Source organism: Malus domestica, chromosome 17, assembly GCF_042453785.1.
Source record: "Malus domestica chromosome 17, GDT2T_hap1".
In the NCBI taxonomy this organism is placed as follows: domain Eukaryota; kingdom Viridiplantae; phylum Streptophyta; class Magnoliopsida; order Rosales; family Rosaceae; genus Malus; species Malus domestica.
Window position 1 is genome coordinate 8,034,084 of NC_091677.1, and position 119,573 is coordinate 8,153,656.

Sequence of the window (119,573 nt, forward strand, 5' to 3'; positions counted from 1 at the left end):
TTCATGCCAACAACTAGGTGATGAAATGTACAACCCGTACTCTCATTCATGCCACCAACCAAGTGATGAAATGTACAACCTGTACTTTAATATCATTTGGCAACTTGCCACTCATGCCACCAACCAGGTGAAGAAGGAACTCATCTTCATGTCACCAACCAGGTGATGAAATGTACAACCTGTACTCTCCTTCATGCCACCAACCAAGTGATGAAATGTACAACCCGTACTCTAATATCATTTGGCAACTTGACATTCATGCCACCAACCAGGTGATGAAATGTACAACACGTACTCTCCTTCATGCCACCAACCAGGTGATGAAATGTACAACCCATACTCTAATATCATTTGGCAACTTGCCACTCATGCCACCAACCAGATGAAGAAGGAACTCATCTTCATGCCACCAACCAGGTGACGAAATGTACAACATGTACTCTCCTTCATGCCACCAACCAAGTGATGAAATGTACAACCCGTACTCTAATATCATTTGGCAACTTGTCATTCATGCCACCAACCAGGTGAAAAAGAAACTTATCCTCGTACCACCAACCAGGTGATGAAATGTGATGAAAGGTGATGAAGGAACTCACCTTCGTACCACCAATCAAGTGATGAAAGCAACTCACCATTCATTCCACCTACCAAAAGACGAGTGGTACAACTTGTACATGTGAACTCCTAGCATTCACAAATAATCAAAAACCCTCAAGCTTGACAACTCAACTAGGGGAGCACTTATGCCCAACAAGAGTTATAGTCACAAAAAAAGTCTTATTGCAAGCCAACAACAACTTTAGTGCATGCCATACGAAGATCAAGCTACTCAGCTTTCTTGCATCTGCTTCAGACATTTTCCTTCTGTAACAATGCAAACACTACAACTCGTAGAAAGCTTCACACACTTTTAATCAAGACAGTGTGAAGCAAAACCAATTTATGGTGCCAACAAGAGCTTCATCAATGGAGGGCAACCACAATTCTCAAAAGTTTCACACACTCTTGATCAAGACAATGTGAAGTAAAACCAATTTATGGTGCCAACAAGAGCTTCATCAATGGAGGGCAATCACAATTCTCAAAAGCTTCACACACTCTTGATCAAGACAGTGTGAAGTAAAACCAATTTATGGTGCCAACAAGAGCTTCACACACTCTTGATCAAGACAGTGTGAAGCAAAACCAATTTATGGTGCCAACAATAGCTTCATCAATGGAGGGCAACCACAATTCTCAAAAGCTTCACACACTCTTGATTAAGATAGTGTGAAACAAAACCAATTTATGGTGCCAACAAGAGCTTCATCAAAGGAGGGCAACCACAATTCTCAAAAGTTTCACACACTCTTGATCAAGACAGTGTGAAGCAAAACCAATTTATGGTGCCAACAAGAGCTTCATCAATGGAGGGTAACCACAATTCTCAAAAGTTTCACACACTCTTGATCAAGACAGTGTGAAGCAAAACTAATTTATTGTGCCAACAAATGCCTCATCGAAGAAGTTCAACCACAATTCTCAAAAGCTTCACACATTCTTAATAAAGACAGTGTGAAGCAAAACCAATTTATGGTGCCAATAAAAGCTTCATCAATGAAGGGCAACTACAACTCGTAGAAAGCTTCACATACTATTGATCAAGACTGTTCGAAGCAAATTCAATTTATATGGTTCATCCAAACCTTCGACTACTACAAGGTGTGGCTTGCATCACCATCTCTTGCTCAACAGTGTGGAAGCAAAATTTGTATATGTTGTCTCTCCCACATTTTCAAATTTCTAGTTTCCCAAAAAAAAAGGAAATTGGGAAATTCAACAAATTTCTAGTTTTCCAATAAAAAAAAGGGGAAATTCAACAAAAGCTTCATCAATGGAGGACAACTACAAATTCTCAAAAGCTTCACACTATATTGATCAAGATAGTGTGAAGCAAAATCAATTCGTGGTACGCAACAAAGCTTCACCACAAAAGCTTCACCAACAAAAGCTTCATCAATGGAGGACAACTACAAATTCTCAAAAGCTTCACACTATCTTGATCAAGATAGTGTGAAGCAAAATCAATTCATGGTACCCAACAAAAGCTTCAACTCCAAAGCTTCACCTATATAGCTTCAACTCCAAAGCTTCACCTACAAAAGCTTCAACACAAAGCTTCACCTACAAAGCTTCAACACAAAAGCTTCACCCATAAAAACTTCACTAACAAAAGCTTCACCCACAAAAGCTTCACCCACCACAAAAGCTTCACCCATAAAAGCTTCACCAACAAAAGCTTCACCCACCACAAAAGCTTCACACTATCTTGATCAAGATAGTGTGAAGCAAAATCAATTCATGGTATCCAACAAAGCTTCAACCTTAAAGCTTCACCTGCTAAGCTTCAACACCAAAGCTTCACCTACAAAGCTAAAATATATATATATATATATATATATTTTTTTTTTTTTTTTTTTTTTTTTGGAAATTCGAAAATTCGAAAATTCGAAGAAAAAAAAATTAGAAAAAAAAAATTGCCTAGGCCTCTTCTTCTTTGGGCCTAACAACTTTCATAACAAATATATATGAAGGAGGAGTTTTGGGCTACCACTTAGAAAGGAAATGCCTCATTCGTCAACTCCCTCGACCGGAGACTTGGTGGACTCCTATCATATGCTACTACACCTTGATACTCAAAAGTCTCACGACCACTCAGTGACTTGGATTTTTCAAGTCTCCAACCGAGAAATTTTTCTCACTCGGGAAATTAAGGGAGCATTACCTTAACATAGATGCTTTACTCACAAAGCTTCAACATATAAGTTTCAACAAAAGAAAAAATTCAAAGAACTTAGTGAAGAAGGTCTTGGTGTATTTAACACAATACGTTGAAATGAAGCAAAGCTCGTTTATTGATATCTCCGATAAGTTACAAATATGTACATATACATGAATCAAAATAAAAAAACAAGAGGGAGCCTTCACAAAGGTTGCTCAGGAGAAGTCTCAGCAGTCGGCAGAGCCCCAGAAAGAGGAGGCACTGTAGGATGATTATTCGGAGCCTCAGTACTGGGCAGAACCCCAGAAGGAAGAGGCACCGAAGGTTGATCATTTGGAGCTTCATTACGCGGTACAGCCTAATAAGACAAAGGCAATAAATGCCTTTGGAACAAACCCACAAACCTCTGATAATTAAGTAAAATCTGACCATCAGATTCCTGCAGCTGGTCGAGCTTCCTCTTCATGTTTGTAGCATAGTCATGTGTGAGCCTGTGAAACTATTTATTCTTATGCTTAAGCCATCTGATCTCTTGTTTGAGACTTATCACTTCAGCCGCCAATGATTCAACTTGGCGGGTTCGAGCAAATAGGCGTTGGGTCATATTAGACACAGAACTTGCACACTGAACACTAAGAGCCAGAGAATCCTTAACAGTTAACTCATCAGACCGTTTGAAAAGTAGTCTATTATCTTTGGGAGTGAGAAGGTTCCTGGCCACCACCACAGCTGTCATATCATTCTTCATCATAGAGTCCCCAACGGTAAGAGAACTAGTAGGGGATAAGAATGATGGGCGCCATATGTTGTCTTAAGAGGGCATAGCTGCCTCTTCACCAAAGTTCAAGTTAAAACGACGGTCGAATGAGCCAGACATTCTAAAAAATGATGAAGGAGAAATGAGGTGCAATAAATCTCTGAAGTACAAAAATAAGGGGAAAATTCCTACAAGCAATAACTTTCTGAACGTACTTCTTACACACAATTGGTGCCCCTATAAAAGAAAGGGCAACAAGGCTGTTGGTTCAAAATCGAAGAGGCACCACTCTTCGAATTTCGAGAAGCAGATTTTCCTGAGTAAAATATGTCGACAATCCTAACACGCAACATCAGCTCCTCGAGTACCACAGATAACTTTGCCAAAGATCTTTGACAAAATTTAGACACATAAATTTTGAAGGTCCAGCTACCCTACTATTACCCACAAGGGTAAAGGAACAGCACCACTGCTTGATAATTGAAAAGTCCCTATGTGTGTCAACCTCCGTGCTTCGTGGCAAGGCAAACTAGCAAAAATGCCCAACCTTTACTCACATTCGAGAAAACACTCCCAATAAGATTGTTTGCTCAAAAATCAAAGAGACACAGCTCTTCGAATCTCAAGAGCCAGACTCCTAACAGGATTACTTGCTCACAAATCGAAGAAGCACCACCTCTGAATCTTGAGAGCCAGACTCCTAACAGGATTACTTGCTCAAAAATCGAAGAGGCACATCTCTCTAAATCTCGAGAGCCAGACTCCTAACAGGATTACTTACTTAAAAATCGAAAAGGCACCGCTCTCCAAATCTCAAGAGCCAGACTCCCAACAGGATTGCTTTCTCAAAAATTGAAGAGGCACCGTTCTCCGAATCTCGAGAGCCAGATCTCCGACAGGATTACTTATTCGAAAACCGAAGAGGCACCGCTCTCCGAACTTAGAGAGCTAGATTTCCTTAGATAAAGCTTGTCTGCAATCTTCACACGCAACATCAGCTTTCCAGATACCACAGAACATTTTTTCAAATGCTCTGACAAAGTTAAAACACGTGAATCTTGCAACTCCCACTACATTGCTATGACCGAGAAGGGTAAAGGAACAACGTTACCACTCGTTGTTGGGACAATTCATATATATGTCGACCTTCATCCTCCACAGCCAGGTAGACCTGCAAATAAAAAAAATGCTCAACTTTTCTTCACATCCGAGAGGGCACTCTCAGCAGAGTCTCTTGAAATACTCAGCTTCTTTTCCCCCCGATAATACCTCTGCAAACAATCCACACCAGAGCAAGAGTATCTCATATCATCAGGGTTAAAAGCAAGAGTATCCCATATCATGTTTTTTCCCTGTCTTTTCCTTTAGCCTTGTTCTTACCTGCAAGACAATAAGAAATATAGCAATCAGTCAGCACTTGGAATTAAGCTTCCAGTCAGGAACTGACTGCCTGAAAACCCTTGCTTGATTACTTACCTGGCATTGCTCTCGAGTACTCATCTTCAACATCTTATGCTTCCAGAGAAGATACCACATCTGCCTGAGGAACAGATAGGGCAAGTGAAAAGGATACAAGGAAGCATGTGGAGACAAGCGTAACAGAACACGTGCCGATACATCAACTACTTTGTCAACAGCAAAAGTATCCTATATCATCAGGGTCGAACGTACTATAGATTTGATGGACTTGTTTTGACCTTCAAATTCTTGAGTCGACCTTATACTCTGGAGGAAACCAAAATACCATCCAGCCCAGTTCAAGAATAAGCCTGTAGAAAATTACTTCTTCAAAAGCAAAAGTATCTCATATCATCTATTCTCCATTTACTTCTCCTTATCATTGTTGTTGTTTACAACACAAAGAGAAGGAGAACAATCAACCGGAAGCCGAAGTCGAACCTCTGATCCAGGTTGCTTGCTTGGAAGTCTGATTGCTTACCTTGTCTGTTACCTCCTTCGGAAAATCTCCTAGCTCGGCGACTTGGGAGACTCCTACTATAGGGTTTGTATCGCACTTGACCAAGCCCGAAACTACAAGTAAGCTTTAAGTGAAATTGATACATTACCTTGTGCATCTTCATCGGTTAAATATACCACCTCTGGGTGGAGGAAAAGTACTTCCAGAGAAGATGCCACATCTACATATGAGACAGATAAGGCAAGTGAAAATGATACCACACTTCGGTACTTAGAAGTTTCGTGATTACTCAATGGCTTGGATCTTGCAAGTTCCCAACCGATGAGTTTCCCTCACTCATGAACTTAGGGGAGCATTGTTTGTACCATACTTGACCAATCCCGAAACTATTGAGCACCGGTCAACGTTATACCGTCAAGGACCCATAAGAGTTTCCCTCCAACCAAGAGGCCAATCACAGCACGACACGTGTCGACATCAGAAGTCAATTATAGCGCAACACGTGTCAACATCAGAAGCCAATCACAACACGACACGTGTCAATGTCAGAATGAAACTAGAAACTCTCTTCTATAAATAGAGATCATTCTCTCACAATATTTCCTAATGTCATTTATACTAAATCATTTACTAGTACTCACTAAAGGAGAGCTTGAACCTATGTACTTGTGTAAACCCTTCACAATTAATGAGAACTCCTATACTCTGTGGACGTAGCCAATCTGGGTGAACCACGTACATCTTGTGTTTGCTTCCCTATCTCTATCCATTTACATACTTATCCACACTAGTGACTGGAGCAATCTAGCGAAGGTCACAAACTTAACACTTTCTGTTGTACCAAAGTCCTCACTGACAAGGTATATGCAATACTTTTTTTTTTATTGTGTTCAATGAAAACGCTTTCAATTGTTTTTAAGTCATTTGATAAAACTTATCTATTTAATAATTTGTGCCTGTACAAATATAATTTTTTTACCATTCTGCAGAATGATACGTTTTTGTGCAAAGTGTCAATCAAGCAATACAACACGAGGTATGAATGGTGGTACACAGCTTGCCCTACGTGCACAAAACAAATGTATAAAGATCCAACAAGTGGTCAACTAATTTGTCAGAAGCATCCAAATCAAATTTCCACTCCATAATAACTCTAACACTGTTTTTCAATTTTTGTGTTTTATGAATCCTTCCAAGCTTAGATTGCATTGAATCCAAACTTTTTTAGGAATACAAGGTTAGAAAATAATTTGTTGTTGTTTATCACTTCAATGGATGATGATTGTCTAACCATTTATTATGTGTCTTAACAATCTTCTCACGCTTATATTACATTAAATCCAAACAATTTTAGATATATAAAGTTAGAAAATAATTCGATGTTGTTAATTACTTTGATAGATGATGATTATTTAAGAGATTATTGTATTGTCAGGCATTTTCATAGATAACGGTTCTTTTAAACGTTTATTGGATGTACATTTTATGTTAAAAAATAATGTAATGATTATACCTTCGTGAAAGAAAATGTAGTAAAAAAGAATCAGACAAAATAAAAACACTCAAATACAAAATCATAGTATACTTCAATTTTATCATATGGTTAATTTTAGCATTAAAGTATAACATTTAAAAATTTAATACAAATCCAGCTTTAAACTCATTGAACAATTCATGGTTTTTTTATCTATGCATTGTGTTTTTAAATGAAGGTACAAAGTGTTCTTGGTCCTTAAAGATGAAACAGACGAGATCACTGCTCTAATTATTGGCATAACGGGTGAAAAAGTTTTTGGCATGCCCTGTAAAGATTTGATTTTCAATCAAAGATCAGCAGATCAAAAACAGTTGCCAAGTGAGTTTCTTAGGCTTATAGGGCAAAAAAAAAAATTTCACCTTCGATTTGGAAGCAGGAGAAATTCACTGAACTCGAATGATTTTCTCATCTACAACATTTCTGGTGACCTGACCATTCAGCCAATAACTCCACAATCTCTTAGCAGAGAAATTACAATCTCTTCTACAACAGTTTCGCGTTCCACTACACTTGTTGACACAACTGGGGAATCGGATAAAAGAAAGAGAGAATCAGTTAGAAGAGCCATTTTTATACCATCTGAAGAAAAAAAAAGGTTATGCACTATATATCAATATTTTTAATTGCATCTCAAATTCAACTCAATCTAATGTAAATTTATGTTTTCAATGTCTTGAATATTTTTTACACAATGAAGAAGAAGAAATATCTGAAACAGATATACAATATCCGGATCAGGTTCCGATCAAATTGTTGAAAAGAAAATTGTCACCAACCAGCTCAAAAACAAACCTTGCTCCGTACAAAAAAAAAAACTAGGTAACTCTGGTTTATTACTAGTTGTTCCATGCTATGAATCTATTCATCTTCAAAATTTATTACAAGTGTATTAACATTTTCTTTCATTTTTAGCTTCCTTTTGTTTTTTTTTTTTTGATGATCAAAACTGTTTTATTTGCAGCGACTGCTTCAAGCAAAAAAATTTTGCTCATGTGTTAAAGGATATTGTCATGTGTTATCCAAAACAAACAAGTATTGGTTAACATTTTTTTGTGTGTAAAAGTTGATCCTAACATGAATTCCCCATTCTTTTTGTGTATATAAACAATGTGCTCTTTTGCAATATTTTATGTTCAAGTAGTCATACCAATGAAGGACTAGGATGACTGTTGAGGGGGAATTGGTACCATGTTTTGTGTAGTAAACTTTTTATCTATGTAATGAACTAAATCTAGCTAGGAGATGAAGTTTAGATGCTTTTGAGGATGTTGAACTGGGCATTGGTATTATGGGTGGGTTCAGTTCCGTTTGGTTCAGTTTTTTGCCGAAACCGGAAATCAAATCGAATTCACTGTTTGATTCAATTCGATTTTTTGTTGGTTTTTTTCGGTTTCGATTCTTTTCAATTTGGTTTCAGTCCGATTCGGTTTTTATCATGAAAATTGTTTTTTTTTTAATCTAAAAATTGGTAAATAAATAAATTTGGAAAGAAAAACACCAACAACAGACTCGATCAAACCATTATTGTAATCCACAAAGCACAAATCACAGCAATAATTACATCCATTAAGCTGAAATTCAAATAACCAACAAACCCACAACACAAAAATTGAACAAAATATGCAAATTGGCTTACTATTTCCCCACCAATCGGACCCAGATACGATTATGAACAAAAACAACAACACATAACTTTAAACCAAAATTGCAGTCTCCCCTTTGAAATTTACCCTAAATAAAAACCCATAAATCAAAAAAATAAACAAGAGACATTGGGGAGCTTAGCCTGGAGTGAAAAGATCGAGAAACAGAGCGACCAATCTGAGAAAAAATCAGAACTTAGATGTCACAGGGCGGTGGGTAGGCTGTCCAAATTGCTAGAGTGGGCTGTGGGACAAAGGGAGGGCTGGCTGGGGGGTTGTGGAGAGACGAATGGAGAGTTTGAGGAAGGGAGCAAGTCTGGAGGTTTAGGGAGAGAGAAGGAAATCCCATAAAGACTAGGATTGAAATACTGCGGCTGGAGTGACTAAGATTTTGTTAATTCTAGAAATCACTATAGATTCGAATCTGTATAAATAGTTTACTAGTACAAACATAGCACAGCAAAACCTGTTGCCGAGTTGGTTATTTTTTTGGTTCAATTTGACAGCTTCGGTCCGGTTATTTTTTTAGTTTGATGTTTTTTTGCCCCGGTTTGACTTTCAGTCTGATTTTTTTCGGTTTTCGATTTTTCAAACTCACCTCTAATTGGTATGCATTTCAAAATTGTTATGTTATTGGTACTTTCGGTGATCTTTGGCACAAGTTTTTTTTTCCAGAACTAATCTTTTATATTATTATTATTATATATTATCATCATCGTCATCATCATCATCATTAAACTCAAATAATCTTGGGGTTGTGCCGAAAAAATGCATATGGTAAACAATTTTTATTTTTGAACGAACAATATTATTTACACTAAGAAGGATGAGGGAGTGGGCTAAGTCTCATAATAGACCAACCATAATAATGTGGTTCAATTTCACATTTGGTGAAAATCGAACCTAAGACCTGTCACTTGCAAGTGAAGAGGAATATCATTAGACGGTAGCACTAAGTGGCATATGTAAAACAATTAGATCATACAAGAAAATTGCATATTACAATTGGAATTTTTTTGGTAAAAGCATATCACAACGGGTTCTTTTCTTTTTCTTTTTCTATTTTTGTAAACGGGAAAATTGAATATCACAAGAACAATTGTGAAATCAACTTGGCAGGAAAAATTAATTTTGAAAAGGGATATCATTCACAAGAATCCTACAACTCAAAACTGGAAAGACCACTATACTTTAAATTTGATGGAAAAGAAGACATTTGACTGAAGGACCACTTGTGCAACACAAAGTTAAGTTGGAGGACAGAAAAAACTAATATGAAAGTTTAAAACGAAAACTAAACATAGAGTAAGTTCAGGTACCTTTACTACCACGCACCCCACAAAAACTAAAAGGACAATAATCTTGGCACTATATAATCCATCCACACACATGCATACGCGGAACAAGCTCCAATATTTGGTAAGGAAATCAATAAAACTATGAACATAAATACCCGATCCCATGTGAGAGATGCTTACAGCCACTCTACTTTTAACGCGTAAAACCCTCTCATATTATATATATATATATATATATATATATATATATATATATATATATATATATATATATATATATATATATATATATATATATATATATATATATATATCCCTGCAGTCTCTGTGTGTATATATCTCATATGTATAAATATATATATATATATATATATATATATATATATATATATAATTATAATTTCAACGACCCTGAAATCGTGGTTTACGTTGCAGAAGTTGAAAATAATGGTTTCACATGATATGCAGTGAACCCACCTCACCATGCAGAGCATCTCCATCACATGCAGTGAACCCCACCCGACCACCCTTACCTACCAATTACGTAATATAGGTGTCCCTTGTCCGAAAGATTAGTTTGCGGCGACACATATGTTACTAATTGCTAGCCTTGACTTGTAATTTACTTGCTGATTGAAAAATGTTTTCTTATCACCCTAGTCTGATATATCGATAATATCGACGAAATATCGAGGATATTTCGATTTTTTCAAATCACAGATATTTCGGAACATATACATGTACATATCGTACAAATATCGACGATAATATCGGAAAATATCGATGTCGATAATTTCGCTCACACTTCAGCAATATTTTGTCAAAATATCGGTGTAATATCGCTAAAATATCGATGTAAAGGAAGGAAAAAAAGTACCATAGTCTGAAATATCGATAATATCGACGAAATATCAAGGATATTTCGGTTTTTTCAAATCACAGATATTTCATAACATATACATGTACATATCGTACAAATATCAACAATATCGATGTAAAGGAAGGAAAAAAAAGGAAAAAGAAGAAAAAAAAGGAAAAAAAAGGGAGGAAAAAAAAACACAAAGAGAATTTGAACCCCTCCCATTTTACTCCTCCAACACCTTAACCACCCGACCACCCTTACCTACCAATTACGTAATATAGGTGTCCCTTGTCCGAAAGATTAGTTTGCGGCGACACATATGTTACTAATTGCTAGCCTTGACTTGTAATTTACTTGCTGATTGAAAAATGTTTTCTTATCACCATAGTCTGATATATCGATAATATCGACGAAATATCGAGGATATTTCGATTTTTTCAAATCACAGATATTTCGGAACATATCCATGTACATTTCGTACAAATATCGACGATAATATCGGAAAATATCGATGTCGATAATTTCGCTCACACTTCAGCAATATTTTGTCAAAATATTGGTGTAATATCGCTAAAATATCGATGTAAAGGAAGGAAAAAAAGTACCATAGTCTGAAATATCGATAATATCGACTAAATATCAAGGATATTTCGGTTTTTTCGAATCACAGATATTTCATAACATATCCATGTACATATCGTACAAATATCAACAATATCGATGTAAAGGAAGGGAAAAAAAAGGAAAAAGAAGAAAAAAAAAGGAAAAAAAAGGGAGGAAAAAAAAACACAAAGGGAATTTGAACCCCTCCCATTTTACTCCTCCAACACCTTAACCACGATATATCACTTATGTTTTTGTGATAATATGCTAAAATATTTATATTTATATGAGTGGCATGTTAACAATTACATGCAAAACTATTTTGGGGATTTATCATTTAATGAATACTCTTCACAATAAACTTACTCTACACATAGAGATGATGAAGATAGTGAAAAATTTGAACCTCATAGGAACTTTTTGTGGTACTAAATCACTCAAGTATCTTACCATGCAATGTATAAAGTGAAAAATATTGTAGTAAATCATTATATATAAATGATTATGGTGTGTTTAATCTTTTTTTCATTATTTACTACATATTTTCTACACTCACAGTGTTTGTCAGCTCGTTGTATAATCAACTTAAATCAGTTAAATCCATCATGTAATGCATTTCTTACTAATTGTTTTTTATAAACTAATAGATAATTGACTAAATAAACATTCTCCAAAGTTTCAATAAAAATTTCCAAGTTTTTCTTACAATTTCCGTGGTTTTTATTCAATTTTTATCGACATCGATAATATCCCGATATTTCCATCGAAATTTCCATCAAAATTTCCATGTTTTTGGACTACCGATATTTCCGATATCATCGATATTTTATACCATGCTTATCACTACTAGACACTAACTACCTAAATTTTATGTTGTCAGATTGTAAATTCATACCAACTATTAATTATATCGATAAATTCAATACGTGAAAACTCTAACATATATATTAATTTAAATACCACACAACACAAGCTAAATAATATTCTCTTACCAAACTTTTATTGTTTACTCAATATATGTTGTGAATTCATTTGTTGGCTTTGACTTTATGTTTTACTAGTTGTTTTAAGAGTATGATCTGTCCAAGCAAAAATTCCATCAAGTCTGCCTTCTGTACGTCATCGTTTCAATAGCCTATAAACAAAAACCAGTTCATCATAACACGCAATAATATAAAAGCACTGTTCTAGCTTATGATATGAGCTCATATGACACTTTAATTCGATAGATGATGAACTTGTTATCCATGGACGGTTCCTACAGTTTTATATGCTTAATATTGTAATATAAAAGGCAGTTAAAAGTTGGTGAAGCCCATCTGCGTAGCAAAATTTGCAGGTGATCAAGATGTAACATATTATTATTAATGCGTATCAAACTTGCATATATAATTAAGGAGCAAGTTACATGACACAAATACATTGTTATCGTGATTCTCATATCAATAACATGTCATATTAAAAATATCTATACGTGTCGTTAAATTATTGACATAAGACGCCACTGCAGAAGTATACTATGTGGCACTACCATGTTAAATGTATCCTTCTCGTATAATGGGGTAGATCACTTCACTAGTAAAAAACCATCCTTGTGCGACGAAAACACATCGTTGCCCAAAGTCACTTTGCGCAATGAAATTATAAACTTTGTTGCGCAAAGTCTTACGTGACAAAAAACACATCATCACGCAAAGTCTTTACAAAAATAAATAAAATAAAAAAATTATTATTTTAAATCTTTGCGCGACGTATTTCAAATATTTCGTCACCTAAACCAATTTATTTTCGTTTTTTATTTTGTACATATAACACTTAAGAAATTGAATGGTATATATATTTACTAAGTAGCTTTAAATTTATTATTGTAGTTCAGATCGAGTTTTTGTTAGAAAAATATATTATTGTAGTTCGGATCGGATTTTTGTTAGAAAAATGTATTTTAAATTGACGATTGAATTAGTTCATTATATTCATATATGGTCAAGGAGTGTAGCTGTAAAAAAACATCAAAATCAGAGTTGAAATAACCGTTAAATTGTGATTTTTCGTTTATAACCATCGAAAAGTTTTGTCCCATTCGTTGATCTCTGAATGTTTGTTTCTTACGATTTTTGGCGTATATGATCTCGAAGTATATACAAACAAGTTTGACGGTTGGATCGTTGAAACTAGTTTTGTAGAATGCGTATCCCATCAAAATAATAGATTCACTAACACTTAGAGTTTATGTATACTTTCATTAAGTATAACACAAGATTTTATGGTATCCATTAGTATAAATATTTTAAATTGAAGATCAACTTCATTCATTGTATTCACATAGGGTCAAGGAGTGTAGCTGTAAAAAATCATCAAAATTGGAGTTAAAATAACCGTTAAATCGTGATTTTTCGTTTATAACTATCAAAAAATTTTGTCATGTTACTTGATCTCTGAATGTTTGCTTTTTGTGATTTTTGGTGTATGCAATCTCGAAGTATATATAAACAAGTTTGACAGTTGGATCGTTGAAACTAGTTTCATAAAATGCGTATCCCATCAAAACAATAGATTCACTAACACTTAGAGTTTATTTATACTTTCATTAAGTATAACATAAGATTTTGTGGTATCCATTAGTGTAAATATATTAAATTGAAGATCGAATTCATTCATTGTATTCATATAGAGTCAATGAGTGTAACTGTAAAAAATCATCAAAATCGAAGTTAAAATAACCATTAAATCGTGATTTTTCGTTTATTCATATAAGTGTAGCTATATACATGCGTCGCGCAAACCAATTTTTTTATTATTTTTTTTATTTTATATTATAAATTTTAAAATATAGTTGTTTTCATAAGTTTTTATTATTTTTAAAAAAAATTGTGCGAGGAATATCCGAATATCAATATTTCATCGCCTAAATATTATTTACTTATTTTTTATTTATTTTTATATTTTATATTGTTAACTAAATTTTTTTTTTCTTTGCGCGACGAATACACATTTGGTCACCTAAACCTTATTTATTTTAATTTATTTATATTTGAAATTGTAAAATAAATTATTTTCTTTTTTATTATTTATAAAAATTATTTTTATATATTTTGGGTGACTAACCAAAATTTTGTCGTGCATAATCCTCAAATTTGGATGGGAGCCAAAAATGGGACACGGGATTTTTTTTTTTAAGACTTTGCGCGACCAATATTTCATTGCGCAAAACTTTGTGCAACCAACACTTCATCGTGCAAAACTCTAAAAATTTGGGCGGGCACAAAAAATGGGTTGCGGGAAATTTAAAAAAAAAAGATTTTAAGACTTTGTGCAACCAACACTTCGTCGAGCAAAACTCTAAAAATTTGGGCAGGCACCAAAAATGGGATGCGGGAATTTTTTTAAGACTTTCCGCAACCAATATTTCGTCGCACAAACTTGTATCCTTCGTTGTGCAAAGTGATACGGCTTTTAAAACCAAAATAACTCTCCACCATTTTCTCAATTTCTTTCTACTCTTACCGCTCCTCTATCTTTCCCTCTCCCCAAATCCGACCCTCTCTCTCACACTCACTCCTCTCACTTAATCTCTCTTTCTCTCTTCACTATCTCTCACTCTCACTCACTCTCTCATCTCTCACATTATCTCATCTAATTCTCTCACACTCACTCCTCCCTCTCATTCTCACTCACTCTCAATCTTGCCAAAAGGTATATTCTCCCCAAATTTTTTTTTTTTTTCATTAATATGTGTTTTTAGAGTTAGTTTTGAGTTTGGTGCCAAGTTTGGGATCAAGTATAGGATGAGGAGTGGAGTTTGGGTATACCAATTTTTGGGGAGATTATGCCATTTTTTTGTTATTTGACCTTTTTTTTTGTAGGGAATCGTCGGGACTTTGATAGCTAAAGTTGAGAATTAGGATGCTATCGAAACATATCCCCCCGCCACTACCACCACAATAGACTTGTATTAGGATTTTATTATTGTACTTTGTTAATTTATATGTACATTTTGAATATATTATATGTATTGGATAATTTGATCACTATTTTTCATATGTAATTTTATTTTGAATATGTCAATTTAAACTAAAGTAATTAAAAAAAATAAAATCATACAATTAAATTAAATTTAAAAGGTAAAAATTCGAAAAATCTTGCGCTACCAAATATTTCGTTGCGTAAACAATTAATATAAGAGAAATAATAAAACAAAAAGTCAAAAACCTTGCGCGAAAAAATATTTCATCGCGCAAAATAATAAATGAATTTATTTTAATTAAAATTTTTTAAAAACAAAATTTTTAAATTTAAAATATTTCGTCTACGATTAATTTTTGTCGCTCAAATCCTATCGTCACGAGCTCTGCGAGACGAACCATGTGCGACGAAATTGTACTTTGCGCAAAGTGTTTTTGATAGTAGTACTTGCTGAATTGGATCATGATGAAATATGTATATCTTAAGTGCACGAACAGAGTGCCATTGATTTGTACGATTGATTATTTATGAGATCATCCCATCGTCATCAAATTAAGTAGCTAGCTAGATAATTGGATTAGGACTATAGAACAGCAATGATCCGAGCTGGATTATACCAACTTTCTTGCATACTTAATTCTGATTGATACCCTCTTTTGGAAATATGTACATTGCATAGAATCCAGCAAATATGTGGAAACAAAACATACCATCAGCAACAAATTTAAATTAAGCATCATCTAGTGTCATCTACGGTGGCTATACCTTATATATGTTTAGCAGTACTAGTAGGGGGACGGACTTGATTAAATTAGAATTAGTATTAATCTAAGTTTAAGCTCAACATATATGCATACGTATTGGACTGATTTGAAGAAATCTTAATCATTACTAGAATATGGACACACACAAAGTGTGTGAGAAAAATTTCTATTTTTGTTTTTGAAATAGAAGGAGAGGAGAGGAGAGTGATAGAGAATGGGGGAGTGGGAAGTTTTTTTTTTTTTTTAAGTGGAGATATGTTAGGATTACATGTAGGTAAGGCTTTAAAAAAACAGCAAAATTTGATTGTGTGAAATTACATTTATGTCTCATATTTCTTATTCATGTTCTATTTTAATTAAAGGATTAAACTGGTAATTTCATATAATTTTGATTGACAATGAGTGTTTTATTAATTTGTAGAGATATCAAAGCCGATACTTTTGGCTTGTGGTTGGTTGACCAATACTAAAGGTTAAAAAACTCAACAAAAGGTTACTTTAACATAAAACAAACACTACATACAATTGTGTATTAGAAATTGAGAATTGCTTAATAATTTTATGTGAGGAAGTGTGGTGTTGGTCTCGAGCAGTAATTAAAAGTTAATCCCACTTTTTCTTTCAAATATTCGGCGCAACAAACCCAACCTCATGTGCTTTCTCCACCCTCCTTCCCTCTATATCTTTACACAACACTTTTATATAACCCCTCCCACCTCTCTCTCTCTCTCTCTCTCTCTCTCTCTCTCTCTCTCTCTCTCTCTCTTTGATATTCTCTCTGCCAAGTACTCCATTTTTTCTTGAAAACTCAGCTATGGGAAATTGTTTGAGAAGTAATAACAAGATTTCGTCACAAGATTATGAGAAGCATGAGACGGCAAAGGAAGTCGAAACCCTAGAAGCAACAAAAACAGCAATGCCATTGCCATCCAAGTTGAAGCATGAGAAGAAGTCTGTGAGGTTTAATTTACAAGATGATCAAGAAATCGGCAGATGTAGAGGAAATATTCCTGATGATTCTAAAAGTGGTGGAGCTGTGAGGATTAGACTGGTGATGACTCGGGAGGAGTTGAAACAGCTGCTGAATTATAAGAAAGATTCAAACCACTCTTCTTTGGAGGAATTGCTGAGTTCTCTAAAGTCCAGAGGAACTAGGGTTTCTGAAATTAATGGAACAAGTGGTGATGATGAAAGCATAAGCAGTAGTAGTTGCTAGAGGCAACTTTAGAGAGCATTCCAGAGTATCAATATTGATGTATGTATGTATGTACATACACACTAATTGTAGAATTAGAAAACTGGTTTGATTATGTTTGATGTGTGGCCTAATTAGTATTTATCATTTAATCACCATATCATCAGTGTACTTTCACTTTTGTGTTGCATAAATTGAAGAGACAATTAGAAAAGTAGGTGATCGTTTCAACCGTCGAATATAATACCAACACATTTCTGCTTTACTAAGTTGCAACTGCGACCAAATTATTGTTGAAGACAGTTAGGCATTTAATTTTTGAAACTTTTGAAAGTAGTCTCTCACATTCTGCTAGGGAAGAAATAATAAAAATGACAAAAGCTGACGCCACAAATTTCATCCCCAAAAATCATATTTTGATTGCACCTCAACAATATCAATTGTACTTAAACTGTTAGATAATTATAGTCAATGATACTGTAATTATAGACTTGAATTTAGTGAAGCTGGCTCTACTCCAAGTTCAATGCCCCCACCCTCAAGGTTAAAATAAATTAGAGTGTCGCTCTTAATAGAAAAAATTAGAGTGTATTGTGTAAGCTTAGAATTAGAAGAACGCATGCATTGCCTGCGATAACAAGGTTGTGATTGATCCTACCTACAGAGTTCGTGAGGAGCAACCATAAACAGTAATAAATGGATTGTCGAGGTTTCGAGTTCGATTCATAATGAGTTTGATACCTAATTATAACCAACTCTTTACGTTGTTTGATCTAAATTTCCCTCCCCTAAAATCCTTGTATCAAAAGAGAAATAAAAGTAAGACAGAAATAACTGTTGGAGAATAGAATCCTGCATCGGTCATATGACAAAATAATATATAACTAATATATGGTAGTTTCCACCCCTAATATCATCGAGACTTTTTGTGATAAAGTCCAACACCTAGCAATAGGTGGTTAAGTTGGGACAATATCAATGACATTGGTTGCCTATAAAGTTACCATAGTATCAAAGCATACTATTCTTTCGACACGTTCCAGGTCCAATTTACTAGACTCGAATGTGCCTAGCTCTAGCTTAAGGATGTTGAATGACTGGGTCCTAGAAAAGTTGCGTTGGTTCTAGTTCCTGAATGATGGTCGGGCTCTTAAAAAGTTGTGTAAGCTCCAATATAATAGTTTGACCAATTCTCAATGTGGAAATTTGTTTCGGTCTTGTGACCCCATGTGAGACCACTCCTGAGGAGGCATGTTGGAGATTGGATCCCATATCGGTCGTATGACAAAATAATATACAACTAATATATGGAAGTTTTGCCCTTAATATCACCGATGTCATTTGTAATAAAACTCAATACCTAACAATGGATGATTAAGTTAGGAAGTTTAGCAATACCAATCAAATCTTTTAAGCTAATATTCAAGTATTTGAATTTCTATTGGGTATCGCTAGTTGACAAATCGACACACAGATGGGGGTGCTTTGGCTAATTGACAAATTTGTCAGGCACAGCATATATGATGTGTTTTCTTGTAAGGATTTGGGCAAGATTTTGCTCTTGTCATGCTTTTGGAATCCTTGAAGACTACAGGAGTCGTTCATCGTTCACACTCATAAGTCATACTAACACTATATAATTGAATGAACCTTCTAGCATGTCCGGTGAATCCCCATTTGTCATGGATACCTACATGAAATTCGTGCCGACGTCTTTTTAAGCTGTTAAATCAAATTCAATGATCAACGGTCACCAATTTTAGACTGTTTAAATTTGACCCAATTATACAACGATATTTGGTGCCTTAAAATACCTAAAAAGTTGAGCTAATGGATCAAAAGCATTACAAAATATCAAACTGAGAAACTCTTGTTTGATATTGCAACGTCACCGTGTTGTATAACTATCTTCTCGTGCTATAACATGTGTTTAATCACTGATCCTTAAAATTTGGTATCAAGAATTGAAATTAAGAGCTCGTTTAGAACTGCTTCTTTAAAAATCACCACTTCTCATAAGCGCTTTCAATAGAAGTGCTTCTATGAGAAGCGCATAGAAAATTCTAAAAGCGAGGGACCATGAATTTATGCACTTTTAAAGTTAGAGGAATAAAAAAACCTAAATGAATCGTCGCACGACAATAATTCAATTGTAATATCAAATCGGGGGTGGGGAGTTAGATTCATCATATGCCATGAAACAAAATATCCCATTGATCGTATCACTGTTCAAAGGCATAACACTGCCCATGATCTTGGTGCCCTTGAAAACCCAAGGTACGTATGTAAATGCCTTAAGAAGCAAACAATCGAAACAGAAAGAGATTCTACTGCTCGGAAACTATATTTTTAACCCGTCGAAAGACCGACAAATCAACAAGCCTGCACAACCTGGGCAGTGTTAAAATGAATAACAAAAAAATTTGCCTCCGTCCCGCAAAAAAGGGACCTTGCGTGTTATTTTGGGGCCCTTATTTTCTTCCTCACATTTTACAATTGAAAACGCTTGTAGTGATGCGGATAGCAAGTCCTCGGAACAGCGTGATCCAGTTACTGCTTGCTTAGGTTCCTGATAACGTATTGAAGAATGCCTCCGTGGTTGAAGTATTCCAGTTCCACCTGCAAGTGCAACCAAATCACAACATGAGCAACCTATAAACAGATCTTTACTAACGGGAGCTCACGAAAACACAGTAAATGCGTCAACCAAACAGCATTATCACAGAACGTTACTTCACTTAGTTTTAGAAATACAAAAGCAAATATAAAACACGGATGATGAAAGTAGCAAGTACCTCAGTGTCAAAGCGAACAGTGCAGGTGAAAGCTTTTCCATTGTCCGTTGTGACGGTCACATCTTGGCCAGGTTTAATCTCACTAATGTTGCTTGGGAGGTCAATGGTATACCGTTCGTGACCAGTCAATCCTAGTGTGTCTGCATCCTCACCGGCCTTGAAACAAAGAGGAATGATACCCATCCCCACCAAATTACTGCGATGGATTCTCTCGAAACTTTTAGCAATCACTGCTTTAACGCCCTGTTGCATGGCAAAAGTTAGTCAACCAAATGAGAAAGATACCGTAATGAAAACTTACAAACTCATTCAAATGGCGGTGTAAAATAACTCACCAATAGCATTGGGCCCTTGGCGGCCCAATCCCTGGAGCTTCCACTTCCATACTCGGCTCCGGCTATTACAATAGTGTCGTGCCCATCAGCCTTGTATCTCTGAAATAGAAACAGAAGATTGATTGCAAAGATTTAGTGAATAGTTTTCTGTAGTTAACAAAAGACAGAAATTTGTGAAATATTCATTGGTGACTCACAGTTGCTGCATCAAAGACAAAGAGTTTCTCCCCGGTAGGAATGTGAACTGTTTTAGGCCCTACTTCCCCATTCAAAAGCTTGTTAACGAGGCGGATATTGGCAAAAGTTCCCCTGGCCATAACTTCATCATTGCCACGACGACTTCCATAAGAATTGAAGTCTTTGCGGTCCACCCCACGCTCAAGAAGGTACTTGGCTGCAGGACTGTCCTTGTTGATGCTTCCCGCTGGGGAGATGTGATCAGTTGTAATACTGTCACCAAAATTCAACAAGCAGTACGCATCCTTCACTCCATGAGAACCAGGAGGATACATGGTCATATCCTTGAAGTATGGGGGCTCATGAATGTAGGTTGAATTAGGGTCCCATGAGTACAGTTTGGATTCGGGAACTGATAGCTGATTCCAAATGGGGTTGCCCTTAGTAATTGACTCGTAAGTGCTCTTGAACATATCTGGCAACACGCTGGATTGCACTACCTACAAAACATACAGTCATGAGTTAATTTTGTATACCGCTAAAGTTTCACAACAAATCCAAAATTCTAATTTACCTCAGCAATCTCCTCTGTGGACGGCCAGATATCCCTGAAATAGACGCTCTTACCATCCTTCCCTGTTCCAATTGGCTCCGTATCAAAGTCAATGTCAACCTGGAAAATTAAATTTTAAGGTTAACTTGTGTCAATGATTGTTTCATATGATGGACAAAAAGAGATCACTGCTCGCAGACTAACAAAATGAATTATTAAAACTCCCACGGCTTAAAAGGCATTCATAATAGTAGTAAATGACAGTGGGATAAAGAGTACATGCAGCAAATACCACTTCATAATGCTTCAACATCCAACATTGTCTTATTAATCAATTTTCTTGTTAAGAAAACAGTAAACATGCCAGCAACCAAGTGATTCAAGGAGTACGGAACGAGGGTAAATTAATTAAATATTGTTAATATTTTTAGACACTATAATCTGATATTGAGCTCCAAATGACAGGATTTTAGAGACTATTTGCGTCAAGACCAGGATGAATGGATGTTCACATATCACTAGAAATGTAAATAAAATCATTCTGGCCTATTTCAGAATCAATAAGTACGAAAAGAAGTTTTACATGGGAAAATGAAATTTATAAATTAACAAAAAGGTGTATTATTCCTCCTGATGGCAAAATCCCATAATCATTAGAGCACGATACACACATAACAGGAACATGAAAGGCACAACCAGTGAGAATAACTCATCTTTAAAACCAAGTAAATACAATGAATATACAGGTGCAACAAATAAAGGAGATGAAGAAAAAAAAAATTGGGTAGTTAACTATTGTCCATAGATGAAGCTGAATCACATAACCAAAAAAATAAAGCCGCAAAAATGAAAAAACAAATACTTCGCACCCTATGCAAGTATGACATACCGTTCCAGCAAGGGCATAAGCAACCACTAAAGGAGGAGAGGCAAGGTAATTAGCTCTTGTCAATGGATGAACACGGCCCTCAAAATTCCTGTTTCCAGAGAGCACAGCAGCTGCTACAATGTCTGCAACAGAACGATCGAATTTCAGATCCACATGCTAGAGCTAGAGTAGAAACTAATAATATAGGACTTGAGTTCTTGTGAAGGAAATGAGAAATCATGTAACATGTAAATATGATTGAGTTTTACAAATTATATAACCTTTTATGCAAAAATAAACGATACTACTTCAACATTACCATTTTCCGATATAGCAGAAGCAACACTTTCATGCAGATCCCCTGAATTCCCAATGCATGTTGTGCACCCATATCCAACAATATTGAAACCTTGTTGATCAAAATACTTTTGCAATCCGCTGCATCAAACATATTAACTTTCAATAAACAATTTGTATCTAGTTTTAAAAAGTCTAATTCTCCAAAAACAGAAACCTACCTCTGTAGCAAATATTTTGTAACAACTCCAGAACCCGGGGCAAGACTTGTTTTAACCCATGGCTTGACCTGAGTTGCCAGCAAATCAACATTCAATTATACAAAAACAAAAACAAGTTTTCTTGCACAATCCATATTGCAGACAAAAGAAAGAAAGGGGAAAAAATGGTCGATTGTTGTTGAGAACAATAAGATTGCCTCACCTGTAGACCAAGTTCACTAGCCTTCTTTGCAACGAGAGCAGCCCCAAGCATGACACTTGGGTTTGATGTATTGGTGCAACTTGTGATTGCAGCAATCACAACACTACCATGCTTAAGCTCTGCTGGCTGTCCATCGAATTGAAACTTTGCCACTTTGTTTTGCACCTCTTTTGGTATAGCAAATCCCTACATTCAGATAGAGTTTTAGGAAGGATGGTACGACAAAGAGAATTGCAACTGCAGCATTATCTCATAAAATTAAATACACAGTATCTTACAGACTTACCTTGAACCCAACCTTGTTATCAAGACAAGCATGCCAATCAGATTTCATGTCTTTCAAAGTCACACGGTCATGAGGTCTGTGCCAAGAATACCAGTTATATATGAATATACAAAAAAATAATAATAAGCAACGAATGGTAATTACACATTGAATAAAAATAACCTCTTAGGTCCTGAGATACAGGGCTCGACTTCTGAAAGGTTCAATTCCAGGTAAGATGAGTATGCTCGTTCTGTTTGAGGCTGAAATAAACAAATTTTAGTCAACAGATGCATCTCAAACGAAGTTAGAAAGGTTGATTCAGATAATTAAAAATTGAGAAGAACAAAAATACCAAAGAGCTCTTACCTCATTATAGTCAACAAACAATTTATTTGCCCGCAGATAACTTTCAATCATTGACACCTGTAATTTAATGAAGAGGTCACATATCTCTTAAAAGAATAAAACTTATGAAACTAATTATCAGCACTCGGTAAAGTACTCACAGTCTCATCACTTCTACCAGTCAATTTGAGATACTGTAAAGTAACATGATCAACAGGGAAGAAGCCCATGGTTGCACCATACTCAGGGGACATATTGGCAATAGTTGCCCTGTCAGCTAATGATAGTTCACCCATACCATCGCCTGCAGACACATACAAACACAAACCACTATATATAGCCAGGACATAGCAAATGCAATTATTACTTAAAATTACAGATAATCAAAATCAACTTACCATAGAATTCAACAAATTTTCCAACAACTCCATGCTTCCTCAGTATTTGTGTGACAGTCAAAACCAAGTCAGTAGCAGTAACACCATTGTTTAACCTTCCAGATAACTTGAACCCGACAACACCAGGCAACACCATGCTCATTGGCTGTCAATTTCAAAGCATATTGCATTAGAAGAAAATTTGAAGTGAGTTTAAACCATGTAGAGTATTAGCATGCAACGATGAAAGTGTGCATCAAGGTGTATTAAACAACCACATTAAAAATGCCTTCTCAGCTCCTTAGGTAATTTTCCAGACTTCACATTACCTGGCCAAGCATAGTAGCTTCGGCTTCAATACCTCCAACCCCCCATCCAGCAACTCCTAACCCGTCAATCATGGTTGTATGGGAATCAGTTCCAACCACACTATCAGGGTAGAGTAAGCCATCATTGTTGAAAACAACCCGTCCAAGATATTCAAGATTAACCTGAAATTACAACATATCCACTAATTTTAAACCAAATCCATGATAATTGAAAAGTTCTACAAAGAGTCAAAGACACAAAGGTTACATAAGTAAATCTTGTTATTAAATGACAAAAATCATACTACTTTAGTCTTTACCTGATGAACAATGCCAGATCCAGGTGGAACAACAAGCATATTATGGAACGCAGTAGAACCCCATTTAAGAAAAGCGAATCTCTCCTTATTTCTCTGGAATTCAAGATCCATATTGGCCTGCACTGCATTTGCTGATCTTGCAACGTCAACTTGAACTGAATGATCAATAACAAGGTCTACAGGAACCTGCATGAATGCAGAATTTCGTTTAATTATACATACTAAAACAAGCGTAGGACCAAATATAATGAGTACAACGTCTGAAAAGGGCACAAAAAATAACATTAAATTTGCAATTACAAGTTAACAATTGAGTTATAATCTAAAGTACTGATACCAAACCCCTGGCACAGTGACTGTAATAACAAGACTGAATGCACATAGTAAGAACTCCACATACCAAAGGATTGATCTTCTTAGAATCACTCCCAAGTTTGTTCATAGCATCACGCATACAAGCAAGGTCGACCACAGCTGGAACTCCCGTGAAGTCCTGGCAACAAAGTCATATAAGCATTGGAAAACGAACACAATATACTCTGTCTTCTAAATTCCTACCAAGGGTAAATGATAGTCCTGAATTACCTGCAAGAGCACACGAGCAGGCTTGAAAGGAATTTCGACTTGCTTTGGGGCAGTCTTTTCCCAATCAAGAATTTTCTCAACATCCTCCTTCTTGACTTGGAAGTTATCGCAATTACGAATAGCAGATTCCAGAAGGATTCTGATAGAATACGGTAACCTATCTGTTACATATATGCACGAGAGGATATTAATAATCGTCCAATTACACGAAACCAGCAAAATAGTATTCGGATAACTGAGTGCTAGAAAAGTACCAATCCTCGGGTCGTTCAGAGAAGGAAGGCTGTAGAATTTTCCAAACTCGCCACCTCCGGGCTTGGGAAGACTTGTCAAATTTGGCTTGAAAGGATTTTCGGAAGCTGGAACCACACAGATGAACAATCAGAACCCAAATTAAGACCAGTTTCTGAAAATAAATTTATAAAATTAAGATAAATGCCCATAATTTCCATTTTTCTATGTCAAAATTCAGATCATACGACCAGTTTCACATGCATTCAATAAGAAAAGTGTTTGATGAATCGAAATACGAAATTAGACCGGATTCAATAGAGTTTCCGAGTCATTTTTCAATTTTATCAGCAGCCAAACAGTATTCATTTCACAACTACCAAGCAATAGCAGCTCAGCTGAACTGCTGAAGAAGCTTCAAAAACACCAAAAAAAGAATCCAGATTTTCAAAAACAAGCATGAAACAAAAACGATTCAGATCAAAAATAGCAAAGCGACGACCAATCAGAAACTCCGAGAACTACGGAATGAGAGGAGAGCGTACCCATGGAAGCGATCTTGCGCTGAAACTGTTCGATGACGGGAGCGACGGCTCTGATCTGGGAGCGGAGGGTGTAGGAGGAGCGCCAATGGACACCGCCGTGGCTCCAGCGAGGGAAGGAGCGAGCGGCGGAGGAGGAGCTGAGGAGGCGGTGGGAGGCGAAGTGGTGGTGCGAAGGCCTGAGGGGCGAAGAGACGAAGGTTCTGGAAACAGCGGAGGAGGAGGAAAATCGAGCCCTAGAAGCTCTGAGGAGGGAGGAGGCAGCGGAGGAGGCTGTGTTTATATACATGACGACGATCACGCATTCATAGACAAAACGCTGAGCGCAGAGATAAGGATTCCGTCAGAGAGAGAGAGAGAGAGAGATGAAGACAGGAGTTATGGAGGGGAATGGAGGAACAGTCGTATGACTGCTTCTGGGAGGGTGAGGAGGAAGGGGCGTGTGGAGAGCGACCGAGGCCTAGGGCTGCGCGCCGCGCTTCTAGAAGTAGACTGGCTTCGGCTGAGCCTCTGAGAGAAGAGAGGGAGAAGGGGTTCTATCCGGTGTGGGGAGGTGGAGGAGCATTTCTGATTGACACTGTCCAATCAAGTATTTCCACATCATTTCTTTGTTTATTTTCTATTTGTTTGACCCGAAAAATAATGTCCATTTTCCAGAAACAGAATGGTTATTACTAGTTAAGCACTATAAAAAAATATGGATTTTTTTTTTAAAGAGATAAGTTTGTGATTTTGTTACTACAGTCTACTATTCTAGAGGCTGGAAAAACTTACAGATGTATTTCAATCTCTCTTAACCACCATCGTATAATTTATCAACGTTAAAAATCAAATCCAAGATATGCCGTGTGAAATACGAGTCTGAAGTTTATCATTAACAATTGAACCACTCCGTAATGATTAAAAAAAGCATACGGATTTCACTGCATTTAGATACCATCTAGCCTTGCATAAGTACAATGCACAAGCAATTCATAATTTTTTTCTGCTTACATAAAATTTAATGTCACTAAGATAAAATAATACAATATGACATTGTGCATTAAATTAGTCAATCACGCCCACTTTCCATCATTTTTAGTTAAATGTACACAATATGTCAATCAATTAAGCTACTCATCGCTATATTTAATTATGTTCTTGAACATGTGCACAGAATTCAATTATCATGAAATGATTTAGTGGTTCGAAATGAATTATATGCTCGTATTTTATATGATACATTTTGAGTTCAATTCTTAAAGCTAGAGTTACACAATAATATTCAGAATAAGATTGAAATGCTTCAATAAATCCTTTCACTCTTTAAAAAATAGATCATTGTCGCGAAACTATTCAAATGGTTTTTTTTTTTTTCAAGAAAAAAATAGTGCACAGATTCGGTAAGATGGGCGGTGCATGATCATCACAACTTCACAAGTGCGGACGGTGATGTATACGAATATTTATGCAGTTTGTGGCAGTAACAAAAAAAACCAGCTTTTTGGGCCAATTTCAAATATTCAAAAGGAACGGTTACGGGTCGCCGTTTGAAATTTTGGCCAAGTGGGGCACTTTTGTAACGAGTGTACTATTTGCACAGCAAAACATTAAGTTGAAAACAAGAGCAGTTTCCACGCGATGAACATTAAAAATTTGTTCCTTTTTATATACAACTAAAATTATTATAAACTGCTATTGGTCTGCAATTAAAAATATGGTGTTTTAATGAAAAATTCACGGTATTATTTACTTTAACAAAAAATCATATTTTTATACTAAAAGGTCAAATATGGTACTATTCATTTTACCTTTTATTTTGTCATTATCGTTAAAACTCAAAATTTTCAAACTATTTTCATTAGTTTTTCTTTAAAAATAACTTTGTATATGTGAGGACACTTGATGCATTACACTGTTAGTTAATTTAATAAAAGTTCAAACTTAGCTCTTATAATCCTTGTTTCGACAAGGTGCAATGCAGCTCATTATTCACGTGAGTAGTAACTGTCCCAACTTCACTCTCAAACCCAAATCTATTAAAAGGGTGGAAATGCGGTTAAACGAGCTAGGATACAAGTATTTAGCGTTTATGTTAGCCTTATATATTTTATTTTAGCTTACTTATTATGTCTTCCTTAATAAAATAGTAAAGGGAAATTTTATTTGGACCCAGTTATCTTATCTCTACATCCAACTAACAAGTTTTATCTACCAAACTTCCAAGTTTACCGTTAAATAAATAAGAATAAGAAAATAAAATAAAATAAACATTGGTATTTTTATCTCTACACCCCATAACTCCAAAACTGGCATACCAGTGCACTCATCCATTATTCCCGACAAAACCCACCCAAATAACAAAAAAATATTCTCTCGAATTCATCAATGAGTCAGCTTGCTAGAAACCCTTATCAGCCCTCATTTATAATTTCAGCATAGGTTTTCATCTAATATGTTTGCTTGTTTGAACCATTATCTAGGAGTTTGCTGCTTGCATAAATTATTAAAACTAACAAGTCAGCTTGCTAGAAACCCTTGGTGCTATCTCTTCTAAATAGACACTGACATGGAAGCTTTTTTCTCATATTGCAGGATTTTGTTTCATGTCCAACAAATTGGTAAGAAGTTTTCTCCGCTGAAATTATAAATGAGGGCTACTAAGGGTTTCATGCAACACAGGTTTCTAGCAAGCTTACTTGTTGATGAACTCATGAGCATATTTTGTTGTCATTTGGGTGTGTTTTGTGGGAAATAATGGAGGAGTGCATATGTGTGCCATTGTTTTGAGTTATTGGGTGTAGAGATAAAACCACCAATGTTTATTTTCTTTTATTTTCTTATTTTTATTTATTTAAGGGCAAACTTGAAAGTTTAGTAGAGAAAATTTTTTAGTTTGGTGTAGAGATAGGATAGCTAGGTCCAAAAAAATTATCAAGAGTAAATTGTAGCAATTATCTCTCAACTTTAACTCAAATTAGGCAATGGTCCCTCAACTAAAAATGAATTATCAATGGTCCCTCAACTCATCAAAACGTGCAACTATGACCCTTTTCGTCAATTCAGTTAGAACTTCCGTCAAAATGAGTCACGTACCATGCACATTTTGATAGAATCAAGTAAGAAAAATTGTATCAATGGTCCCTCAACTTTAATTCAACTGAAAGAATAGTCCATCAACTTAAACCCAATTAGAATAATAGTCCCTCAACTTTAACCCAATTGTACTAATGGTCCTTCCAACATAACTCATTTTGATAGAACTCTGACAAAGTTAACGAAAATGACCATAGCTACACGTTTAATGAGTTGAAGGACCAATGGTAATGAATTTTTTGTTGAGGGACCATTGCTCCAATTTGACTAAAGTTGAGAGAACATTGCTACAATTTACTGTTAATAAAAAGTTTCTTTCATGACAAGTTGACTTATGGCCAGTTTGAGATTGCTGCACTTTGTAAAAAAAAAACTGTTTTTGTTGTACTTTAAGAATAATCAGCTGTAAAATAAAGTAATTGAGCATTTGATACTGTATTTTTAAAAGTATTGTGAGTATGAAAAGCAATGTAAAAGTGTTTGGTAAATTTAAAGTGATATAGTTGTATATTAACCAAAATGGACATGGTAGTGGGGATGGTGGCGAGAGCAGTTATGGTGTGTTGGTGGTGACAGTGGAGGCAATGGTGTGTTGGTGGTGATGGTGGGTGCAGTGGTGATGGTAGCAGAAAAAGTAGAGTTATAGTGAGGGTACCAATAGTGGGTATGGTCGTTGGGTATAGAGGTAACAATAGTGGTAGGGGTGGCGTCATCAGCAGTTGTGGTTATGAAGGTGATCGTGGCAGTGGCGGCACAATGGCGGCATTGATGGCAGCACTATCAGTGGTGGCAGTTGTGATGATGGCGACTACGATGGTGGTGGTAGCAACAATGGTGGTGGTATAAGGTTAGTGTTTGTAATGGTAGACGGTGACCGTTACTTTGTTCTCCAAAAGATAAAATGAGCATAGCAGGTTAAACAAAATCATTTTTTAAAATTAAAGAGGGTATTACAGGATTTGAAAATATTCATTAAAGGTTCAACTCCGTTTTTTATTACCTACAAGATGCATTTAAAAGTTACTGTCTAAAGGTTATTACTTTTAAAATAAACAGGATATTTTATTTTTACCAAACATTTTTTATTGTTTAACCTTAAAGTGAAACAATTCTTGGAAAAAAAATGATACTAAACAGGGTCTTAGACTAATAATGAATTAGTAAAGTTGGATGATTGAAATTCTCTTGGGAAGTTTCTTCGTTCCTTTATCATATTTGAAAAGTGTTATCAATTTAACACTACTTCGCGGGTTGATATCAACCGTTTATGCATTTATAACTCACAATGCATCAAAGGTCAAAGTCACCTTGTAAATGATCAACCGTAACATAAATAAATGCATAAATTTAGAGTCAGTTATGTTGAATCCTACATCGGATAGAGGCCCAAAAAAGAAGAGTTTAAAATAGAATTATTCCACTCTACTAACATCAAGACCTTTTGTGATAAAACCTCACACCTGAAGGATGTGGCACGTGGTAATTACCAAGTTAGGAACAATATCGGAGGTAGAGTGGGGCCTTCAGCCCGTCAACCTGAAAAATTCAACATGGTATCGAAGTCAAGGGACGCGTTCATACTGCCACGTGATTTGGTGAGTCCCATCTGGCCCTGTACAATGGGTGAGTCATGACTTGGTTCCACGTAGGCCAATGTTGCAACGTGATTGGGTGGCTCCCCATTGGCCCCGCGTGTTGGGTGAGCCCCGACTTGGCTCCACATGGTTGCCGATGTGTGGATCTTCCACGTGTGACCCACTTATCGGATCCCACGTGCAGGGGTGTGTTGAATCTCACACCGGCTAGAGGGCCAAAAGAAGAAGAGTTTAAAATAGAATTACTACACTCTAACTAACACCAAGGCATTTTGTGATAAAACATCACACCTGACGGATTGAGCATGTGATAGTTACCAAGTTAGGAATAGTATTGGTACTGTTAGAGTGAGATCCTCAGCCCATCGACCTGAAAAATTCAACCAGTTATTAAGTATATAGTGTGCGTACTTAACTTGAACAACTCTTAGATATAGCAAAAATTGAAGTGCAAAGGTTGTGTCATTGGCCTGTCGTAGTTTGGTACATGCAACACTTGCATGTCAAAACTCATAAAAATAGCATTGATGGATATGACAAATGCTTCGAGTATAATTCGTGCCAAACCCTTTGCCTCTTTCTACTATCAATCGTGGTTAGGCACACACAGTTGTAGGAAAGTATATGCTGCCCTTGCTCCAAATAGCTACCACACCTTGCGACACTGGTCCTTTTTTGTCGTCTGCGTTCAATCTGATGCGATTGATATGGCTACCAGCTATGCAAGTGGCCTCTAGTACAGTAGCAGAGAAGAATGTTGTTTTTGCACTATGACGTGAGTTCAAAAGTATGTCTGCTCTCCAATCTAAAAATAAATAAAAAGATATGACTACTAGCTACCAGCAAAGCAAAGGGAAAAAAGCTTGGTAGCCTTGCCTTTTTAAAGATTAACAGCACTATGTTTTTGGCATCATTATCGATATTGATATTCAGACGCACTAAATTAACACTTACAAGTTACAACCTTGGATTCGAATTCATTATGAATGTAATTTGGAGATTGATTGCTCGGAAATGTTTTAACTCTCATCATAGTAATTGCTCTTTATATCGATATCTATTTCAATTGTGATAAGTGACAGATTGTTTTTTGGGTTGTATTGCATAATGTTGTACATTTTATGACTTTTAGAATTCACTATTGTATCGCTTTCTTTTTTTTAAACCAAAGTTTACAGTTACATCGAGGAATTAGTTCAATTAGGCATGCCATGTGGGAAATTATCAAAGATGGTAAAAGAAATCACCATGTCATTTTATGCCAGATGCTTGTACTGTGGAATTTATGTCGACTCTTTTTCTCTTTTGGGTGGATGTAGCAGTTTTATACAGTAAGTAGACAGATGGGTATTATTCTCAAATAGTGATCAAAATGAGTCGTAATGGGGTAAGTGAAAGTTCTGACAATGTGCCATAAATTGCGCTTGAATTTGTGACAAATGTCAAAGCTGCGCTCTTAAAAATGGAAATAGATCATTTCCTGATCCCTTCCATCTAATTATCTTCATCAAACAATTTTAGATCCTTAAAATTTAATCAAATGATTAAAGTTATTATAACTTTTTTAGTGGGCTCGTGTTTTTAGCCGTTTGATCAAATTTCAAGGATTTGGATTGTTTGATGAGGAAGATTAGGCAGAAGGGATCCGGAGATGATCAATTTCCCTCAAGAACTATTAAGATGCGGAAGAATTTAGGACTTTTCATGCAAGGGTAAGTTGCTATTTGACTTCTTGAATTATCACTTCAGTTAAAATTGATTTCCTAAACTATTTTTTTGGTAAATTAACCCTCTGAACTATTTGAAATCAGCCAATTGAACCCTCGGCGTTAGATTTCATCCACAACTTCGTCAAATTCAAAGGAAAATTAGTCATTTCTTCATCAATTCTTACTTGTTAACTATAACTATCAATGAATTTATGACATTTGAAAACAAATAATGTGTAATGACCATTGTTCTAAAAATCTCCGCCTAACGCCGCACATGCGCTGGGCGGCTGGCCACCGCCTTGATTAATGTTTAGGCGTTTATTAAGAAATGACGCCTAGACCTACTTATGCGCCCCATCTATACTGCCTAGCCCGCCCAAATCCCTCTGGGTTGCAACTCATTTAGACAAAAAATAGATAACTTTCATTTTGCATTTTATTTTTTAATAAATTGTAAGATATTTATTGAATACTTAAATGAACACATATTAGATGTTTGTTCCCACATTTTTATTATGCCAATAGCTCATAATAGATATGTCATTCTATTTGTATTTTTATGATGAAATCATATATATACTAGCACTTAGCGTCTTTTAGAACCTTGGTAATGACAATGTGAGATGGTCTGTTACGTAAACGTTTGGTTTTTTTTTATGTTTTCTCATTATGCTATATGTCAAAATTTTATTAGTGGTTATAGCTGACAAGTAACAATTGATGATGAAATGATTAATGTGCCCTTGAATTTGACAAAATGAATTACGCAATCTAATGGCATGAGGTTGATTGACTGATTTTAAATAGTTAATGAGGTTAATTTACCAAAAAAATAATTTAGAGCGTCAATTTCAACTAAGATGATAATTCAAGGGGTCAAACTGCAATTTACCATTTCATGCAATGGGGCATCGGTCTCGTGAGACCACTAAAGAAAGCCCAACATAAGTTATCAACTAGTACCATATTGATTTTGAGTATGTCATACCTTTTCATACATGAAAAATCGAGGTATGAGATAACCATGGAAGTTTGTTCATCCTATACAGTCAATACCCAACTGTCTATTTTCCAGTTCTTATGTGTCTCTATTCATTCTCATAGTAAGTAAATATGCATTTTCTCATTAAAAGAAAGAGAATTATAATAGAAATCATGACATATCTTCTCACTTGGAATAATCGTGAAAAATTTGTGAAACCACTTGTAAAGCACACTTGATAAATGAGCAGGTCGAGTCCCATGGACTTGACACTAGAATGGTTCCAAAGCCCATTTTCTATTGCGTGTGTTTTTTCTCACAAAGTTATTTTTAATTTGAAAATGGAGGTTCGAACTTGGACACAAAAGGTGATTGGTAAATGTGTTGATTGAATAGTGATGTATGTTGTTGATAATTGCAAGTTCACAATATTGTCCAAGTAATGTAGTGATAAGTAGAGTGTCGTTCAAACAAGGATCGGATTAACCTAAATTTACTATTGAGATTGACTTCAAACTAAACTTAAATAAAAGAAGGATTACGTTGACAAATTCAAATATGCAAAGAAACGAAACGAAAGTAAAAATAACAATTGATCAAACACGAAGTAAAAGTGAAAGAATTATAAAAGATTAATGTATGGAAGCACTAAGACATCAGGTTCCTCATTCTCAATCCCATCTAATCCCGTTATTCATATTAACATCAAATTATTCTCATGTTGCTAGCAATTATCCCTTGATTCGTCAATATTTCCTATCAAAATATACTAACCATGTTTCTAACTATCTACCCATGCTATGTCTGGCCACAAATATAGATAATTGAAACCCTTTAAGCTAAATGGATAATTACACGAAGCTACACAAATCATAACCAGTATGTCTACTCAATTATGTAATTCATGGTAATTGTTATGAGAATCAATCTGCTAAACTCAACATGTCAGTCACAATTTAGTTCTCCATGCAAATAATGGCCAGTTATTTTATAACAATAAAGCACAGTAACAATTACTTAACATGAAAATTAATAGAGATTAATATAAAATAATAAGAAATAGATGTTCATGATAAGAGTACATCCCAGTCCTAGCAAACGGACTTAGTTCATAATTAAACTAATAACAAACATGGATAAATTCGATGGCATAAAAGAAACCCAAAACTCCAATTCTGTTTTCGTATGCGAGTGTGCCCTGGGAATCTCCAACCTTCTCTCCGTGCGGCACACCCTGATTGGGCTCTCGATCTTCTCCTTTCTTTACGGCACTAGGTTCTCCTCCTTTTATATTTTCCACTAGTCTCCCTTTCTCAAAAATCCCCCACCTCTTCTTTTATTTCTGCCGCAGCTTCCTTGGACTATCTTGTATAAGTCCATTCCATTGGGCCAACTAATTAAAGCTTTGACTGGTCCAACTTCCTAATTTGTCTCTTATTTTTCCATCCCAAAATAATACCACAGTCTAACTTGGCAATCGTCGGGTTTTCTTGTATTTAAGCATTTAATTCCATCTCTTATTCTCAAAACCGTAGTTCCTACAAAACATACACAAAGTGCAAAAACTCAACAATTTAATACATGATCATGACTACATAATAGACAAAAAAAAGGTACAAAATATGTGTAAACGATCATCCTAACAATGTGAATAGTTATGAGAGGTTGTGGGATGAAACATGATAACCAAAATAAGAAATGGAATTCAATATCCCATACTCAAATGAATCTTGCGAACCAAACGAGCGCGCGTGTGTTTGCCACCCTTTGAAATTTAAGCAAATAACACATACAATACAACTATCTCAAAAAGACCAATTAATATGAATTTTGTATCTTTCTCATTCCAAACACATGAGTTTTCAGCTCCCCAAACAACAAATCGTTCAAGTAAGCTAACTCTTTGATCACGTTGCTTGGAATATGCGTGCTTTGTTAGTTTAACAAGGAACTTAAGCAAATAAACACATATAATGCGCTATTATGAGCAAGCCACCTGCTCTCCTACCAATTGTCATTCTCCAGCATCAAAGAAGAGTGCTACCTGGATGATCCTGCACGCAACAATCACAACATGCACCTAAAATCAGGCTGTTTGTACCATACTTAGGGTCTTCGTATTTAGATCTCGTATAAATACTCGGGGGACTCAAATGTAAGTATGTAATAAATGAAGGGCCAAATATGTAATAAGTGAGGATCCCTTATTCTATAAAAGGACTCCTCACTCTCCTCATTTGGGAGAGGTCAAGTTTAGGCCATATGAAGAGAGCACACAGAAAATAGGCTAGAGAGCACACTGCCTCTAGCCTTCATGTATATTCACCATTCAGAGTGAAACAATATCAATATCAGTGTGAACGTAGCCCAAACATTGGGGTGAACCACGATACACCTTGTGTTCTTTACTTTTTTGCAGATTCACGGTCGGATTTACGTTGTTCCAAAACCCCTCCGGTTTTGTGCATCAACATTTGGCACCATCTGTGGGAATCGACACGAAAAGCTATATTGGTTTTCTCTCAATTTTTCACCTCCGCCATGAATTTGCAAGAACCCAGAACCTCCCATCAACTACTCCGTGTACATGGCCTAGCAGTAGAATGATCCACAGACGAACGGGTTCGTCATCGTGCCCAGGCCCACAAGCCCAATCCTAATTGCCAAAAACAACATACCTCATCGGCTTATCTCTCTCTCAGTTTCTCTTACATGACCCACATGGCCAGTGTCCTCATCTTGCTCCTCAAGATCCACATTATCAAATCGTGCGTCAGTATTTCTTGGAAAACTCAAGAACTCTATGCCATTGTTTTCGCTACTCGCTACCTAGACGACACCGCCGATGCGTCCAAAAAGGCTTTAGAAACTGTCCAGCGATCCGGCGAGTTCGCCGCCGAGGTGTCCAAGAAGGCTGACGAGATTAAGACGGCCATGCTCAAGCAGGCCGATCAGATCAAGTGTCTCTTCGTCTCTGAGATCATTCCTCCTCAGCTCGCCTCGCTCTCGATTGTCAACTTCGCCTCCGTGTCCCTGCTTCTCAGATTTGCAAATCTGCTTCCAAAGCTGCGAGGCCATTCCTCTCTACTCCTAAGACCTTCTCCCATTCCTACTCCGAAGGGCATATTTGTTTGTTTCCAGTTTTGGAAGAGTTGGCTCTGACAACGTATCTAGATGATGGATTTCTGGAGCACTTGCCATTCCTGCCGCACAAATGAAGTTCGGGAAAGAATGAACCAGTTAGGCAGTGCCCATTGTCGTGGCTAGAAAGCTTTGAATTACCGGTGCCGGAATTACGAACCTTCACAGAGTCCATTTCTTCACTAGAAGTTTGACAACGAAAAAACAAACCGGCGACGTCGTTCAGGCCTCGGTTTGGAAGCTCGCCGCGGGGCTGTGGCAATTACGCTTTAGCCAAATCTCAGAGGGTTGGAAGATCAAATTCAATTCTTGCCTTTCTTAGGCTTCCAACCCTCAACGACAGGGTCTACTTTCCCAAATGGTATTTTAAGGGATTGAGGGAGAGTCCCACTCATTATGGCGCGTATGTGCGCAAGTTTGTCAATCTTGACTTCAAGTCATACTCAAGGTTCTTGAATTGGACGCCAGTTGCGCTAAGGATGCTGGAACCAAAGCTTATTGATCATGCAGGTTTGGATTCTGCAGTTTACTTGCGGATATACTTGATAGGGTGTTGGTACAATCCTAGGCCCTCAAAAGGTGCAAATTGGATCGTCTGACAAAGTAGTAACGGCAAAAGATAGTGTGCACCATACTTGAAGCTACTTTTGCTTTTGTCGACCTCCCACATGGAAAACTATGGAGGTGTTTGCTGTAAAGCAGGCACGCAAATCTGCAAAAGCAAGGAATAAAAGGAGCAGATCATGCCTACTGACCAAACCCCATACTGTAAACCTGCAATGGGAAGAAAAGGAATATAGAAAGGAAAAAGATGTCTGGAGGTGGAGAAAAACAAAAAAGGGTGTCGACCACTGGAAGAAGATAAAGAACTTTATTATCAGGCAAAATGATGTGATTTACTTTTCTTATCTTTTGGAGACATCTGTATAACCCCACCAGAGGGTAATCATAAAGAAAGAAGGCAGCATGCCAAAAAAAAAAAGGGCAAAGTGTCGGCAAGCCCAAAATAGTAGGCTGGAATGTTATGTGGGGGGCGAATGCCCATATGCCCAAAAGAGCCAGGCCCTATGGCTTCAAACTCCAACCTCCGTCCCTCCACTTAAGGTTCACCCTCTATTATCACTAACCAGGTGATCAAAAGTACGTTCAGTACTCCAAAATTATTCGGCAGCTGCTGCTATTATCACCAATTAGGTGATCAAAAGTACGTCAAGTACTCCAAAATTATTCGGCAGCATGCTGCTATTATGACCAACTTGGTGATCAAAAGTATATCCAGTACTCCAAAATTATACATGAGCATCACTCATGTTAATCATACATAAACATTCATGAACATCACTCATGTCAATCATACATAAACATTCATGAGCATCACTTATGTCAACATTCATGAGCATCACTCATATAAACATTCATGAGCATCACTCATGTCAATCAGCTTCGAAAGCTTTATTTACAAAGCTCCAGCTTCGAGAGCTTCAGCTTCGAAAGCTTCATTTACGAAGCTCCAACTTCAAAGCTTCATTTACAAAAGCTCCACCTTCAAAGCTTCACTTTCAAATCTACACCTACAAAGCTTCAGTGCATGATATACAAAGACCACCTCCGAACAATCGCTACTTTGGCTCATACATGGATTGAATTTGAAGTCTCCAGCCAACAGACTTTATTGACTGGAGATTTGGAGGACTACATTATGTACCACATATTGGGCTTCCGCAACCGGGCCTTAAGAAAAATATTTGGGGAACTTAGCCCATTATTTATGTACTGAGGAGCGAACCCTTATTCTATAAAAGGAACTTCCTCACTTTTATTAGAGAGCACTCATTATTCATGTATTGAGGAGAGAACCCTTATAAAAGGGACTCTTTCACCTTCATTAGAGAGCATCTCCGCCTGCTGAGCAACTGCCTCGCCGCGAGCATCACTCATAACCCATCACTTATGTATTGAGGAGCGAGCCCTTATTCTATAAAATGGACTTCCTCACCATCATTAGAGAGCATCGCCGCCTGCTGAGCAATCGCCTCGCCGCGAACATCAACTCTAGGCCATCATTTATGTATTGAGGAGCAAACCCTTATTCTATAAAAGGGACTCCCTTACCTTCAACACCACAAGTCGAGCCAACCAAGGCAACATAAGCCACAAGCCGAGCAGCCTCGCAACATGTGCTACTTCTAGTTGAGCATCATTTCACATTGAGCATTGCCTCATATCGAGTATTCAGTACTGGACGACATCTAGTTATTTCGGCTCACACATGGATTAAATTTCAAGTCTTCAACCAAAAGACTTTATTGATTGAAGCCTTGGGGAACTATTGTTTGTACCATACTTAGGGCATCTGTATTTAGATCTCGTATAAATACTCGGGGGCTCAAATGTAAGTATGTAATAAATGAAGGGGCAAATATGTAATAAGTGATAAGCCCTTATTCTATAAAATGACTCCTCACTTTCCTCATTTGGGAGAGGTCAAGTTTAGGCCATGGGAAGAGAGCACACAGAAAATAGGCTAGATAGCACACTGTTATCTAGCCTTCTTGTATATTCACCATTCAGAGTGAAACAATTAACATCAGTGTGGACATAGCCCAAATATTGGGGTGAACCACGATACATCTTGTATTATTTACTTTCTTGCAGATTCACGGTCAGATTTACGTTGTTCCAATACCCCTCATGTTTTGTGCATCAACACAGGCAATCAGGTTCTTTATTACCATAAGAACTAATACTAAAAAAAATCAAAAGAAAATAATACCATTCTATCTAGTTGATTTAACTTACATGTACTATTGTCGTTCGATAACAATGTTGCAACCATCTTTTTGACTCCTGAATATCTTAATGAAGAATCAGCGCAAAGTATACAATGTTTCTTAAAATGCTGTGACGACTCTTGATATAGTGCTTGTAGTATTGAATCCAAAAAAATTGGTGTTAAAGTCATCGTAGGTACTCAAATAAAGTAATTAAATCATGAAGGGCACATATGTAATGAAGTATATTGCCCCATATTGGCAAATGCAAACTTTTGTACAAAAGCTCTTATATTAGCCGAGCAAGTCACCGACGCCTCTCCCGATCTTCGCCACATCACCGTCATCATCATAGGTGCTACGTCAGGGATCGGAGTCGAGACGGCTCGAGTTTTAACCAAGCGCGGGGCCAAGCTGGTCATCCCGGCTCGAAGCCTCAAAGCTGCCAAGGACGCCAAGGCTCGAATTCCCTATGAGTTTCCCGACTCCAAGATCATCGTCATGGCTCTCGATCTCAGCTCTATCGCTTCCGTCAAGAGCTTCGCCTCCAAGTTCGAGTCCCTCCAACTGCCTCTCAATCTTCTCATAAATAATGCCGAAAAGTTCGTGACGGAATTGAAATGACCTTTGCTACTAATTATCTCAGTTATTTTCTGTTGACGAAGCTGTTGCTCAACACAATGATTGAAACGACTGCGACCAACGACGTTCAAGGGTGAATCGTGAACGTGTCGTCGGCCATTCACGGCTGGTTTTTCGACGATACATCTTATGTCATTTACATTTCATGCAGATTCAAGGTCGAATTTACGTTGTTCCAAGACCATCCGGTTTTGTGCATCAACATTTGGCGATGTCTGTGGGAATCGACACAAAATGCTATGTCGGTTCTCTTTTAATTTTTCATCTCACCACCGTGAATCAGCACAACCCAAAAACCTAGAACCTCCATCCTTGGGCTGTTCCAAAAGAAAAAAAAAAAACATTCGCAGATCTCCGTCTTTCCCAACTCTCTCTCTGTATCTCAAAGTTTGTGTATGTATTTAATGCAAAGCGGCTACAGCTCAAAGAGTACAGCCAAGCAAGTCACTGACGCCTCCTCCGATCTCCGCCATATCACCACCATTATCATAGGTGCTACGTCACGGATTGAAGCCGAGACGGCTCGAGTTTTAAACAAGCGCAGGGCCAAGCTGGTCCTTCCGGCTCGAAGCCTCAAAGCTGCCAAGGACGCAAAGCTCGAATTCCCTCCAAGTTTCCCGACTTCAAGATCATCGTCATGGCTCTCGATCTCATCTCCCTCGCTTCTGTCAGGAGCTTTGCCTCAAAGTTTGAGTCGCTCCAGCTGTCTCTCAATCTTCTCATAAATAATGCCGGAAAGTTCACGACGAAATTGAAATGACCTTTGCTACTAATTATCTCAGTCATTTTCCATTGACGAAGCTGTTGCTCAACACAATGATTGAAACGGCTGCAGTTATCGGCGTTCAAAAGCGAATCGTGAACGTGTCGTCGGCCATTCACGGTTGGTTTTCCGGCGATATGATCTGATATCTTGGATCCAAGCCACCAGTTGGAGCATCTCAAAGATCCAAAAACCCGAAATCAAGCTCGGATCTTCCTCACGGAGCCTCACGGATATTCCTCACGAACCTCCATTGTCTGTGGAATGACGCCGAGAAGTTCCTTTCCTCCACCATTTTTCGGCCATTCACGACTGGTTTTCCGGTGATATGATCTGATATTTTGGATCCAAGCCACTAGCTGGAGCGTCTCGAAGATCCAAAAACCTGAACTCAAGCTCGGATATTCCTCATGGAGCCTCACGGGTCTTCCTTACGGACCTCCATTGTCTATGGAATGACGCCGAGAAATTCCCTTCCTTCACCATTTTTCGGCCATTCACGACTGGTTTTCCGGTGATATGATCTGATATCTTGGAAACAACGCAGTCGTCGAACACACCTTCATCGAAAACAACGCAGTCGCCGATCACATGGTCCTCGTCGAAATGGTCGGGTTGGACGAAGTAGGATGAAATGAAAGAGGAGAGAAGGGCGTGGAGCATTCGCAGGAACTTTATGGTGGCAGCGAAAGCCTGCGAGGTGTGGCGTGGGGTTTAGAGAGAGTGGCACGGTTGTTGTACTTGCTCTACATGCTGTATCAATCTCTCTCTCTCTGTGAGAATGAAGGTCAGAAGAGGAGATTGATGAGCTTTAAGGAACTCAACCTTTGAGCACAACAATGAGTGTAAATGAGTACATGTGGAATGAGTTTCTAAAACTAGAACAAGAAACCATTCTCCCTACCAAGCAGCTTTTTCCTTTTCCCATCGCACTGGACGAAGAAGTGCTCATTCCACTATAGGTTCTGGGAGTTCCTTCATGACACGTGCCCCTTCATTTTTCACCTCAATAAAGGGTGGGAGAATATTATGGAGCCTTGGCAGTGGACTCGTGGACCATGCAGCAGAAAAAAGAGAAAGCAAAATCGGAGATAAGATTCTTTGCTTAGTATTGAAATCTATTATCATTCCTTGTATGCCATACTCATTAGGGTCAAGAAACAGCAACAAAAGCAGAAACAAAAGCAGAAAAGAAAGGAGAAAACGAAAGCAAAAACAAAAGCAGAAAAGAAAAGAGAAAGCAAAAGCAAAGAATAAACACCCCTTCAGAATGATGTGATTTACTTTTCTTGTTTTTGAATGATGTAATTTATTTTCTTTATCTTTTGGAAACATCTGTATAAACCCCATTAGAGGGTAAAAAAAAAGGCAAAGCCCAAAACAAATGGAGGGCGAAGGCCCATAAGCCCGAAATAGCACCAACCAGGTCATCAAAAGTACGCCTAGTACTCCACAATTATTCGGTAACCCGCCGCTATTACCACCAACCAGGTGATCAAAAGTACGCCCAGTACTCCAAAATCATTCGGCAACCTGCCATTATTACCACCAACCAGGTGATCAAAAGTACGCCCAGTACTCCAAAATTATTCGGCAACCTGCTGCTATTACCACCAACCAGGTGATAAAATGTACAACCCGTACTCTAATATCATTTGGCAACTAGCCATTCATGCCACTAACCAGGTGATGAAATGTACAACCCGTACTCTAAATATCATTTGGCAACTAGCCATTCATGCCACCAACCAGGTGATGAAATGTATGACCCGTACTCCCATTCATGCCACTAACCAGGTGATCAAAAGTACGCCTAGTACTTCAAATCATACATGAGCATTACTCATGTCAATCATACATAAACATACATGAGCATCACTTATGTCAATCATACATAAACATTCATGAGCATCACTCATCCAATCATACATAAACATTCATGAGCATCACTCATGTCAACATCCATGAGCATCACTCATGTCAATCAACATAAACATTCATGAGCATCACTCATGTCAATCAGCTTCAAAAGCTTTATTTACAGAGCTCTAGCTTCAAAAGCGTCATTTACAGAGCTCTCGCTTCAAAGCTTTACTTGCAAAGCTTCACCTACAAAGCTTCATTGCAGGGTATACAAATACCGTTTCCGAATAACCGTCACTTCGGTCCATACAAGGATTCAATTTGAAGTCTCCAGCCAACATATTCTATTGACCGAAGACTTGGGGGACTACATTATGTACCATATATTGGACCTCAATTGGGCCTCATGAAAAATACCCGGGTGACTTAGCCCATTATTTATGTATTAAGGAGTGAGCCCTTATTCTATAAAAGGGACTCCCTCACTTTCATTAGAGAGCACCCATTAGTCATGTATTGAGGAGCGAGCCCTTATTTTATAAAAGGGACTCCCTTACCTTCATTAGAGAGCAACGCCGCCAGCTGAGCTACCGCCTCGCCGCGAGCCTCACTCCTAGCCCATCATTTATGTATTGATGAGCGATCCCTTATTCTATAAAAGGGACTCCCTTACCTTCATTAGAGAACAACGCCGCCAGCTGAGCAACTGCTTCGCCGCGAGCATCACTCCTAACCCATCACTTATGTATTGATGAACGAGCCCTTATTCTATAAAAGGGACTCCCTCATCACCATTAGAGAGCATTGCCGCCTACTGAGCAACCGCCTCGCCGTGAGCATCAACTATAGCCTATCATTTATGTATTGAGAAGCGAACCCTTATTCTATAAAAAGGACTTCCTCACCTTCAACGCCACAAGCCGAGCCAACCAAGGCAACATAAGCCAGAAGCTGAGCAGCCTCGCAACATGTGATATTTGAGCATTATTTCAGATTGAGCACCGCCTCATATCGAACATCAGTTCAAGACAACATCTAGTTACTTTGGCCCACACATGGACTGAATTTCAAGTCTCCAGCCAAAAGACTTTCTTGACTGAAGACTTGGGGGACTACTGTTTATACCATATTTAGGGCATCCGTAATTAGATCTCGTACAAATACTCGGGGGACTTAAATGTAATTATGTGATAAAGGAATGGGCAGATATGTAACAAGTGAGGAGTCCTTATTCTATAAAAGGACCCCTCACCCTCACAATTAGAGGAGGCCATTTCTGAGGCCAATTCCTAGGCCCTCTCACCCTCTCTCAAAGCCTTACTCTCAGAGGCTCTCACATTCTCTCCCTCACCTCTCAAATAAATACATATTCAGTGTGGACGTAGCCTAAAGCTTGGGGTGAACCACGATATATCTTATGTCATTTATATTTCATGCAGATTCACGGTCGGATTTACGTTGTTCCAAGATCATCCGGTTTTGTGCATCAACATGACTCTTCACGTATTGCCCCCTCAAATTGTCCAAAAGAAAAAAAAAAGGGGAATACCATGACCTTTTCCATTTTAGTATGTTGTCGCATCCACAAAGGAACGGTCGTGCATAAAATTGAGGTACATAAACAATTGACTGATGGCATGACGGTAACGATTTAAACTATAGCACATCTTTAACAAATATTGATGTTTGTCACATTTGTTAATGATATAAAAGGTACATTCTACTCGTTTCATATATAAAATCAATCTCTCTCTCTCTCTATAGTGGCAGCGAGAGCTTGTGAGGTGTGGCGTGGGGTTTAAAGAGAGTGGCACGGTCGTTGTACTTGCTTTACATGCTGTATCAATCTCTCTCTCTCTATAAGAATGGAGGTCAGAAGAGAAGCTTGATGAGCTTTAAGGAACTCAACCTTTGAGCATAACAATGAGTGTAAAGGAGTACGTGCGGATTGAGTTTCTAAAACTAGAACAAGAAACCATAATCCCTACCAAGCAACTTTTTCCTTTTCCCGTCGCACTGGACGAAGAAGTGCTCATTCCACTATGGGTTATGGGAGTTCCTTCATGACACGTGCCCCTTCATTTTTCACCTCAATAAAGGGTGGGAGAATATTATGGAGCCTTGGTAGTGGACTCGTGGACCATGCAGCAGAAAAAAAAGAAAGCAAAAGCGGAGATAAGATTCTTTGTTTAGTATTGAAATCTATTATCATTCCTTGTCTGCCATACTCATTAGGGTCAAGAAACAGCAACAAAAGTATAAACAAAAGCAGAAAAGAAAGGAGAAAACGAAAGCAAAAACAAAAGCAGAAAAGAAAAGAGAAAGCAAAAACAAAGAATAAACACCCCACCAGAATGATGTGATTTACTTTTCTTGTTTTTGAATGATGTAATTTATTTTCCTTATCTTTCGGAAACATCTGTATAAATCCCATTAGAGGGTAAAAAAAAAAAAAAAAAAAGGCAAAGCCCAAAACAAATGGAGGGCGAAGGCCCATAAGCCCGAAATAGCACCAACAGGTCATCAAAAGTACGCCTAGTACTCCACAATTATTCGGCAACCCACCGCTATTACCACCAACCAGGTGATCAAAAGTACGCCCAGTACTCCAAAATCATTCGGCAACCTGCCACTATTACCACCAACCAGGTGATCAAAAGTACGCCCAGTACTCCAAAATCATTCGGCAACCTGCCACTATTACCACTAACCAGGTGATCAAAAGTACGCCCAGTACTCCAAAATTATTCGGCAACCTGCTACTATTACCACCAACCAGGTGATGAAATGTACAACCCGTACTCTAATATCATTTGGCAACTAGCCATTCATGCCACTAACCAGGTGATAAAATGTACAACCCGTACTCTAAATATCATTTGGCAACTAGCCATTCATGCCACCAACCAGGTGATGAAATGTATGACCCATACTCCCCTTCATGCCACTAACCAGGTGATCAAAAGTACGCCTAGTACTTCAAATCATACATGAGCATTACTCATGTCAATCATACATAAACATACATGAGCATTACTCATGTCAATCATACATAAACATTCATGAGCATCACTCATCCAATCATACATAAACATTCATGAGCATCACTCATGTCAACATCCATGAGCATCACTCATGTCAATCAACATAAACATTCATGAGCATCACTCATGTCAATCAGCTTCAAAAGCTTTATTTACAGAGCTCTAGCTTCAAAAGCGTCATTTACAGAGTTCTAGCTTCAAAGTTTCACTTGCAAAGCTTCACCTACAAAGCTTCAGTGCAGGGTATACAAATACCGCCTCCGAATAACCGTCACTTTGGCCCATACATGGATTCAATTTGAAGTCTCCAGCCAACATACTCTATTGACCGAAGACTTGGGAGACTACATTATGTACTATATATTGGGCCTCAACTGGGCCTCATGAAAAATACTTGGGGGACTTAACCCATTATTTATGTATTAAGGAGCAAGCCCTTATTCTATAAAAGGGACTCCCTCACTTTCATTAAAGAGCATCCATTAGTCATGTACTGAGGAGCGAGCCCTTATTTTATAAAATGGACTCCTTCACCTTCATTAAAGAGCAACGCCGTCAGCTGAGCAATCGCCTCGCCGCGAGCCTCACTCCTAGCCCATCATTTATGTATTGATGAGCGAACCCTTATTCTATAAAAGGGACTCCCTTACCTTCATTAGAGAGCAACGCCGCTAGCTGAGCAACTGTTTCGCCGCGAGCATCACTCCTAACCCATCACTTATGTATTGATGAGCGAGCCCTTATTCTATAAAATGGACTCCCTCATCACCATTAGAGAGCATTGCCGCCTACTGAGCAACCGCCTCGCCGCGAGCATCAACTCTAGCCTATCATTTATGTATTGAGGAGCGAACCCTTATTCTATAAAAATGACTTCCTCACCTTCAACGCCACAAGCCGAGCCAACCAAGGAAACATAAGCCAGAAGCTGAGCAGCCTCGCAACATATGATAGTTGAGCATTATTTCAGATTGAGCACCGCCTCATATCGAACATCAGTTCAAGACAACATCTAGTTACTTCGGCCCACACATGAACTGAATTTCAAGTCTCCAGCCAAAAGACTTTCTTGACTGAAGACTTGGGGGACTACTGTTTATACCATATTTAGGGCCTCCGTATTTAGATCTCGTACAAATACTTTGGGGACTTAAATGTAATTATGTGATAAAGGAAAGGGCATATATGTAACAAGTGAGGAATCCTTATTCTATAAAAGGACCCCTCACCCTCACAATTAGAGGAGGCCATTTCTGAGGCCAATTCCTAGGCCCTCTCACCCCCTCTTAAAGCCTTACTCTCAGAGGCTCTCACATTCTCTCCCTCACCTCTTAGATAAATACATATTCAGTGTGGACGTGGCCCAAAGCTTGGGGTGAACCACGATACATCTTGTGTCATTTATATTTCATGCAGATTTACGGTCGGATTTACGTTGTTCCAAGATCATCCGGTTTTGTGCATCAACATGACGTATTGCCCCCTCAAATTGTCCAAAAGAAAAAAAAGGGGGGGGGGGGAATACCATGACCTTTTCCATTTTAGTATGTTGTCGCATCCACAAAGGAACGGTCGTGCATAAAATTGAGGTACATAAACAATTGATCGATGGCATAACGGTAACGATTTAAACTATAGCACATTTCTAACAAATATTGATACTTGTCACATTTGTTAATGATATAAAAGGTACATTCTATTCGTTTCATAAATAAAATCAATATTATTGCGTATTGCAAGTTTACAACATAATAAAAGTTTAATTTAGAATTCTTATTTGTGAACAACACACATTATACCTATACTAAAACCCAAGCAAAAGCTTATTGTTCACCAACAATGAACTCTCTAAAATGCCGTCCCATTCCCTTGTTGTTGCTCTTTTTTTTCCATTTGTGCTATAGAAAAAGACATTTTTGACCTTTTAAGTTGCGTGTTTGCCATTCTGTGATTTGGATTTTTATCTTCGTTTGCATTAGGTTATTTTGTGTCGTCGTTCTCATCCATTTTCTGCATACCCTAACCTTCTCTCTCATCTTTCCATCTTTCTCATCCTTGTCTTCTAAATCATTTGTGTGAAATCAATGAACCCGTTCTTTGCAAACTAAATGAGACAAAGAAGGGTAAGATCATTTCCATATTGACCAAAGCAACATATCAAGCTTAAAACACGAACGTCTTTGTGCTAATTTATCATTTCTTCAGATAGATTATTCGTTCCAGACTCTTTCCTTGACATATTCAACAACGTAATAGTCAATTTTATTACTTGTATTGCGTGGTGTGTTTTCATTTATCAAATTTTAAAAGGAAACCAATCCCAACCATTTGGTTTCTTCCGCAGAGTCTTTCACAACATGTAGACAACGAGCACCCACCAGCCAACGCAGGCTCAGCCATATTGCCCAAAACCGGACCACACCACCACCACGACGCTCCAAAAAAAACAAAAAACAAAAAACCCTACTATTGAGTATTGAAGTTTCCGCGCCTCAACTCTTGGGTTTTGAAACCCTGGTAGCCACCTCTCCCTCCACTTCTTCCCGCCTCTCTCTCCTCCCTCCCCCAAACCTTAAAACCCCCACAAAACCTAACTCTCTCCATCTCTCTCTCTCTACAAACCACCACCAATTCCCCCCCCCCCATTTCTCCCTCCCTTCCTCTCTCTCTCTCTCTCTCTCTCTCTCTCTCTCCCCCAGCCATGAACCGCCGATCTAGATCCCTTCACCGCCGGTCCTCCCCCAACCGGTCGCCCGAGCCATTTCTCAAATACCTAAAACCCGGCGCGCTCGCTCAAATCCGAGACTCCCGAATCAGCAGGGCCAGATCGCACCAGCTCAATTGGCTCTCTCAGGTCCGTGTATCGCCGCCGTTGTCTCCAGTGTCCGACCCGGGTCCTCCCATGGTCAACGCGATGGAGGGATTTCCTTGCTTCTCGGGTCGGATCTTCGGCCCCAGATGCCCCCAGAGGAAGAAGCTCGCGGCCACAAAGTCCGTTATGTTCCTCAGCCCCTCGAGCCCGGTTCACGACTCGCCCGATCCGATAATCGATCTGTTTAGTACGGACATTCTTGCTGCACACTGAATTGGAAATTGTAGAATGTTCTGTTGAACCCTTGTTGTAGATTAGGTTTTATAATTTGTAGTTTTTGGTTGTACCTTGGTGGGGAATTGCTTTAGATACAGCTGAGATTATTAATAAAATTTACTGAAAAGTTTCATAACAGAAGCAATTTTTGGGTTGATTTATGATTTGGGTATTGAATTGGGATGCGCGTTAACTGTTTGATGTTTTGCATTCATTGGGGGTTGTCATTCAATTGTGATGGGTTCATAATGTTGCTGAAGTTACCCGAATTGCGGTGTTTGGGTGCTTAATTGCTCATCTTGTTTGCGCCGCAAATTGAGTTATTGTGTGTGAATTATGTGACCTGTTTTCCGTAGATGGGTTTTCGTTTTGGGACAAATCTAAATCGGTAGTAGTGATAAGGAAAGACGGCTTCTTTGGTATGGTTGTAGTCCATGGGATGCGCTTGAACTGTTTGATGTTTTTGCACTCATTCAGGGTTTCCATTAAATTGTGATGGGTTCATAATGTAATGTTGTGCTGAAATTACCTCAATTGTGGTATTTGGCCGTGTAATTGGACATCTTATTTGCGCCGTAAATGGAGTTATTGCGTGTGAATTATGGGCTTGTTTTCCTTGGATGCGGTTTGGTCTCAAGACAAATCTGACCCGGTAATGCTGATAAAGAAAGACGGCTTCTTTGCTATGATTGCCGGTTACTTACAAGAATCCATGTTTCTACTTGGCGTTGTGGTTTGCGTCTTTGGCAGTGGCTCGTGTTTTTTTGTCTGTGCAATTGATACAAGTCTTGTAGTGAATAGGTAGTGCTGAATCTGCTGAGAAAGAAAGAGGACTTTGTCTTTAGCTCTTATACATCGGTGACTTTTTAACTGCTCATTTAATTTAGTTCCGTTTTTAAACTTCTGACATGATAGAATTTCTTGCTTGGTATCGGATGTATGAGTCTTCGGTAGTAGCTCCGTTTTACTAGAATGTTCTTGTTCATGCAACTGCAAGTAACTGCTGCTATTCTTGCTTGTCCTTGTGACAGTGATCAGTTTTGATTCCATGCTCTTTCTCAGTATCATTGGTTTGGAACATGCGCACGTAAGTTTGCATCCTTTCAAGGAGTTGTCCGGGATAACTGAGCTATTTTTACTCTTGCAGACCAGATCATACATAGGCTGAGAAAATAGGCCGGTTAAACTGCCGGAGCAAGGGCTCCCCCATCAATGGATGCATAACGCTCACTTGTGCGGGGGCAATTGTGCCCCTGCACGAGTGAATTATTTCCCAATGCGCCCCGCATGAGTGAACTATTTCCCAATATTGAATCATTGAAGGAGCATGCTTCATGAGCTGGGCCAAACAGGTAAACAACCATTGTACAGACGATACTAGGTTTAGCACCATTAAACGCATTGGTGGAAGTAACTTGAACCAAGGCATAAAGTAAAACGGTTTCCACACTCATTTCACAGTCTACGCACTCATGTTTAATTTTGTTTTTATTTATCAATTCAAAGGCGAGAATGCAAATGAAAGAAGTGTATAGAAACCACTTCCATTAACGAAACGCTTCCTCCTTGCGTAAATTTTACAACTCGATAGTTTCGTTCCACTCCCAACACTAAAGGATGTATTCAAATAAGATCTCAAACAACATTTTTATGAATTATGAGAGAATTTGTGGGACTTCACATAGATTTTAATGGAGTTCGTGAGACTTCTATTACAAATTTCATTTTTGTAAAAAAGGAAAAAATAAGAAGATAATTGAAAAGCGAAAAGACATCGTACTATGTTAATATCCCTTCCGGCACCACTGTGTGAAGCTCTGCGTAACTACTACGCGATTTATTGGAGTTTTTTCTGTAATCGCAGACTCGCAAAGCAAAAAATAAAAAAAAACAAAAAACAAAGAAAAAAAGCATCAATGGCCGAACCCAAGGCCAAATACGATCGCCAGCTCAGGTACTCTCTCTCTCTCGTCTCCCCTGTTCCCCGTTTGTCCTCCACCATCCCCCAAATTCTCCAGACGCCACTCTCAACTCGTTCAATCCTTTTCGAAATGGTTTAGCTCGTTCAATCCTTTCCGCTTAAAATCTAATCCTCTGTTTGTTTACACCCATTTGAAATTGCAGAATCTGGGGCGAGCAAGGGCAGGCAGCCCTAGAGAAGGCCAGCATATGCCTACTGAACTGCGGCCCCACTGGCTCCGAAACCTTGAAGAACCTTGTTCTTGGCGGGGTTGGAAGCATCACCGTCATCGATGGATCTAAAGTCGAATTGGGTGACCTCGGAAATAACTTCATGGGTATGTTTAACTTTTGTGTCGGTCAAATGGGTATGTTTTGAATTGTTGTTTTCACGTGTGCTTACTATTTTTTGAGTGTTTTATGCATTTTGGTGGTTGGGTTTTTGGTAGTTGATGAATCGAGCGTTGGGAAATCGAAAGCGAAATGCGTTTGCCAGTTTCTTCAGGAGCTGAATGATTCCGTTAAGGCGAAGTTTATCGAAGAGTATCCGGAGGTTTTGATTGAGACCAACCCATCATTCTTTTCTCAGTTTACCTTGGTTGTAGCTACTCAGGTATCGACTATACTGATAGCCAAAGTATGCTTTCATATTTTTACATGACAACTTCGTTACCAAGTTTTCTCCTTACATTCCTGCATTCTCGTTACAATGTTTTTTTGATAATGAGCATGTGATATCGGTACATTCGTAAATAGAATTTGATTATATACATGCCTTATACTCAGCATTTGTTTGTTTCCTTGTTTGTTATAAAACTTGCCTAGTTTAGTTTTATGCTTAATTTTATTGGCTATTTGGATGGTGGATGTTAAGTTTACCTGACTTTGTGAAGTTACAAGTATTTGTCCTCGGTATGCAATAGCTTTGGCGGACTGTGTTGAGAATCTAGGTCATTAGATTCTGTTGCGATTACTTGTATTTTTCGATTTCTCTTGTCACTCTTGTTAATTGTAATATCCCTGATTTTCTAATTTCAACTATCAGCTAGGGGAACGTTCAATGGTAAAGCTTGATAGAATCTGCAGGGAGGCAAATGTGATACTGATCTTTGCTCGCTCTTATGGCCTCACTGGGCTTGTCCGTATCAGTTTGAAGGTAATGCAGTTTTGAGTTTTTGATGAAATTGTTGTCTCTGTTTTGGTATTAATATTCCAGAATTTAAGCATTTGAATTTTTATCGGTGAGAGTAATGGAAATTTTGAGGGATGGGATATGATGTTACTCTACAGCCGTGGCCTAGTTTGAAGATTGATAGTGTACCGATGATAGGTCCTCATCTTTCTCTGATTGGCTACATCATAAGAAAACAGAACATGCTTTCAAATTGCTTATATGGATATGGTTTGTTATCCAAACTTACAATTATCTGGATGGAAAGGTTCAAAAATGGATCTCACAGAGCTTTCGTTATAATATTTTTCTTTGAATCTGAATAGTTTCTCCATTTTCTCTATGTTTTTTTTGGGCAGGAACATACTGTGATCGAGTCAAAGCCTGAACATTTTCTGGATGACCTTCGTTTAAATAATCCATGGCCTGAGCTTAAAAGGTATGAAATTCTGTTTTTTGTGTTTTCATGGCCGGTCCCAAGCCCGGATAAAGGAGGAGGGGGAGGGCGTCAGGTAGTCGACAGCCGGCACTCCATGATCACGTCGAATCCTTATGAAAATGAATCCAGAACAAAATCGCGCTAAAGCTAGGGCGTCACCCGTAAGTGGCGCGCTGTGTGGCCCGAGCACAGTGATAAGTGAGCAAGGGTCGCTGTATCTCCATCGGCACCCGGATGCAGTGTTAAATGAGCAAGGGGGCCATAGAAACTTCTTTTCGAACGACTCCACTCAAAGTTGTTTGAGAGCATATGCTCCTATCAACTTTACCCGGGACACACAAAAGAAGTACTTTGATCCTATTAGACGGGGGAGGGTGAAGAAGCTAGGACAGAAGGGTAGAGTTCAAGAGAGCAAAATGCGTTTAGGAACGTGGAATATAGGAACCTTAACGGGAAAATCTATGGAAGTAGTGGAAGTTATGGTGAGGAGAAGGATAAATATTATGTGCCTACAAGAAACTAAGTGGGTTGGTAGTAAGGCAAAGGATCTAGAAAACTCAGGGTTTAAACTTTGGTATTCGGGCACAAATAGAACGAGAAACGGTGTTGGCATCATCGTGGACAAGACCTTGGTACAAGATGTTGTAGATGTCAAGAGGGTAGGAGATAGAATCATGGCAATCAAGATTGTAATAGGACAAGAACTTATCAATGTGATTAGTGCGTACGCACCTCAAGTAGGGTTGGATACGAGTTCGAAGGAGAAATTTTGGGAAGATCTTGGAGACTTGGTGCAAGGAATTGCTCAGACGGAGAAGTTATTTATAGGAGGAGATTTAAATGGACACGTGGGCAGGGAGACAGGCAACTATGGAGGTTTTCATGGTGGCCATGGTTTTGGGGAGAGAAACGAGGATGGGGAAACTATCTTGGATTTTGCAATGGCATATGATCTCTTCTTAGCCAACACCTTCTTTAAGAAGAGAGAAGAACATGTGATCACCTACAAGAGTGGGTCGTCAAAAACACAAATAGATTTTCTTCTAATGAGGAAAGGGGATCGTATAACTTGTAAGGATTGCAAAGTTATACCAGGAGAGAGCGTGGCTAATCAACATCGCTTGTTGGTGATGGATGTACATATCAAAAGAGTAAGACAAAAGAACAAGACTTGGAAGTGCCCAAGGACTAGATGGTGGAATCTAAAAGAAGAAAAACAAGTCATTTTCAAAGAGAAGGTAATCACCCAATGTGTGTGGGATAGAGAGGGGGAAGCTAGCCAAATGTGGGATTCCATGGCTAGTTGTATCCGAAAAGTAGCAAAAGAGGTATTAGGAGAGTCCAAGGGATTTGCCCCACACCAAAAGGAATCTTGGTGGTGGAATGAGGAGGTACAAACAAAGGTGAAGGCTAAGAAGGAATGTTGTAAAGCCTTATACAAGGAGAGGACCGATGAAAATGGTGAAAGGTATAGAAAAGCGAAGCAAGAGGCGAAGAAAGCTGTCAGAGAAGCTAAGTTAGCGGCTTACGACGATATGTATAAACGACTAGATACCAAAGAAGGAGAGTTGGATATCTATAAACTATCTAGAGCAAGGGAAAAGAAGACAAGGGACCTAAACCAAGTGAGGTGCATCAAGGATGAGGATGGAAAGGTTCTTGCTACAGAGAACGCGGTTAAAGACAGATGGAGAGGTTATTTTCATAATCTCTTCAATGAAGGACATGAAATGAGTGCTTCTTTAGGGGAGTTGAGTAACTCAGAAGAGTGTAGAAACTACTCTTTTTATCGTCGAATCCGGAAGGAAGAAGTGGTTGTAGCTTTGAAGAAGATGAAGCTTAAAAAAGCAATAGGCCCAGACGATATACCAATCGAAGTGTGGAAACTTTTGGGAGAGACAGGTATAACATGGCTCACTGACCTTTTCAATAGGATTTTGAAAACGAAGAAGATGCCAAATGAGTGGCGAACGAGCACTTTGGTACCTATCTACAAGAATAAGGGCGACGTACAAAATTGCATGAACTATAGGGGTATTAAGCTAATGAGTCATACAATGAAGCTCTGGGAGAGAGTCATTGAGCATAGATTGAGGCAAGAGACACGGGTTTCGGACAACCAATTCGGGTTCATGCCAGGGCGCTCAACCATGGAGGCAATCTATCTCTTACGAAGATTGATGGAAAGATATAGAGATGGGAAAAAGGATTTACACATGGTCTTTATAGATTTGGAAAAAGCGTATGATAGGGTCCCAAGAGACATTCTTTGGAGGATTTTAGAGAAGAAAGGAGTACGAGTAGCATATATCCAAGCTATAAAGGATATGTATGAAGGAGCAAAGACTGTCGTAAGAACTCATGAAGGACAAACCGAAAGCTTTCCCATAACTGTAGGATTACATCAAGGCTCATCCTTAAGTCCTTACCTTTTTGCGTTGGTAATGGATGAGTTAACAGGACATATTCAAGATGATATTCCTTGGTGTATGCTTTTCGCAGACGATATAGTGTTGATAGATGAAACTCAGGAAGGGGTAAATGCAAAGCTTAACCTTTGGAGAGAAGTGTTGGAATCTAAAGGTCTTCGCCTAAGCCGATCAAAGACAGAATATATGGAGTGCAAGTTCAGTGCAAATGGAGGCCAAAACGAGTTAGGGGTGAGGATCGGAGATCAAGAAATACCAAAGAGCGACCGTTTTCGTTACCTAGGATCTATCTTGCAAAAGAACGGAGAATTAGATGGAGATCTCAACCATAGAATACAAGCTGGATGGATGAAGTGGAAGAGTGCATCCGGCGTGTTATGTGACCGCCGTATGCCACTGAAGCTCAAGGGAAAATTTTATAGGACGGCAATAAGGCCGGCGATGCTGTATGGCACAGAATGTTGGGCGGTGAAACATCAACACGTACACAAAATGGGTGTAGCGGAGATGAGGATGCTTCGTTGGATGTGTGGGCACACGAGAAAGGATAAGATTAGGAATGAGGATATCCGGGGTAAAGTAGGAGTAGCCGAAATTGAAGGAAAGATGAGAGAAAATCGGTTACGGTGGTTTGGACATGTGCAAAGAAGGCCTACTGACGCTCCGATTAGAAGATGCGACTATGGGACAGAGGTTCAGGGCCGAAGGGGTAGAGGAAGACCTAGGAAAACTTTGAAAGAGACTCTAAGAAAAGACTTAGAGTACTTGGATCTAACGAAGGACATGACACAAGATCGAGCACAATGGCGTTCTAAGATTCATATAGCCGATCCCACTCAGTGACTTGGATTTTCCAAGTCTCCAACCGAGAAGTTTTCCTCACTCGGAAAATTAAGGGAACACTACCCCAACCTACATGCTCCACTCAGAAAGCTTCAACATACAAGCTTCAACAAAAGAAAATTCAAAGAACTTAGTGAAGAAGGCTTTGGTGTATCTAACACAATACGTTGAAATGAAGGAAAGCTTATTTATTGATATCCCCGATAAGCTACAAATATGTACATATACATGAGTCAAAATAAACACACAAGAGGGAGCCTTCACAAAGGTTGCTTAGGAGAAGTCTCAGCAGTCGGTAGAGCCCCAGAAAGAGAAGGCACCGGAGGGGGATCATTTGGAGCCTCAGTACTGGACAGAACCCTAGAAGGAGGAGGCATCAGAGGTTGATCATTTGGAGCTTCATTACGCGGTACAGCCCCAGAAGACGAAGGCAATAAATGCCTTTGGAACAAACCCACAAATCTCTGATGATCAAGTAAAACCTGACCATCAGTTTCCTTCATCTGGTCAAGCTTCCTCTTCATGTTTGTAGCATAGTCATGTGCGAGCCGGTGCAACTGTTTATTCTCTTGCTTGAGCCCTCTAATCTCCTGTTTGAGACTCATCACTTCAGCCGCCAATGATTCAACTTGGCGGGTTCGAGCAAATAGGCGTTGGGCCATATTAGACACAGAACCTGCACACTGAACACTGAGAGCCAGCGAATCCTTAACAGCTAACTCATCAGACCGTTTGGAAAGTAGTCTGTTATCTTTGGGAGTGAGAAGGTTCCTGGCCACCACCGCGGCGGTCATATCATTCTTCATCACGGAATCCCCAACGGTAAGAGGACCAGTAGGGGAGACGAAGGATGGGCGCCATATGTTGTCTGGAGAAGGCGGGGCTGCCTCTTCAACAAGGTTCAAGTCAAAACGACGGTCGGAGGGGCCAGACATTTTCAAAGGTGTTGAAGAGAGAAGAGGTCGGACAAATCAAGATCTTAGAAGTGCAAGAATGAAGCTTCTACTGGTGGAGATTCAAGTGTGCTTTGGAACTTAATGCTAGCCCCTATAAAAATCTGCACTCGACGGAGCTTCAGAAATCGAAGAGGCGCCTGCTCAGAAATCGAAGAGGCGTTTGCTTTCTCAAAAGCTGGGCTGCTTAGAGATCACGAGGGTTGATCTCAGAAATCGAAGAGGCGTTTGCTTTCTCAAAAGTTGGGCTGCTCAAAGACCTCGAAGGCTGATCTCAGAAATCGAAGAGGCGCTCGCTTTCTCAAAAGCTGGGCTCCCCAGAGACCACGAGGGCCGATCTCAGAAATCGAAGAGGCACCTACTTTTCCAGCCTTGTCAGCACCTGTCACACGCACACTCAGCTTTGCGGAAATTATGGGCATTCTGTCGAAGACTTCTGGGGAAGTAGAAAACACATGAATCTTACTGTTCAATCACCCACTTCCCACACGCAACAATAGCTCATGGGTACCACAGATAACTTTGCCAAAGTTCTCTGCCAAAGTTGAGCACGTGAAGCTTGCAGCTCCCACTACATCGCTCTGACCAAGAAGGGTAAAAGAATAGCAAAGAAACAACACTAACAAAGTTTAGACCCATAAATTTTGAAGGTCTAGCTACCATATTATTACCCACAAGGGTAAAGGAACAGTACCACTGCTGGATAATTGGAAAGTCCCTGTGTGTCAACCTCTGTGCTTCGTGGCAAGGTAGACTAGCAAACATGCTCAACCTTTACTCACATTCGAGAAAACACTCCCAATAAGATTGCTTGCTCCAAAATCGAAGAGGCACCGTCCTCCGAATCTCGAGAGCCAGACTCCCAACATGACTACTTTCTTAAAAATCGAAGAGAGGGTAAAGGAACAGTACCATTGCTGGATAATTGGAAAGTCCCTGTGTGTCAACCTCTGTGCTTCGTGGCAAGGTAGACTAGCAAACATGCCCAACCTTTACTCACATTCGAGAAAACACTCCCAACAAGATTGCTTGCTCCAAAATCGAAGAGGCACCGCCCTCCGAATCTCGAGAGCCAGACTCCAAACATGATTACTTTCTCAAAAATCGAAGAGACACTGCTCCCCGAATCTTCGAGAGCCAGACCCCCAGCATGATTGCTTTCTCAAAAATCGATGAGGCACCTACTTTTCTAGCCTTGTCAGCACCTGTCACACGCACACTCAGCTTTGCAGAAATTATGGGCATTCTGTCGAAGACTTCTGGTGAAGTAGAAAGCACATGAATCTTACTGTTCAATCACCCACTTCCCACACGCAACAATAGCTCATGGGTACCACAGATAACTTTGCCAAAGTTCTCTGCCAAAGTTGAGCACGTGAAGCTTGCAGCTCCCACTACATCGCTCTGACCAAGAAAGGTAAAAGAATAGCAAAGAAACAGCACTAACAAAGTTTAGACACATAAATTTTGAAGGTCTAGCTACCATATTATTACCCACAAGGGTAAAGGAACAGTACCACTGCTGGATAATTGGAAAGTCCCTGTTTGTCAACCTTTGTGCTTCGTGGCAAGGTAGACTAGCAAACATGCCCAACCTTTACTCACATTCGAGAAAACACTCCCAACAAGATTGCTTGCTCCAAAATCGAAGAGACACCGTCCTCCGAATCTCGAGAGCCAGACTCCCAACATGACTACTTTCTCAAAATCGAAGAGAGGGTAAAGGAACAGTACCATTGTTGGATAATTGGAAAGTCCCTGTGTGTCAACCTTTGTGCTTCGTGGCAAGGTAGACTAGCAAACATGCCCAACCTTTACTCACATTCGAGACAACACTCCCAACAAGATTGCTTGCTCCAAAATCGAAGAGGCACCGCCCTCCGAATCTCGAGAGCCAGACTCCCAACATGATTACTTTCTCAAAAATCGAAGAGACACTACTCTCCGAATCTCGAGAGCCAGACCCCTAGCATGATTGCTTTCTCAAAAATCGAAGAGGCATCGTTCTTCGAATCTCGAGAGCCAGATACCACAGACCACTTTTTCAAAGTGCTCTGACAGAGTTAAAACATGTGAAACTGGCAGCTCCCACTACCGTGCTATGACCAAGCAGGGTAAAGGAATAGCATTACTACTTGTTAGGGAGACTCTTATATATGTTGACCTCCATCCCCAACAGACAGGCAGACCTGCAAAAATGCTCAACCCTTCATCATATCTGAGAGGGCACTCCCAACGAAGCCTTTCGAAATATTCAGCTTTCTTTCCCCCCGATAATACCTCTGCAAACAAGCTATACTAGAGCAAGAATATCTCATATCATCAGGGTTAAAAGCAAGAGTATCCCATATCATGCTTTTTCCCTGTCTTTTCCTTTGGCCTTGTTTTTACCTGCAAGACAAGGAGAAAGAGAGCAATCAGTCAGCACTTGGAATCAAGCTTCCAGCCAGGAATTGACTGCCTGGAACCCCTTACCTGATTACTTACCTGGCATTGCTCTCGAGTACTCATCTTCAACATCTTATGTTTCCAGGGAAGATTCCGCATCTGCTTGAGGAACAGATAGGGCAAGTGCGAAGGATACAAGGAAGCATGTGGAGACAAGCGTAACAGCACACGTGCCGATACATCCATTACTCTGTCAAAAGCAAAAGTATCCCATATCAGCAGGGTGGAACGTACTCTAGATTTGATGGACTTGTTTTGACCCTCAAATTCTTCAGTCGGCCTTATACTCTGGAGGAAACCAGAAAACCCTCCAGCTCAGTTCAAGAATAAGCCTGTGGAAAGTTACTTCTTCAAAAGCAAAAGTATCTCATATCATCTCTTCTCATTTTTCTTCTCTTTATCCTTCATGCTGCTGCAAGATGGGGAGAAGGTGAACAATCAGTCGGAGCTCTGATTGCTTACCTTGTCTGTCACCTCTTTCAGCAGACCCCCTAGCTCGGCGACTTGGGGGACTCCTACTACATGGTTTGTATCGCGCTTGACCAAGCTTGAAACTACAAGTAAGCTTCAAGTGAAATTGATACATTACCTTGTGCATCTCCACCAGTTAAAGATACCACCCCTGGATGGAGGAAGAGTACTTCCAGAGAAGATGCCACATCTACCTATGAGACAGATAAGGCAAGTCAAGACGACACCACACTCCGATACTTAGAAGTTTCGTGATTACGAGATCATTCTCCCACAATATTTCCTAATGTCATTTGTACTAAATCATTCACTTGTACTCACTAAAGGAGAACTTGAACCTATGTACTTGTGTAAACCCTTCACAATTAATGAGAACTCTTCTATTCCGTGGACGTAGCCAATCTGGGTGAACCACGTACATCTTGTGTTTGCTTTCCTATCTCTATCCATTTATATACTTATCCACACTAATGACCGGAGCAATCTAGCGAAGATCACAAAAAGCGACCGTTTTCGCTACCTAGGATCTATCTTGCAAGAGAACGGAGAATTAGATGGAGATCTCAACCATAGAATACGAGCTGGATGGATGAAGTGTAAGAATGCATCCGGCGTGTTGTGTGACCGTCGTAGGCCACTGAAGCTCAAGGGAAAATTTTATAGGACGGCAATAAGGCCAACGATGTTGTATGGCACAGAATGTTGGGCGGTGAAGCATCAACACGTACACAAAATGGGTGTAGCGGAGATGAGGATGCTTCGTGGGATGTGTGGGCACACGAGAAAGGATAAGATTGGGAATGAGGATATCCGAGGTAAAGTAGGAGTAGCCGAAATTGTAGGAAAGATGAGAGAAAATCGGCTCCGGTGATTTGGACATGTGCAAAGAAGGCCGAATGACGCTCCGGTTCGAAGATGTGACTACGGGACAGAGGTTCAGGGCCGAAGGGGTAGAGGAAGATCTAGGAAAACTTTGGAAGAGACTCTAAGAAAAGACTTAGAGTACTTGGATCTAACGGAGGACATGATACAAAACCGAGCGCAATGGCGTTCTAGGATTCATATAGCCGACCCCACTTAGTGGGAAAAGGCTTTGTTGTTGTTGTTGTTGTGTGTTTTCATCTGAGACATTTTCAGAGTTACTTATTTGGATTTCTGATAACTAAGTATTTGCTTGTGGATTTTATTTTATGCTAATTGACCTTCGCCACTAATGACTGGTATTCTGATTTCTTAACCTATATGTGTGTGTGTTGCCTTATGAATCAATGGTTCAATAATATACACCGTGTGTTTGATTTTCAAGATTCTGAATGGATTATATTATCTATTGTAGGTATGCAGAAACCATTGATTTAGATGTGTCGGATCCTGTTGCTCACAAACACACGCCATATGTCCTCATTCTTGTCAAGATGGCAGAGGAGTGGGCCAAAAATCATGATGGTAAACTTCCATCAACTAGGGAAGAGAGAAAAGAGTTCAAGGTTTACCTGCTTGATTTATACATTTTATGTTTGTTTTTCTTCTTTCAATTGCTTTCTTCTAAATATGTTTATTTGTTTCCCATTTATCTTGGATTACTTAGGAGCTTATTAAAGCTAGGATGACTGCACTAGATGAAGATAACTATAAAGAAGCCATTGAGGCCTCCTTCAAAGTCTTTGCTCCACGAGGAATTAGTAAGTGTATCAATTTTAAGTTTGGTTGTGGTTGCCCAGTATATTATTTCAAAAGATGATGTTGTCTTGTTAAATTTCCAAGAACGGCAAAATAATCATCACTTATGTTTTGCAGTCTGACTGATTCTTCAAGTTAATGAATATTTTTGGTAATTCTGAGCTGCAAATTGAGCTTGGTTAGAGACTTAGAGTACTTGCATAATGCCAGTGTGGCAGGCACGCTTGTTGACTATTATATCCTACTCTCACTCCAATGGAGTTGGGGTTGAATTGGCATTGTTGCTTGCATTGTTTCGGACGAACAGAGTTTATCCATCTTTCCCCTGTCATTCACATAATATAATTAATCTGGAAAGAAAAGATAAATGGCATCATCCATAGCTGATGGAAGACTCGTACATCTTTGTAAACTTTGGGTGTTGCCGTATACTTCTTTGGAGGTTATGATCATACCGCATTTCAGCCTTGATTATTGGTGGTTGAATATCAGTCTGACTTTACAAGTGGTTAATTCTGTTTTTTCTTCTCATTTTATCTCTTAGGTTCAGACTTGCAACAGGTAATTGGAGATAGCTGTGTGGAAGTTGATTCCAGTTCATCTGATTTTTGGGTGATGGTGGCAGCGTTGAAGGTTTGTTTTTTATTTATTTTTCCATGAGAACTGGATATAGCATGCTTAATTTTTTTTGTGTTAAACTGAGGTGCTCAGAATAAAGTGATTATCACCATATTGCATATCATCTATGGTTTCAAATAGATTCCTCTTTTCCTGATTTAGATTCCAGGCCCTCTGTTTTTTCTCTGGAAAACAACAGATCGGCCTATAAGTTTCAAGGCTGAAACTCTGATTTTCAAAATTGTTTAGAGGTAATTAGCGTAATGTTTAGGCAGTTGACCACCATTCATGCATATTTTGAACACATAGCTTTGAGCCCCATGCCTACGTGCTTATGCTAGATTTTGGGGATTTTATGTGAAATACCTAACATGATCAAAGAGAATATGTGTTCAGAGTTCTCATGCCGAGTTTGTCTTCCTTGAATTTAGAGATTTCAGCCACTTACAATGGATAAGTAAGTAGCTTACCAATATTTTTAATTGAGAAAATCACATGCCTATAATTAGCTTGTCCAATAGATCCATACCATTGTCAATTTCTTGACTAGCGTAATCAGAAATCTTCACTTTGCAGGAGTTCATAGAAAATGAAGGTGGTAGCGAGGCACCTCTTGAAGGATCAATACCAGATATGACATCTTCGACAGAGTTAGTGACCGATCTTATAATCTAGCCTTTCTTCTTTCTTTCTTTTTTTGTGTTTAAAAAAAATAATTGTTGATGTAAGAGTTCTTTCTACTCTCTTGTAGGCACTATATATCTTTGCAGAAACTCTACCAAGCCAAGGCTGAGGCTGATTATCTTGTTATTGAGCAAAGGGTTAGGACTATTCTGAAAAAAATTGGTAGGGATCCAAACAGCATCTCAAAGACAACAATAAAAAGTTTCTGCAAGAATGCAAGAAAACTCAAAGTAAGTGTGTCGAGTTCCACTTTGTTGTGTGACTGACATATATTGCTTCACCAGTCCTGCAAGTATTCTTTTAATTGCAAATGTGGATCCAAACATGTTCATAAGATTCTAATTTCACCTACCTTTTTTTTAATAAGTTTTCACCATTTTATAACTTCTTTTTGTGGTAAGGAATCCAATTGATTCTGTACTCCATAGACTTACTCTTTATAATTTATTTGATTGCTACTATTTTTAGGATATTTAGTAGTTATCCAGTGATGAAATAGTCTTGTGATGACCTTTCCTCATTTGTGTATACAATTTGGACCGTAAGGCTTGCAAAACAGTTGTAGCTTAGATCTGAGGCATCTTTCCTGCGGAATTTTAGCAAGGAATTCAGTGTGCATATTAGGGATTAGTGTCCTAGTCTTTCAGAAACATTTTACTTAAGCTTCTTGATGTTTGCCTAGCGGACTTCAGTTGAACACTAATCTTTGCTTTGTAGGTTTGCAGGTATCGCCTAGTCGAAGATGAGTTCAATTCTCCAACCGCACCAGAGTTGCAGAAGCTTCTAACAGATGAGGATCACAGGTACATTATGATTTTGTTACCGTGGATTTTTGCGATCTTGTTTGTAGAATTATTATTTCTTTTGTGGGATGATATATTCTTGAAGATCTGAACAATAGAGATTCCAGAATCCTTTTACATATTGTATAGTACCACTCTTATCTATTTAACACATTTCTACTTGTCAGAGTAGAAGAGGAATTGTCATGTGTTTTCTTGATATATTTGTTTTATTTTATTTATATAAAGGATTAGATAACGTTGTTTTTCTCCCACCAAATATATTTTCTTAAATTTTACTTGAGGCAAACTAATGGAAGTTTTGGCGGAATTCAACCCCTTCCTGGAAAAATAGAGCAAATGAACTAAATTATTTATCCCCCAACCCAAAATAAGAAAGGAATATACGTTACATATAACTATGGATCTGTCTTGCTTAAAGTTCACTATTTCTTTTGATTTTCATGACAGTGTAGCTGCTGGATTTTATGTTTTGCTTAGAGCTGTTGACCGATTTGCTGCCAATTACAACAGTTTTCCTGGCCAATTTGATGGGTAACACCTAATACTGTTTATGACTATATTATGGTACAAATTTATAATATTGTACTGATTATGCGTGTTCATTTTTCCCATAGTTTAATGGATGAGGACATATCTCGATTGAAGACTACAGCTGTTGGCCTGCTTAGTGATGTGGGCTGCAATGGCGTTACATTAAACGAGGACCTAATCAATGAGATGTGTCGATTTGGTGCTGCCGAGCTCCACGCAGTTGCTGCTTTCATTGGAGGAATTGCATCTCAGGAAGTGATTAAGGTTTGTGTTTCTAGCTCTGCTTTGTATGTAGAGATTAGTGATATCATATAGCTACTTAAAGTGACATTGACTGTTCCGACACTGTTACAGCTTATAACAAGACAGTTTGTGCCCCTTTCCGGAACTTTTGTCTTCAACGGCATTGATCAGAAGTCTCAATTGTTGTCTCTGTAGCGGCTCTAAAGCCTGAAATGATATCAAATGACGGTATGTTTTCACGTCTGGTAAACATCCTGTATGTAGCACTTGCAACTTCTGTTACATTGAGCTATACTAAGTTTTGGTTTTCATTTGCAGATAACCTTTTACGATTGCAGTGGGAGAAAGTTTGATGTCACAGCGATCTTACGTGCTATTGATCGGAGGCTTTGTTTCTGCAGTTGAGATTGGGCAGTTTGCAGTGAAACATGATTTTTGTAGTTTTGTTTCTCATTCCATTATCCTGGATATGTCAGTCAGGCAAAGAGAAACGATATATGAGAGAGAGAGATGGAGAGATTGATACAATATATATAACATTTGACTTCCAATTTGTTATGAAATGGATTTCTTATTAAGCATACATGCCCTCATACAGCGTTAACCACTTGTTCGGGCTCATTTTCATTTTTTAGGTTGTTATCGAAAGATTAATGTTGCAAAAATTCATTGAAATCGAAAGTCGTTTAAGTTTTATGTGGCTTATCAATATGCATGGATAATTATTTCCCTATACTTATCAAGGAAATAAAATATAATTAATTTTTTAAAATCTGTTTATTAACACATTGTATTTGTGAAAGCACAAGCTTTTTAGAGCTTGTTTGGATGTGTTTTTAAAATGATTGAAATCACTTGTAGAGAAAATGTTTTTTTGATTTCAAAAGCACTTAAAGTGCTTTTTTTTTTCTTTTCAGAATTTACTTGCATTTTTACTAAGAATTGGTTCCAAAAACATTTTTATCAAAAACGTTTTCAGTCATTTTAAAAGCACATTCAAACAAGCACTTAGTTGGCTAATTTTTTAGATTGTACATGATATAGATTTTAGGTGTGTCCTAGTTTCTAGGTGCATATCATTTCATCATATCGTATCATTCATCTGTGTGACGAAGTTGTGTGCGATCTCTTTGCTCGTGAGGAGGACCAGCGAAGTGCGTTGTGTTCATCGAATCAAAGCAAAGGAAAGATAAGTGTGCTACAAGAACAAAAGTACAAGAGAGAATTTCGAGTGTAATAAGTATTTGTCCTTCTGAGTCTTGTAAAAGTCTTTATGTAAGCAAGAATTTCTTGTAGCAAATGAAACAAGAACATGCATACCAAATAATATTTGCATTAATGTGTTTAGGGTTATACTCTCTTTACAAAGTTGATCCTCTGATTTGATCTCCGTAAATGTAAAGTGTGTATGTGTTGTTGATCCAAAGGTCGTGATGACTTGATCAACGGATGGCGCGAGGTTTTGGCTCTTGGCAATGGAAAAATCGGCACGTGTAGCAATGTTTGTTGATTCTTCTCAAGAATGATGAAGAATGTAGAGTTTTCTAAATCTTCTAATTGTTTGGGAATTTGGGGTTTGAGAGCTTTAGAGCTTCGGGGTCTGGGTATGAATGATTTTCTGGACTATTTTCCTTATCTTGGTCTTGGAGCCTCATATTTATAGTCTTTAGGCTTTGCCTACAAAAGAACCAAGACTTGATGTGTGTCTTGGTTCGTAATTTGACTCCTCTAATTAATTCAAATAAATTAATTTGTTTGATTTAAATTAAAACTAATTGAAGAAATATTCCTTTTTTTTTATTTTTTGTGAAATGTCGCCATATGTCCTTCTTGATGGCTTGTCTGATTTTGTTGAGTCATGTGTCCAACGTACGATTTGTGAGATACATGGTGCATACCACATAAGTCCTAATATGTCGAAACTTTAACGTGTTGGTGAACATTTACTTCACCAAAATTTTGATGTCTACACCTTATTCCTTAGTGGATTCTTTAACCAACTGTGTGCCAATGAATTTTATCTATTATGTGTAGGATTTTACCACGTAAAAGAAATAGTGTGTCATTTGTTCTTTTTATCAGCATATTTCTTTTTTATTCTTCATAGTACCTCATCTGATATTTTAATTGAGGTTGTTTATCTTTTGGGTTTGGATTCTAACATCTACCCGCGTTTTCAATTTATAATTACGAATTATGTATAATCAGGCATTGTATATGCGCTTGCACCCGACCTAAGAACAAATACAAATTGAAAAATATTCTGTGTGCTTGCACATGGATTAGGTTTAAAATTTATCGAAATAATTTACGGTTAGGAGAAGGAAACAAATTAAAGTTTAAACTCCTGGCATCCTATCCAGCTTGGTGAATTAGTGACATGACAATATCTCTCCCAACGAGGATAGGAAGGGAGATTACTTGAAGACCAAGAAATTCAAAACTATAAATAGAACTCTCAAAAGACAACACAAACTCATCGAAAACTTGAACTCTAAGCTATCTTGACCTTCAACTTTCTGCCAAACCCAACCAAAACTCACAACCAAGCCAAACCGATCAATCACACAACCAACAATGGTGTTGGCGGAATTAGGTGGGAGCATAACCCGTGCCCTCCAGCAGATGATCAAGGCGACGGTGGTCGACGAGAAGGTTCTGAACGACTGCCTCAACGAAATCAGCCGCGCTCTGCTCCAATCCGACGTCCAATTCAACCTTGTTCGCGACATGCAGATCAACATTAAAAAGATTGTCAATCTGTCCGATCTCGCTGCCGGTCACAACAAGCGCAAGATCATTCAGCAAGCCGTGTTCGATCAACTCTGCCAAATGCTGCAAGATCCAGCAGGGAAACTCGATCAGCTTGTACCCAAAAATGGGAAGAAACCGGGTCAAGTTGTCATGTTTGTTGGTTTACAAGGGTCTGGAAAAACCACAACGTGTACAAAATACGCGTATTATCATAAGAACAAAGGTTGGAAACCCGCCTTAGTGTGTGCGGACACATTCAGAGCTGGCGCTTTCGATCAGCTGAAGCAAAACGCTGCCAAGGCTAAGGTTCCGTTTTATGGAAGTTACACAGAGATGGACCCTGTAAAGATTGCTGTTGAAGGTGTGGAGAGGTTAAAAAACGATCAGAACAATAATGTTGATCTCGTAGTTGTGGATACTAGTGGGAGGCACAAGCAAGAAGCTGCTCTTTTTGAAGAGATGCGTCAACTTTCCGAAGCAATTAGTCCGGACCTTGTTGTGTTTGTTATGGATGCGAGTATTGGTCAGTCTGCTTTTCATCAAGCGCAAGCGTTTAAGCAAAGCGTTACTGTTGGAGCTGTCATTGTTACAAAAATGGATGGTCACGCAAAGGGTGGCGGCGCTCTTAGCGCTGTTGCAGCAACAAAGAGTCCTGTCATATTTATTGGAACGGGAGAGCATATGGATCAGTTGGAAGCCTTCGATGTGAAACCCTTTTGTCCGGCGTCTGTTAGGCATGGGGGACTTGTCTGGACTTGTGAACAAGATTAGCGAAGCTGTTCCAATGGATCAATGCGCAGAGATTACAGAAAAGATCTTACAGGGCGGATTTACAATAAGGACTATGCAAGTGTGGTTTCAGACCATGCTAAACGTCGGCACACCTAGCCAGCTCGCTTCGATGCTGCCTGCAGAATGTACGAGCCGGTTATTTCCTGCAGGAATTAGTGATGATCGGGAAAGTCAGAGACAGATGAAGCAGTTCTTGGTCATGATGGATTCGATGACAGCTCAAGAGTTGGATAGCCCGAACCTCAAGATAAGCGAGTTGCGGATAAAACGGATAGCACAAGGTTCTGGTCATCAAGTTAGACAAGTAGAAGAGCTGATTAAAGCGTGCAAAGCTGCTAGCAAGAATTTTAGCAAGAGGAAAGCGCTGCTTCGGAGTTTGAACAGCGGCGACATGCGTGAGTTAACCCGGAATATGAGTAGTAATCCGCAGCTGCTCAACCAGATTGGGGGCATGGGTGGTTTGAGGAGCTTGATGAATCTGGGGAGGCTGTAACTAGTAGTGTTTTGGTAAAAAAATGAATTGGATTTTTGTGGTGTTGTGGCTTTTGATTAATTAGACTAATAACTGATATCTTTTGTGCCTTTCTCCATGTTTATTTGGGTGTTGTTTCATTTAAGTTTGGATATTCCCGCTGATTAATAAGTTACAAGCCACTTATTAGTCCTACGGTCTGTTGGTATCGATCATAAACATTCAGTAGATGAAGCCTTCTTGACTGGATTGTAGACGCTAAATTTGCCGAAGTCCCTCCTAGCACTGGAAAAAACAGTGCCCGTTATCAACCCCTTGCACAAAGGAACAAAATTTCAGCAGCTAAACGTAATTATAAAATAAATTGCGTCAAGCATAGACAAAAAGCGGAGGGAGATATGACGATGACGATGACGATGTGATGGTGCCACGACATGTATCCAAAGCAGCATTAACTTCCATATGTGATATAATTAGCACTACAAGAAATGTGCCTGGGCCGCTGGGCGTTATATCCCAGCCGGCAGGTAAAAAAAAAACGAGGATGAACAGATTCAATGAACACTTGTCTCCACCTTTGGCAAAATTGAGAAATACCATCTTCGCCATATTCCTTTAGCAGATGATCCACAACTTGCTTGCCAGAAGTGACATTTCTGATCTATGTTTACGTTCAGAAGTTGCCCCATCTGCGGCATGACCAAATGTAACTGATCCATTCGGTGTATCTCTACTCTCACCATCACCATCAGCATTTACAACAGATACAAAATGACAATCAGCAACTCCACTCATGTCTGAGTTCATGTTCTTCTCAACAACAGCAAAAGCTTCTTCTTCAGTCCCCAAATCACCATGCTTCACCATGAAAGTATCTCCATTTTCTGTTCCGGTAAATGCTTCTGCTTCAGTGGTGCATGAATCACGTAGAGCAGGGGTGGAGCCATAAAGGGACTAGAATGGTCGCAGGCCTACCTTGACATCTTTTTCACACATAAACAATGAGAGTTATCCCCTTAATTTTCAAAGATTTTTCAAGGTATTAGAGCCCTAACAAAAATCTTTGCCTTATTCCTTTAATGGGTTCGATTTGAGGTTGGTGGCTCTTAATGCAATTAACCAACGTCACAGTCAATTTTGAAGGACTCAGGTGATCAAAAGAGGGAGAGAGAGGAAGTAGGCAAGAGAGCTGGTTTTTATTTTTATTTTTTATTTAATTCCTTGAAGTCTTTTAATACTGTTACTTTTGCTTTTTTTTTTTCTTCCTTTTTTTATCTGTTCCCCTCCTCATTCCTTTCTTCTTCCACTAAGGGACTTTTATTTTTAATTTGAGTCATGATAATATAGGGTTGAGTTGAGGAAGAGGATGACAAGAACGACATCGTACTAAACCCAAATGATGGTGGTTTGTAGTTAGAACATGGCATATCCTTATTTTTCTTAAATCAGAAGAGCGTTTTAGGTGAGACTTTTGGCCCCTCCTGAGCCTAGCTCCGCCACTGACGTAGAGTATCAGCTTCCGATGCGTTCACAATGGCAGATGTGGACCTGGTAACTGTATTTTTCTCCTGCTCCGCATCTGGTTGAATACTCCCCTTAGAATGCATTAAAGAAAGTCCTTTTTTCTTCTCAAAGCGTCTTCTCTCGTTGGGACTCATGCCAACCAGCAAAGCCCTTTCTAAATCTTCCTCCGATATTTGCCTCCCTCCATAATTTTTCATTGCTATCTGCATAGCGAATAGATTAAATGCACACACACACAAGCTCCTAAACTAACAAACCAACAATACTACAAACCACTGATGTTAAAAATTTAAAATCACACACCAACAGTAGTAAAACGTTTGATGTAAAAACCAACTTAAAATCAATACAATAATTTGGCGGCACTTTTGAGTAATACGACGAGTCGCTTGTGTGCCTCGGGCTTCATTGCATCCGACAATGGTCCATTGGGCCGTACGGTTTATTAGGCTTAGAAAATTTTGATAAAATAGCGACAGCATTTCATTTCTTTTCAAAAGGGAATTACAGTACACATTACATCAAAGCTTCTTCCAATAAAATATCAGAGATCAGGCCCGGGGTACTCGATCCCAAGGACAAATAAACAAATTCGAAAGAAGAGCATAACGCGCTAGTTGATGGGCAGTCCTATTTGCTTGACGACGAACATGGGTAAAAATAGCTCCAGTGATAGAGGCAATTAGAGCCTTTGAATCCTCCATTATATGCCCAATGGTATGGTAGACAGATTGAGAGAAGATTCGTTTAGCGCTGTCACAATCTAAAGAGAATCACTTTCTAAAATAAAATTTTGAAAATCCCTTCGAGTCGTCAAAGTGAGACCTACACGTCCACAATTATTTTTTCAGTGCAGATAGGACATTACAAGTCTACAATGTCACTGATTTTCAAGGCAATGATGTATGGTTTCTTACAAGTGTTAAATGAGTTTGAAGAGGATCGTTTAGAGTTGTGCTATTTATAGTGTGGGTATAGGACTAGGAAAGATTTTTCAGTTTGTAGAAAATACGGTCACTATACCGTGTCATAATACAAGTGTTTGCTTACATGAAAAAATGATTTTCAACCACTTGTATTATGATACTCGTATATATGAACTGTATTCTCAACACACTAAAAATTTTCTCCAGAAGAGACTCTCATATGTTGCAGATCTTACAGTGTTAAGACTCATATATAAACAACTTTCTCAAGCAACATTGTAAGGTTAACTTAGAGCATGCACACCTCACGACCGCGGCAATTTGCTTTTTCCTTTTAATTTATATCTTAAATTGTTTATATAAACATATAGATGTCAATTGTATAAAATACACAATTAAGGAAAACAAAGCAAAATACCATTCATGAACTCAAATTTCTCTATTTTAAGGGTAGTATTATTCACACACTTGTTTGACCTCTTACACACTCTTGTTACTTTGTTTTTTTTTTATCTTCTTCAATTGATTCGACGGTCAAAAATTGAAAGAAATATGTGAGAGATAAAAATGAGTGTGCAAATAACATCATCATATTTTAATAATCGAAAAGAATCAACAATCTGCTGCAGCGGCGCTTTCATTTATTTTTTTTAAAACTCAGCGGCGCTTTCATTGGCCGGGCCCAACAGCTTATAAATAATTTGCTTCCATTCCATGAAATAACAATAAAAGAAAAAATGGATTGGGAATTAAACAACATGATGATATTGTTTTGGTTTCGTGTGGGAATAAGTGGGTGAAGACTTAAGACTCCATGAGTTGATGCCATCTCTGGATGGATCCAGATCCTCTCCGGATCTAAGGATCCTGAGCCTAGGGATCAATTGATCCAGCCCGCTGACATTTGATCCAACGATTACAATTATTATAACTTTTAATGGGACCCCCTGTTTATAGCCGTTGGATCAAATTTCAACAGGCCAGATCAATTGATCTATAGGCTCAGAATCCTTTGATCCGGATAGGATATGGATCCATCTCTTGACAATGACATCGAAATGAATGGCAAGCTTGGCCCTATTCTTTGTCCTTCCCTGCTCCTTACAAAATAAAATTTTCTGAGTGAGATATCAACTGAGTCGTCGACCCATGTTATAATTTATAACACAGAGAAGTATGCCATATAGTACTACGATCATGTGGCATTTTTTTTAACTTGTAAGTGAGAGGTCTTATGTTTGATTTTCATCAAAAACAAATTTGAACCACATTATTACTAGCTCATTGTAAAGTTTAGTACACTGCTCCATTATTTAGTGTAGATAATATTATTTATTCAAAATAAAAAAACGAAAAATAGACAAAATTTGTTCGCCTTGTGCACTCTTGCCTTCCAAATATTGCTTGACATTATGTTTCTTTTTTTCACTTTTTTTACATTATTTTGAAATTCAAATTCTTAAAGATACAAAAACCAGAAGCTAGGGTTCAACAACAACAAAAAAAAAAGGAAAAAAAACAAAAAAAAGAAGCTTAAAGTAAACAATGGATGGGAGGGAATAAAGGGAACTGCAGATGGCACATGTGTATGGGCCTGCAGACATAAAGCAGTGGATGGAAGATGGTGGCCCACTCTAGATGGGGCATTAATGCTGCCATTAAGGAGGCCCAGTTTTATATCTGTGGGACATACCTGCCCTCATGGGCCTGCCGCCTTCATGAGAGAGAGAGAGAGAGAGAGAGAGAGAGAGAGTGTGTGTGTGTGTGTGTGTGGCAACTCGGAGTATGATTTGTAGTATGGTAGTATGGTTTAACAACTCCATTTCAGCTAACATTGATGTGTTTAATAATGAAAGCACAACTACTAAGATTGCACAATCTTCGGTTTTCTTTTTGGGTAATATTCCATTATTATTTAATTATTTTGCAGGAGTGTGGAAACTTCTCGAACTAAAGACCTTAGTGAGTGTAGGGGTATGAATAATTTCTAATCGTTAATGCATATGAACTCTATGGTTGAACTCACATGCATTTAGTTAGAAATCAATCATACGTGAGTGAGTGACTAATATAAGCATTTCTATTATGAAAACGGAAGTTCCTTTACAATTCTAAAATGTGTATGACACTAGCAAATGATTTATTTTTAAATTTTATGGTATGCTAGAAAATGTGAAAAAAAAAATCAACAATTAGGGTAAGAGATGACGGAATAAAAGAATTTTGGTTTGAATCTTTGTGCGCATTTCCAATCAGATCAGGGAGAAATACCACGTTAAACAATGACTCTAAAAACTTATGATACTAGAAAATATATTAACTTGTATCATTCCTCACACAAACTCAACCAAATCGAAATACCATGTTAGACAAGACAAATAATAATGACTCTGAAAGCTAGCTGAAGTTGCTAAAAAAATGTCAACAATGTATATCAAACTTGCACCCTCCATCGCACGCATACCACATATTACATACAAATAGGTGACCTGTATATGATGTGTATGAAGCCGACAAATTAAATCAAACTAACAATTAGCATCTTGGAATTTTGTGAGCCTTTATGAGGTATAGTCCAATTTTGCTTGATTATTGACTTAGGTCCAATGGCTCATTGTACACATCAGCTTATTTTTATTCTCCTGCCAAATTTATCCCTAAAATGACTAATTAAGTAATTAATATACTATTAATTTTTTTTTATTTATGATGATTTTTAATCCTTATTCATAGGATTATCTTATGCTTAATGATCGGATTAAGTATAGGAATTTAAATCTCTTTAATATTCTTTCATCCTCCAAAACGTTTCCTATTCTTCCTTCTCTTTCTCCCTCACGATGTCTCCTTCTCATCCCTCACGATATCTTCTTTTTTTTCCCTCCTCCCTGCTCCCAAGCATAGATGATCAAAGATGTCCAACCTCAAATTTCTATAGTTGGTTTGATTTGTAGAATTTAGCCAATCTTGTATGCTTTGATTTTTTATTTTTTCATATTTCTCTGTTTTTTATTTTTTATTTTTTGTCTATTCTAAAACTCTTTCTTTCCTCTTTGTGTTTTACTCCCTCAACGCCATCTTTTTATTCATCATTTTCTATGGATCTTCTTGGTATATATATCAAAATTTTTTTCTAATCTACCTCTGTGTGTTTTAAACTACCTGTATCATGGATAAATTGTATTATCTACCTATCACACATTATTGATAATCTATCTCAAGTTAATTGTGTTTGTCTACATGTATCATAGGTTATCTTGTTCTGTCTACCTTATACCATGGATTAATAGTGCGCACACACACATTATTTCTTGATATTCTAATTCAAATTAAAAGTATTTATCTACCTATACCATAGGTTTTTGTTCATTGCTTATATCACAGGGTTTTGTTCATAGTCTACCTATATCACATGTTTTTGTTCATAGGTTTTTTATATATCATTCATTTCAACTTAAGTCGTGGGTTTATAGTCATACCCATGAACTTACTTTTAAATTTTTTCCTTAAATAGTGGCTAGATTGAGGAATTCGAAGATTCAAATTTGAGTAAATAATGCATAAATTAGGAAATTTAAATATATATTTATTTTTACTATAAAGGGAAAAACGGGAATAAGATGAGATCAATTAGACCTAAACTGGTAAGAACATTTAACTGGACTCAATCAAAAGTAGCTGATTTTTTTGGACTTGGATATAAATGCCCTAAAAAAAAGGGAACTTTAACGAAAAGCACCCGGTACTGTTCACTTTAACGAAAAACCACATTTTTACACTAAAAAGTCAATCTTGGTACTATTCACTTTACCCTTTATTTTGTCCTTATCATTAAAACTTAAAGTTTTCAAGCCTTTTTCATTAGTTTTCCTTAAAAATAATGCTATAGCTTCCTTTGCAAATTGGCAAAAATGGCAGAAAGTATAATTTTCATGGTACAGAAATACCCCTTGGCTTCATGAGAAAGACTTGTGTAGTTCTGTTGGCTTGGATAAATGGGATGCACCTGCAACTGCACCAACCAGTCTCGTGCAATGGCGGTTGCTTAGAGTAGGAGAGAATATGAACTGCATGAAGTGGTGGTGCAGTAAAGCGACAGGGCATCCTTTTCCAAGCAAACATATCCCCCAACCGATCTCAACATCGCACCTTATTTTCTTTCTCTTTTCTTTCTTAATTTTGCAATTTTTTATACATGATTAGTTCATTTATTTGTTAGACAAAAGCTATAACTGTGGGGATGAATTGAATATAAAATTATTCATTAAAAATGATCACTCTAATGTATGATTTTATACCACACTTACAATTGTATGAATAATATGAAAATTATTAGAACTTTACCTAAAGAGTAGAAACAAATCAAATTAAGTGTAAAAAAAAATTCCATAACAATCTTAGGTTCGATTCTCGTCAAAGGCGAATTTGAACCACATTATTGTTAGTCTATTGTGAAGCTTAGTCCACTCCCCCACCTCTTTAATATAGATAATATCATTGTTTAAGTAAAAAATTCAAACAATAGTACATGTTTTCTAGACAATACAATATGCATGTTGCTTGCACCTTTTCTCTAATATGATATATAACTTTGGTTGCAATTGCCAATGGAAAGATCTTAAAAGAGTGATTGGCTTTGCATGTTTCGTGTTTCGAAACACTTTTTATTGTCCCTTGATAATGTTTGTGCATGAATAATTGGTCCATATTGTAAATAACTTAATATCTTAACAACATGGCTGCTCCGATGGGAGGCATGACGGCTTGAGTTCACAAGGTTGTCTTCTACTCTCTTCAAACAAAAGTGTTCTAGCAAGAAGTAGGGTTTGCTTAGAATGAAACTTTTTTTTAGAGCAGGGACATCCTTAATACGGTAAGTAGGGTTCCTCTAAAACCGCATATTATAGTTAACCGAGAGATACACAAAATCACCATTTAACATAAATATTGTTCCACCATGTACAATATGTCTTACTTAATTAGGAAACCAAATAGTCAACTAATGTATCTCCGTTCTATGATTCTTGTCAATCAATATAAATCACTATCAAAGTCAAATGAATTAAAGATCAAGTTACCCGACTTTCAATTAATTCGATTATCATAATAATTGACAACTCAAGATGAATCTTACACATATGCACTTACTGTTACACTAGCATCACCATTTTTTCTCTCTTAAATACTTCCAAACAGAAAATGATAAAGAAAAAAAAACTGGATCCCCCAAAAAGTGATCAACAACTCACCATTTTCTATTGGAACGCATTCATCACACTTTTAAAATAGTTGAAAAATAATTCAAGCAATAAAATTACGTTTCGTTGAAGGAAATGTTACACTCATAAAACATACTTATTAAGAAACTAATTTTACAGCTGATTATTTGATTAAGTTTGGTTATAATCATGAATTAGACGATCACAATTGCGAATCTGTTGATGGCGGACTACTTTAGAAAATAAAAAAGTTCTGCAAGTTCAAATTAGTGCATTCTTGTTATGTTTGGATTTTGCTCCTAATTAATTGTTCACCCAATGAAAAGAATGTTTAACTTTAACTTCAATTCAAGATGTCATAATTGTTATAAACAAAAATAAAAAATTGGTTCTTTTGTCCTTTCTTAAAGAGAAAAATAAAACTTCACTGTAAGAGTAGGGATGGCTTATTAGCATGATTGATTCACTGTTTATGGAAGTAGTACTTGAGTATTTTTCAAACTTCAAGTTTAACTAAGCTAAATTTATTAAGTTTTAATCATACGTTTTGGGTTCGAAATTTCTCTATTTCGAATTATCGTAACACTTTCAAACTCTTCTCTTTCATTATAAAAAAGAAAAAAACTAAACTTATTAAGTTTTGAGTTCTAATGAGCTTATTATTTGGTCCAAACCGACCAATAGCGAAACTGCCAACTAAACTGAATCTTAACTCTGAGTTTCCAGTAATAAAAAAAATCAATTGGGTTTTGTTCAGATATAATTTGAGGGTTAATCCAAGAACCATTATACCAACACATTAACCAAATTGAAACCCAGCTAATTAATTTGCTCTCCTGAAAGAAGCAGATAGGATGTCCAGCCCTCTGTAACGTGGAAATACTCAATAATAACACGTGACACGTGGCCCTAGTCCCATGCAGACTTTTGCAGTTTCCCCGTGAGTTGGAGCACCACATGTCACATAATTAATGGACAACGTTAAGATCCTATTAATCATATCGCGCCACGTAACAGATGTTTAGATCTGATAGCGTATACTTGCTACTTTTTCAGCCTAATCTTCATTTGAAAGCGCTTTCAAATTTACTAAAATTGTTTTTGATAAGAGTGTTTTTGGATCAAATTTTCAATAAAAATGTAAATGAAACATACAAAAACATAACTAGTTTTTCAGGCAAGAAACACTTCAAGTAATTTTGATACCCAAAAACACTTTAAGCTATTTTAAAAACACTGTTAAACGAGTCCTAACTTGTTGCCTTTGGCTTCTCTTTTTGTGTAGAAACTAGGTTCTTATCATCAGCTTAAGAGATTCTCATAATTTTTAAGTGCTTCTTTCCCCCTATTATTTTATTGTTTTCATATGATGATTATAAAATAAAAGGAAAAGTAATGAAAATGGTTTGAAAAGTTTGAGTTTTAACGATAAAGACAAAATAAAAGGTAAAATGAATAGTAACATGATTGACTTTTTAGTGTAAAAATATGATTTTTTGTTAAAGTGAACAGTACCGACAACTTTTCGTTAAAGTTCTCTAAAATAAAAGCCCTCACAAATCTCAATTCATGATTCATGAACCACAATTATAGCTAAATTTTTGTTGTTCTTTTTCAAATGTCCCTCCAAATTCAAATTCTTCGATTTGAAAGTCTTTCCTCTTTTCTTTGTCCTCTCTTTACCAATAAATTTTAAATATTTTTCTGTTAATTAAATATGAGAATTAAGAAATGCTTGTGATTTACAATGTGCTTAATCGGAATGGTATGATAACTTTTTAGTTTTATTAGGTTCAATCCTAATCATATAGTTCAATAATACTAGAAATATCAGCTTATTCTTATTATACTAAATTTTGTTTATTTTTGTTAGTCTAGCATGAATTAGTCGTTAGCTTAATTAGGCGTGTAATAAGTTGAAACTACAAGAAAAAATGACTATGGAGACTAATTTTTTTTTGGGAACTTTAACGAAAAGCACCCGATACTGTTCACTTTAACGAAAAACCACATTTTTACACTAAAAAGTCAATCATGGTACTATTCACTTTACCCTTTATTTTGTCCTTATCATTAAAACTCAAAGTTTTCAAGCCATTTTCATTAGTTTTTTTTTTTCTCTCGGCCAAACTGTTGTTACGTCGGCTAATCTTTCCCCGATGAAATAATTTCGTGCGAAACTCGATCCAACAATATCCAATTTCAAAAAATTATGAGTTTAGAATTATATAATATATATATATATATATATATATATATATATGTTATAGGCCACCATTATTTACAATTGTGTGGATTAATTAAGAGTAATTATTTACTAAACCTAAATTATGGTCCTTCCTTAAAGCCAATTTCAAAACATATTTAGTATAACACATTTAATCATGCCCTTTCCTTAAAAAAACGCAAATAACATTAGATGCAATGGTTTTAACCTTTTAGTTGAATTTCATGAGGTAAAAGTTCTTCTTGTGATATTAGAAAGTCATGATAAAACCCTAAACGGCAATAATTTGTGTAACAAACTCTCCAAACTTGTCGAATGCATTACTAACATTATCATATATTGTGCATTATTAGTTGTTCAAACATAGTAATTAACGATTTATGAGCACCACAAGTGGGGGTTTAAAATTACTTAATTTAGGCCTTCGTAATGATCCTATGTGCATTATTAAACTCAACCAACATTATTATGTGGTCAAAAATGGATGGAAGAATACTTGCATTTTAGGAAAGGTCAACGTGCTATTGCGAGTTGCAAGTCTTTAGGAAAGAAAATGGATTCCAATGATCACCCAATTTCTTTATGTATTTGTCTACTTGATTGTTTAATGGGTAATGTCCATGGTCAACTCTACTAAGGATCACTTGGTAGATGCTTGTAACACTATAATTCTTGAATTATGCTACAAAAAGTCGTCCACACATGTATGTGTGTGGGCTGTACATTAGTTAAGAGTCAATCATGCACTTGTCAACGTTAATAACAACATTACTCTAAATTATGTAAAGTATATAGTTATCCATCTATGCTTCGAACACTGCACCCAAATGGTGTAGCAAGACTTAAGTGAGACAAGAAAATCAAATCTAAGACCTGAAATGCAAAAGTGAATACTCTTAACTACTTGAACTATGAATATCTCGTAGATTAATAATATGTCCATAAAAACATCATTCATTACTTGGCTACGATTGCATATCTTTATAAAGCTTATGGAAAAAGACTCTCAATCTACTTCAAAAGAAACCTTCATACGCATCTCACAATGTGAAGTGTGAACCATAAACCACATTTTCTCCATGTGGCTGCGAGTGAAGAGAACATGTCGACTGTCTGCATGGTCCTACTCCCACCCAATATATATGTGCTGTAGGAAGAAGAAAGTGAACTAAAAAATATTGGGAGAGAGAGAAGAAAAAAAAAAATGTTCAAGGGCAATAATGTGATTTCAGGACCTGTTACTCAGGTCATTTAGCAAGGAAGAAGTTGGGAGGTACCGTTTGGTAATTTAGTCTTTAAGTTCAACAGCAGTTAGTGAGTCATCTCTCACTACCGTTCAACGTCCCGTGCCTGCAAAGTAGAGTTTCTAGAGAGAGAGAGAGAGAAGAGAGAGGAGGGCAAAGGGATTAAGAAAGGAACAAAACAAATGACAAGTTAAAAAAAAGCACTCTGTTCTGTTCTGATTCTCTCGCACTTTCAAAACAGTGCTGTTTCGTCTTCTTCTTCTTCTTCTTCTTCTTCCACATTCTTTCATGGGTTTTGCTTCAAAAAGCTGATTGTTTTGGAAGCAGAAGAGAATTGGGGGAGAAGAAGATGTCTTGGAAAAGCAGAGGAGACCCATCTGCTTCTAGAAGTTTTATTTCTCAGAAATGGACCCTTTTTCTTTGTTTAAGCTGCTTCTGTGCTGGAATGTTCTTCACCAATAGGTACTATTGCTTTTGAACAATTTTAATATGTTACCATCACTTTTTTCGAATTGTTCAAAATTATCTGCTTCTGGGTTTTGAACCAATCGGTTATTTATACTTGCTTCTGTAATGGGTTCGAGCCAGTTTCCTAAAATGGCTACTCAATTGGAAAGTGTTTATTTATTAACTTTCTATTTTTAGATCTATGAACACTGGTCGTTATTGGTTTTGATGTTGGATATGAATATTGTTAAATTTGTGATCTTTTTTGTTCTAATTAGCTGGATGATTCTGAATTTTCAATCTTTTTTATGGTTAATTATTTTCTGAGTTTGATTAAACATGCATGAATTTCTCAGGAGATATTTCGGTTTAGTTTAAGGATGAAAATTTGGTTGTTGTGATGTCATGAGATTTTGATGAAAATTTATGTGCTGGTTGCAGAATGTGGACTATTCCAGAAAGTAAGGGTATCACAAGGAGAACAGCTATGGAAGAAGAAACATTAAACTTAGTTTCCGAGGGTTGCAATCCGAAATCTGTAATGTCTTCCCTCTTAACTTAATTTTGTATCATCCCGAGATTCGTTATTGGCTAATGTATTAAAATTTGTATATCATGTTCCTCATCTGAAGTTTTCTTCTATGTTTATCTGATTTGGTGCTTTTAGTTGAATCAGAAGGAGGTACAGCGCGAAAATAAGGACATCTTCGGGGAGGTTTATAAGACTCATAATGCTATACAGTATGTTACTGCTCTCTCGTACAAGAACATAATGTTTCACGATTTTGGTTAATTAACTTAATTTCTAAGTTTTCGATTGTGTGCTGAAATAGGACATTAGATAAGACTATTTCAAATTTAGAGATGGAATTAGCTGCAGCAAGGGCAACACAGGAGTCAATACGTAGTGGCTCTCCATTATCAGGAGACTCAAAGACTGATTCAACCGGGAAGAGAAGGTATCTGATGGTTGTTGGAATTAATACTGCTTTTAGCAGCCGGAAAAGAAGAGATTCAGTTCGTGCTACGTGGATGCCACAAGGTACATAAATGGATTCCCTAATTCCTTCATTGTTGTTTTCTATTGGATTTGTTTACATCTGTTATCTGATTACTTTTGCTTATGCAAAACATGAATTATAGGCGAGAAACGAAAGAGGCTGGAGGAAGAGAAGGGTATCATCATTCGCTTTGTCATTGGTCATAGGTGACTGTTTAATCTTTGTTCTTGCTAGTTAATGTTAAATAGGAGGGTTCCTATGCATTCTTTGCATGCGACATATTACCTTTTGTGGTCTGCTAGAATAGAATTCATCGCAGATGTAGTTTAAGTCATTGATCTGCTAGGCTGCAGTCTGTCGAATACTTATGCCTGAATGCATTGGTTCCCATTCAGTTATAGCTGATGGAAGCCAAGACTATACTTCTGCCGTTTACAATATATCACAACTCCGTGTTATTGAACACCCTTATTTCATAAAAAGCATGAATGCTGTAGTGTTGGTAATTGAAAGGTATCCATGTAATCACAAAACAAAATTTTCTTTGAGTCTAAAAATCAGTGTTTGTCGGTTGTACTTGTACATGTATGAAGTAGCAGTACGTTCTCTATTTCTTTCAAGCCTCCATAATCTAGATGCCTTACTAGGTTCAACTTAAAATTCCTATGTCTTGGGATTATTGGGATTAATTGAATTTACGAGTTTTTACCGTTCCTTGTCTAGTGCCACGTCAGGAGGTATTCTAGATAGAGCTGTTGAAGCAGAGGGCAGAAAGCATGGAGATATCCTGAGGCTGGTAATGTCCATTAGTTGTTCTTCTGTTGTTATTGCGCTCTTCGTTCCACATGTATGCTTGCAGATCACTTGAGTCTTGAACATAACATGTTCATCTCTATGCCTCTTTCACAGGACCATGTTGAAGGGTACCTCGAATTGTCGGCCAAGACAAAGATATATTTTGCTACTGCTGTTGCTACGTGGGATGCAGATTTTTATGTCAAAGTTGATGATGATGTCCACGTAAATATTGGTAATTTAAAACTTCTTTTACAATGATAAGCATTTTTCGTATGATACCATTGTCCACGATGACATAAAAAGTGAAAGAACTAGGTTTCTTTTCCATTTGAGAAACATATGGATACATACCAAATTGGTAGTCTCTTTCACACTACTTAGGTTCTTCACCCTTTGTGAAAACTCTTTATGTCATTTTAAGCTTGCAAGATCTTACTGGATGGCCAACTTGGGTGTACCTAGACTTGGTAGAGCAATTTATTCATCTCACTGTGCCCATCTGTTTTCAATTTTCTGCAGCGACACTAGGAGAAACACTAGTCAGACACCGAAAGAAACAGCACCTCTACATTGGATGCATGAAATCTGGTCCTGTTCTAGCACAGAAGTAAGCCAGTGCTTATAATTGTTTTTTAATTTATCTTTTCCTTTTGTGCTTAGATGATTTTTTAGAAAGTAACTGACTTTGTGTTCTTGACTATTTGATCGTACAGGGGAGTGAGATATCATGAACCCGAGTATTGGAAATTTGGTGAACCAGGAAACAAGTACTTCCGTCATGCTACCGGACAGCTGTATGCTATATCAAAAGATTTGGCTACGTATATATCAATAAACCAGTAAGTTTCAAACTTTAAGGATGGATATTGAAATACATGTTCTGTTTAAAACATTATTTTCTATTATTGCACTTATGATGCTCATTTGTATGCATTTGTCAGGCATGTCCTACACAAGTACGCTAACGAGGATGTCTCACTGGGAGCTTGGTTTATTGGACTCGATGTGCAGCATATTGATGACCGGAGACTATGTTGCGGCACCCCACCCGGTAAGTTGTACTCCTCATTCAAAATTATCATGGTACTAATGAACTTTCAAGTTATTTTGAATGTAAAAATAAGAGCACATGCTTGTTCATATTGTAGAATTATTTAAGTTCTAATGGAGACTTGTTTGCTGCAGATTGTGAGTGGAAGGCTCAGGCTGGCAACATCTGTGTTGCTTCATTTGATTGGACCTGCAGTGGGATTTGTAAGTCAGCCGAGAGAATCAAGGAAGTCCACCGCCGGTGTGGGGAAGGCGAAAACGCCTTGTGGAGTGCTACTTTCAAATAGGCCGCTCGAACCTCTTCCAACCTCGGGAAGACTTTTCGAGCTGCAGTATAAAGGCGGGTGTGCTAGTCTTTTTTTCTTTGTTCATTTTCCTTCTGTACTGAAATATAGAGAATTACAACATCAAAAAATATTTATAGAGAGAGAGAGAGAGAGAGAGAGAGAGAGAGAGAGAGAGAGAGAGAGAGAGGTTGCTGTGTGGATCAACTCCATTTTAATAGAGGATATCGGCCACAATGAAGCAGCTGCTAAATTGAAAATAGAGGGGGCCCCAACCCATACGATTCTTTGAGAGGCTTGAAGAGCCAACCTGTAAGTTACAGTTCTTCTACGGCAACAAATGCAACAATAAATATGCATATCTTTCTGGGAGCTTTTACAGCCTTTCTTGTACAATCTTGTTTCCCTTGGTATATGAATATGAACATACATATTAATTTGAATTGATGTCTTTCCCAGTTATCTTGTGACTCATCTGACACGATCCGTGTCTCCACCGTTGTTTTCGGCACGTTCTTGCGTATATTGCCGTGTGAGTTAGAGCACTCATCGCGTGCTTAATGAGTGACATGTAATCAATGCTTACTTACACGGCGGGAATAAACACCTATGGTGTCATCCAGGTTTTTCCTCTTGTTTTAAAAAAAAATATTGTGTAGTGTTACGTATTGAAAGAGATGGACAAAAGAACATTACAACGGTTACACGGCAGAATCTCTCTCAGATTTTCAATAATAACAATGCCCCTTCTGTAATTGTAATTTACATGAAAAAATATCAAACGTCCAAAACAAAAACCAACAGGGCACACGAAGGACTAATTAATCCGACACTATCTTTTTTCTTTTCTGCCAAATATGACAGAGAAACTTAAGAAGTAACTGGGCTGAAATGAATCACAGAACTTCGTGGTCTATTAATAGAATTTCGTGGTCTATAATCAAAACTGTATTATAAATTATTATGTAAAAATCATCGTTGTAAAAAATTAATTAAAACTAAGATCGTTAAATCAATTAATTGTAGCAAATAGATAGATTGTTCGTAATACTTTTACTAAATCCATCCATCTGTTTTTATATAGTTTGAAGACTACATGATTTTAGTTTTAATTAATTTTGTAAAAATGATCTTTACAAATTTTTTTATAATATGAGTAATTTTGATTATAAGTACGAAATTTTATGAATATGTCACGATGTATTTTAGAGAGAAGTTCCCTTCAATCCTTAAGAGCCAAGTCTTTCTCTTTAACTTGGAAGTTGCCACACATAAGAAACTTGAAGTGTTGCTTTCATGCCTATTTCAGATGCTGAAATCGATGGTTCGAATTTGCTTTCTATAAAGACACAAGATCGATCTTTCTTATCTTACTTTTCACAAGCATGTATTTGGATGCTAACTAGAAAAAGACACAAATTTGAAAACGACTTCATTTGCATTAGTATTAGAATTAGCAATTACCTTTGCTAGGATTTTACAATAGGGATTTTCTAGTATGGACATAAAATGGGATCCATGACTGTTACGCTATGGTTGAATTATGGAAATAAACTTGAAATTTAGATAAAAGTCAGAATTTATAAATTGACATGCATTAATTCTGTTGTCTGGATTCATAATAAAAATTTAGAATTTTTCGTGTGAAAAAAAAATTGGAATTTGTGACCTCCAATTCTTAAGTTTAAATTTCATATAAATATGCGTCATTTTCTATCTTCTATAAGTGGGAGCTTAAAAATTAAAAAATTAAAAAAAAAGACTCAACCATGAGTAGCTACATACCACTTCTTGTCACTACCACCACCACCGCCACCACCCACCATTATCATCACCATCATAGATGCCCCACCACCTCCACCCACGTCATCACTGACGCCGCCATCACCCACCATCATCGTCGCTGTCGTCATCCCCAATACTAGCACATTTCATAACTACTATCTTTTATTTATATATTAATGACTCTTTACATACATATGATTATGTATTCTAATTTCATTGTTCTTTTAAGTTGTTTTTTAAAATTCATTCTTATTAAAGGGAGGAGGAAGGTTTGAATATATTTACAATAATTTAGGGGGAGTGAGAGTTTTAAACACGGGATGCATGGATGAAACCAACACCCTATCAACTGGAATATTGGACAACATTTTCTTTTTGGTCAACCAAATAAGAAAATTCACAAATTTTAGAAAATAAAATTACGTCATTTCTATTTTTTGACGTTTTTGAATTTTTTAATAATTTTAAATTTCATCATCCAAACACAATATTAGATTCTTGGTTGTCAAATCTTTGATTGGACATTCATTTCTTCAGGTGCACACCATACATTGGAGCACAGTAAAAGACAAAAAAGTACAATTATTTTCTCCATTAGAAACTACTTAGGAACATTGTCAAAATTACAGTTGGTGTTTTATGAGGACAATTTAACCCAAAAGTTAAAAAAACACACAGAAAACTTTACTACAACAGGACAAAACAGCTATGCCTTTAATTTACTGCCACACCAAGAATCACCTTTGGCAATATGCATTTTCTTGCTATATGCATAACAATGTCGAATCATCCTTGGTTTATTTTACTGTAGAATAATCTTTGTCTTTATAACAAAAATGGCATGATGTACACAAACTGGTAAAATGTAGCATCTACAAGTGGCACACAAGATTTCAATTAACCAAACTATGAACATACAAAGCCAATCCAAGACGTCGGTTTTGAAGTAGCTTTCTCATCCACATTAACTTATGAAGAAAATGGCAACTCATCCAAAATACAATTGACTTCTTTTGGTTAAAGACTTGTGAGAAACTCAACAAATTTTGCCGACATACAATAAAATGGTCAAGCATTTGTTCTAATCCCAGCATTTTGAATTCTGAGAGTTAATGTAGGCCAGTAAATCAGCAAGAGAATTGTTGTTGACACTCTAAAAACATCATTCTGTATTGTAATTTTGTAAGAACATACAAAATAGTGCAAAATTACATTTTAGAGTGCTATTAACAACTCCCTTCCTCAAATGTGGAGCAAATCTTGTAGAATGTGAGTAGTAGGTCAATCAACGTAATACAACTCGACCGATCACTCACATCTCACAACTATATCAACATTTCCCCTGCATTGGGGAATGTCTAGAGAAAGTAGATATTGAATTATAACAAGCTAAGAACTTAGAGAAACTTTCACTAAACAAAATTCAAAAACCCTAATTTATGTCTAGATGAATAATGAAAAGAAAAAATAGAAATAAGAAAGTGTATACCTTTGAATTGGAATAGAGCAAAGGGTGGGATATATGATAAGAGGAACAGTGACACGTGATATTGGCACGGCTCAATCAAAAAGCCGAGCTCAAGCACTTTGAGAGCACTGTTTTCTTATTGAACCGGACCAATATCCCGTTCAAACTGATCCCAATCCATCTCTTTCTTTGGCTTCCATTCCATGCATCTTTTCATATAATAGGCTACAAAAACAAACATATCATTTTCATCTTTACACAAAACAAAACTTGGAGTGAAAACAAAAAGCTAATGATTTTCGCACTTCCACTTTCTCCTTCCGGACTCTTCACCTCGTTTCAGTCCCAGACAAAAAGGGCTGAGTATAGAACAAGAAGCACGAGTGCAAAAATCACTTCCCGAAGAAAAAGATTGGAAGTATATGAACTTACATTATGTACAAAACCAACAAAATAAAGAGTTTAATATGGGTTGAAAAATAGACAAAACATAAAAACTAGGTTGTAGAAATTACCGCTTATAAATTGATACGAGCTTGGAACAATAACTGACAGAAAATATGAAAGGAGAAGAAAGGAGGTAATTTGGAAATGGGGCAATGGGTGGAGAGAACAACTTAAACATATTAATAATGCAGGAAGAACAGAAAGAGTGAGAGAGAGAGAGAGAGAGAGAGAGAGAGATGAATGTATGTCTCTTCAACAAAGGGAGGTGGCTACCAGCCAGTTACTAGTGGTGGTAGCATTGAAGAAGTTGCATTAAAATTTACAACCACCTTGCAACAAAGGAAGTTGGGAATATTAATTTTGAACAAGGTACAAGAATCTTTGAAGAAAAAGAAAGTAAGAAAATAAAAATAGGTTCACGGGCACAAATCTGGGGCTTTTAATTTGAGCATTTATGGATGATGGGGTAGGGGAAGAAGAGATGTTCGTTCTGTTCAATCCGCATTTATGTTATTTGGTATCAAACATAGAGAACCTTTTTTTTGTTTCGGGACGTTCTGGTTTGGTTTGGTTTCTGTCTCGTAGGTTTTTTTGGTTCTATTCAAAACCCCTTTCACCGCCATCACTGCATATTTTTCTTCAACAGTGTTTTTAAAGGTCTCTGCAATATGGGGGCATTGATTAACTTTGTAGGCGCTAGGTAGTAGAGTAGCTATATACAGGTGACATACCATGCCATGCGTTTTTATGTTTAGGTTGCAGCACTGAAAGTTGAAATTTGAAACCCTAATTCTAATTGTCAATTCGTGCCATCATTTTGGGGAATTACTGTTCGGCTTTGGCGTTTGGAAATTGAGACCCAGTACTGAATTTTCACACACGATAAGGTACTCGGTTAGCATCATACCCCATTGCCATATCGTGTAGGTGAGAGGTCAGAGATGGAAAAAAGTTGGTCCGCAATTTTCAAAAGTTTTATGGGCAACTTCGTATGGAAGGGACTTGCCAAAAGATTGATGAGACAAGTTGCATGAATAGTTATCGTATAGTACCGAAATACAGCCACATAATATAACAATTGACACGCATAATATATGTCATACTACCACACAATTAATTTTTTGATTTGCACCTGTCAAGTTTATTAAAAAAAATTAATTAATATTGACTAATGAGACATTAACACCAAAAGATTGATGAGGATGATTTACAGTGTTGCACTTACCATGCTTGATTGGGGTTTTTCTATATAACTGGTTGTATTTTTGTTTTTTATCTCTCACATCACATGAAAGAGAAAGAAAAAAATATGACACACGTTTTATATATTCGCATGTTTCTTGTGATAGAGTTATGTTAGAATGTGGACGACATTGTGGAGTACTCTATAAAATATATGAATTTTGGTAAGATGCAATGAGGTGCGTTAAAAAATGTGAAACATGCCATGTGCGGTCATTTTAAGATAGAGATATTGAGAGATTAAGTGACAATGTCTTGATGTCGTTAAACATCATTCAATAGCGGGGCCCTTTTATGGTAAGAGGAAGGGTCGAGATTAAGTTAAGATTAAAACTCCGAAATATCTCAAAGTCTTGATCTTTGGTAGAATTTTGTAGACATCGAAATTTCGGTAAATAAATGTTGACCGATAAATCAAAGTGTCAACGCTCATGTATTACATAAATTTTACACGTAGCGTGTGACTCAACGAAAATTGAAATGAGTTGGAAAAGTCATCAAATAGGACACGTGTCAACACCTGGCAGAAACGACTTATTTCATCTGGGATATTATATTCAAAGTTAGGCCTTGGAAAATTCTATAAATACAAGCCCATTTCATTCATTTAAGGAGGAACCAATTCATATTACACCTTGAAGCTCTGAAGCTCTGAAACTCTGAAGCTCTCAAGCATCCAGGTTTCCGAAGAATCAAGAAAGCTCTCTTCGTTCTTCGTTCATCGTTCATCCAAGATCAAGCCCCAACGGCCCTTTGGATCAACAATCATCCACCAATTCAAGATCAAGCCCCGACGGCTCTTGAAGAAAGCACCATCGTTCATCATCCGTTCATCCAAGATCAAGCCCCAACGGCCCTTTGGATCAACAACGTCGACAAATCCACACACATCCAACCGTTCTTCAAGATTAAGCCCAAAAGCCCTTGAAGATCTGTTCATCACTGTTTCTTCAAGATCAAGCCCAAAAGCCCTTGAAGATCCGCTCATCACCGTTATTCAAGATCAAGCCTCAAACGGCCCTTGAAGAAACATTCATCCTCAAGATCAAGCCCCAACGGCTCCTTGAAGATCCGCTCAAATCCACCTTCAAAGATCAAGCCCACGGCCCTTTGAAGAAACTTCCAAACAATTCATCCAAGATCAAGCCCCGACGGCCCTTGGATCAATGAAACATCCATAAATCAACACCTTACGGAGATTGAATCAGAGGATCAAAATAGAGAGAGATTGTAACCCAAAATCATCAAACACAAATATTTGTTTGTGCGCGTTGTTCTTGTCTCATTCGTTTCAGGAATTTTCCGTGTTCACAAATTGGCACGCCCGGTGGGACAATCTCTGCCTCTCATCTCTTTATCCGTTCAAGAAATTCAAGCGCACTTCCAAAATTAATGGCATCAAGGAAGGCTCAAACTGTTCCCGCAACCGGCGCAAAGAACAAAAGCGTCCTCGTCGCAACTGGTGTCACTTTGGGCATCACGACTCGAAGCATGGCAATAGCTACTTCTGCCACCTCTTTCACCTCTGCATCAACTCTGCCAAGGGAACAAAAGCACCCAAGGCACGAGCCTTTGATCACCTTAGCCTCACTAAGGGCACCAAGGGGGGAAAGCCCAAGGAAATACTCCGAATCCATGCTCTCCGATGCCGATTCAAGCGACAGTTCAGCCATGCAAGTCATGACCATTGGAGCAACTTCAATCGATGAGCAGCTGGCTCAAATGAATGAAGCAATCACAAGGCTAACCCGAACTGTGGAAGAAAAAGACTTGCAAATTGCAGCACTAGTCAACCGACTGGAGGCGCAGGACGGCGATAAACCCGACCCAGAGGATGATCCACTAAAGGGAGGAGCTGGCGGAGACGAAGAACCCCCAATGAAGAAAATCGATGGGAAGCCGGAGCCAGACCAAGCAGCGGCACTCATGGGATCTCTTTCTATCCAGCAGCTGCAGGAGATGATCACCAACACCATCAAAGCACAGTACGAAGGGAGCTCACATACCTCTTTGTTCTACTCGAAGCCCTATTCCAAGAAGATTGATGCCCTAAGGATGCCAAGGGGTTATCAACCACCAAAGTTCATGCAGTTTGATGGAAAAGGAAACCCAAAGCAGCACGTTGCACATTTCGTCGAAACTTGCAACAACGCGGGAACGGAGGGAGACTACCTCGCCAAGCAGTTTGTGCGCTTGCTGAAAGGAAATGCCTTTGAGTGGTACACGGACTTAGAGCCTGAGTCCATCAACAGTTGGGAGCAATTAGAGCGGGAATTCCTCAACCGCTTTTACAGCACCCGTCGCACTGTGAGCATGCTAGAGCTAACAAGCACAAAGCAGTGGAAGGACGAGCCAGTCATTGACTACATCAACAGATGGCGCACTCTAAGCCTCGACTGTAAAGACAGGCTCTCGGAAACCTCTTCAATCGAGATGTGCATCCAAGGCATGCAATGGGGTTTGCAATACATCCTTCAAGGCATTAAACCGCGGACCTTCGAGGAATTGGCCACTCGCGCCCATGACATGGAGTTGAGCATCGCCCATCATGGGAAGAAAGAACCGATCGCCGATTACAAGAACGACAAAGTTCTTGGGACAAAGGTGGAAAAGGCTGCATGGAAACCCACCAAGGAAGCGATGACGGTCAACACATCTCCCGTCAAAATATCCACACGAGGCAAGGCGATTCAAGCCGAAGGCTTTCGTGATCAAGAGATGCGTAGACGCACTTTGAAGGAGCTTGAGGAGAAAACTTATCCATTCCCCGACTCTGATGTGGTTGCCATGTTAGAAGACCTGTTGGGCAAGAAGGTGATCAGTTTGCCTGAGTGCAGACGGCCGGAAGAGATGAATCGTACCGATAACCCAAGATACTGTAAATTCCACCGCTTCATCAGTCATCCAACGGAAAAGTGCTTCGTACTAAAAGATCTCATCCTGAAGCTAGCACAACAAGGGGAAATCGAGCTTGACCTCGAAGACACGGCTGCGGCACACACTACTACTATCGTGTTTGAATCACTCGATCCTGTGCATCTCCGAAGCATGCATGATCATTCCCGTCAATGTTCAAGTCACATGGCACCTCCTACACAACCATCACCGGGGGCAAGCAACCAAGATGCATCTACTGGTGATAAGAAAGGGTGGACATCGGTGACCTACAAAAAAACGAGGAAGCCAAGACCACAAGCCATAAGGCCAAAAGATAAGCCTAAACCCGCCCTTCGAACTTCAGTCTTCGAAAGGCTGAATTATTCAAAACCTAGAATTGCAGCACTTGATCGCATCAGTGGTCGAGACCAAACTTCCGTCTTCAAAAGGCTTGAGACGCCAACACCTCAAAGATCAGTCTTTGAAAGGTTATCAAAACCCAAGAAACAAAGCGGCACAGCTAGATCTCCTCCGCAACGGTCGGCTTTGGACAGACTTGAAGAAACTAAGAAGCCTTCTAGAAACAGGAAGACAACACCAAAGGGAGAGAAGCTCGACAGTCTAACAGGAAAAGACGATGTTCAAAGCTTGATTCCTTCAAGGATGAAGCGCCAAGCAACTTTGGAAGTCGACACAAAAGGACCACTGAAGGTAAGGAGGCGCACCATCATCTACACCGGCCAACCTTCACGGCAACAAACCCAAGAGGACCGCACTGAAGAGAAGGCCCAAGAAGACAAAGAAGACGAAATCCTGGAAGAAGACGTCACTTTCAGCTCTGTCAACTCAAAATTTTCACCTCAATCGCCGGGGGCATGCTCCAAAAACATGCCAGTCAAGCCGAGTGAAGTTGAAAGATGGACTTATGTCACTCCGAAGAAATTGCACAAGAAGCATATGTCTTCTCCACAAGCTCACCAATGGGAAAGGGGGCAAAACAGCTTCTGTTCACCTCTAGAACAATGTGAAAGTGTTGGAGATAATGAAACTTTGACACGAAGTTCATCCATCCCCATCACGATGCGTGACATCTTCCCAGAAGACTTCTTCAACTACTCAGTCAAGGCTCCTTGCTATGAAGATTGCGAGGAACGACTCTCTCAGATTGCTTGATGAACCAAAGCTCCTTGTTCGCATGAGCCTAAACTGCACGAACCAATGCTCCTTGTTCGCACGAGCCTAAACTGCACGAACCAAACGCTCCTGGTCTGCACGAGCATAAAAGGCAACACCAACGCTCCTGGTCTGCATGAGCATAAAAGGCGACACTAACGCTCATTGCCTGCACGAGCTAAAACTGCAACACGGCACCAAATGCTCCTTGTCTGCACGAGTTGAAACTGCAAATGGCACCAAAAGAAAATACCAAGAAAAAAAAATGTATTTTGAACTACGTTACGACTTGATCTCTTCTTTGGAGGGGTACGTAGGCAGCTCGAATGTTCAATTTTTCGAGTTCAGTCACATCAAAATTAAAAAAAAAAAAAAAGAATAAATGTTTTATTAAAGAATGTCAATTTTATTACAAATTTATTCTGTTAAGAAAAATTTGCAATTTTCTTTGTACAGTTTCTTCGAAAAAAAAAAAAAAAAAAAAAAAAAAAAAAAAAAGATACAATTTCTTCAAAAGAAAAAAGGAAAAAAGGAAATATATATATATATGTGTGTGTGTGTAGGCCCAGCAGTAACAAAAGGCACCAGCCCAGGCTCGGTTCTCTCTCGGTCCGTACACCCCTCAAGCCCAACATCGTCAAGCTCCACGTGGTGCGTGGCGAATGGGTAGGCATGGCCGTCATCGGAGTTCCAGTGAAGCTCGGCGCCGTTGCCGGAGCATGGAGGAGCCATCCGGCGCCGCTGAGCGAGTCGAGTCCGTTAGAAGACATCACAGGTCCCATTTTGAGGCGGTGCTACACTTCTAGACCTCCGTACCTCACCACTTGCCACCCGCGCTCTCTCTCTCCTTTTTGGTTTCACAAATTTCAGGTATAAGAGAGAGAGACAGAGAGAAGGAGTCAAGCAAGGAGAGCTCATCGATCCTAAAGACTCTCCCCTTCACAAATCCGTCGCCATGATGTCCTTGAATAGAAGCTGTTTTCTGGGGAAACCGGGCATTGCTGGGTCTTCAAGCCCATTCTCTCAGAGCCAGAAGAGGCGGTCAACGTCGCTAAAAGTGGTGGCTGTGGTCCCAAAAGTCCGGACAAGCGACCGAAACGGTAGCGTTATGATGGAGAACCCATTGCAGGACGTGAAGGCCGAATCCGAGGTGTTTGAGCTGAAATCTACCGTCCATGGTGGGGTACAAGACGTGTACGGTGAGGATACTGCCACCGAGGACCAACTCGTCACGCCCTGGAGTGTCTCGGTTGCTAGTGGATATACATTGATACGATCTCCACACCACAACAAAGGTCTTGCTTTCACAAAGAAAGAGAGAGATGCCCACTACTTGCGTGGTCTTCTTCCCCCAATTGTTATTTCTCAAGAACTTCAGGTTAAGAAAATGATCAACAGTATCCGTCAGTATCAAGTTCCACTGCAGAAGTATATCGCTATGATTGATCTTCAGGGGAGAAATGAAAAGCTATTCTACAAGCTTCTTATTGAACATGTTGAGGAATTACTTCCGGTTGTCTATACTCCTACTGTCGGTGAAACTTGCCAGAAATATGGAAGCATCTTTACGCAACCACAGGGTCTTTTCATAAGTTTGAAAGAAAAATGCAAGATTCTTGAAGTATTAAGGAACTGGCCTGAGAAGAATATTCAAGTCATTGTTGTCACTGATGGAGAACGGATCCTAGGGCTTGGGGATCTTGGCTGTCATGGAATGGGTATTCCTGTGGGTAAACTTGCTCTATACACGGCACTTGGAGGAGTTCGTCCTTCTGCTTGCTTGCCTGTAACCATTGATGTTGGTACAAACAATGAGAAGCTGTTGAATGATGAGTTCTACATAGGGCTGAGGCAAAAGAGGGCTACTGGGCAGGAATATGCCGAACTCCTACAAGAGTTCATGACTGCAGTCAAGCAGAATTACGGGGAGAAAGTTCTCGTTCAGTTTGAAAACTTTGCAAACCATAATGCGTTTGAACTGCTTGCAAAGTATGCCTCAACTCATCTTGTTTTTGAATGACGACGTCCACCAAAACGGCACCGTCTCAGACACCCCAGCAGAGCAATGCCAAGCCTGGTCTAAGGAAGCCCGTGTTCACCAAGGTCGAGTTGCTCAAGCCGGAGACCAGCGGCCACACGATCGTCGCCAAGGTCCTGGGCTCGAACCCTGTGCTGCAGAAGGGCCGATCGGTGTCGCAGCACCTTCGCCAGACTCGAATCTCTGAGTGCTTGATTGGGGACGAGACTGGGACCATTCTCTTCACTGCCAGGAACGATCAAGTTGACTTGATGAAGCCTGGTGCAACTGTAATTCTCCGCAATGCAAGGATTGACATGTTCAAGGGATCGATGAGGCTAGCAGTTGATAAATGGGGACGTATTGAGGTCACTGAACCTGCAAACTTTGTAGTCAAAGAGGACTCGACATCCGGAACTCCTCGCAGAAGCTGACGTGCCGCCTCATCGCCTCCTCCGTGCTGATCTTCCTCGACGACCTCGAGTTCTCGTCCTTGATCGCCTCAGCGCAGAGCCCACAAATCCACCGGTCCTGGTGCCTCTCCTTCACCGTCGCTACGTATGCCGGCGTGCACTCCTCCGTCAAACCGCAGCAGTAGCACTTCACCTCCGACCGGGCCATGAGCATACGCTTCTCACGTGACTGCGACGCCTGCGACGGTGATGGACAGTGCGAGTTCTGCTCCGTCGAGTTTCATCCTCCATGCTGCCTCGACTTCGTCCATCCCTGCAAATTCCCCATCCCGTCATCAGAATTTATACAAAAAAAATATAATTAAAAAAAAAAAAAAAAAAAAAAGGTGGTGGAGCAAAACAAAGTGGTGCTGTCACCACGTGAAAAAAAGGGGGTGCATCAGGCACCATGTGCAAAGAAAGAAAAAATAAATAAATAAAAAATAAAAGAATAAAAAAAAATATATATATAATAATTATAAAGTGTTTTGGGTGCTGGATCAACACCATTCTAAAAAAAAATATATATATATGTATATAAAAAATGTTTAAACTTTGGTGCGGCTGGCACCATGATTAAAGTCAATATATATATATATATATATATATATATAATTAAATTAAATTAAATTAAATTAAAATAAAAATTAAAAAATGTTTTATCGTTGGTGCGTCTGGCACCATGATTAAAAAAAAAAAAAAAAGCATTAAGAGAAATAAAAGTCCATTTTATTTATTTTTCTAGAAATTTTACATAAATTTGCATTATACATACATTTAATAAAAAAAAAAAAAATCAAATCAAATCAAATTTACAAGAGGGGATCTTCAAGGACGATCAGGTGGCGCCTCAGTACTTGGCGGAACCCCAGGAGAAGGAGGCACTGAAGGTTGATCATTTGAGGCTTCATTACGCGGTACAGCCCCAGAAGAAGAAGGCAAATGCTGCTGGAACAAACCCACAAACCTCTGATGATCAAGTAAAATCTGACCATCAGATTCCTGCATCTGGTCAATCTTCCTCTTCATGTTTGTCGCATAGCTATGTGCGAGCTTATGCAACTGTTTATTCTCCTGCTTGAGCCCTCTAATCTCCTGTTTGAGACTCATCACTTCAGCCGCCAATGATTCAACTTGACGGATTCGAGCAAATAGGCGTTGGGCCATATTAGACACAGAACCTGCACACTGCACACTGAGAGCCAGAGAATCCTTAACAGCCAACTCATCAGACCGTTTGGAAAGTAGTCTGTTATCTCTGGGAGTGACAAGGTTCCGGGCCACCACCGCAGCGGTCATATCATTCTTCACCACCGAATTCCCAACGGTAAGAGGACCAGTAGGGGATATGAAGGATGGGCGCCATATGTTGTCTGGAGAAGGCGGAACTGCCTCTTCACCAAGATTCAAGTCAAAACGACGGTCGGAGGGTCCAGACATTTTCAAAGTGTTGAAGAAAGAAGAGATCGGACAAATCAAGATCTTAGAAGTGCAAGAAGGGAGTTTTCACAAGCGAAAATTCAAGTGTGCTTTGAAACGAACTGCATGCCTCTATAAAAATCAGCACTCAACGGGATTTCAGAGATCGAAGAGGCGAGCTCAGAATTCGAAGAGGCCATTCAAAAATCGAAGAGGCAAGCTCAGAAATCGGAGAAGCATCTTGCTTTTCCAGACGCGTCGGCACCCGTCACACGCAAACTCAGCTTTGCGAAAATCACGGGCAATTTGTCGAAGTGCCGATCCCAGATATCGAAGAGGCGCCAGTCTTTTTCAGCCTCGTCAACACCTGTCATATGCACACTCAACTTTGCGCAAATCACGGGTAATTTGTCGAAGATTTTCGGTGAAGGAGAAAACACGTGAAGTTTACTGTTCAATCACGCGTTAGTTGCCGACACGAGTGAAATAATAGTACCTCTACAGGTATTAAGGGACCTCCTATAACTGTCCACCTTCACCTTCCATAGCAAGGCAGACATACAGAGCCTTTCTTCATCTCTAAAAATGTTTTCCCAACGAAACCTCTCGAGTAATTCAGTGTTCCTTATTCCTTGGGGTACCTCTGCAAGCCAATGACTCCAAAGCAAAAGTATCTCATATCACCAGGGTAGAAAGCAAGAGTATCTCATATCATGCACTATCCCTGTCCTTTCCTTTGTCCTTGTTCCTACCTACAAAGACAAGGATAAAGAAAACAATATGCCGGAACTTCCACTCAAACTCGGGTAAGGATCCGACTGCTTGGAACCCTTCCCTGATTGCCTACCTAGCACTGCTCTCGAGTACTCGCCTTCCACTGCTGCTGTACTTTCAAAGAAGCTGTCACATCTGCTTGGAGGACAGATAAGGCAAGTGAAAATGATACCTTGCAGCATGTGGAGACAAGGTGCAGAAGGAACAAGCAGAGAAGAATGCGGTCTGCACGATCAACTCAGCAGAAGGAGTCCGAACTGAGGAACTCGAGAAGCTGCCACATCTGCCTAAAGAAACAAGCAGAGAATAATGCAGCATGCACAGTCAACTCAGCAGAAAGAGTCTGAGATGAAGAACTCGAGAAGATGCCGCATCTGCCCGAGGACGGTGAACTCGTTTTGACCCTCAAATTCTTGGGTCGACTTACTAGGCGTTGTGGGCTGCACGTGCCGATTCACCACCCTTGAATCAAATCCTTAAAGATCAAGTCACCAACTGGAAGAAGAGTTCATCAATCTTGAAGATCATACCGTTGACCAAACTGCTCAGGTGTGAATTAGAAAGATTGAACAGAGCAACAAGTCGTCACCTTCATCTCGTGCCTGCTTGTCATGTGTTCGAGTTAACCTTCAAGAATCAAGCCTCAACGGCCTTTGAATAAGTTTCCAGCCAAATTCAAGATCAAGCCTCGACGGCCCTTGAGGAAATCACAAGTCCGATTCAAGATTAAGTGTCTACCACCATTGAATCAAAACCTAGTTCAAGAATAAGCTGTGGAAAATCAACAATTGGAGGAATCCAGAAAATCCTCCAACCCAGTTCAAGATCAAAGCTGTGGAAAGTCAACAAGCGCAACAAAATACGTGCCGATTCACCCACTACCAAAGCCAAAGATCATCTACCACATGAAGCTCCTTGTGGTCCAAATTCAACCTTCAAGATCAAGCCTCGACGGCCCTTGAAGAAATTTCAAACAAAAGTTCAAGAACAAGCCTCAACGGCCCTTGAAGAAATCTCAAGCCCAATTCAAGATCAAGCCTCAAACGGCCCTTGAAGAAATCTCAAGCCCAATTCAAGATCAAGCCTCAACGGCCCTTGAAGAAATCTCCAGCCCAATTTAAGATCAAGCCTCGACGGCCCTTGGATCGACGTCTACAGTAAGGGACTTCAAAACGCATCTCCTACACGTGACAAGCACATGTATATGACGCGCCTTGAAGTGGGGGCATTTGTAGACATCGAAATTTCGGTAAATAAATGTTGACCGATAAATCAAAGTGTCAACGCTCATGTATTACATAAATTTTACACGTAGCGTGTGACTCAACGAAAATTGAAATGAGTTGGAAAAGTCATCAAATAGGACACGTGTCAACACCTGGCAGAAACGACTTATTTCATCTGGAATATTATATTCAAAATTAGGCCTTGGAAATTTCTATAAATACAAGCCCATTTCATTCATTTGGGGGAACCAATTCATATTACACCTTGAAGCTCTGAAGCTCTGAAACTCTGAAGCTCTCAAGCATCCAGGTTCCCGAAGAATCAAGAAAGCTCTCTTCGTTCTTCGTTCATCGTTCATCCAAGATCAAGCCCCAACGGCCCTTTGGATCAACAATCATCCACCAATTCAAGATCAAGCCCCGACGGCTCTTGAAGAAAGCACCATCGTTCATCATCCGTTCATCCAAGATCAAGCCCCAACGGCCCTTTGGATCAACAACGTCGACAAATCCACACACATCCAACCGTTCTTCAAGATTAAGCCCAAAAGCCCTTGAAGATCTGTTCATCACTGTTTCTTCAAGATCAAGCCCAAAAGCCCTTGAAGATCTGCTCATCACCGTTATTCAAGATCAAGCCTCAAACGGCCCTTGAAGAAACATTCATCCTCAAGATCAAGCCCCAACGGCTCCTTAAAGATCCGCTCAAATCCACCTTCAAAGATCAAGCCCACGGCCCTTTGAAGAAACTTCCAAACAATTCATCCAAGATCAAGCCCCGACGGCCCTTGGATCAACGAAACATCCATAAATCAATACCTTACGGAGATCGAATCAGAGGATCAAAATAGAGAGAGATTGTAACCCAAAATCATCAAACACAAATATTTGTTTGTGCGCGTTGTTCTTGTCTCATTCGTTTCAGGAATTTTCCGTGTTCACAAATTTATGTTTAGTTATTTTTCTATCCTTATATGTTTCCAGTAAGGGGGTCATTTGGAGTGTGGATGACGTTTTTGACAAATCTAAACGTACGAAAATGATCCTATCTCGATGTGTAATCTTCCTGTCTTAACATACATTTTCATCATCTACGACGATGGAGAAGTTGGCGCTCAAGAACATTTTCATTACTACGGGACTAAAGTTTTGGCCACTTGAGTGGGCCTAATGCCTAATGGTCTCGAGTCTCTCTCTATAAAAAAAATTTCTCGGTCAAGGATGAGCCTGCTTATCTCAAATTACAACATAAGAACAATTTAGAGCATGAGTGTAAGGAGTAAAAGCTCTTAATCAATTGAATTACAAGTCGCTTATAATGTGTAGGTGATTTAACATGTATTGTTCTAAGTTTTTTTAATTAGAATATTATGTACCTTAAAAACAAACTATATTCCTACTCCCAACTACATGTATCGGAATGTTTGATAGAATGGTATTCTAAGTTATGTTAATCTTGGGGACAATTGAACCTCTATTTTTTTTTTTTCTGAACAAGGGATATTATCTACACTAAAGGAGGGGGGAGTAAGTTAAGCCTCACAATTGGTTAGCAATAATGTGATTCAAATTTGTTTTTGGCCATAATCAAACCTAAGACCTCTCACTTACAATTAAAAAGGAATACCACTAGACTTTAGTACTAAGTGGCAAGAAACAATTGAACTTGGTGATTCTCAATTGTCAATAAGTGAGGGGCAATGACTCTTAGAGCGTTTAGAACTTTTCACATTGTGTAAGAACGGACATTCCATGTCCTACATCGTAGTTTTCTAAAATTTAATATCGCCTAATTCTCTATTTGTAATGAAATTAGGTGAGAAAAATATTTGAATGAGGGGGTAAAATTCTGTAACATTACCTCTTTGATAAAAGTCAACCATTTATGATAAAAGTTAATATAATAAAGGTAAAATATTTATTAATATTAATCGAAATTATTTATAAATTAAGGGAAGTTCGTCCTACAGGTTGGATAAAGTTGAATGTTGATGCATGGTTGTATGAAGGGTACCGTAATACTAATGCTATTGGAGCAGGGGGTATTCCATGAGATTCTGATGGAAAATAGGTAATTAACTGGATTTTGTTCTAATCTGGGAACCGGAGAGATACTTGCAACTGAATTATGCGGGTTGTTTTTGAGATTGCAACTTGCTTGGAGATTACAGGTAGATAAGTTACTTGTCAAATCTAAGTTTGCTCTCTCACTATTGTTGGTAATGCAAATTCTTGTTCAAAATCATCCTTTGGGTTCTGTCATTTTTACTGAGTCCAAACTTATTTTTTAAAATACAATTCTGGCATGTGTCAAAGTACCTGTTAACTTGTTACACAAGCTTACGTGGGAGGGCATTTGGTAATTTTCTTCCTTTTTTAATTCTATAAAATATTTATCTCTTTCCAATTTTTATTTAATTAAACGCGCACCACTTATTTAAAACCCTACTTTCTCCTTTTATTTTGTTCTCTATAATTGAGGGTTTTCTGAGGAGTTTCCATGGCAAAAAACGCGTTCAAGATGGAGCACCCTCTCGGTACGTATTTTAATTTACAAGAAAATTTTCACTACTATTACGTTTTACTATTTGATTTTTCTCGTGTGATTTTTATTTGGTTCAGAATTGTTGTTTTTTTATTTTTTGGTGTGGGAGTTGTAGAATAGTTCTTGATCGTCAGGAACCCTACCTATATTCTTACATTATTTATGGGTTGGTTGATTGCTCTCTTCTGTGTAATATTCTGCATAAATCCTCTGAAAGTTTTAATTTTCCCATATCCTCTAATATTGTCTAATATCCAGAAAAGATAAATATAAGTTAGGTGCTTTTACGGTGCTGAATTTAGACGGGTCTTACGAACCTTGAAACCTGCAGCAGAAGGCCAAAAACCCAAGAATTATATATTTTCCCTTCTGGGTTTTAATTGTAATTTTTGTTCTTCATCCTGTTACTTTTGATATATGATTGATGTCTGAGAAACTGTTGACAAACACCATGTGGCACACTGTCACAAATTCTATTATGGAAAACCATTATCACTAAATCTTGGTAATGATTTCGTTCTTGAGAAGTTGTCGAAAAACAAAAAGATTTGAGTTGAGCAGCCCTAAATTACGATGAATCTTCGGTAATAGTTCATATAGAAATTGTTGATTCGTTTTTAAAGGTATATGTAAAATATATAGCGTACCTATGGAAGAACAATCGACTAGATGGTTTATGTTTGTCAAGTTCCAGATCTTGAATACTTATTGAACTTCCTTTTCAATATATATGCAAATCTGTGCTGAAGTTCCTCTCTAGGGTTATTGGCCATGGTGGCAGAGTACCCATGTAAATTGCTCTTCTCTTTTTCAACAATTTGTATCGAAGTTTAAAGTGTGTGTCTTTGTACATGCCAGAAAAGAGACAAGCCGAAGCTGCTCGCATAAGAGAGAAGTATCCAGACAGAATACCAGTATGATTGTTATTTCTTTCATTGCAGTTGCTGGGCATGTTTCTCTTCTATTTTTTGTTCTGTAATTCATTGCCTGCTGCAGGTGGTTGTGGAAAGGGCTGAAAAGAGTGATGTGCCTGAAATTGACAAGAAAAAGTAAGTTGTTTCCTAGTACTTATTTGTCTCATATACATTTGACAACCGCTTTCTTCTTTGCTTCAATCTGTGTCATCTCTGGATTCTGGATATCATATAGATTGTGCTAATTTTGTTTGTTGTCTTCACCTGTTTACGCTCTAATTAGTCAACGTACGTGATTGTTTTGTTACACCTATTGTTGTCCTCTTACTCCCAGTATTTTTTTTATATTTTGACAAAATTAAGTAACAAATTATTGGTGCCTGGTTTTCCTGAATGTAGATACCTGGTGCCTGCCGATCTGACTATTGGCCAGTTCGTGTACGTTGTCCGGAAAAGGATCAAGCTCAGTGCTGAGAAGGCTATTTTCATTTTTGTTAAGAATATTTTGCCACCCACAGGTGAGATATAATGGCTCTATTATGGCTCTGTTCTCTTCAATATACTTGATTACTACAAAACAAGAAATTCTGATATCATAGGTTACTATTTTATAATCAGTTTTATAGATACTTCTTGATTGATTTGTTGCAGCCGCTACGATGTCTGCTATTTATGAGGAAAATAAGGATGAAGATGGCTTTCTTTACATGACGTACAGTGGCGAGAACACATTCGGGACATTCTGAAGACAGAAAAATAAAAGAAGTTGCAAGTGATGTAAATTATTTTTCGGTCGAGTCGACGGATTATTTATGTGTGCGTACGTAGATCGCAAAATTGCTGCTTAAGCCTTTTCTTTGCAACTTTGTAATCTAATTCAAGTCTTCAACAAAAAAATTGAAACTAAATTTGTAGAATAAAGATATCCTACTTGCTTCAATGCTTAGTCTTAAATCTCCCAGAGTGGTTCATGTGGGCTATGGGAATCAGGTTGTTCCAGTTTGCTTCCTATAACAATTGGGGGTTTCATATTTCCTATAGAAACCAAACTCATGAGACTCTTATTGAGCTCATCTCCATTTGACTTGAATTTTCCGACTTCTGAGTTGGACTCCAATTTCACATAAACCATTACATCATTAGGACCAAGGGTTCTTACTCCCTCAGAAAGCTCGTCATTATGTTCCCTCTGCCCCCTCTTTTTCATATTAATTTGTAAACTAATTTAAGAAGGACCGAATCGAATGAGAATGAAATTTGAAGGGGTTTTAACCATCAACATACGAAATATAAATACACTGCAAATAAGAACATTGTTAGGTTTATACATAGAAACAACATTGTTACACAATCACTGTAAACGAGAACACTGCTAGCGTTAGATGGAAAATAACATTAAGGTTTATATTGCTCCCACTGAGATAAATTTTTGACACCGTACTTAATTCAAATTGGTGGTGATGGAAGGTTCTCTAAAGTATATATGCCTCCATTATATTTTTTAAAGGAGTGCATTTGCTCAACCCCTAAAGTGCGGGTGACACTCCCCCATTGATTGCCGTTATGTTAGATTAAATTTCAAAATTTGTGTTTTAAATCAATTAAATCTAACCGATCTAACGACAATCAATGGGGGAGAGAGCATCACCCTCACTTTAGGAGGGTTGAGCAAAGTTGCACTATTTGTTAAGATACACATTGTTGTGTCGGTGTTTCTACTAACCAAATTTGAAACTTTATTAATGATTATATACGTAAGTTTTAGAGTTGATTTCTTCTGAGTATTAATGTAACGACCTATTCCCAATTTTACGGTTTTTTTAATTTTAATAAGTGAATTTACGAAAATGCCCTTAGGTGGCTATACGTTATTTTATGGAATGTATTTTATCCTCATATAATTTATTAAGTTTCTTGTCATATTTGGATAGAGCTTGATTTCACGAGCACGTAGGCAAGAACCGTGCGTGAAAAGGAGTTGTAATGAAAGAGTTATTAACGTTTAAAGTTAGGGATAAAATGGTAAATTGGTGGCATTCGTGTCGTGTTTTCCGTGTTCGTGTCATACCCGATATCTTAACGGGTCGTGTCGTGTAACACCTGTTAAAATAAACGGGTAAAATGACCCGACCCGATAATATTAACGGGTAATATGACCTGACCCATTACCTGTTAAGGAAAATATATTGTAAATCAATAAATAATTAAATAAAAAACATAATACTTTTTTTAGTGAAAAAAAGGTTGTGCGCCAGTTTTTCGTTCTCTCTGTTTCTAAACTTTCTACACATTTGCGATTGATTTCTCCTTTAGTATATTCAATCCAAAAGTTAAGAAAAATCAATTTCCTTTGCAACGAGTGCTGCATGAATTTGTTTTATTTATGTTAAATTTATGAGAGAATTTTTATAAGATTTGGAAAAATATGTAGATGGTAAGTGAAATGGGTGGTGCCTGAAAACTATATATGGTACCAGCGAAAATATGGAATAAATTCAAAGGGTAAAACGTCACTCATGAGTCATGACCCCGCAGAACTGAGTACTACTGAGGACATGCATATATGCCATGCGAATACTGGCAGTCTATAATGATAGATAATACATACTATATTGTCACATCCAAAACATAAAAATGCATTTTTCTTTTAAGTATATATTTACATATCTAAAATAAGAGCATAATAAAAAAAACATTAGAACATTACAAAATAACAAATATTCAAAAGATCTGCAAAATTAAGGACACTGGAACATTAGAACATCTTGCACATTTTCTTCCAATCAAACCCTTCAATTTTCCTCAATCACCATGGGAATAAGTATTGGAACTTTGACTTGATATATTATCTTTAAGAGTTATATTGATGGTGTTTTCATTGAGGCTTTCCACATTAGCACTCTCTTCCGCATAAACTAAACATAGAAAAATCAAACATTGTATGTAAACTATTCAAATTATGGGTACTAAAAATAATTATGAAAAGAAATAAAAATAGTTCTATATTTTATAAACGCTACACTACCTCCTTTTTCCAAAAAGTCAATCTCGTGTACACAACAAAGCTTGAACCGTGTCTGGCAACAATGAAGTACGATATTGATCTAGCACTTTACCCCCAATACTAAAAGCAGATTCTGACGCAACAGTTGAAATAGGAATTGTTAGCACATCTCGTGCTAACTGAGAAAGTATTGGATAATGAAAATGCTCCATTTGCCACCAAGAAAGAACATCTATATTATGTCTTCTATCTAGTCTTTTATCATCCAAATACTTCTGTAATTCACCTTTTTCTCCGACGGGTTTTAACGAAATTGGAGCTCTTCCTGGCCAAATTAGCCTTAGTCACAGGTATGAAAGTTGCTCTACTTACTGAGATCTTCATTTATGTGAAATTTGAGAATTGTTGGAAATAATTGAATTTTCCGGCGAGTCGGGGCGGCTGACTGCCACCCACGGTGGTGCATGGCCAGATGGCCGTCGATGCTATTTTGAGGCTAAATTAGATGTCTTGAATGATATTCGTATGACGTAGGTTGATCATTTGAACAAAAAATCATTACGATATGTTACTTGGTAAAAATATGAATTAATGATCTGACCGTTTGATCGTCACCAAACTTTAATATATTATAATGCATAATATTTGAGGATCATAGGAACTTACGGATCAGGAATCCGATGTACGGATCTTCCCAAATTGGATTTGTAAGTTCGTAAAATAAAACGTTGGCCGCCACTTGAATTTGCAATTAGCGGAGATCCAACCGTTTGATCATAACGAAATTGTAGGATGATGTTTTAGAAGCATAATGTGGTTATTTGGAAGTTACTGATCGGAAATTCGAGGGCGGATCTTCCAGATCAAGTCACGTAGGGATGTGTTTTAAGTAAGTTACACGTTCTATCGATAAGAATTCTGAGATGTGATTTGATAATTGTTATAAGCGCTGATTGTTCGTGACGTCTAGATATTTGTACTAGGGGTTGTAGCGTGGACTCCAGGTGAGTGGACTTTTGTTTTCTATATATACGTATATATGCTTTACGATATCCCGAAATTGTTTTTAAATAAATTTACGAATTAAATGATGTGTCAAGGATGCATTATATCTTAGTATTTGCATTAGTATAGTTATTCATACTATGGAATGATGCTGCGGATGCCAGGTAAGCTTCAGGTGAGTATATCATGATGATAGTTGTTGTATTGTGTATGGTTATATATAAATGCATTTAGTGCTCCTTATCCTGCACCCCGGTGTTAGTGCTCCTGCCTGTGGTCAGGGCACAGTCCTTCACGTGATGTTCACCTCCAGCACTGCAAGCTAACCTTGGATCCAAGTTAGGTGCACAATCTTGTTGTACAGACCATTATAGGTGGTTTCGACTCGTAGGTGACCCGCGATTATTCGCACAGTCTTCACGTGGTCGTAGCACTTGAGCGTATTTATTTACGCCCAGTCTTATCGTACAGACCACTCTAGGTGGTCGACTCGTCTGAAGGAATTGGTTATGAGCTATAGATTCAGCCGTACAAGTCACTTTAGGTGACTCCAGCTGATATATCATTTTTTATTGATTTACGTCACTTGGCTTATATATTTATTACTGAGATACTTGACATGGCACTTGCTTGAGTTTTTATTGCTTTATGGACGTATTTCTATATACGTATATATATTAATTAATTTCTTGAAAATTATACGGGTTTTACAGTAAGGATTTATTATTTTTGGAAAGAGAAATGGTTTTAAAAAGCTTTGTTTTTTTTGCCCCTCCAGGTTAGTTGCTAAAGGTTCGTATCAACGAGGATTCTTGGCGAATCTCAGTATAGGTGGCTATCTTTGAGGGTATGATCCTTACTCAAATTACTGTACTTTACTTATGCTCTGACTTCGCGCGTGAAATTGGTTCATTCCCGCTCACAGCGTACTCTGGCTTTTAGGCACTTTTAGATTCAAATTTATTCATATTTTCCACATCACTATACTTTATGGCTTCGTCACCATTCAGGTGTCGGCCAGCACAGCTCAATTCAGAGTACTAATGGACATTCCGGGTCGGGGTGTGTCAATTAAACAATGGGATTACAATTAAAATGAAATTGAAAGAATATTGTAGGTATTGAAATTTTGTGTTTACAAATACTAATCGGAATAATTCGGGGTTCAATTGGAAAACAAAAATGGACAAGAACCAATCAGAATATTAAACAATGGGAATATAATTAGAATCTCATTTCTTATTTCTGCCTTTCTTTCCCATGACGACTAGGAAAGGGCAAATGAAAAATTTCACGTTGAGATAAAACTACATCAACTAAGCATAAATCAAACTTTTCAACTCAACATCAACTAAGCATAAATCAAACTTCACAGAAAATGAATTTATTCCTTCTAATGATGTTTTGCAACATGGAGAACTCATTATTTTCACTTCTTCAACACTTAGCTAGCGACATTTGGTCACTTGGAAACCTTGTCTTTGTGGTGACACTTATCTTTAATCCAATTGATTTTTCCCTTGACTTTTTCCTTGGTCTTCTCAGCACCAACCTTGGCTTTCCCAAGTCCCAATGCAGCTGATGCAGCTGCGTTTTTCATATGCTTCTTGTCGTTGCTGCTGCTCCTCCCTTCCTCTTTCTGATCTTCTCCAGCAGTCTGCTCATCATTCTCTTCTTGCTCTTGTTCTTGTTCATGCTCGTGCTCGTGTTCGTGTTCTTGGTAGGGTTCTGGTTCTTGATAGTATTCGTATTGTGGCTCAAGTGCGAGTTCATCGCAGCCGTAACTTCCTGATCTCAATGTCCAACCCATCTTAAAACTTCCTCAACGAATTCCATACTCCTGTCGCAATATTTCATTCTTTTGCATATATAACTCAAGACACAAATATGTCATGTGTAGTACCCAAGGAAGAAAATATCGGTAATATCGGAAATATCGGTAGTCCGAAAACACGGAAATATCGATGGAAATATCGGGATAATATCGATATCGATAAAAATTACATGGAAACCATGGAAATTGTAAGAAAAACTTGGAAATTTTTATTGAAACTTTGCAGGATGTTTATTTAGTCAATTATCTATTAGTTTATCACAAAAAATTGGAAGGAAATGCATTGCATGATGGATTTAACATTATCAAGTTGATTATATAGCGAGCTGACAAACATTGTGAGTGTAGAAAATATGTAGAAATTAATGAAAGAAGTCTAAACACACCATAATCATTTATATATAATGAATTAGTACAATATTTTACACTTTATACATTGCATGGTAAAATACATGAGTGACTTAGTACCACATAGAGTTCCTATGAGGTTCAAAATTTTCACTATCTTCATCATCTCTATGTGTAGAGTGAGTGTATTTTGAAGAGTAGTTAGCAACCATGGCAATGGTTTTCAAGAACCAAAACCCAAAAGTCAATAAGAAACCGAATACTTCGGTATTTTTCGGGATTACCAAACAAATGGGATTTGGAAACCAATCCCATATCGAAAATTTTGGTATTTTTCGGGATGGGATTCTCGAACTTCAGGATGGTTTTGGTTTGGGATTTTTCGGTTTGGGTTTGGGACTTTTTCGGTTTGGTTTGAGATTTTTCGGAATTTTTTCCAGCCCTACCATGTAAGTGACCAAATAAAAAATAGAAAAATTAAAAACCACATGCCATTGACTAAGTAATTAATTGACACAATTTAAAATATAATACCACAAAAAATTTGGAAAATGTGCAAATTTGTTTCTTGTAAAAAGAATTCAAAACAAAAGCATATATATAAATATTGTAGCATATTATCACAACAACATAAGTGGTATGGTGGTTAAGGCGCTAAGGAGTTAATGTGGGAGGGGTTCGAACCCCTCTGTGTTCAAAATTGTGACTTTTCAAAAATTTCAGGAATTTTTGAACATAATATCGCGATATTTTGACGAAAACTCATTGGATACTCATTAAAATATCGTTATCGATAAAATAGAAATGGTTGAAGTCTAGGTGGGAAATAATTTAATATGACGCACATGTAATGCTTAAAAAGAGACCCAGAGGCCTCAACGTTTTTGGTTGCACAGCAAAAAAAACCATAAAATTAAGCATTAAGGTCAAAGGAACTTAAAATCCTGAAGATAAAATCATAGGGTTTCATTGTCCATGTGGCCCAGAACATTGAGAGATTCTTGAGTGTGCCGATTTGTGTATGTATAGATATCTAATTTTCACATCAAATAATTAAATAGATGATGATATACAACAGTAATAAGGCAAATTTTCCTAGAATAAGAGCTACGTAAGACCAACAGGCGAGATGATAAATTCACAAACCTCTCGTACTAAAATAAAGAATGGTTCATGCACTAAAAAAACTGTAAATTAAGCAAACCCAACATTATCCCACAAACACATACAGAAAAATAGAGTGAGAAAAGTACCTTTGATGTCTGTGGATGGCAAAAGAGCAGATGTGTGGACTTGCGGGCATTGGAAATGGGGGTTTTAGACTAAAGGAGAATTAATTGGAATACACGTAATATATGGATTTTCTCTCTCAATATTTTCATACCTTTTATATAGAAAAGTTGACTGGTTAATTCAAATTTTCATTTCTTCTTCCTATACTTATCTAAATTACATTAATAAAATCTTTTTTGTCAATAAAAAAAAAGTAAAAAAACAATTTTGTCTTCTACCACAAAACAAAATCATGAGCAGTAAAGTAAAGTAAATTCACACAAACTAACTTTTACAATTATTTTTCAAACCCTCATTCAAGGGTGATCCTAACATCCTCTAATTTTGAAAAATAAAATATAAAAAAGAAAATTTCTCTCTCTAATCCACATTTCTTTTTTCTCCCTTTCTCCTTCCCATTTTAAACTAAAAATAAAAATTATTTTCACACACAAAGTGTGGGGCATATGCTAGTTATTATTAATTAAACGCATCGTATCTTAATATTAATTGACACTAATGGTAAATTAAATATATACATGTTAATTGAGATTACGCTAAGTGTCAAATGGGCTGCTCCGATTCATTTAAAGGCGGCCTATTTAATTAACAAATTGTGTTTGAGTCGATCTACTTAATAAAACATTAAGCCCAACCCAACCCGCGGCCATGGCTAATTAGCACTTGGGACGTGCTGGGCGAGTCACTAAAAGGGCAACTTTGCAAACCAAACTTTAGTTATATTAAAAGTTAAAAAAATAGCAAGTGAAGCAAGTGACTTGTAGCTCAATTGGTTAAGAGTTTTCGACTTAGCACTCGAGATCTCAAGTTTGAATCCCTCTTCCCTTATTATAGATTATCCTATCGTTTGTAAAGAATTTTTTTTTTATATAAGAAACTTATTTGAATATGTTATTAAGCTAAATAACACTAATATTAAGTCTTACTAACTTTAAAATATATATTTGTAATTGAAAAATAATGAATAAATGAGAATTTTTATATGAGCCATGGTCCATAAGATTTTTCATATGGGCCATGGTCACGGACCATGGTCCGGTTAGTCAATAGGGTCTAAATCTTAGGACCGTTCCATTCATTTATTATAAATCATGTTGTATTATACTTTATTTAAAAGAAAAACTAACGAAAAATTCTCAAAATTTTTTAATTTTAATGAAAATGACAAAATAAAGGTGTAAGTGAATAGTACCAGGAATGACTTTTCAAGGTAAAAATATCATTTTAGTTAAAAATGAACATTACGAAAGTGTTTCATTAAAATTCTCTTATTTAAATAAGTGTAGACCGTGTCATGCCTTATTTAAATGGACCATACTTGTGCCGTGCTCGCCGGGTCGCCCATTTGACACCTCCACGCCAATTGTAACCATTGCTCTGTCAGTGTCATTGACATGTTATGTAGCAGTTTTCTTTGGGGCTCTTAAGGATTAAGTAAGGTTTGAGTTCCTAGGGGCTTAAAGCTGTAATAAGGTTTGAGCACACATCTAACCAGTCAGCTGGAGTAGCTCAGTTGGTTAGAGCGTGTGGCTGTTAACCACAAGGTCGGAGGTTCGAACCCTCCTTCTAGCGTTTTTTTTCTCATATTTTTCTTCTTTTATTGTAATTTCATCACCCTATTCTTCTTGTCGAGCCATATGAACGCAGCATTTTTTTCTCATTTTTTCCTTCTTTTATTTTAATTTCATCACCCTATTCATCTCCATCGAGCCATATGAACGCAACATAATCACTGGCTAAGAAGGTGGGCTATGCACTCACCAGTTCAACCTTGACGAGGTTCGTATGTACCATAACATATTCAATCATACTCGGGTTTTTTTTTCTCATTTATTTCTTTATTTATTTTAATTTTATCATCCTATTCATCTCCGTTAAGCCATATGAACGCAACAGAATCACTGGCTGGAAGATGGGCTATGCACTCCCCAATTCAACACTCCCCCAGTTCAACCTTGATGAGGTTCGTGCGTACCATAACATATTCAATCATACTTGTAACATGCAAGCATGCTTAAACATTCCGATTTAAATTACGTTATTTTTTATGCATGTAGGTAATTGCATCATTTGGGGTTGGAAGGGTAATTCGGTCAAAAGATAGTAACTATGTCGAAGCTGGCATAGTGGTCAGTCCATTCGCACCATTTGCTGAATATTGTGTGGTACCATACCAGTTCTTAACAAGAAAGATCGACCCAAATGATGGTATTCCCTTGCCTGAATATATTTGCTAGGTAGTTTTCTGGCCTGAATATATCAGAGTGCGGTAATCACTTATTCCTTATTTACTTACAACTAATCAATTAAGTAGCAATAAGATTAATTCTAACTTGACAAGAATATTGTTGTGATTGATTAATAATGCGTCGGGGTGCCTGGGTTTGCAGCATTGTTGGGAATTGAGGTGCTAGCAGACCCAAAACCAGGTTCCAATGTGTAAATTTCGGCTGCTGCTGGGGCTGTTGGAATGTATGCAGGGCAGTTAGCCAAGCACAGAGGGTATAGGGTCATTGGAAGCACCGGATCAGATGAGTACCAATCATCGTCAATTTGATATTTCATCCCAATTGGAACTTTCATCTGCACCAATCACCGTCAAAGATGTGGTTTATCGTCTATGTATGATTTTAAGAAAGTTGAAGTTTTGCCATAAAACTAAGGGAACTTTAACGAAAAGCACCCGGTACTGTTCATTTTAACGAAAAACCACATTTTTACACTAAAAAGTCAATCATGATACTATTCACTTTACCCTTTATTTTGTCTTTATCATTAAAACTCAAAGTTTTCAAACCATTTTGATTAGTTTTCCTTAAAACTAATACTAGTAATCTAGAAGGTAATCCAACCCCTCTACTTTCAAGTGGGAGCATGGATATCAAACAATGAGCATGACATGTGGCCTTGTTCTAATTCCAAATTATGCTCATACTGAGCACGGGGAAAACAATTTTTTTTCTTCTTTTAGTATAACGGCAGATATTCGTCCTAGATCCAACCATAAGGGGCCAATGTTTGTCAAAACCAAGCACCATCTTCAAATTATTTGGTTGATAATTATCCAAACTCAACACAATGGCGATCGGCCTACACCCAACCCACCGGCGATCGATAATATCCCTTCCCCCATGAGACACCTACATATTTATCACCTTCTACCAATCAACGTGAATGTTCATTTTCAGGTTCATGGTTTGTGGGTGCGAGAAAAAATTTAACTTCTTCATACGCTAGAGTTCAACTAAGAATCGAATTCCAGTTTGATACATCAAGTTGAAAATAAAGATTAACCGTACAAATTTAAAATTCTCTTTTAATACTCAAAATGACGCAATCTAAATAAAACCCTAATGAATAAAACAAAAATATTTTTTTGTAATTTTTCCACAAAATCTACTTAAAGAGCAACGGCTCCTAAGATTTTGTTTTAAGACCGTACAGAAATTTAAAAGTTTAAGACATCTAGCTATATATGTTTTCATTATACCAAAGGACCGAGTTCATATATATATGAGTGTAGCACCTTCGTTTGGAATTTTAGAATATGAATGAGGTCAATTATTTGAAGTGCCCTTTCAGTAACTATAGAACCAAAAATAATTAAATAAAATTAACATATATTTAATTATTTATGGCTATTTAATTACTTAGTTGCAGTAGTATTTAACATAATGTGCAAAGGTTTGGTCCTTCACCTTTGTGAGACTTTGTCCTCACATTCTTACATATACCTCCTCACGTGTGGAGAATTTTCAAATCAAACGCGTGAATAGCACAAATTGGGTGACATGGAGTTGGACTTCACATGTGAGCCAACGTAGCTCTGATACCACGGAGGAAGTTGAGGTTCCACCATAAACAACTGGGATGGAGAGTGGCAACTTCTTGTACGCTCTTGCAAGGTTTGGTTACACTTATGTGAAACTTTATCTTCACATTTTTTTCACAACCTTTTTATTGTATATGAGATCACTTGTATTAAAGAATTAGTTTTTTCCAGCCCATGATGAGTTTTCTTAAGTCTATTAATAATTATAGTTTTAGAGGATTAAGTTGATTTTCCAATTGTAGTGGTTCTCCCAACCCAATTGGAGTTATTTTTCAATTTAAGTGGTTTTTTCAATTGGAGTTGTTTACCCAATTTAAGTTGTTTTTCTAAATGTAGTTGGTTTCTCAATTGGTGTATGATTCATAACTAGATTTCAATTAGGATTGGTATTCCTTATTGAAGAAGACCTCTATTATGCTATATAAAGGGACTATTGCACTAGTTTTGAATTGGATGTGCGAGGAAAAAGAAAAAAGAAAAAAGTGTATTTCTTGTTCTTGTTCTTTCATGTTTTCGTCAAGTCTTAGTCCTAGAGACTTGGCAAGATTCTTCATTGTGCTCATTATTGATATAGTAATAGCTTGTTGTTGCTGCCCCCGTGGACAAGAAGTACTTCTATTACGGTTTCATTCTTGGAATTACTATGTTTTAGTGTGTGAATGCTGAACTTTGAAATATCTATTCAATGCAATATTATTATGAGTTTATACATGGAAGATGTTATTCACTACACGAAAAATGGCCTTTGGGCACAAAATTAGGGACACAAATGAGGTGTTTGTGTTTGTTTAAACATCAATAGGGTGGAACAGTGCTCATTCCGTAATGGGCACCATGTATTGTGCCCAATGTTAAGAGAAATGGACACAATCACATTATTGGGCACAAAACCATGACTTTTGTGCCTTTAATGTTAGAAATAGATTTTTTTTATTAATTTGCAATGACACCATAAATATAATCGTGCCCTGTAATTTAATATATTTAATGTAAAGGTAGATTTTTTGTGCCCTTTGTTTAAAATAATGTTTTATACGAAATGAGAAAAGCAGTTTCCTCAATCTTCACGCCTCACTCTCTCCTCATTTCCTTCCTTCCGCCTCTCTTTGTGTTTCCCCATTCAAACCCAGCCTCTCATCTCTCTTACTCTCCCTTCCCCAATTGAATTGAGCCTCTCTTCAACCCCAGGCTCTCTCTCTCTCTTTATCTTTTCCCCAAATTTTTTTATTTCCCTCTCTTTCTCTCTCTCACCTCTCATCTCAATTCTAAACTTCAGTTCACATCTCACGCAGAAACAAAATTTGCAAATCCTTCCCCTTCAAAGCTCACACACACTGTGAATCGTTGGGTCTCAACTTAAGTTTCTAGTCGAGTTCACATATTCTCAGACTTTGCAAATCTTTCTCCTTCATACAGAATCTGCAAATCAGTCAGCCTCAACTCTCATCTCATCCCCAGTTCCCCTTCAGTTCAGTGTTTGCATAATGTGATTCCTTCCTCTCCACTTCGTACCAGGTAAAATGGTAAGAACTTAGAACTTGTATTGGTTAATTTAGTTAATAATTTGTGATTAATTTTAAGGTTAGGGTTAGGGTTCATTTGAAACAAAAGGGGAACTGAGCTTTTTTCTCTTTTTGGTTATAATCAAAGGGAGATTTGATTTGGTTCAGATTCAAACAAACCCATTTTTGCCTCTTTCATCTTTGCCTTTCTCAGACTCCGTTCATGGATGCCATTTGTCAGCTGGACAACCACCGCATCACGGACTCTTCTCGGATATGGGCTTTTCCTTTGTTATTTTTCTATGATTTTTGTGTATTTTCTAACGACTTTTGTGTGTGTGTGTATTTTTTTTCTTCCTGTATTTCATCATGCAGGAAAGTCAAATGTCTCATCAAGGAACCTTCATTTTTTTCTCACTAATTATTTGGAGCTTGAATTGAGAATGTGCTTAAATTCGTTTGATTTGTCTACAAGTTTGTTTTATAAAGAAAATCAAAGAAATGTGAGTTTGATAGTTGGTTTTAGGCTTTACATGTAATATAAATATGCTAATTTTGTTGGAGTCTGCTGGGAAACACATTCTCATCATGAACCACATGTCTTGTTATCAATAGCTTCTGAGTTTGTTCATGATAACATATAACACCCTTATATCCTAGTTCATAGCCAACAAAAACACATAGCGATGCTCTTGGTTGCAACTTGTTATTATTATAAGGCCTGATGTAAGGATATACAGTAGTGCCAAATATTTTCAGGTTTTGAAGTTGAGGTTTAACCCCAAATAACAACCGATAAGGAGACTTCATTCACAAAATCCTACATGGCATCCTATTTATTAAAAACACAGAATGAGCACAAGCATGAAACCCCAAGGTTTGAGGTAACTGAGCAGTTGTCATCAAAGTTATAGCTGTTTCTATGATATGTCTATGTTTTCTTTCAGCAATTCCATTTTGCTGAGGTGTGTATGGACATGAAACCATATGAAAGATTCCCTGAGTTTGCAGAAAACCCTTAAACTGATTACTATTAAACTCTCCACCCCCATCTGTATGCAAGCATTTAATTCTAACATCAAACTGAGTATAAACGAAATGATAGAAATTCTGAAAGATACCAAACACTTCTGATTTATTTATCAAGGGAAAAATCCATACATGTCTTGTAAACTCATCCACAAAACTCACATAATATCTAAACCCTTCTACAGACTTAGTTAGTGAAGGACCCCAGAGATCCGAATGGACTTTTTGAAATGGAAAACTACATTGTTCTTTCCTATCTAAGAAAGGTTGTCTAGACATTTTCCCAGATATACAATAGGAACATACATGCTGTGAATCATCAGAAGCACTAACTATATCAGATTGCTGCAACATAACAGAGAGAACTTCATTACTAGGATGGCTTAATCTTTGATGCCACACTGTTGACTTAACCTTCTGACCAAGCAAAGTAGTTGACTTTTGAGCTAGAGAAACTAAATTCTTTGAAAACATCTTGACCGAAATCTAAAACAACTCACCATCACTGCTCCTTCTGTGGTATATTATAGCCTTGGTTACCTTGTCATGCACATAGAAGTTAGTATCATCACATATGAACCAGCAATAGTTGTCTTTGCACATTTGTTTGATAGATAAAAGACTAACAACAATAGTTGGAACATGTAAGACATTTCTCAAAAGTAATGAATGAGGTAATGTCTTCAAACATGTAGAACCAATATGTTTGATTTGCAAACCTTCACCATTGCCAATTGTTATTTTATCATTGCCTTCATATGGAAAAATCTGCTGCAAAGAATTGAGATCTGCTGTCATGTGATGTGATGCTTCAGTGTCAATGATCCATGAATCATTAGGAAGAAAGTTGGCTGGAGCTTGAGCTTGCATGGCAGTTAACGTAGGAGCAGGTGCAGAACCTTGATAGGCAAAATTGTTCCTATGATGACAATCTAATGCACTGTGTCCTCGCTTGCCACAGATTTGACACTCAAGAATTGATCCATTTGAACTCAGATTGGTAGACCTCTTCCAGCAATTTGGAGTTGTATGTCCCTTCTTGGAACATATCTGACATTCAGGGACAATATTCGGCCTAGTTTCAGTGTTTCCAGACCATGACTGCCAATTTCCACCATTATGTCCTCCACCTTAGGTATTCCCACGATTACCACCATAGTTTGATGATCTAAAATTACCATTACCATTTGGTTTTGTACCATAGACATTTCTTGTACCAATATTGGAATTAGGATACTGTCTCTGTGCATTAGTATTCCCAACAAAGCCATATGCATTAGAAAAATCAGGATAGAATGAAGGTTGAGGATGCACTATAGGAAACTGATTACTTGGAAATAGTGATGTATTAGAGAAATCAGGATACACCGGAGGTTGAGGCTGCACCCTAAGAGACTGAGTACTAGGAAATGGTGATGGATACTGAATATGAGAAACTGGCATTGGTAGTGATGGATGCATTACAGAATTAGATGATGATGATGCTCCCTGATTTGGCACTCCAAAAGACGGAGTTGCATTCGAAATCCGTGTAAGAATCTCTCCAGTACTATACATAACCTCATCAGAATTACTTGATGACCCCTGTGCCATTGTAGATTGTGAAGAAGAAGCAACATTCCCTTGCACATACATTCCAGAAATTTTTGAGATAAACCACTCACCACAGACTTAGCCTCCCTTTCTGCACATAGTAACTGCTCTCAAAATTCCCTTAAGGACATAGTATTGTCTCTTGTGTATATCATTGTTCTAATCTCAGAATATTCCCTTGGTAAACCAGATAAAGCAGCAACAATGAAATCATTATCAGTTACAAATTCCCCCGCAGCAATCAACTGATCTTTAATATTTCTAAGTTTAGACAGATATTGATCAATAGAGTCACTACCCTCTGTGTGGTCTGAAATTCAGTCTTTAACGTATTCACCCTTGCTTTAGAAACATAAGCATACCTATCTTGAAGATTTGTCCAGGCCTCATGAGCAGTCCTAGATCCCAAAACATGCTCAATAGACTCATCAGTCAATGTAGCAATTAACAAACTCAAGAGAGCAAGATCAACAGCTTCCCATTCTGTATATGCCTTAGAGATTTCATTTGTAACATCACGATCAGTACTAACCACAAATTTTGGTGGAGGTGAAAGTGACCCATCAAAGTGATCAAACAACTTATATCCTTTGAGAACATATTTGAACTGAAATACCCATTTCGAAAAATTCTTGTCATTCAACTTAATTGTCAACATTCCCAAAAGGCCTTCAATTTTTACAGATGAAGATGCCATCGCTATGGTCTAGATTAACGGTCTTATCAAGAAACAACTCTCTCCTCAACACTTCAAAAAGAACAAAAATAACAAGAAATGCTTCAAATTTCAACTAACAGTGGTCACAAAAATTCAACTATTCGTCACAAACATTCAAAGAAATGGCTTCGTGCCCTCAAATTTCAACAACTCTTCAAAGAAATTCACAGAAATGGCTTTGTGCCCACAATCTTCAATTAACTAATCTTTTACAAACATTCACATAAATGGCTTCATGCCCAACAATACGATCAATCTTGAAATGACTGTGTACCACAAACAAACAGTAATGGCTTCGTGCCGCAAACAAGCTAAATCTACTACTCCACATAATTAAAGCATGATAGAGAATCGAAAAGAATAACCTGATTCGCACCAACTCAAAACTCCAGAAGAAAAAAAATTCCAATACGTCGACGAACCCCAAGATGATCAAACCTTCAGCACCGATAATCCTGAGATAACCCAGCCCACAACAAAACCGATGGCTCTTGATACCATATTAACACTATGAATCTGAAGAAATGAAAGGTTTACAGAGAGAATAGCAAAAGAGAAAAAGAAAGAGAGAGAGAAATGTAGAGACTTTTCAGATTACTTTCATTAGGTCTTAATGCTTACAAGCTCTGCTATATATAGCATTTTACACTTGTTATCTCCTCTTCATCCACCTAACTAACTTTTAACCATTCAACTAACTACCAACAATTCTCAAATGTTTTTTTTAGCTGACATGGCACACACCCTTATTCTACTAATGACATGTGTCTACACTTATCAATATGTCGGTGCCCTTTGAGGCCAAAGGACACAAATAATTTATTGTGTGCAGTGCCCAATTTTTTTATAGTGATTGACACTCAAAAAATATAATTTTCCTTATAAATTTTCACCTTACTGTTGTACAAAAATTCTAATAATATCTCCCTTACAGCATCTCAAATAGCCTCAGTAGATGATGCTGTTTGGCTATTTTAATGGAAAAATCACAAAACCTAATTAAGCTCTAAGAGGCTCGCTATATGTCTCGCTACTTTGACACTGTGAATAGTCCCTCGCTAGATTTAGCGAGGAAGGGAGTAAGTCGCAGGCTCACTATACATGAACAAATCTTATTTCAATGTTCTTCCTCCACAGGCTGCACTGTTCTTACTCCACACGCTGACTAGGTCGTGGACTATGGATACGTCGACGACAGAGTGATGAATTTTGTGGAAATTTTGACGAGATTCGGCTAGTCTATTCAAGGACGACGACCAAGGCCATTAGATCTGGGATGACGGAGTCCTTGATGTCAATTGTAACGACAACGACAAACCCAGTTAGATATGTGATGATGGAGCCTCTCAAGTGGCCATTAAAAAGTTGAATTATTAAATAATAGAATATTATAGTGTTTGTTAAAACAGAGATATACATATTTCTTTCTCTAATTAACTTATCTAGATCAATTTTTTGTTTGTTTCGATGGTCTATAAATTTCTGTGGTTTTTAGGTTAGGTTAATCAAGGAGGATTTTGGATATGATGACGCTTTTCACTACCAGGCCGAGACAGATTTTGATGCTACTTTAACCAAGTAATCATTGTTTAACAAATTAGCATTAAGATTCTGAGAAACATATATATGAACATGAAGACTGAAAATTTTACAGATATTTCCCCAGTGGAATTGATGTGTACCTTGACAATGTTGGCGTTGAAATGCTTGAGGCTGCTCTCAACCATGTCAACAAGCATGCAAAGATCCCTCTTTGTGGCATGATATCAGGCTACAGTAAGGTTATTTAAAACCATTACTACCCTTTGTCTTCTTCATACGTATAACTGTCATACACATATATTTAATTATTTGTAAGCAATATGACCCAATATCACATGCATAAAAAGACATGTTACTGGAAATTTATATATCTAGACATGTGCATATGTTCGTCCGTTTCTCAAATGCAAAGCTCATCTATTTTGTGCAGGTTGGTAGAGGGGGTGAGGAATTTGATGAATTTAATCGGAAAGGAGGTGAATATGCAATGGTGGAATTGTGAGTTCATACTTGCATCGTTGGGGGGATTTTGTGAAGGAGCCACCTAAAGGAAGGCAAGATTGGTTATTCTAAGCTCAAAACATTCCATGGAACTGAAAATTTCTTGGAGAGCTTAGGACCTCTCTTCACCAACTCTAATGTGGGAAGACTAGTAATCCAAGTCAAGTAATAATATTCGGTTGAAGTAAATCTATGTTAAGGCATCAATGCTTCATGAAAAGGATGTCATTAAGCCATGGTTGTTCGTTGAAATTGAAGTCTCTAGAATTGCTAAGTTGTTAAGAATTTAAAAGCATTCATACTAATTAATATAAAATTATTTAGATACACAAAATTGACATATGTACTTATGGACACATTTTTTTAGTTTAGAAAAAAAGTTAAAGAATTAGTTAGATAAAGAAACATATTTGAATGGTTGGTAGGAGAAATTGCCAGAGAATTAAGAAAAGAGCACACAAGGTTTGTAGGGGAATTGGATTCAATCGCTAGAAACGGGGTGGTGTGGAAACTGCCTCACATTGTGCATGAGTTACACGGACAAGTATATCAATGCCACCAATCTTTTGCTCATGCAATCTTTATGTTCCCTAAAAACCCCAGGCACTTATCACAA

General features: G+C 37.9%; 7 protein-coding genes, 2 non-coding genes and 2 pseudogenes across 12 annotated transcripts; 9 read left to right on the plus strand and 2 right to left on the minus strand.

Moving 5' to 3' along the window:
- Window positions 1-19,454: 19,454 nt before the first annotated feature.
- LOC103404815 (aconitate hydratase, cytoplasmic-like) lies at window positions 19,455-26,291 on the minus strand. The gene is made up of 20 exons (XM_008343780.4): window positions 25,732-26,291; window positions 25,210-25,314; window positions 24,956-25,116; window positions 24,771-24,863; window positions 24,371-24,556; window positions 24,072-24,233; window positions 23,764-23,908; window positions 23,527-23,669; window positions 23,387-23,443; window positions 23,201-23,280; window positions 23,039-23,114; window positions 22,753-22,938; window positions 22,551-22,618; window positions 22,352-22,470; window positions 22,054-22,175; window positions 21,186-21,284; window positions 20,632-21,111; window positions 20,435-20,533; window positions 20,100-20,342; window positions 19,455-19,923 (listed from the first exon to the last, which is right to left on the minus strand). Exons 1-20 carry the CDS (start codon window positions 26,015-26,017, stop codon window positions 19,855-19,857), a joined length of 2,979 nt encoding a protein of 992 aa, XP_008342002.3. The 5' UTR covers window positions 26,018-26,291; the 3' UTR covers window positions 19,455-19,854.
- Window positions 26,292-40,050: 13,759 nt separating this feature from the next.
- Window positions 40,051-40,741, plus strand: LOC103432139 (short-chain dehydrogenase TIC 32 B, chloroplastic-like; annotated as a pseudogene).
- Window positions 40,742-48,017: 7,276 nt separating this feature from the next.
- Window positions 48,018-48,401, plus strand: LOC139193320 (uncharacterized). Its single transcript, XM_070816311.1, has one exon. It carries the CDS (start codon window positions 48,018-48,020, stop codon window positions 48,399-48,401), a length of 384 nt encoding a protein of 127 aa, XP_070672412.1.
- Window positions 48,402-50,195: 1,794 nt separating this feature from the next.
- LOC103404816 (NEDD8-activating enzyme E1 regulatory subunit AXR1-like) lies at window positions 50,196-64,260 on the plus strand. Of its 3 annotated transcripts, none has more exons than XR_003770677.2 (15): window positions 50,196-50,358; window positions 50,529-50,701; window positions 50,813-50,976; window positions 51,409-51,519; window positions 51,894-51,973; window positions 60,454-60,604; window positions 60,706-60,799; window positions 61,342-61,430; window positions 61,992-62,065; window positions 62,167-62,329; window positions 62,817-62,902; window positions 63,353-63,436; window positions 63,520-63,700; window positions 63,791-63,935; window positions 64,018-64,260. XR_003770677.2 is itself a non-coding variant. In XM_029097264.2 (15 exons), exons 1-14 carry the CDS (start codon window positions 50,321-50,323, stop codon window positions 63,872-63,874), a joined length of 1,572 nt encoding a protein of 523 aa, XP_028953097.2. In that variant the 5' UTR covers window positions 50,196-50,320; the 3' UTR covers window positions 63,875-63,907; window positions 64,018-64,260. The 3 variants fall into 3 exon arrangements, 2 of the variants coding, with proteins under 2 accessions (XP_028953097.2, XP_028953098.2); XM_029097264.2 differs by having other exon boundaries at window positions 63,791-63,907; XM_029097265.2 differs by having other exon boundaries at window positions 63,791-63,907; window positions 63,998-64,106.
- Window positions 64,261-66,256: 1,996 nt separating this feature from the next.
- LOC103404929 (signal recognition particle subunit SRP54 2 pseudogene) lies at window positions 66,257-67,718 on the plus strand (annotated as a pseudogene).
- A 10,888-nt stretch (window positions 67,719-78,606) lies between these two features.
- On the plus strand, window positions 78,607-82,860 carry LOC103404820 (probable beta-1,3-galactosyltransferase 2). 2 transcript variants are annotated; one of them, XM_008343789.4, is made up of 11 exons: window positions 78,607-79,299; window positions 79,726-79,822; window positions 79,961-80,025; window positions 80,118-80,326; window positions 80,428-80,491; window positions 81,009-81,081; window positions 81,195-81,315; window positions 81,603-81,690; window positions 81,797-81,922; window positions 82,025-82,134; window positions 82,269-82,860. In XM_008343789.4, the coding sequence occupies exons 1-11, from the start codon at window positions 79,187-79,189 to the stop codon at window positions 82,418-82,420; spliced, it is 1,218 nt and encodes a 405-aa protein (XP_008342011.1). In that variant the 5' UTR covers window positions 78,607-79,186; the 3' UTR covers window positions 82,421-82,860. The 2 variants fall into 2 exon arrangements, with proteins under 2 accessions (XP_008342011.1, XP_008342010.1); XM_008343788.4 differs by having other exon boundaries at window positions 78,759-79,299; window positions 79,952-80,025.
- Window positions 82,861-85,717: 2,857 nt separating this feature from the next.
- MIR171Q (microRNA MIR171q) lies at window positions 85,718-85,859 on the minus strand. The gene has a single exon (NR_161628.1). It is a non-coding gene; the product is annotated as a microRNA MIR171q (primary transcript).
- A 6,458-nt stretch (window positions 85,860-92,317) lies between these two features.
- Window positions 92,318-93,429, plus strand: LOC103424986 (NADP-dependent malic enzyme 4, chloroplastic-like). The gene has a single exon (XM_070817313.1). It carries the CDS (start codon window positions 92,365-92,367, stop codon window positions 93,427-93,429), a length of 1,065 nt encoding a protein of 354 aa, XP_070673414.1. The 5' UTR covers window positions 92,318-92,364.
- A 2-nt stretch (window positions 93,430-93,431) lies between these two features.
- LOC103424987 (uncharacterized protein At4g28440-like) lies at window positions 93,432-93,875 on the plus strand (the record flags this gene model as incomplete). Its single annotated transcript, XM_008363071.4, has 1 exon — window positions 93,432-93,875. A coding segment is annotated over one exon (429 nt), but the record flags the coding sequence as incomplete, so codon positions are not given.
- A 5,631-nt stretch (window positions 93,876-99,506) lies between these two features.
- Window positions 99,507-101,696, plus strand: LOC103404821 (autophagy-related protein 8C-like). The gene is made up of 5 exons (XM_070817292.1): window positions 99,507-99,834; window positions 100,701-100,756; window positions 100,839-100,891; window positions 101,156-101,274; window positions 101,408-101,696. The coding sequence occupies exons 1-5, from the start codon at window positions 99,798-99,800 to the stop codon at window positions 101,500-101,502; spliced, it is 360 nt and encodes a 119-aa protein (XP_070673393.1). The 5' UTR covers window positions 99,507-99,797; the 3' UTR covers window positions 101,503-101,696.
- An 8,042-nt stretch (window positions 101,697-109,738) lies between these two features.
- Window positions 109,739-109,812, plus strand: TRNAN-GUU (transfer RNA asparagine (anticodon GUU)). The gene has a single exon. It is a non-coding gene; the product is annotated as a tRNA-Asn (tRNA).
- Window positions 109,813-119,573: the final 9,761 nt, after the last annotated feature.

Coding starts and splice junctions, on each gene's coding strand:
- LOC103404815 (XM_008343780.4), bottom strand. CDS start 26,017: ATGTATATAAACACAGCCTCCTCCGCTGCCTCCTCCCTCCTCAGAGCT. Junction 24,864..24,955: donor CTGCTCGTGTGCTCTTGCAG/GTAATTCAGGAC, acceptor CTTTGTTGCCAG/GACTTCACGGGAGTTCCAGC. Junction 19,924..20,099: donor CTGTTCGCTTTGACACTGAG/GTACTTGCTACT, acceptor TTGCACTTGCAG/GTGGAACTGGAATACTTCAA.
- LOC103424986 (XM_070817313.1), top strand. CDS start 92,365: ATGATGTCCTTGAATAGAAGCTGTTTTCTGGGGAAACCGGGCATTGCT.
- LOC103404821 (XM_070817292.1), top strand. CDS start 99,798: ATGGCAAAAAACGCGTTCAAGATGGAGCACCCTCTCG. Junction 100,757..100,838: donor AGTATCCAGACAGAATACCA/GTATGATTGTTA, acceptor TGCCTGCTGCAG/GTGGTTGTGGAAAGGGCTGA. Junction 101,275..101,407: donor GAATATTTTGCCACCCACAG/GTGAGATATAAT, acceptor GATTTGTTGCAG/CCGCTACGATGTCTGCTATT.
- LOC103404816 (XM_029097264.2), top strand. CDS start 50,321: ATGGCCGAACCCAAGGCCAAATACGATCGCCAGCTCAG. Junction 51,974..60,453: donor CCATGGCCTGAGCTTAAAAG/GTATGAAATTCT, acceptor TATCTATTGTAG/GTATGCAGAAACCATTGATT. Junction 63,701..63,790: donor CATCTCAGGAAGTGATTAAG/GTTTGTGTTTCT, acceptor ACACTGTTACAG/CTTATAACAAGACAGTTTGT.
- LOC103404820 (XM_008343788.4), top strand. CDS start 79,187: ATGTCTTGGAAAAGCAGAGGAGACCCATCTGCTTCTAGAAGTTTTATT. Junction 79,823..79,951: donor AGGGTTGCAATCCGAAATCT/GTAATGTCTTCC, acceptor TGGTGCTTTTAG/TTGAATCAGAAGGAGGTACA. Junction 81,691..81,796: donor GGTCCTGTTCTAGCACAGAA/GTAAGCCAGTGC, acceptor TTGATCGTACAG/GGGAGTGAGATATCATGAAC.
- LOC139193320 (XM_070816311.1), top strand. CDS start 48,018: ATGAACCGCCGATCTAGATCCCTTCACCGCCGGTCCTCCCCCAACCGG.